The following is a 110570-nucleotide window of genomic DNA, read 5'->3' as shown; positions in this document are numbered from 1 at the left end:
GGAAGGAAGGAGGGAAGGAAGGAGGGAAGGAAGGAGAGTTGCTTGAGTAGAAGAATCTTAGACTGCAGTGCAGTGCTAAGAAAATTCGGCAAAGCTGATGGAAAATCTTGGAGCTACGGTTACACATCACAGAAGTCCCACATTTCCCAAGAATGGAACTGCCTTAGCATCCCTTCCACATTTGGTCATGAAGCACCCTGCAGGAAACATAACCTCAGCAAGAAGCTGTGATGGATTTCAGAGCACAGAAGCTGGGGTTATCAGCCAATTGTGATCCTTTCTGAGAGGTACATTTTCAGTGCTGCCACATTATATCACATTATCTCTTCAGGCAAATCTGCTGATTTTGTCTTCAACAGATGTCTCTGTTCAAGCCTCTGTCATTGCTTGCCTAGACAGTTCCAAAAATGCTTTAACTTATTTCCCTACTTCAGCCTCAATATCCTTAAAACAATTTCCCGCAATGCTACCAGGATGATCTTTCCAGTACTTAAATCCAACTACGTCATAACCCAGTTTAAGAAACTAGGTGGAGACTTCTTTTTGTCAATCTTAGAAAAGGTATGATGATCCTCTAGCATATGAATGACAAGAATCTCACCAGGTTTCATTAATTAGGCTAATTTTAAAGTTGCATTGTATTCTTTTTGGTAAGGTCATCATTATGATGTTTATATATGGGGTTATCCCAGTTACCATATGGCATTCATCTGCTTAAAAAGTCTTCAAATATTTGTAAGATAAAACCCAAGCTTTTGGGGGCTGGCCCCGTGGCCGAGTGGTTAAGTTCACGCGCTCCGCTGCAGGCGGCCCAGTGTTTCATTGGTTCGAATCCTGGGCGCGGACATGGCACTGCTCATCAAACCACGCTGAGGCAGCGTCCCACATGCCACAACTAGAAGAACCCACAACGAAGAATACACAACTATGTACCGGGGGGCGTTGGGGAGAAAAAGGAAAAAATAAAATCTTTAAAAAAAAAAAACAAAACCCAAGCTTTTGATCATGGTATACCAGGACTGGCCATTCCCTTCTGCTCCAACATCATCCCTGCCACTCCTTACCTGGCATTTAATACTCCAAAAATACAGTACTGAATTGTTTGTAGTTCTTACTATGCTGTATCACATCTCCATGCCTTTGTTTATATGCTTCCCTCTACCTGGAATGCTATTTTTCTCTTATCTTCTTTCCCTTTTTTGCCTATTTGAATCTCATTCTACGTTTGGCTCAGCTGCCAACTCCTTGGGGAAGTTTTCCATGACTGATACACACCCTAACTCAAAGATCATTTAGTCCAATCTTTAGCCCAATTCAGGAAGTCTGTCTAAGGCATCCAGGCAGAAGGTCATCAAAGGAAGAGCTCATGACTTCACAAGGCAACTGGCTTTGGACTGTGTTCATGGTCACATAAAGCCATTTCTTATTCTCTTTAGTGAGGGGGTCTATCAGTTCATGACCCCCTAGCTTTTCTGTGGGTGATGGTTAAAATAGTACCCACCTAAAGCTTCGAGATGAATAGAGAGTTAGAAGTTGGGTGCCTAACTGAGAAATTCTCTTGAAGGTCCTATAGATGTGATGTCTAGCTTTGAACTTTCAAATCTCGTAGAGGGGAGGGAGGGAGGGAAGGAAATGATGATGAGGAAGAATAGAGCTTGTCAACAAGCCATTGGTTATTTCCTTCTCATTGTGATTTCTGAACTTTCTGGCTTTTCATTTGTGAACCCCCTACCTGTGACTCACAGATGTTTCAAGAGAGCTTCAGAATGCCTGTGGACTTCAAGAAGGGCGAGGCATGGGTAGAGGGAGGATGTAGCCTATGGTAAACCACATAGGGGTTGGAATTCGGCCACAATGACTACAGTTACTAAGATTCCAAATGCTTCCTTAGTGCTTTTTCGTAAATCTCTCTTTTTCCAAGACTGAAAAGTTGTGTCTCTAACTAAATGCGTAGATGGGAGATACCTGGTATGAAGGGAAAGATAGGGAACAAAGGCTGATTCTGGGACCCTACACCTATTGGGATTGTGGGATGAGAAGCATGATGAACAAGAGCTTTCTTTATCTACTTTCTAGCAGAGGCCTGTTGTTTCCAGTTGGCACTGCCTGTTTTTGTGCATCTTAGAGAGTTCAGTATCATCACTGAGTAAACGCTGGAACGTTGTCAAGTAGTTTTCAGCCGAAAGTTTATTTTGGAGAAGTACAGGAAGATATTGTAATATATATGAACAAATCAGAAAAATAGATATGAATCAATGTTGTTTATGCTGCAATATTAGAAATGAAAACAACAATAAAAATCATACTGGCTATTAAGAATCATTAAATTGTCTTACCAGCCATTGTTACTCTGTACAAGCAGAGCGTACATTTACATTTTTTACTGGCACTTGATAAAGATAGTCTGGAAATACAAACATGAGAATAGAGTGATGAAAGGAAATTAATTCCATTAGATTTTTATTTTATTTTTTTTAAAGACTTGATTTTACAGCAGTTTAAGTTTACAACAAAATTGAGAGGGAGGTACAGAGATTTCCCATATACCCCCCACCCCTATGCATGCATAGCCTTCCCCATTATCAACATTGCTCACCAGAATGGTACATTTTTTACCAAAGATGAACCTACATTGACACATTATAATCACTCAACATCCATACTTTACTGTAGGGTTCACTCTTGGGTGTTGTACATTCTGTGAGTTTGGACAAATGTATAATGATATATATCTGTATGTCATGATATCACATATATCATAATATAGAGTATTTTCACTGCCTTAAAGCCATTAGATTTTTAAAATGTATTCTAAAGCTACACTAATTAAAACAGTTGGTACAGTGCTGAAACAGATAGGCAAATCAATGGAAAAAGGTAGACAGTCCAGAAATGGACCCAAGTGCAAACAAAATAAGTTTCTGATAAAAGGAGCATTCCAAATCAGTAGGAAAATATTTAATAAATGGTGTTAGGATAAGTGGTTAGTCTTTTAGAAAAAAATCAAAGTAGAGCTGTATTTGTCTCTGCACAGCAAAAATAAATCCCAGGTAGACAAAAAGACTCATATAAAAATGAAATCATAAAGGTACTAGAATAAAATAATGAATTTTTGAATAATCTTGTCATGGAGAAGCCTTTTTCTAAGCATGACATAAAATCTGAAAATCATAAAGAAAAGGTTGATAAATATGACTACTTAAAAATGGAATCTTCTGGGGGCTGGCCCGGTGGTGCAGCAGTTAAGTGCGCATATTCTGCTTCGGTGGCCGGGGGTTCTCCAGTTCGGATCCCGGGTGCGGACATGGCACTGCTTGGCAAGCCATGCTGTGGTAGGCGTCCCACATATAAAGTAAAGGAAGATGGGCACGGATGTTAGCTCAGGACCAGTCTTCTTCAGCAAAAAGAGGAGGATTGGCGGCAGATGTGAGCTCAGGGCTAATCTTCCTCAAGAAAAAAAAAAGGAATCTTCTGAATAAAACTATACAATCAATAAAGGCAAAGGCAAACAACAATCTGGGCGAAAAAATGGTTAACATATACTATCAGTACTAATTCCTTAAATATATATGGAGCTTTTAGAAATCTCTAAGAAAAAGACCAAGCACCCATAAAAGAATGAACAAAGGACATAAATTGGTAATTCACAGAAAAAGAAATATAAATGCCCCCAACACATGCACAAAGAACTCCCAACCTCACTGTTAATTCAATAAATGCAAATTAAAATATCAATAAGATACCATTTTTAACATATCAAATCGACAAAGTTTTAAAAGTTTGATAGCAAAACTTGTTGTCTGGCGAGTAGGGAAATGTGCACTACTGGTGGAAGTGTCTATTTCATAACCCTTTTTGGAGGAAAGTTGGCAATATCTGCCAAAATTCAAGTGCATGTCTACTTAATCTAGAGGTTCTTCTTCTAGGAATCTGTCCTACAGATAAACTCACACAAGAAGAAAAAGATGTATAATCAAAGATGTGTATTTCTGCATTGTTGAGTAAAAATAAAAATAAAACAAGAAGTAAATTCTGGAAGAAAGCAAAGAAAGACAACACTGAAGGAAGGAGATAGTGTTCCATATACAGTGATGTAGAATGCTATCCAATACATATTGTGAATTGAAAAAAATGCACAACAGTGTGTATAATATAATACCATTGTGTAAAAATGGAAGGGAGATACCTATACTCCTTGTAGTGCATAGGAAATTTCTGGAAGAATATACAGCGGTTAACTGGAGAGTGAGTCAGAGACATGGGGTAGAGGTTTTACTTTTTAACCTTCTTTACTGTTTGAATGTTTTGCCATGGGCACATATCACTTTTGAAATAAAAAGCTGCTTTCTTTTACAAATGAAAAAGAGAAATTCCATTTGATTAAGGAAAGTTTCTACAGAGAACATCGAGTTTTCTTTTAGTTTGTCACCTTTCTTAATATATTTTCAACTCTGTTGAATAAATGGAAGATTCTAAATTGGATCTCTCTATGTATCATCACCTCTGTCTGCCCAGCCATCAGTTCTTGGCAGTACTTGTTAGAGGCACGGCATCGGGAAATGAAGGCCACTGAGAAGTTTTAGGCTGTCCTCCTTATATCCAGTATAGGTATCACTCACCTTGCAAAATGGATATATTTCAGCAAAGTTGAAAATAAAAGGCTTCTCTAGAGTGGATTCCATGTCTTACTAACATTTTAAAATGTGATGTCCTCTCTCCAAGATATTACAGTAGGTTGACTTAAAATTCTGGGTGATGGAGGAGTTAGGATAATTTCTGGAACATATATTGGGCGTTGTCATGTAGATACAATGCATACTTATGGAGACATCCCAACAGTTCCTTTGTCACTTGTTGCTTGTGTGTAATAGCAAGAGCCTGGAGAGGAAGGAAGTCAGGAGGCTTGGCCTGTGGTCCTGCCAGTACCATCAACATCTGACCAAGGGCGAGAGACTTATGTCAGAGTCTGTTCAGTCTCAGATATTCAGTAAGAGCTTAATATAGGCCAGGCCCTTCCACTATAATATTAAATTCCGTATACCATATACCATACCATATATACCACAGCATATATTATAAGTAGGACATAATATAGTATAAGAAATACTACAAAATAAGATAAAAAGTATGGAGGAGCTGCCAGCTGCATGTGAAAGAGCCAGGTTCCCCCAGACTTAATTGTTACTCTCCTGCTTAAACTCTCAGTAGCTCCCAAGCACCTTCAAATTAAGCCCCTCCTCCTAAGCTTGCCATTCAATGTGCTTCATCATCTATGTCCTGTCTACTTCTTTGGCCCTCGCTCTTGACACTGCTCTTCCCATCTCCTGAGATGCCTGCGTTACAGCCAAACCAAATTATTTGCAGTTTCCTGTTATTTCACACCAGTATGCCTTTGCAAATGTTTTTTTTCTTGCTTGCTTGAGAAACTTGTACTCATCCTTTGAGACCTCACTCCGAAATCAGCCCATCAGGAAAGACTTCCCCTAATCCTCTCTGTATTTTATGTATACCTTGGTCATCACACAACACACTATCCTGCAGTTATGCATTTACATACTTAGAGAGGCATGCAAATGAATCCCCCATTAGTGTGTAGGCTCCTCGAGGGCAGAGACCCTGGCTCATTAATCTCTGTCTAGCGTATAGCATGATGCTTGGTGAGAAGGAGCTGCTCCATATATTTTATAAATGAATGGATGGATTAAAAAAATGAATCAATCATACCACAGCTAAAGGATTTCTTTGTAGTATGACATTTCTTAATATAATGACAAATCTGGTAAAACTTGCATCTCTCTTGGATTCCATCTCATCTCTACCTCATTCCCAGGGCCACAGGCGCTACCCAAGGCGTTATAGTGAGGTTCTTGTAACAATTACTTGAATGTCAACTGTGCTGTTGGTGCAGTCTTGCATAGGGAAAGGTTAACTTCAAAACACACCAAGTCATCGAACATATATAATTTTAATCTTGACAGTGTACTTTTAAGCAGATGCCTCAGTTTTTCTTCCTTCACACAGCTAGCATCTCTCCAAACAAGCTTCGATAGCAACCTGTTTTCTTTGGCAAACTGATTAATGGGGACATTACTCATATGCCTGGTTGTATGACATGTCCAATAACATTGTCATTTTTGTTTATGGGGTGTTGGGTAAAAATATCCAGGAATTTGCTACCAGCAGAGCAGCCACCTGTTTGCTGGAAACATTAAAGAGGGAAATCTTGGGAGGCAGCTCCCTTGAAGAATGCCAAAGGGGTCTAATTCCATCGCCAGCCTCCCACACAACAAACTGCCTCCTCCAAGCTTAGCAATGGCACCTGTGGAAAGAAGAGAATAGCCGTGCTGGGGACCCGGGCACCTGGAGAAACTGCAGAAGGAGCTCTTCCCAAGCCTAAAGGATGGCGAGCTGAGGGAGCTGTCAGCACAGTATCAGTGGCAAGGAGAGAAGTAGATCTTGATTTAGGAGTAGGAACAAGGGAGGAAAGAAGCATGAATGAGAGAAAGGATGGGAAGTGGGGATGAAACACAACTGTAGGGCAGGAAGCTGGGCAAGTGTGCCTAGTATTACTTTCACCTTCCCTCAGGGATCCTAGAGTGTAGGTAGGGCAGGGTCGGGAGGATGGGGTTCCCATGAGGAGGAGGTATGACTTATCCTCTGAAAGCTATGAGAGGGCAGGAAGGGAGCAGGCATGGACTGGGGCCTCACCTGCAGCAGCCAGAACAGAGCACATCACCGGACAGGTTCTGTGCTGCCTGGGAAAGGAGGCTATCTAAGGGAAACACACCAGAAGGCCTGAAGTTTTCCAAAACAAAACAGACTGGAGAAAATCTTACAGGATTAGGGAAAGGATGACCCCTTCCCAGGACATGCTGCCTGAAAACACGAAACAACAAAGACAACAGAGCACACCACCAGAACCACGTGCAAACAGGGAAAGGGTGGAGGAGAGGGTGAGAGAGAGTCCAGGCTGATGACCGAGGTGCCAGCCTCGTAGCACAAGATCAACATTTCTTGCACAACCCCTAACTGCGTGTGCGTCAGCCAGCACAAGGCCATCTTGAACTGGCCACAGGACAACTCAAGAAGCTTAGTTGAGGAAGGCAGCATTACTTAAGACAAAATGACTTTCTATTCTAGTTTAGAAAAGTATCTAGAGGCCAGAAATTAAATGTAAAGTAAATTGATAACATTCGCAATGATGTGTGTGTACTCCCGGTGAGAAGTGGAAGGAGGGTGTTGCTACTTTTGTGTTTTGAATCTCATAATCATGAGGGCAGCAGGAGTGTCAAGAGAGGCTGTAGCACCAAACTCTTTAGACTTTTACATCCCTACGCTGCGTTATGAAATGAGTCCTGGAACAGAACAGCGGTTGTATAAACTCTCAGTTCTGAAAATACTGTCTTGTTGAGAAAACAGTGTGACTTCTAAAGATCTAATTTAAAGGGAAAAAATGAAAGGAAGAAAGAGCTTAGTAATTGCATATATATATGTGTGTATATATGTACATAAGCCTATGCAAAGTTCCTATAGATCTGTGATTACGTCCCCCAAAAGTTCTAGTAGAAGGCACCAGAAAATGTCAGTCAGCATCAAGTCCAGGACAGAAATGTAAACAGAATAGTGATTTCACTCAGATTAAAACACAAATAGAACTCTGGTTCCTCCACAAACACGGGCGATGTTACTGAGGCAGTTCTGGTGACCGCCCCTGGAAAGAGAGGTGATGTGTCAGAAACTGCTCAAAAAGGCCACTGCAAAATTTTCCAGGGGTCAGGCGTGGGGAAAGACTTTCTAAAACAGTGTGTTTCATCTTGGATAGATAAAGGCTGAGAAATAGCATGACATGAATCTCTAAAAACCATATACAGTGAGAGCAGAATCAACGTAGGCTTGTTTACAAAATAAAGATCAAAGGGTGTCCTTTGAAACTTGTTTGAGATAAACTTAGATTACATATTTTTAAAGGACTATTTCACATAGCAAACAGAAACAAATCTTTAAATGATTTGGACACATTTATGAATGACAGAGACAGAAATTGCTGCTCAGCAGAACTCTGCTATCTAACTTTTCAGGATAAGGCTGGAACAACCAGGCCATTCTCCCAAAGACTGTTTTTGGAGACAGAAATACTGTTAGCACAACTGGTCAGATTCCAGGTGGAATCTGATACTTTCATTCTTACAAGATAATATTCATGCAAACACTTTTGGAAACTGTCAAATGGTATTGCTACTAATAATGTTATATTTTTTCACACAAAATATTAGGTGCTGTACCATTCAGGTAACATTGTATTGACCAAAGAAGATTGATGTTAACCCACCTTCAGACTTAAATGTCTTTGGAAACAATTCTATGTATTGGCAAAAAGGTTTAAAGATATATCCTGGGATGGAAGTCTTCTTATGTAGCTGAGGGAAGCCCTTAAAGTCAAAGGAATTGAAAATATGCTTTAAAAAAATTCTTAACCTCAATATGTGAGTCAAAAATAAATGAAGATATGTGATACCAAATAGAAAAATCAAAATATCCATGATATTAAAAAGGAATGGCAGAAAGAAGGAGTCGAAGGTATTTACATCTAGCAACAGATAGCACCTAACTAGAGGCAGGACATATTGTTGACTTAAATTCTCATAAATATTGTGGCTTTTTGTAAATGTCTTTAGGGTCATAAGTAGGTCTGATAGTGTCCCAAGAATAAATTTTAGGTTGCATTTTTTTTTCTTAGAAAGAGAAGATTAAAGCAAAATTTGGAGCAGTTAATACTATTCATAAGATAAGAAGTGGTTTCTCTGCTGCTCTCCGGCAGTCTCCTGGTACCAAAACCACACTTCCTCCTTAATAACCCAGGATTCTAGTCTTTTGCTCCTTAAAAATGTAAGATCTGGAAGAGGAGCCCTGTCAGATTTCCATTCAGCAATGGGTTTACCAAACCTTACACTGGAAACAGCAACCTCCAAAGTAAACTTTGAGGGGCTGGCCCGGTGGCATAGTGGTTAAGTTTGTGCCCTTTGCTTTGGCAGCCTGGGGTTCATGGTTCCAATTCCCGGCACAGGCCTATACACCGCTCATCAAGCCATGCTGTGGCAGCGTCCCATATACAAAATAGAGGAAGATTGGCACAAACGTTAGCTCAGCGACAATATTCTTCAAGCAAAAAGAAGATCGACAACAGATGTTAGCTCAGGGCCAATCTTCCTCACACACACACACACAAAAGAGTAAGCTTTGATGAAAGGAAGCTGCTTTTTTAAAAAAAGATTTTTGAGCTATAAATGCAGGCTGAGTTTTTTTTACTAACTCCATAACATGTGCCATGGTATGTTTAAACTTCTTCAGGCCTGAGTCAGTAGAATAAAATGTGCCTGCCTTATGTGTGTCTGTTGGGTAAACCCTCAGGAGAATTGTGAAAGAAGGTACCTGACCACTTGTTCCTTCTTCATCTCTCTCTTATCTCCCCTACCCTAACCCTCATAGGTAGGCAGTGTCTACTTGCTGCTCTTTAAATGCTCAGAGCCCCACCACAGCAATCAGATCTACCCAGATCTCTCCCTCTTTTATAACACCTATCCTTGAAAACTATATATTCCTCTTTTCTCCCACTCCTAAAAGATTAGATATTAAACTAATCTTTAGGTAGCAAGTAAGAGGAAAAAAGACACATTCATACTAAAGTGTAAATGACTAACAGTGATGCTTAACAAGCCATCTTTTACAAAGAGTAGTTAGTTTTCAACAATTGCTTATTGGCCAAATAAATAAGTTCCCTATTATTTCCTCAAATAAGGGCACACTTTATTCTTTCCTACTGGGTGAGGTATATAGATGGCTTAGGAAGTCAGCAGTATTTTAAGTAGAAATGGTAGTTGAGACAATATTAAGAAAAGCTGTTGCTATGTTTGAGGAGAAGCTTTCTGCATGGTGGTGAAGGGGAAGAGGTAAGGGAAAGTTTGAACACTGAAGGTTTTGGTTCCTTGAGCTTCATTTTCTCTTCCTTATTTTTATGCTGATGGGGTCTCTTTTTCCTTCCTTGTCAACAGATTGTTTCAGTTGTTCTTGGCATTATTTATTTATTTTGCTCCTGCTGACAAGCTGGAGGCTGAGTTATGTGCTCACTCTGAAAATGTTCCTGTAGGCTCTTGCCTCCGAACTTTCCAACCAATGCAGAGAGTAAGTAGGTACTGTGCTATATGCAAATGTAGGCATATTTGTCTGTGTAGGCCAAAGGAGGGGAGGCATTTCGCAAAATGCCTTTAGAGCAGAAACAGACTTTCGAGATAGAATCTTTTGTAGCCTCGTGAAAATAAGCTAAACTTTTCAGAAACAACAAGTACAGAGGAATACTCATGTATAAATTGGAAAAAAACCACACACAAAACAAAACATGACTAATACTTCAACAGTGAGTTCACCTCAAGCATTTCATGAATTTCACATGACCCACCCACTTTTTCTCTGTACCTCTGAAGATTACCATATCAGCAGCAATAATGCTCTGTTGTTTGAGCGCCAGATTTACATATCAACGTAGCCATGGCATTCCTGAATGTAGAATATTGTACTGTTTGCCTTGTTTGTGGTTTCTCTAAGAAGGTTAATTTTTATTCCTTAACCCTCCTCGCTTAATCTCATGCCACCCCCTACCTCTCTTCAATTAGTGGTTTGTTTTTCTCTTTGAATTGTTTTCCTCCTTTCCTTTCTCAGCCCCTGCGTCATAATTTGAACCATCCACAAATTCACTGTACAGCCATGCTGTATTTTAAACTCTTTATCACTCAGCCAGAGATGATCAACTCTTTGAAAAGACAAGCCAGGGACAGAAGTGATGACCGGTCACTTCCAGGATGATTCTGGGATGCCTTCTTCCCCAAATGGGTGATGTGTGATACGGTGGGTCAGAAGTTACCATGGTAAATTTCATGGCCACCTTCGTTTCTTCTTTGACAGGCTTTCTTTTTAATTATTGCTGTTTCTAGATTGGAGATGGGTCTAGTAAAAATTTCCATGCCAGAATTGAATCAAACAATTTTCATTTCCAATGAAAGTTTGGAAAGAGCTGGATAATTTTTAAATTCTTAGACTCTTATGTGTCAAACTTCATGGAAAGCCAGCTGGAGCCTAACAAGCTATTTTAATGAGCCTCCTTTCTCTCTGATGCTCCCCAGGGAATATGTGCCAAGCAGACCCATGTGGCCCAGGGAGTAACACGATCATCTTGGCTCTGTTTAGACACCTGTGCTCTTTTAGCCTAATGGTAAGGGGAACAGGAGAGGGAGAAACGAGGGCATGGAAGGCATGCAGACCTAGTGGGAGTGGGTGTGTGCCATGCTGTTTAGGAATTCACTACAAGAGACTCCACAGCAGGAGCAGAGGCTTGATGCATCACAGGCCAACAGTGCCTCTATGTGGGATGTCTGAGAGCGTATGAAATGTGTTTGTGTGTGTCTTGGGGAGGGAGGAATGAGGAGGGTAGGGAGGAGAAAATTATATGCATTTTTTAAAGGAATGGCATGCCTTGGAAGTTCCTTTTGAGAAGGCAATAGAGGAAGAAAAGATTGAAAACCATGGATATGAAGTATGCTCAGGACCCTGAGAGCATATTCTTCTTCTAAATTTCCTCCCACTCCTTTAAAACATTTTTTTCTTTTGCTGTGTTCACTTTTCATTTTCCAGGGATCAGTCTGATGCCTGGCTCACCCTACCTACTCTGAACAACTTAGCACACAGATATTAAATTTGATCTGTATTAATTTTTCACCAGATGCCTTGTTTTGTGACTGTTCATAGTCTCCTGTATGTGTGAATTTCTCCTTCCTGGATTATAAAGTCCTTTAGGATTTATACTTATAGAAGCTAATACTCCCTCTTGTTCTTTCTCACCTCTTTGTTACCAATTCTGGGTATTTCTCAGCAAACTTTTATATATGACTACGCATACTTCTTCGTAAGATTTTCTTCCTTTTACAAAGTCTTATTTTGTGATGTGATTAAGGTTTATTTTTATAAATTAAATTTAAAAATTTAAAGTATTTTCACACTTTCTAAAGTGAGCATTTTTATAGTTTTAAAAAAGAATTGAAATTCTTATTTTAATTGTGTAATATTTCAAATGTACAGAAATACAAAGAAAACAGTACAACATACACTCCACCACCAGATTTAACATATTTGCTTCATCTCTTTAAAAATTAAATATACAGCTAATCACCTAAGACCCTCTCCATCCCGTTCCCTTCCTCTCTAGAGAAAACCACTCTCCTGAAGCTGGTATACATACTTCCCCTGCATGTTTTTAGGTTTCTGCTACATGGTTCAAAAGGTCTTCGTCCTCCTTCCTGAGGGGCTGGCCATTGGATCTGTGAGCTGCTCACACGCAGCCAAGCATGGCCAGCGGTGGAAGAACAGGGTAGATGAGTGCCATTACAGAGGGCCAGGTGTGCTTTTGTCAGCCGGGATGCAGGAAGAGAGAGTAGCTGGGGACTAACCCATGGGAAATGCAGTTCCACCGCAAGAAAAGGGCTTAGCAGAGCCAAGGAGTAGCTGGGGAGGCAGAATTGAGGCCATGCTGGGCACAGGACAAGGAGGTGGAAAGCGGTTTGTGGAGGTATCAAACAACATGGGTATTAGGAGGATGAGGAACAGAGCCTGCAGAGCACAGACTTTTGCTCCCCTGCTCATCAGAGAGGATGTGGCTAGGCGTCTTTCAGACTGCTAGGAATGCAGTTTAGGGGTTAAGTGTGCGCCCCTGACTAGAGAATAGCAACTCCAGCATGTCAGACCCATTACCAACCGCTTGACCTGACTAGGTGGCATTTACTTAGAGGAAGTGACCTACTTTAGTTCCTCGGAAGCGTTATAGATGGGACAGACACAATTCAACTTTCCTATTATCACCCTTCCTCAATTTGGAGTTGCCAGTGTGAAAATTAATAAACGGAAACCTCATTTAAAACGAAGTCGGGAGGCCAGAAGGGGGAGCTGGCACACCCTAAGATGATGACAGTGGCCAAGCCCAACGGGAAGAAGAAAAATTTCCTCTTCTTGCCCAGCAAGAGCTCTCAGCCAATGAGAGACTGTCACGACTCAGCCAATGAAAAGCCACTACACTTCAGATTCCTCCAATGGACAGTACTCTCCCAACCTCCTTTTCCCCTCTATAGAAGAGTTTCTCCTCCCGTTGCTGCTCAGGAACTTGCAGGTGGTTCGCCATGGTTGCAGATCTCGAATTGCAAGTCTTTGTTGATCCTGAATAAACCCATTTTTACTGGAAAAATGACTGGCTGTTTGTTTATTAATGTCAACACCACATAAAATAGAAGATACCCAGTTACGTTTGACTTTAGGATAAACAACGAACACTTTTTTTTAGTAAAAGGGTGTCTCAAATATTGTACGGGACAAACTTATACTAAAAAGGTATTTGTTTATCTGAAATTCTAATGTAAGAGATCTGGGAATTCTACTTGAATTGAATTTTGGGAAGGGTTTAGCAAAGCACCTTAGGAGTCTTTGAAAAGGAGTAAGACAAAGGGCTCTCTAGAATAACAGTAGGCGACATACAATCTTCGTCAAATTCTCAATGGCCTAACATAGGCTAAAACAACAAGCTGACTGAATTTATTAAATCAAGAGGATTTAAAGACAGTGATTTGTAATGGCTTTTTTGAGATATAATTCATATACCATAAAATTCACTCATTTAAAATGTACAATTTAGTGGGTTTTAGTTTATTCGCAGAGTTGTGCAGCCATGACCAAATCAATTTTAGAACATTTTCATCACCTCAAAAAGAAACCCAGTGCCCATTAACAATCACTCCCCATTCCTGGTCCCCCTCCCTTCCTGTTGTTCCCCAGCCCGAGCCCTTGGCAAGCACTCATCAACTTTTCGTTTCTTTAAACATACCTATTTTGCACATTTCACTATAAATGGAATCTATAATACGTGGCCTTTGAGTCTGGCGTCTTTCACTTAGCATATTTTCAAGGCTCATCCACATTGTAACATGTATCATCAGCACTTTATTCCTTTCCATGGTCTAATAATGTTCCTTTGTACACATATACCACAATTGGCCTATCCATTCATCCATTGATAAACATTTGGGTTGTTTTTACTTTTTGACTATTATGAATAATGTTTCTAGGACAGAATGTTTATGTACAAGTTTTCCTGTGGGCATATATTTTCATTTCTCCTGGAATTGTTGGCCATACAGTAACTCTAATATTGTGACGAACTGCCAAGTTCTTTCCCAAAGCAGCTGCACCATTTTACATTATTCTTTAATAAAGACTTTTCAGGGTTTCCTCGGTGTCCCTGAGGAGGGCTTGCTCCCAGGGCACCTCCTTTACGGTTGCCTCCGCGGGGCCCCAAGCTCCCTCCTCTCCCTGTCCAGGCCGCTGGAACCCAGGAGCTAAAAGACCCCAGGGAACGCACTGTGGGAAACGTAGTTTCTGCCTCCTGCCTGGCCCCTCCTCCGCAGCGCTTACGGCCAAGAGGAAAACAAGACTCCTCGCTGAGGCTATGTGGACATTGTAGTTTTCTTTCCAGTCAGCCGCGCAGAGACTGTGGTCAGGAAAACTACAATCCCCAGAATACCGCGGTGCTACGGCAGCCGAAGGGGCCAGTCCGTGCGCACCACTCCCGCCCGCTCTCCCGTCCCGGCCCCTCTCCAGGGCGTCTGTAAACACACCCAGAGACTGTCATGGAGGGGGAGGAGGAGGCGGTGGCGGCGAAGGGAGGCGTTTTGGGCCGCCTCCAGGGTCCGCTCTGCCATTCCTGAATTGGTCCCTCGTCCCCGTGACTGTGGCATCAGGAAAACGAACTGTTAGGCGAGAGGAGGAGGCAGGCAAAACCATATCCCCTTCTTCCCCCGGGGCGGGGGCCGGGCCGGGCCAGGCCGGCTGAGCCGGGGGAGGGCAGGGGGAGGGCGCGCCTGGCCGGGCCGGCCTGTCTGCCGAGATGGATGACAGTAAGGTAAGTCCTGTGGTTTGCACGCGCAGCTGCCGATGCCGCCGCCGCCTGCTTGTCGCTAAGTGCTAGTCCCACCGCTGAGCCTCAGCTCGGTAGTCCATGCCAACACCCAAGAAACACCTGCCTGGGACATCCCTGCGCCTCTCCAGTTGTTGCCCCCTGGTACCCACCGGCAATTCAGGGAACACCGGGGCCGCGTTTTTCCAGAAAAGGCCCACTCCGGAAATTTTTCACTCGCAGGGCAAGCCTGTTTGTCAGCTTTTTCAGGTTGTGCAAACTCTAGTTTTTTACTTCCCTCCTGAGACAAGTAAAGAAACGACTGTGCTTTTTCTTTTTGGCTTCCCTTGCCCAGTCCCAGCATTTCTCCAGTTTGGAGACCTTAACTAGGGCACGCTGAACCACCTCTGTTCCCCCTGACGGTTCCCCTTTCTTCTCTCGGGCTCCCTTACTCAATGCCCCATTCATATAATCAGTTCACTCCCCCTCTGAGCTATTTTCCTGTGGTTGGTTGGAACACTCTGCGAAGCTCCTGTTGCTATTCGTCCAGAGTCTGGAATCTAACCTCCTCTCGAAAGCCTTCTCTGAGGAAAGTAGTGAATTCCTTCTTGTTAATCTGTCTTGATGTCCCATCCCCGTCTCCCTTTCCCTCTCCAAATCACTTCTCCCTGTGATTATAAGATAACAGACAGTGTTCATTATTGGTGAATTCTTAGAGTTTATCTATGTTTAACCAACTCTTTCTGCCTTTGTTTATCTACATTAACATTGTCTAGTTTTATTTCATGAAGATAGGGACGTCAGCTTATTGATCATCAGCTTATTGATGTTTTAGAATGTTTAGGAAATTGGAATTTTTTTTAAGGAACCAGACTTCTAGAATTTGCCAGTTTTTAAAGTAGAAATCCCTCCTTCCCTATGCTTTCCTGAGGTCTTGCTTTCCACAGTCTCTGGCATGCTGCTCATGATAGCTTTTTCCTTTGGATGCCCTTTTCTCCTCCATCTAACCAGTAACACTTTGCTGCTGTCAGGATTTTGTTCCACCCATCCTCAGAGGGACTGAAAAAATTTCCTGCTTCTCTGTGCTGCCTGTGCTATGCTACATCAGCTCCTCTCATTGTTCCTGCAGAAGGCTCTGAGAAAAGTGACAGACAGCAGGGAAAGCCCAACACAGTGCTACTCTGGAATAGGGACTCACCTAGAGGAACAGTTTCCCTGTGAAGTAGCAGTTCCCGTCCAATGGGAAGTAGTATTTCCAAGACAGAAAGGAAGAGTTCTGAGAATTTTCCAGAAAAATCAGAAAATAATTTTTCTTAGAAGTCTTTGCTAGCTTGATCTTTCAGTGTTAATTTTGAAATGAAATCTGACGACTGTACCCCATTATCTTTCCCCAAAAATAACGTTATGGCTACTAAAGGATGCTGAAATAACATATTGTTCTTTAATTTCCTGGATTTGAGACTCTCACAGTATATTCTACATAATTTTCAGTTGTTTCCGTTTCAGGCCTTTGAAACATTTAATAACTTTCTCAAAGTCTTCAATAATCTCAAATAAGTCCAAGAAAAATACATAGGATTTTGAGTTATTTTACTTACCTGTAAAATCGTATAGGAGTTGTTTTCTAAAACTAGCAAACTGTAGTGGGGGTATAAAATTTTATTCTTTTGCCTAAAAGGGTGAAGTTAAATTTGGGTTACTTTCTCTAGGGCTCACAGGTAAGGAAAATGAATTCAGTTCTCATACTTTATTAATTCATTATTTTTATGAGACTATTTAGAAACCAGCAGTTTCTTAAATCTTTACTGACTATGGAAAAGAAAATCTCTTTCAGATGGATAGTGCCTCTGTGAATACACTCCTTTCACTTTGAATACAAACCACAGTTGTGGATGAGTAATACTGAAATGCCATGTGCAGCCAGCCTGGACTGCTCGTTCAGCAGTCGGGCGGTATGAAACAGCCCTGAAATAAGCTCCCAGTCCTGCCTTTATCTGTGCTCTACGGTCCTGCAAATTGTATTGTCCTTCTAGTGTATACATACACACTCACACACAAAACACACTTTTCCCTCGCATTGTGAATGGGTGATGGAGTCTCAGGTTCCATTTTCCCCCGTATAAGGGAAGGTGAGGGTTAGGGCTTGGAAGGATGGTGGCTGTGCTGGTGAGAGCGTAAAGGATGACAGACTGGCTGGCAGCAGGGCCATGGCAACAGGAAGAGGATGAAGTGGGCAGGAGCAGCCGTTAGAGAAAGGCAGTATTTGAATGAACAGGTCAGGAAACAGATGATGATGATGTGAGGATCTCTCTTTATAAAGATTCTGTATTCTGATTTGTTTTCATCAGCGATGGTGAATGAGTTTGCCAAGAGCTCTCTTCATTCTGCCATCTGGCTTCCTGGAGTAAGAGCAGGACAGATTTGAATGGGGGCAAAGCTTTGCCTCCCAAGCATCTAGCAATGTGCCTGATACAGCATAGACTGCTAGTTAATAGTGATTGAGTTGAATTGGAACAGAGTGGCATTAAGGCGATAGCCCTGATATACCTGGGCTTTCTTTAGTCAGTGTACTCCACTGAGCCAACCAGCCAGTGTATACAGACAATAGCAAATGGGAAAAATAAAGCAAGAGATAGATTGGGCATCTAAAAGTGAGGGCTTTGGAAAGTGTAAGTAGCAAAACTCAAATGCTGACTGAGTAGGCTCAGTCCCCTCTAGGCTAGTTGGGAAGGAAAAAATCTTGGCCACGTTATTTAACCTTTCTGAACTTCCATTTTTATCTGTTAAATGCTCAATACTTTCTTCGCAGGCTTTGGTGAGGATTAGAGATAATGCATATAGAGCATCGAGTACAGAGTCTAACACATAGTAGGCATCACAAAATGTTATCATTATTGGATTAGCCAGCAGTGACTTCCTTGGTCCTTAGCACGGTGCAGTAGGCACCTGAGATGCTCGTTGTAGTAATTCTTAAGTGTGTGCCGTTGCATAATGTTGGCAGCTGTGTTTATACCTCCACTACCCATTGCTCCTAACTATGGCCCCACATGGGACAGGGGCAGTGGGATGAGACATGACATGAACTTAAGGAGTGCCCTGAACTGTCCTGTGGTGTAAGAAAGGTGGTCTCCCAAGCCCGCCTGCATGTCCACCGCTAGGGACAAAAGGCCCTTCTCCCTGACCTGCTGTGTTCAATTACAAAGAAAATCGAAATGTGTTGTTTTCGGAGGCTTTGATCCTAGACAGAAGGTTCTTATTTCTTATTTTCTGTTCGACTTTTATGTTTATTGAATGAACGAATGAGTAAATTGAGATATCCTAGACAAGATGTGTTCCTGCCATAGGCTATAAGCTGGTAAAAGACCACCCTGCTGTATTGCCCAGTCTGACAGTGTGGGACAGCAAGTTCCAGGTGAGGGACTGAGAGAGAGCCAGCCATGCTTCATCTGCCTTCCTTAGCCCTTCGCTGAGAAGACTCGGTCTTCAGTTCCCTTCAGTTATTCTGAATAGTGCTGGCTCTCACAAAAATGGTAACTTGGCCAAAAAATCTCTTTGGCATTCCAAGACCTGTCCTTTGGCCCGGATGTCCCTCCTGTTGTCCCCTTAGCCATCCTTTGCTACCGTTGGAGCTACCCTCCTTGGGTAGTGGCACAAAGCTCTGACATTTTCTACTTTTCTGTCCTTCTGTTCCATCGGCACTTTCCACAAGACCGAGACAGAAAAGCCAGCTCATCTACTAAACAAATCTCTGACAGTAGATATTAACGTTTTAATGTGCCTTCCTTTCCTGTCCAGGTTACGCGCACATTTTAACTAGGGTGCCTCTGCAGGTAGTTTAACCCTAAGGACTAATTTTAATACTACAGAAACGAATTGGAATCCAAGTTTAAGTGATGTTATTCAGAAAGTTTTGCTCTTTAAGGTTTTCAGAAAAGTCTGTTCATTCATTAACTTATCTAACATTTGTTGGACACCAAATGTGTACCAGGCATTGTGCTAGACTGTAGAGATACAAAGATAAATAAGAGTTTATAGCTATTCTTGGGAGCTTACATTTCAGTGGGCTAGGCAGACATATAGAAAAATAATTATAATATAGTGAGGTAAGAAATGAGGGCAACAGAGGCAAAGTGCTTTGGGGGCACTAAGAATGGATGCCTAACTGTCTAGGTATGTCAGACATGGGTTCACACAGTAGGAATGAATCTGTAAGGAAGAATGGGAGTCCCTCTGAAAATGGGAGAGGAAATATACTGTATTAAAGCATATTGCACTGAAAAATGCAATATATTTTGGTGTAAGGTAGAGCAGGAATTGGCAAATTTTCTGTAAAGGGCCAGGTAGTAAATATTTATGTGCCATGTGATCTCTGTTGCAATTACTCAACTCTGCCTTTGTAGCACAAAAGCACCATAGGCAGAATGTAATGAATGGATGTGGCTGTGCTCCGATAAAACTTTCTGTACGGGCCGGCCGGTGTAGTGGTTAAGTTCGTGCGCTCTGCTTTAGCGGCCTTGGTTCGCAGGTTTGGATCCTGGGTGCAGACCCAGCACCACTCATCAAGCCACGCTGTGGCGCTATCCCACTTAAAATAGAGGAAAATTGGCACAGATGTTAGCTCAGCGACAGTCTTCCTCAAGCAAAAGGAGGAAGATTGGCAACAGATGTTAACTCAGGGCCAAGCTTCCTCACACACACACACACGCACAAATTATTTACCAAAACAAGCGGTAGGCTGACTTTGGCTTGCCAGCAGGGCTGTACTTTATTGACCCCTGCGTTAGAACATAAGGCATAAGGAGGGGTGGGGGCAGAGATAAGGATGGAAAGATAATCGGGGGCAGGATCATGATATGCCTGGCAAGTTGAGCTAAGAAATTTGGGTCAGTATTTTTCAAAGTGTGGAATAAAGAAGACGCCTGCTGCATCTTTGGGAATGGAGCCTGAGAATTTGAATTTTTAATAGGCTCCCCAGTTGAGTGGCTCATATGCTTACTGAAGTTTGAAAACCAAGGCCATAGATGTTGGGAGCCATTAAAGGATTTTAAAGCAGAGGTGACAATATCAGATTTGTGTTTTTAAAGAAAAATGCTTCTATACGGAGAATGGATTAGGGTAAAGATGTAGGAAGGGGACAAAATTAGAGGCAGATGGTCCAATTAGGAAAGAAAATGGATTTTGGCATATAACCAGAGTTCAAATCTCATTTCCACCACTTTCAAGCTATGATGATTTTGGGCAGATTAACAGATTATTTAATCTCTTCAGAACTGAATTTCTTCACCTATAAACTGGATGTGTTAAAAAAAAAAACCTTATTGGGTTATTGTGAGAATTAAATGCAATATATATGTGAGCCCATGTCAAAAGAATTTAGTACATAATGCATTTTCAATAAATGCTAGTCCTTTCGGGCTCCTCACCAGTTTGCTTAGTTGCTCAGAAGAAAGGCCTGAGCTGAAGACCGTATTAGAGACTTACACGGTAGGTTGTGGCTGATGCAGCAGGCTTAGAATCCTTCGAGGGTGAAGAATGTGGACAGAAGAGAGCGCTAAAGAGAAACCCTAGAAAACTCTAAAATGATCAGAAGAGGCTGAGGACTAGGACTCAACAAAATAAACTCAAAAGGAGAGGTTAGTGATAGAGGAGAGCCAGAAAGAAGAGCTGCTATGCCGTCTGTCTAAGGGAGGAGGGCATTTTAAAGAGGGGACTTAGTCTACCCTACAAGATGCTACCAAAAAAAGGTCAAGTAAAGGAAGTAGTGAAAAAGTATCCATTGGGCTTGAAAAATAGGAGATTGTTTGTGACCCTACCAAGAGAAGTTTCACTGGAGTCATAGGGCAGATGTAGCAGTTGAGGAAGAGGTGGGTGGGAAAGAAGAAAGTTAAGTATAGACCACTCTCACTGAGTCAGTTTGTAGCAGCTTCAGGCATTGCTAAAATATATGTAGTAGTATATTTAGCTTCAAACAATAATAGCTGGGGGTGGGGGCTGGGCAGGCAGAGGGTTTGGGAAAGGAAAGGCAGGGGTAACTCTCCTTTCAGAGATGCCTACGTTCTCTTCTTCTGTTGACTAGAAAAACTGGAAGAAAGGTTAGCAGCGGGAAGATGTGATTAGACTGTCTCTCTGAAGTTCTGGTAAATAAAAGAGAGAAAAAGCCTAACCCACAGCTGTGAAGGAAGTTCTGGGAGCCTTAACACCAGATGAAAATGCAGCCACTTGTTTTGTTTTTTCTTTAAAGTGGTAAAGAGCAGTGGCTGGGCACATTCACATCTGTCTTATTTTTCTTTAATCAAAGAAAGATAACTTTTCACGTAATGTTTTTAAAAGAAAAGTGAAACAGGCCCTTCTGCTATTTTCCTTTTTAGCTGGGCTGATGCTACCACTTCATATAAATGCAGTGATTCTGTTAGGCTTAACAACTTGAAACTTTTATAAGTTGCCTTAAGAAGTAGAACATTAGGATGTAAATAAGTGTAAAAAGGGTGGTAAAATGAGTTATTAATTGGTTTTTCAGATTTTATATCCCTTATGAGAGAACTTTTTCTTTTTTATAACTTCTGTAAGTTGTTGGTGGTGGTAGTGATATCAATTTAAATCAACTTAAAAATATTGCTGATTTTCCTTTGCATTTATTCCTTTGACTATCAGTCTTTTAATAAATACCTGGCTCTGTGCTAGATGCTCTGGGGATTGCAGAAGAAGTAGAAAACACAACTTCTCTGCCTGAGGAGCTCACTGTACTTGGACTAGATAGAAGTTAAGTCTGTGAGACCACTAAAAAACACAATGTAACATAAATTCAATGTGATATCAACTGTATGTTCCAAAAATTTGGAGACGAAAAATGATGCCTGGGCTGAGGGTGATTGTCAGTGTGAGCTTCAGAGATAGAGGGCTAGAGCTGACCCTAACCAAAGAAAGCTTATTTTCCCTTTTGGACGGTGGGAGGATGGAGGGGGAACACTTAGGGAAATGGTGAGTAGAGGTGGGAATGCAGGGGCTGGGGTGAGGTCCCTAAGGGTATCGGCGTGACTTGATATGGAGGGTACCTGCTTGGAATAATGAAAGAGAAGATTTGCGTGGTGAGTGGGAGCCTGGATGTAGCGGACTGAATGGTGGCCCCTGAAAAGATAGATCCACATCCTAACCCCTGGAGCCTGTGAATATCACCTTATATGGGACAAGAGTGAATATTACCTTATATGGCAAAAAATGTAATTAAGGATTTTGAGAGGAGGAATTTATCCTGGATTATCTGCGTGGGCCCTAAATCCAGTGACAATTGTCCTCATAAGAGTGAGGCGGGGGAGGTTTGACAGACAGATATGGAGGCAGTGTGACCCTTGAGACAGACATTGGAGTGATGTGGCCACAAATCAAGGAATGCTGACAGCCACCAGAAGTTGGAAGAGGCAAAGGATGGATTCTCCCCAAGGGCCTCCAGAGAGAGTGCAGCCCTGCCAAACTTCTGGCCTCGAGAACACATAGAATAAATTTCTCTTGTTTTAAGCTACCAAGTTTGTGTTGATTGTCGCAGCAGCCACAGGAAACTGACATACTGGATATGGTGACTTAGTAAGCAGTGCTGAGCCAGAGGTCTTCTCTTGAGCTGGAGGGTGACATAGCCAAAGGGTCATTAAAGTTTATTCTTCCTATAATGATCAGGTATTACTTTTTTACAATGAAGAAAAACACACTAAAGTTATTTTAATAAGCTGAAAAGAAAGGTTAATTTGGCAGCTGTTTGCAAGATGGATTGACTCGGGAGTGGAGGTGGAAAAGGAGAGATGGTAGGGAGACCCGTTGGGATCCTATTGTAATAATCTGTGAGTAGGGCCCTGACTAATGTAAGTAGTAGGAATGGAGAGGACGAGGTAAGTCGAAATTTTATAAAGGAATAAATTGGCATGACTTCAGTGAGTGGGCATGGAAAGTCACAGTAGTAGAGGGAGATTTTAGGAGGCATAAAATGAAAAACTTTGTTAGTTAACCTCCTTGCCGCCCCTCTCCATCAAGTGCCTAATGTCACAGAGAATCGGATTAAATGAATGACTTTATAGTATTAATATAGCAGTGCATATAAAGCACCTGTCAGTTTTAGAGCCTTTTCAGGGAATTATACGTTCAGGTTAATGAGTCCTATCTAGGAATCTGGAGGGGAATAGTCACACTTAATGATAGTGACTTACCTTGTGACAAGTTGCTATGATGCAGATCAGGGGACTCAGGGTCTAGACCCTGCTCTGGCATTAAAAATCTCTGGACTAAAATTTTATCATCTGTGAAATAGAGATGCACCGTGCATATCTGTGTGTGTGTGTGTGCGTGTGTGCACGTGCGTGCATCCATCGCTCCATTCCCAGCACTCCTAGGTGTACCGATATCTTGCTCTCTGTAACGTTATTGTTTATTTCACGTCTGCTTCTCTTCACGAGTCTAAGTGCAGTAAGGGTAAGGACTCTACTTACATCAATATTCCTAGAGTTTTACAGTGTTTGGGGCATAGTGGGTGTTCAGTAAGTAGTTGTTGAATAAAGGAATTAATTTCCCCTCTTTACCTGAAAAGACGAGGGTAATAGTGTTTACCCCATCTGAAGGGGTGTGAAATAGCGTGAGATAACGTGCAGAGTGTCTCACTCGGGGCCTTGTCCACAGTGACAGCTCTCTCCCTGCACACCCTGTTTGACCCCTGAATTTAAGTTTTTGTTGTTTGTTCTTAAAAAGCTGGAAGTAAAATGGTCCAGGAATCTTGGGAATAGGGTTTAATCTGAGCACTGGAGGCTTCCTCATTTTAAGAAGCCCCTAAAGAGCATGCGCCTGTAGTTATGTCTCCTCTTTCTGCGGAAGCTGAACTTGACTGGGAAGCCTTGCCATCTATGCTCAGGCCTTTGCAGACTAGTTTCTATTCTGTCTTTCTCCGTAATGGTTAAATTTAGAATTATCAGGAACTCCCTCTTGGCTAGGTCCAGTAGTTTATCTTAATTCCCAGGCTTTTAAAACTCATACATTAGAATCCTATACGGACCCCTCCCCTCCATAATATTCTTTCTCCTCATAAGCTTTTGTCTTTGTGCCACCTTGAATCTTCCTTTTTTACTATTCTTTCTGCTTGTAAAGGTTCATGTCTTTTTTAAAAAAATAACCATTTTTTTTAAATAACACCTTTATTGAAAAATAAATCACATACCATGAAATTCATCCTTTTCTCTCTTTTTTTGAGGAAGATTAGCCCTGAGCTAACATCGGCTGCCAATCCTCCTCTTTTTGCTGAGGAAGACTGGCCCTGAGCTAACACCCGTGTCCATCTTCCTCTATTTTGTGTAGGACACCTGCCACAGCATGGCTTGACAATCCACACCCGGGATTCAAACCGGAGAACCCCGGGCCAACGAAGCGGAACGTTCAAACTTAACCACTGCACCACTGGGCCAGCCCCCAAATTCACCCTTTTAAAGTATACAATTCTGTGATTTTTAGTATGTTCACAGAGTTGTGAAATATCACCACTATCTAATGCCAGAACATTTTCATTACTCCAAAAAGAAACCCTTATAAACAAACGGTGGTATATCCATATAATGGAATTTTATTTAGCAAAAAAAGAAATGAGCTATTAAGCCATGAAAAGCCCTAGAGGAGCTTAAATGCATATTGCTAAGTGAAAGAAGCCAGTTTGAAAAGCCTACATCAAACTGTATCATTCCAACTCTGTGACGTTCTGGAAAAGGCAAAACTGTAGAAACAGCAAAAAGATTACTAAAAAGGCAGTAAAAAAAAAAAAAGCTTGCCAAGGTTTAGGCAGGAAGAATGGAACAGGTGGAGCACAGGGGATATTTAGGGCAGTGAAACTATTCTGTGTGATACTGGAAGGGCAGATACATGACACTATGTATTTGTCAAAACCCATAGGACTGTACAACACAAAGAACCTGAATGTAAACTGTGGACTTCACTTAATAATATATCAACATTGGTTCATCATTTGTAACAAATGTACCACACTAATGCAAGATGTTAATAATAGAGGGAACGGGGAAGGCAGAGATACATGGGAATTCTGTATACTTTCTGCTTAATTTTCCTGTAAACAGCTCTAAAAAACAAAGCCTACCAATTAAAAAACAAGAAACCCTGAACCCATTACCAGTCACTCGCCATTCTCTCCTTCCCTTCCCAGCCCTAACTTACCTACTGTCTGCCTTACCTAATCTACTTTCTGTCTCTGTAGATTTGGCTATTCTGGACATTTCGTATAAATGGAATCATACAGTACGTGGCCTTTTGTGTTTGGCTTCTTTCACTTGGCATAATGTTTTCAGAGTTCATCCATGTTGTACCATGTATCAATACTTCATTCTTTTTATGGCTGAATAATGTTCCGTTGGATGGATACACCACATTTTGTTATCTATTCACCAGTTGATGGACATCTGGGTTGTTTCCAGTTTTTAGCTCTCGTGAATAATGGTGCTGTGAACATTCGTGTACAAGTTCTTGTGTGGATATATGTTTTCATTTCTTTTTGCGATATATCTAGAATTAGACTTGCTGGGTCATATGGTAACTCTGTGTTTAATATTTTTGGGGAACTACTAAACTGTTTGCCAAAGTGGCTACCATTATACATTCCCCACCAGCAATGTATGAGGGTTCCTTTTCTTCACATACATACCAACACTTGTTATTGGCTGTCTTTTTGATTATATAGCCATCCTAGTGGGTATGAAGTGGTATCTTGTGATTTTGGTTCACATTTTCCTAGTGACTAATGATATCAAGCATTTTTTTATATACTTGGCTGTTTGTAGATCTTCTTTGGAGAAATGTCTATTCAAATACTTTGCCCACATTTTAATTGGATTATTTGTCTTTTTAAATTGTTGAGTTGTAGGAGTTCTTTATATATTCTGGATACAAGTCCCTTATATGTATGATTTACAAATATTTTCTACCATTCTGTGAATTGTTTTTTTACCTTAATGGTATCCTTTGAAGCACAAAATTTTTAATTTTGTAAAGTCCAATTTACTTTTTCTTTTGTTGCCTGTGCTTATGGTATCATATCTAAGAAGCTATTACCTAATCCAAAGTCACAAAGATTTATTCCTGTGTTTTCCTCTAAGAATTTTATACTGTAGCTTTTACATTCAGACTTTTGTTCTATTTTGAGTTAATTTTTGATATATGACATGTTGTAGGAGTCCAACTTAATTCTTTTGCTTTTGGATATCCATTTGTCCCACACTATTTATTGAAAAGATTGTTCTTTCCCCTTTTAGTTATTTTGGCACCTTGTTGAAAATCAATTGTCCATAAATGTAAAGGTTTACTTCTGGATTCTCACTTCTTTCCCATTGATTTGTGTGTCTATCCTCGTGCCAGTACTGCACTATCTTGATTACTGTGGGTTTCTAATACGTTTTGAAATCAGAAGTGTAAGCCCTCCAACTTTGTTCTTTTTCAAGATTGTTTTGGCTATTCAGGGTCCCTTGTATTTCCATGTGAATTTTAGGATTATCTCGTCAATTTCTGCAAAAAGGCAGCTGGGATTTTGATAGCAATTATGTTGTATCTTTAGATCAATTTGGGGAGTGTTGCCATCTTAACAGTATTGTCTTCTGATGCATTAACATGGAATGTCTTTCTATTTATTACATTTTCTTTAATTTCTTGCAGGGTACCAGTCTTGCACTTCTCTTGTTAGATTTATTCCTAAGTACTTTATTTTTTGATGCTGTCATAAATGGGATGTTTTTGTTTGTTTGTTTGTTTGTTTGTCATTGTTTTTATCTTCTTTTTTTATTATTTTATTTTTATTGAGTTATTGATAGGTTACAATCTTGTGAAATTTCAATTGTACATTAGTGTTTGTCAGTCATGTTGTAGGTGCACCACTTCACCCTTTGTGCCCACCCCCCACCCCACCTTTCCCCTGGTATCCACTAAACTGTTCTTGGTCCATAGTTTTAAATTCCTCATATGAGTGGAGTCATACACAGATTATCTTTCTCTCGCTGGCTTATTTCACTTAACATAATTCTCTCAAGGTCCATCCATGTTATTGCAAATGGAATGGTTTTGTTCTGTTTTGCAGCTGAGTAGTATTCCATTGTGTATATGTACCACATCTTCTTTATCCATTCGTCTGTTGATGGGCACTTAGGTTGCTTCCACATCTTGGCTATTGTAAACAGTGCTGCAATAAACATTGGGGTGCACAGGACTTTTGGGATTGCTGACTTCAGGCTCTTTGGATAAATACCCAGTAGTGGGATGGCTGGATCGTATGGTAGTTCTATTTTTAGTTTTTTGAGGAATCTCCATACTGTTTTCCACAGTGGCTGCACCAGTTTGCATTCCCACCAGCAGTGTATGAGGGTTCCTTTTTCTCCGCAACCTCTCCAACATTTGTTGCTATTAGTTTTAGATATTTTTGTCATTCTAACGGGTGTAAGGTGATATCTTAGTGTAGTTTTGATTTGCATTTCCCTGATGATCAGCGATGATGAGCATCTTTTCATGTGCCTATTGGCCATCAGTATATCTTCTTTGGAGAAATGTCTGTTCATGTCTCCAGCCCATTTTTTGATTGGGTTGTTTGATGTTTTGTGGTTGAGTTGCGAGAGTTCTTTATATATTAAGGATATTAAGCCTTTGTCAGATATATGACTTGCAAATATTTTTTCCCAGTTAGTGGGTTGTTTTTTTGTTTCAATCCTGTTTTCATTTGCCTTGAAGAAGCTCTTTAATCTGATGAAGTCCCATTTGTTTATTCTTTCTATTGTTTCCCTTCTCTGAGAAGGCATGGTGTCCGAAAAGATCCTTTTAATACTGATGTCAAAGAGTGTACTGCCTACATTTTCTTCAGAAGCCTTATGGTTTCAGGTCTCACCTTTAGGTCTTTAATCCATTTTGAGTTTATTTTGGTGAATGGTGAAAAAGAATGGTCAATTTTCATTCTTTTACATCTGGCTTTCCAGTTTTCCCAGCACCATTTGTTGAAAAGACTTTCTTTTCTCCATTGTATGCCCTCAGCTTTGTCAAAGATAAGCTGTCCATAGATGTGTGGTTTTATTTCTGGGCTTTCAATTCTGTTCCATTGATCTGTGCACCTGTTTTTGTACCAGTACCATGCTGTTTTGATTACTGTAGCTTTGTAGTATGTTTTGAAGTCAGGGATTGTGATGCCTCCCGTTTTGTTCTTTTTTCTCAGGATTGCTTTAGCAATTCGGGGTCTTTTGTTGCCCCATATGAATTTTAGGATTCTTTGTTCTAATTCTGTAAAGAATGTCATTGGGATTCTGATTGGGATGGCGTTGAATCTGTAGATTGCTTTAGGTAGAATGGACATTTTAACTATGTTTATTCTTCCAATTCATGTACATGGAATGTCTTTCCATCTCCTTATGTCGTCATCCAATTCTCTCAGAAAGCCCTTGTAATTTTCATTATATAGGTCCTTCACTTCCTTAGTTAAATTTACCCCAAGGTATTTTATTCTTTCTGTTGCGATTGTGAATGGTATTGTATTCTTGAGTTCTTTTTCTGTTGGTTCATTACTGGAGTATAGAAATGCTACTGATTTATGCAAATTGATTTTATACCCTGCAACTTTGCTGTAGTTGTTGATTACTTCTAACAGTTTTCTAATGGATTCTTTGGGGTTTTCTATATATAAGATCATGTCGTCTGCAAACAGCGAGAGTTTCACTTCTTCCCTCCCTATTTGGATTCCTTTTATTCCTTTTTCTTGCCTGATTGCTCTGGCCAGGACCTCCAGTATTATGTTAAATAAGAGTGGTGATAGAGGGCATCCTTGTCTCGTTCCTGTTTTCAGGGGGATGGGGTTCAGTTTTTGCCCATTGAGTATGATGTTGGCTATGGGTTTGTCGTATATGGCCTTTATTATGTTGAGGTAGTTTCCTTCTATGCCCATTTTGTTCAGAGTTTTTATCATAAATGGCTGTTGGATCTTGTCAAATGCCTTCTCTGCATCTATTGAGATGATCATGTGGTTTTTATTCCTCAGTTTGTTGATGTGGTGTATCACATTGATTGATTTGCGGATGTTGAACCATCCCTGTGTCCCTGGTATGAATCCCACCTGATTCTGATGTATGATTCTTTTGATGAATTGCTGAATTCTGGTTGCCAAAATTTTGTTTAGAATTTTTGCATCTATGTTCATCAGTGATATTGGCCTGAAAAAGTTCTCTTTTTTCGTGGTGTCCTTGTCAGGTTTTGGTATCAGCGTGATGTTGGCCTCATAGAATGTGTTAGGAAGTGTTCCATCTTCCCTAATTTTTTGGAATAGCTTGAAAAGGATAGGTATTAAGTCCTCTCTGAAAGTTTGGTAGAATTCCCCAGGAAAGCCATCTGGTCCTGGGGTTATATTCTTTGGGATGTTTTTGATTGCTCTTTCAATCTCTTTCCTTGTGATTGGTCTGTTCAAATTGTCTGCCTCTTCTTGAGTGAGCTTTGGGAGATTGTAGGAGTCCAAGAATTTATCCATTTCCTCTAGGTTATCCATTTTGTTGGCATATAGTTTTTTGTAGTATTCTCTTATAATCTGTTGTATTTCTGCAGAGTCTGTTGTTATTTCTCCTCGCTCATTTCTGATTTTGTTTATTTGAGCTTTCTCTCTTTTTTTCTTTGTAAGTCTGGCTAGTGGTTTGTCAATTTTATTTATCTTCTCAAAAAACCAGCTCTTTGTCTCATTGATCCTTTCTACTGCCTTTTTCGTTTCAATAGTATTTATTTCTGCTCTGATTTTTATTATTTCTCTCCTTCTGCTGACTTTGGGCTTCATTTGTTCTTTTTTCTCTAGTTCAGTTAGGTGTGCTTTAAGGTTGATTATTTGGGATTTTTCTTGTTTGTTAAGATGTGCCTGTATTGCGATGAATTTTCCTCTTAATACAGCTTTTGCTGTATCCCATATGAGTTGGTATGGCATGCAATCATTTTCATTTGTTTCCAGGTATTTTTTTATTTCTTCTTTAATTTCTTCAATGATCCATTGCTTGTTCAGTAGTGTGTTGTTTAGTCTCCACATCTTTGTGCCTTTCTCAGCTTTTTTCTTGTAATTAATTTCTAGCCTTATAGCACTATGATCTGAGAAGATGCTTGTTATTATTTCAATTTTTTTAAATTTGTAGAGGCTTGCCTTGTTTCCCAACATATGGTCTATCCTAGAGAATGTTCCATGTGCACTTGAGAAGAATTCAGCTCCTTCAGGGTGGAGTGATCTATATATGTCTATTAAGTCCAATTGTTTTAGTTTTTCATTCAGCTCCACTATTTCCTTGTTGATTTTCTGTCTGGATGATCTGTCCATTGATGTGAGTGGGGTGTTGAGGTCCCCTACTATTATTGTGTTGTTTTTAACATCTTCCTTTAGGTCTGTTAATAGTTGCTTTATGAATCTTGGTGCTCCAGTGTTGGGTGCATAGATATTTATAAGCGTTATTTCTTCTTGATGAAGTGTCCCTTTGATCATTATATATTGTCCCTCTGTGTCTCTCTTTACCTGTCTTATTTTGAAATCCCCTTGGTCTGATATGAGAATTGCAACACCTGCCTTTTTTTCCTTGCTATTTGCTTGAAGTGTTGTCCTCCACCCCTTCACCCTGAGTCTCTGTTTGTCCTTGGGGCTGAGGTGTGTTTCCTGGAGGCAACAAATTGTTGGATCTTTTTCTTTGATCCATTTTGCCACTCTGTGTCTTTTTATTGGAGAGTTCAATCCGTTCACATTGAGAGTGATTATTGATGCATGTGGACTTAATGCTGTCAATCTGTCGCTCATTATCTTGTTTTCCTGTGTTTCTTTTCCTGTGTGCTTTAGACTACCCATTTAATACTGCAATTTCTTATACTGGGTTTCTTAGATTTTTCCTTATCTATGATTTGTGACTCTGTTCTGTACTTTATTTTAGTGTCTACCTTGAAGTTTGTATTTAGAATCTCGTGTATAATATAGTCTATTCTCTGGTGGTCTCTTACTTACTCGACCAATACTGATTTAGACCCTTTGCTCTTCCCCTCCTAAATAATTATTTTCATTTTTTATTCCAACTCGTCTTATTAATTTGTAGTTAGAGTGCTAAGATCGTCCTTGTTTTGGTAGTTTCCTTACCTTTACCCTAATGCTATAATTGAATATTTGCTATCCTGTTCTGGTTCTATCCATCGGTCTCCCTAGTCTGTGGATTGTGTCCCCTTTCTCCTTTTTTTCTTTTTTCAAGTATGAGAGCCTTCTTGAGGATTTCTTGTAATGGAGGGCTTTTAGTTACAAATTCCCTTAACTTTTGTTTGTCTGGAAAAGATTTAATTTCTCCCTCATATCTGAAGGAAATTCTTGCTGGATAGAGTATTCTTGGCTGAAGGTTTTTATCCTTTAAAGCTTTGGATATATCACTCCATTCTCTCCTAGCTTGTAGGGTTTCTGTAGAGAAATCCGCTGACAGTCTGATAGGGGCTCCTTTATAGGTTATTCTCTTTTTTTTCCTTACTTCCCTGAGTATTCTCTCCTTATCATTCCTATTTGCTAACTTTACTATTATGTGCCTTGCGGTGGGTCTTTTTACATTGACAAATCTAGGAGATCTAAAACCCTCCTCTACACACATTTCTCCATTGATCCCTAGATTTGGGAAGTTCTCTTCAATAATTTTGTTAAGCACACTTTCTGCTCCATTTTCCTTTTCCATATTCTCCGGAATTCCTATGATCCTTATGTTCTTACTCCTAATTGAATCCATTATCTCTCGGAGATTTTCCTCATTTTTTTAAATTCTTAGTTCTCTTTCTTCCTCTGTCTGGCGCCATTCAGCCTGTCTGTCCTCGATTATGCTGATTTGCTCCTCTAGGTTGTCTACATGGGCATTCAGGGAATCCGTATTCTGTTTTATCTGGTCCATTGTGTTTTTCATCTCAAGTAATTCTGTTTGATTCTTCTTTATGATTTCAATCTCTTTTGTGAAGTAACTCCAGAACTCGGCTTGTTTCTCTATCTTTCTCTCTACCTCATTGAGTTTTTTGCTTATAGCTGCTCTGAACTCATTATCACTTAGTTTACCTAATTCCAAGTCCTCAGGACTTAATTCTGTGTTTTTATTGTTTTCCTTCTGGTCTGGGGCTTTTATAAATTGCTGGATGGTAGAGGAGCGGTTTTTTCTCATGGTGGTAGAATTCAGTTGCAGTTACAGCCTGTCGCCACTAGATGGGGGTCGAGAGCAGCGTGTTAGCTCTCCGCCTTGGGGCAAGATGGCTGCGCCCACTGGCTTTGCTGGGGGGGAGGGGCTGTTACTCACACGTGCCGGTCTGGGTTCAGATCAGTTCTGTTCTCTGGTCTCCCAAGGCCCTTGATTTATAGGGTCCCCGCGGACGGAAGCTTTCCCCCATCAGCGGGTCTCCACTGAACCAGCGGCAGGAGTCCTGGATGATCCCCCGGTCGCGCAGCCCCTCCCCCGCTCCTTCCCGACCCCTGCCCCAGGGATTGCAGACTCTAGGGGAGGGAGCGATGTTCTCTCCTACCGTTCCAGCGCCTCCGAAGGTGTAAAGCTAGGTTTATGATCTCTGCCTTCTTGGTATTGTAGGTCTCTAACGAGCTGGCATTATGTTTATTCTCTGAAATTCAGTTCTTCCAATCTTTTGTTGTATTTTGGAGGGGAGAGAATCCCGGGTCAGCGCACCCCGCCATTTTGCTCCGCCCACTCGGCCTCAATGGGATGTTTTCTTAAATTCACTTTCAGATTGTTCAGCATGTGTAGAAACACAACTAATTTTTGTATATTGATCTTGTATCTTCCAACCTTGCTCAACTCATTTATTAGATCTAACAATTTTTTGTGGATTCCTTAGGATTTTCTCTATATAAAATCATGTCATTTTCAAATAGAAAGAGTTTTACTTTTTCCTTTACAATCTGAATGCCGTCTCTTTCCTTTTCTTGCCTATTTGCTGTGTCTAGCACCTTCAATACGATGTTGAATAGAAATGACAAGAGAAGACAAGATCCTTGTCTTGTTCCTGACCTTTGTGAGACAGCATTCATTCTTTGACCATTAAGTATGATGTTAGGTGGGTTTTTCATAGATGGCTTTTATCAGGTGAAGGAAGTTCCCTTCTATTCCTAGTTTCTTGAGTGTTTTTATCATGTAAGTGTGGTGGATTTTGTCAGGTGCTTTTTCTGAGTCTGTTAAGATGAACATAGAGTTTTTGTCCTTTTTTCTATTGATATAGAGTAATTGATTTTCATTTGTTAAACCAACGTTTATTCCTGGGATAAATCGCACTTAGTCAAGATGTATAATCCTTTTTATGTATTGTTAGATTCAGTCTGCTGCTAGTATTTTATTAAGGATTTTTGCCTCTATATTCACAAGACGTATTAATCTATGGTTTTCCTTTCTTATGCTATCTTTGGTTTTGGTATCAGGCTAATATTCACCTCATGGAATGAGTTGGGAAATGTTCTCTCCTCTTGTGTTTTTTGGAAGAGTTTGTAAAGAATTAGTGTTAATTCTTTAAATGTTTGGTAGAATTCACCAGTGAAGTCACCTGGACCAGGACTTCTCTTTGTGAGAAATTTTTTGATTACAATTCAATGTCTTTATTTGTTTCAGGTCTGTTCATATTTTCTGTTTCTTCTTGAGTCAGTTTTGCTACTTTGTGTCTTTCTAAGAATTTGTCCATTGCATTTAGGTTATCTAGTTTTTTGGCAAAGAATTTTTCACAGTATTCCCATGTAACCCTTTTTATTTTGATAGTGATGTCCTCTCTTTCAGTCTTGCTTTTAGTATCTTGAATGTTTTCTCTTGGCCAGTCTAGCTAAAGGTTTGTCAATTTTGTTGAACTTTGAAGAACCAACTTTTGGTTTTAATGATTTTTCTCTGTTGTTTTTCCATTCTCTATTTTATTTATCTCTGCTCTAATATTTATTATTTCCTTCCATCTGCTTGCTTTGGGTTTAATTTGCTCTTCTTTTTCTAGTTTCTTATGGTGGAAAATTAGGTTATTGATTTAAAATCTTTCTTCTTTTTTAATTTAGGTGTTTACAGCTCCCTCTGAGCACTGCTTTAGCTGCATCTCATAAAGTTTTGGTATGTTGTGTTTTCCTTTTCATTCATCTCAAAATATTTTTCTAATTTCCCTTGGGATCTCTTCTTTGACCCATTGGTTACTTAGGAATTTCTTTTGTTTTTTATGTCATATTTATTAAATACTTGTTTCTGTGTACTAAGATAGAATTATATGACAGCCCCTGGTGCTTACTTTGTAAAAATCATGACATCTAGTTTTAGCTTGTCTCAAAGGAGAAAGTGTTAAAAACAGGTAGTTAACAGAAAAGTAAGACCTTCACTCTTGCTTGCTTATAAAAGATAGACTTTAACATTTTTAACATATAATGAAATCAGACTTGGTATTGCAGAGGCACTACTGAAATATGACATCTCTAATATCCTACCTTTGTGAAATAATTTCTTTGTGGAGGGTAAAAAGAAAGAAAGAAAGAAAGAAACAGAATGGCTAGCTCGTGGTGAGGGGTAGGGAGACAGGCCTTCTATCCCCAGCTCACAAATGTGTTTTGGGGAGGAAAAAGGTAAAATGGACAGTGGATAAAGTGGTAAAACAATGGCATACTGTTTTAAAGACAGCTATTTAAATTTTCATGTGGCTCTATGTCAATAGAAATAAAATTAGAACAGAAAAAAATGCTAAATTGGGGGATTAGTTTCACAGCTTCCTTTGGGGTTTGTGTTGGTGCATAAAAATCAGTACTTTTATTTAGCCATTAATATGCTTCCTCACAGAAGAAATAAGAGGAGAGAGCAAGAGGGCCTATGTGGTTATCACTGAGTTTGTGAAAATTTTATGAAACATTGGTAAGAATGATTTTTGGCCCAGAGATATTTAAGGAATTTGTGAAGTTGATTTCAGTTTTAGGTTTTGGTTCCTAATTTCTAATTAACTTCCCGTATTCATCTCCCAGTCTTTATGGCTTATGAAATATATAAAGTTCAGTTGTTAAGGCAGCTAGTTTACTAACCTACATTTGTATATTATCTTTTTCTTTACAAAGTGCTCTCATACATTATTATACTTAATATTTACAATAATTCTGTTCTATACTTGACTCTCTTGAAAACTGGTACACTAATCAGATTTTAGCTGGCACCAAAAGCCAAACGGTCTGTTACTGGGGAAAAATTAAGCTAGAGAAGTCGGGGTTATGTGGTTTTAAATGTAATTTTACAGGAGATGACATAAAATACAGGAACCCTGGATTCATTTACTGTGCCTTTCTAATAAAGAAAAGGAATAAAATAGTTCCAATTTAAATATTTTGCTAGCATGAAAGTAAACAAAGGGTTATAACTTTTGTTTGATTTTTATGACTGTGCTAGGTTTGTTTCAAAAATCAATGAAGTCTGGGAAGTACACTGTGTTCTGTTGCTGGCTTTTCAAAGGCAGCCACTCCTGAATTAATTAAAAACAGCAATATATGAGGTATTGGATTATAGTGTTGTGTGATTGATGACTCATTTTACTACATAAAGAATAGATTTGATTACCATTTATTTCACTATACACATGAGTTTATGCTGTAAATATATTGCTTTTTAAAAGCTGTGGCAATAGCAAATAGACTGTTTTAATGCAGGGTGATTTTAAAATATTTTGTTAAAATTGTGCAATTGATGTGATATAAGCATAATTTAAAATTTAGTCCATAGTAATATTTGAATCAACTAGTCATCTTGCAATTGGTATCACATATTTGGCTCTGAAGAAAAGTTTCCTGAGGTGTATATTATTATACTGGAATAAAAACATGATGATGCAGAATAGAAAAGCCGTAAAAGACCAGTTTTTGAAAAGTTGAAACTAATTTAGGAGTAGTACTGAAGCAGCTAGCTAGATGGTGGTGGAAGGGAAAGATTTTTTTCCTCAGAACCTTAGAGTATTCTGTCTCATTTCAGAGCCACCCTATAAAATGCTAGATGCAATGCTTAGCCATCGTGATATGACATAAGGGCTGGTAAATGAGGCTGATTCCCATTTAAACCTTGGTTTTCCTTACCTAACCATTATACTTAGTAATGATCTGATCTTTACAGAATACTGGGCATTGTTGGTTTATATAAATAGTGATTTCAAACAAACAAATCAGTTTTCATAGTCCAAATGAATATTGATCCTTTGAATTTTGTTACCTGGGAAAGCTTCTACATTTATTCCAGTGATTTGCCAGTGTTTGAGTTTTGTGTCTTCTCTTTTAGAATTGCCTTTAAAGCCTCAGCAACATTCCTTTCAGTACATTGAAGTTATGACATTTTTATTCTCTGAAGGTGATTTTCAGAAAGGAATAGACATCATCAGAACTTCGTCAGATAAACTAAGTGGATAATCAGATTGTTTGGGAATTTGAAGAATAATGTATCACTCTAAAGTAATGAAGCATATTGTGTTGTGACTTGTAAAATACTGGCTCCACAAGCGCTTTCCAAAAAAGCTTGTTCATTGGCATAAATGTACCTGCTTTCAAGAACATTTATTTGATGTGTAAGTTCAGGTTCATCTATTTAAAAATTCATCATCTTTACCTCATGGTTAATTCTTGTATAAGAACTTGGGGAGGTTCCAAAACCAAACAATGAAGAAGATTAAATTACTTTGCCAGTCACCTAAAAATTGTGCCTACGCAGGTAAATGAGTAACAGGGATATTAAGAGGATGTCTTCTGACACTAGTGGGAGCAGGTAGAAATCTCCTGAGACAATCTAGGGTTATAATTACCGACTTCTAAAGGCAGGAGAGAATCATCCTGGAGATTTCAGGGACTTCCTGTGTGTTCCTTTGGGCTCAACAAATGTGAAGAGGGAATTCATAGAAAATTGCTTAAGATACATACATATACACATATATACACGTAGATTTTTAATTTTTTCTAATTATAAACATTTAAAAGTGTCGATGAGAAGAAAGCTATTTATAATCACGCCCATCAGAGAAATCCTCACTGACCTTTTCTTAGCATCCTTTCTTCTATGTATTGTTTTATGACTTTGAGATCATACTGAAACTTACTGAAAGTTTTGAATATTGATTTTTTTTTACTTATTTTATTGTAGTTATTTTCTTGAGTCAATAAAAATTCTTCATGAACAAAATATTTAGTGGCAATCTTTTAGTTTTTTTATTATCTAGCTACATATGGTTCATAAAGTTTACTGTTAAACTATTTAAAGTTTATTACTGAAGAAATAATGAAAACTTACATTATTTCTCCTCTCACATTCATGGTATCAAAAGTATCAGAAAAAAATTATTAAAGACTCATAAGGCATTTGATGGGATTCTGCTTTCTTAGTTCCATAGGCTTCATTTATTACTCGTAAATGTTTTCCTTGCTAATATGCAGCTGCAGTCACTTTCCTCGACACAGAACTAAGAGAAAAAAATTATTTCTTCCTTCTCTTGCTGAAGGTGGTTGGAGGCAAAGTAAAGAAGCCCGGCAAACGAGGTCGGAAGCCAGCCAAAATTGACTTGAAGGCAAAACTTGAAAGGAGCCGGCAGAGTGCAAGAGAGTGCCGGGCCAGAAAAAAACTGAGATATCAGTATTTGGAAGAGTTGGTATCCAGTCGGGAAAGAGCCATATGTGCCCTCAGAGAGGAACTGGAAATGGTGAGAAAGTCTGTCAATAAACGTGTGAAAAGATCAACCTAAGCTTAGCAAAGAAGTATACATTAAAAGGTGGAGATACCAATTTTTACCTATCCAGTTGACAAACACGGGAAAGAATATTAATCTGTTAGCAAGGATATAGGCAAATAAGTATTTTCATACATTGCTGATGGGAGCAGAATGTACATGACTATTTCATTGAGGGATTGTTTATGAAAGAAAAAATGAAAAATAACGCAAATGGACAGCAATAGGAGATTCGTTAGTTAAATTATACTGCACTCATATATTGGACTACTTTGCAAAAATTCACAGTGCACGTATATATTTACTCATGTAGAAAAACATTTATAATATATTGATAAGTGGAAAAAGTATCACAATATGTAACAATATGCATTGTATGATACTATTTGTGTTTAAACATTTATTCGTTTGGCGTGTTTTATTCACTCATTCATTCATTCAGACTTTGGGAAGTGGCTGTAGAAACGTAGAAGAGAATAGGTAAAAGAGAATTAAACCGCACTACTGTGAGCTCAGGGGAGGAGGTGACAGGTAGAAGAAGAGAGAGATGATACGCTCATAATCTTTACAAAACTGGGACAGACTACTTCAGATTTTTAGAAGGTAAGAAAATAAGGTTGGGGCATGAAGAGAGTCCAGATGTACACTATTCAGTAGATTTTTTTTTAATATATTGAATTTGACTTAATGCTATAAATTATTTTTCACCTTCTGCAATGTAAGCCACTTGAGGGATAATCTTTGGGCTGATTCATCTTGGGATACCCCCAAAGTCCTACTTCACATTCTGGTAGATAGTTGATGTTTGGCAAATGTTTATGAAAGAGAGAAAGGAAATTACAAAAGTATTTATTTGGTGAGTAGGAGTAATAATGTGATAATTAGCAAAAAGAGATGAATTCTAATTAGTAGCACACTGTGGAGAGAGATTTTTTTAACCAGAGGGGCCTTTTTAATCTGAGCAACACTCCTGTACATCACAAGAAGGAGATTCAGCAGCACTTCTTCTCCCCCTTCTGAGAGATGGAAGACCTCATCCATGTCCTAGGTGTTAAATAGGATGCCATGGAGGGTGAAATTCCCAGCAGCTAATGTGATGTCTAGTTAGGGGAATCTTAGGTCTAGGATTTCTACCAGTGGTTCCTGAACTCTGAGTAGTAAAATTTTACTTAAATATGTTTTACATATTTCAGTACAAGCAGTGGTGCATGGCAATGGACCAAGGAAAAATCCCTTCTGAAATAAAGGCCCTACTCACTGGAGAAGAGCAGAGCAAATCTCAGCAGAACTCAAGCAGGCACACAAAAGCTGGGAAGACAGACGCTAACAGCAATTCCTGTGAGTACAACCCGTGGGGGAGTTTATATTTAGAGGAGTGTCTTCAGGTGGGGTTTCTGTTGACCACTTTCCTCGGTATGTCTTTAAATAAAATAAAATGTTGATGTCATTTGTAATACACTGATAAGCAAGTGAAATGGCGTTAGTTCTAAATATTGAAATACATTTTATGTGGAGTTTATAAAGAGCGACTGGTAAATTTATAGAATTTTTTTATTAGGTAGACTTAGTCCATAAATGGGAGTGTACTATTCTAGTTATTGTTAATAATGGTACCTTTCTTTTGTATTTTAACAGCTTATACAGTACTCTTACTTATATTTATCTTAAATATCTCCTCCGATAATTGTGTTAAAGAATTATACATTTTATTTTGTAGGTGACGAAATAGCAGAGGGGCTGTGTAAGGTGCCTAAGGTCACATAGCTGTAATGGTAGAGCCTGTCCTCACCTAGTCCAGGCTCTAGTAGAGTGGCCCCTCACTGTAAGGATTTCTTTTTTATTTAGGTGAAGTTCACGTAACATAAAGTTAACCATTTTAAGGTAACAATTCAGAGGCATTTAGTACATTCACAATGTTGTACAATCATCACCTCTATCTAGTTACGAAACATTTTATCACCCTAAAAGAAAACCCTAACTCATGAAGCAGTTACTCATCCCTGGCAACCATAAATCTGCTTTCTGTCTCTATGGATTTACCTATTCTGGATATTTCATATAAATGGAATCAAACAGTATGTGACTTTCTGTACCTAGCATGTTTTCAAGGTTCATTTATCAGTACTTCATACCTTTTTATGGCTGCATAATATTCCATTGTGTATGTATAACACAGTTTGTGGTTATTCATTCATCTGTTGATGGACATTGGTTATTGTTTCTGCCTTTTGGCTACTGTAAATAGTGCTGCTGTGAACATACATGTACAAGTATGTGTTTGAGTACCTGTGGAATTGCTGGGTCATATAGTAATTCTGTATTTAACTTTTAGAGGAACCACAGACTGTTTTCCACAGTGCCTAAAATATTGTACATTCCCATCGGTAATACAGGAAAGTTTCCCATTTCTCTACATCTTGCTAACACTTTTTAGTTTCCATTTTTAGGAACTATAGCCTTCCTAGTGGGTACGAAGTGGTATCTGATTGTGCTTTTGATTTGCATTTCCTTGATGACTAATGATGGAGCATCTTTTCATGTGCTTCTTGGCCATTTATATATCTTGTTTGAAGAAGTTCCTGTGTAAGGCCCTTGCCCATGTTTTAATTACGTTGTTTTTCATTTTGTTGTTGAGTTGTACGAGTTCTTTCTGTATTCTGGATTTTATACCTTTATCAGATGTATGATTTGCAGATACTTCTCCCATTCTGTAGGTGGTCTTTTCACTTTCTTCATAGTGTCTTTTGATGCACAAAAGGTTTTAATTTTTATGAAGTCTAGTTTATCTCTTTTCTTGTTTTGTTGTTTGTTCTTTGGGTGTCAGATCTAACAACCCATTGCCAAATCCGAGGTCATGAAGGTTTACCTCTATGTTTTCTTCTAAGAGTTTTATGGTTTTGGCTCTTATATTTAGGTCATTGATCCATTTTGAGTTAATGTTTCTATATGGTGTGAGGTAAGGGTCCAACTTAATTCTTTTGCATGCATATCCAGTTGTCTCAGCACCATTTGTTGAAGAGACTGTAAAGATTTTAAAATGAAGATGCCATGTATTGATTTCTTCACCATTGTGATTGCTTTGAGAGCACTCGAAATAGTTGTAAGGAAATATTGTAAACTTTTCATCTTCTAGAAAATTTGTATAAAACTGAAGGATTGGCCATTTGATAAGTTTTATTAGATGAGGTAACATTTGCTTTAATATAAATTGAATTAATGAAAAATAGCCAAGTCAGCGCAGTTTTCTTTCAGTCTGTATTTAAAAATAGCCTTTCTGTAGATACTAAACTAAAAAAAATCATGCATTTTAGAACAGATTAACCAAACTTCATTGACTTTAAAAACATTCTTACGTTGATAACTTTGGATTTATTTTTCAGGGTGAAGATCGTATCAAATGATGAGTCAGTGATCGAAGCCAATATTCTGATTCCTATGGAGGATGAATGGGCAAGATTATACTTCTTGGCTCCATTTACTACCTACTGCTCAGTAGTCATCTCTGTAAATCTGCAATTTCTACCAAAATGTGTGATCATGGATCTGACAGGATTTTGCTTTAACTTTCAACACTTAGAAAATTTACAAACATTCAGACCTGTTCTGGCTGGTATTGCCACCCATGGCATTTAACATGTTGCAATTCTTGAAAACACAAGAGTAGAGAAAAATGGGTGAAGATTGTATTTTTGCACCTTAACCCCACATTGCTTTATGGGTTAATTTATATTCCTTCCATGTAATTCATGTAATTGTATGTGTTTGTGTGTTTAGTTGTCACTTCCTTTCCTGTTTTTGATTGCCCTACAAAGAGAAACCAAATGGGCTGATTACTGACTGTAAGTTCTCAGCCTCTATGGACCTAATCTTATTTCTTTATATTTACTTGAGTAATGTTTCTTTTCTGCATGAACCATGATTTCTCCTGTGAGCCATTCCAGCATAAGCTGTGAATATGTATTAACGAATATATACATTTCTATTTTTATAATCCATAATGATATGCCTGTTTTGAATAATGTACATGTTAACAAAGTCCATCAGGAAAGCCCTCAAGACAGCCTCTATTTAAAAGTTTTGTTGCTGTCTTCTCAAACTATATTCATAAAAGTTTGCTGGGGCCTAATCCATACTTGGAGAATAATTAGTCAAATTTTATTTTTAAGCAAGAAGTCACGTTTTAGGCATTTCAGCAGCATCCGTCTTCTTGACAACCCAGAGTATGTATGTATGTATGTGTTTCTATTGTATGTCTATACATGTATGTGGGGAGGGCAGGAGTGAATGTGCACACACATTTCCTTGTGTACTCAACTAATTTGGAGAATTTTTCTAAAGAAAATAGGATGAAACTAGCTGCTGAGATGGAGTTTCTGCCTTAAGAGATCTGGAACGAAGTGAGGGACAAAGTGCCACTAGATCTAACAGCTGTAGCTGTAAGCAGCACACTTAGTTTCTTCCCTGATGTGAGTTTCCTTGTGAATTGCTCTGACCTAGAAAGAAACACACTGTGGGTGTGCGTGTGGTTCAGCCCTGGCGATGCCTCCATCCTGGAGTGAAGCCCTGGAGCTAGAGTTGTGTACAACACTGCCCCTAGTGGGCCTGGCAGGAGGTGCGGAGGGCAGAGTGGTTCTTTCCATTCCCATCACAGCTGCGTTGACTTTCTTCCTGACTACCAGCTGGAGTGATGCTTGAGAAATCAAGCTCATAATATGATATGTTCACATAGGCCTAGGGATCTTTCGATTTCCCTTCTGAGACGCTTTGCCACTCTCTTCCCTTTTCTATAGTTAAATCAGGAGTTGTGTTCTCGGTTGCTGCTAAATTATAATTGTTCTTTGTTCTAATGAAGCAAATATTTGGCTTCCAAACAAAATACGTTTCCTTATAAAATGGCAGTTTAAGAGGAGGTGTCATCGTCTAGAATGTCTGTGAGGTGGAACATGTGATGGACCACATAGTTTCAGATTTACAAGGTACTTTCCCCCCTTCTTTTTAGGCCGTGCATTTGAATAAAGTGCCTCCCCTTAGCCTGAGTTCCTAAAGATCTCTTAGGTGGCGAACTCCGATCTCGAGTCTAGTCCTGTGTGACTACTGATATACCACTAGCCCAGCCTGTTGGGTGTCTCTGTGTTTTGGAGGACTGGGGATTTAAGAGTATTTAATGTCTTTTTAGGATCACAAATATAAATAGATTAAAGATTGTTGATATTCAGGCCTTCAGAATTTAAGTGTTTTAAATATAGTGTTCAGATTATGATGGGTATGTTTTTGCCATCTGGTCTACTCAAATGTATATTTTTATTTTGCAAAACAACCCAAGCCTTCTCTGTGTTGCTTATTCAGTACCTTTTGAATTCCCCAGCAGAGTTGGTTTTCAAAGCAAACATTCCGCAATGAAATGTGGCTCGTCAATGGAGTGTCTCCATTGTGCTAGAAGTATTTCTTCTCTGGCTGTAATTTCACATTACAGGCTTATTTACGCCCCGCCCTCCTAGTATCTTTACAAGAGCAGTGACTTTGTCCTCAAGTAGAGGATGTGTAATTTTGGGTGAAAGTAAATTACAGTTTATTTGAGTTTATTCCTAAACCTATCTATTTGGTACTTTGGAGTAGATCACACCAAGAGACAGTTCCTTGGTCTTAAAAAGGAATGTTTTGATTGCTTTGGGTATTGTGCTGGCTGTTCGCTTTGGCCACTTGAAGCATGTTAATAAATGCCACTGATTAAAACAGCTGGAGCATTTCTTTTCCCATTCCAGTTAAGGAGCAGCATACTGAAGTCCTGGCATCTCTCACCTGTATGGCAACAAGCAGGCTGAGAGGACAGAGGGTGAGAGAATCAGTGAGTCAGTCCCCCTGGGTTGGTGCTGTTCTCCTTGCTCTCTGAGTAAACACAGCAATGTTTTCTTTTTCTTTTTTCCCCCCAAAGAAAGAATGGTAAGGGGAAAAATATATTTGTGTATTTAGACCAGTCGTATTCTGTCATTAATTTAGCATAGACCTGCCATATATTAGAGCAACTGAATATAATATGGAGTAAGTTTGACCAGGTCAAGTTTTAGGATATAGTTGAAGTTCTTAAAAATTTTTTTCTATTTTATCTAAATCTTCCTATTGTATGTAAATCAGAATCTATCTTACTGCAGCAAATTCATATCACTGTTTACCAGCTAATTGACAGTATTTATCAGCATCACCATTTAGTGTTTTGTTTTATCATCTTTGAATTATGATAGACTTGATTTGGCTCATTACAAAAAGTATAGGTTTAAACTGGACTTACCTTTAGTTAAAATAAAGGCAAAGAAATTTAAAACCATAAATGCTATATTTCACAAGAAATCAGTTGCATATTATCAGTTACATAGTTACTTTTAAAAGAGAAGAAAATTGCTATTAAACCACGTCGTATTTGGGGGCATTGAAGGAACTTTTCTTTCTCTGAAGAGCATTGTACTATTATATTTTTATGAAAAATAAAATATCTTCACCAGAGATATCTCAGATTGTCTGTTTCACAGTACTGAAATGTGTCTGTATAAGCACAAGTAGTAAAAAGAGTATGAAATTTAGGCAGAAGACCTCGCCTTGGATCCGTTTCTGGAGTTACCTTGCTTTATTTAATCTCCCAGCCTGTTTCCTCATCTATAAAAAAAGGGCGAGGATAACTTTCACAGAGTAATTGGGAGGCTGGATAGTCTGGAGTTATGAGAAACTGCTTCTGACGTAGTAAAGAACTAAATTAAATTTAAAATATTTGCATATGCCTGGGTTTGACTATTATTAGGATTTAAGTCACTAAAGATAAATATATTTATTTAATGAGCTGGAATCTGAATATGTAGTGTTGTAGGTATCACATTCCTGAAGTCTTTTTAGCTATATCATTAGTCTATCCCTGGAATGGTATAGTTGGAGGCTCTTTTTAGCAATAATAGCTTGTTTTTAATTAGGCTAATTTTAAGAGCAATTAATGTTCCAACTGGCAATAATCCTATAATCTGCATAAAGCAGGTTTTCCGGCTGCTGGGTAACTTGGTTCTCTTTTTCTCTTATTCCATCCATTTTACTTAACTACAGGGTAGTCATGAATCAGAGCCAGGACTGTCATGTAAGGTTGTGCTAATTGTGCATTGCACAAAGGCACCCAATTGAGGAGGTGAATGGGCCTAAAATCTAGCTCACATTCCCCTCAACAAGCCATGTGTGGAGGAAGGGGCACCTGCCATCGCTCACCAGGGCACCATGTGGTGCAGGTCTGCCCAGAGAGGTGCCTTTTTCTAACTTGCCCAAAGAGAGTACCTTTCTTAATTCCTCCACCCAGAGGGTGCCTTTTTTTAAATGTGCAAAACAATAGTGTGCCACAGCTGGCTTATTGCTGGCTTCCCAGAGGAAAGTCAATTGCGTGCCTCTCGTCCCAACTCCACGCTGAGTGACATCAGGTTGGTAGCTTTTAATTGGCAAAGATGGAAGTATTTTATTTACACTGTAGAAATCAATAAATGCTACAAATCAGGAATTTCTCCCCCCGCCCCCCCCCCCCAGCCCCAAGAGTTGGTTTCCAGTCACTGAAGAAGGCCCTAGTATAGGCTAGAATGGCACTGACCAGCACAGGCACATTTGAGGCCCAAAAAAGTACATGATTGGAGCACACATGGAGCTGGATGGACTCTCTTTGTAAGTCTGAGGGCAGCTTGGAGCTGTCCATCTCAAATTCAGATTACTTCACAAGACAGATGATGATAGTTGTGACGCAGAAACTGTTATGGGTTGCAGAGAAATACCCAGCCCAGCTCTAGAAAATGACTAGGAGGTAAATGAGCTGAATTCTTAAAGCAAGCCCTGGGGTCTTGGAGGGCCGGCTCTGTGGCTGAGTGGTTAAGTTCGTGCGCTCCGCTGCGGCGGCCCAGGGTTCGGATCCTGGGCATGGACATGGCACCGCTCGTCAGGCCATGTTGAGGCGGCATCCCACATCCCACAACTAGAAGGACGTGCAACTAAGATATACAGCTGTGTAGAGGGGGTTTTTGGGGAGATAAAGCAGAAAAAAAAAAAAAAAGATTGGCAGCAGTTGTTAGCCCAGGTGCCAATCTTTGAAGAAAAAAAAAAAGGAAGATTGGCAACAGTTGTTAGCCCAGGTGCCAATCAAAAAAAAAGCAAGCCCTGGGGTCAGAGTGGACACACATAATTCACCTATTGTGTGATGACACAATGCTGCAAACACTCCTGGGCTGCGGGTTGGGCTGGATTTGGACAGTGAGCTCTGACTTACGGGTCATTTTGACTTGGCAGTAAGATAATATTTGAGCAGGAGAAATTTCCTGTGATCCAGCAGAACCCAATCCAATCCTGCCATGCCTCAGCGCCCCCTTCCTAAGAAGGAAGTGATTTCTGACAAGCACTTCACAGCCCCAAACCCAACACGGAAACAAGTCAGCAGGCTGGAAATGACAACTCTGTGCCTACACCAGGTAGGCCTGGATAGCCCAGAACCAAACAGGCCAAAATGTCACCCCAAACCCACCCTGAGTTTTGGATCTTACAACTTCAAGGAACGAAGCATGCCTGCCAACACCACAAGAAAAGAAGATAGAGGGTCTATGGCAAAAAATAAATAGTAATGACCCTCAAACCTCAGGCCGGAACAGTCCTGGGCCCCAGCTGCCACATATAGAGAAGAAAGAGAGCACTGAAAAAGGAAGGAAGAAAGCTCAAAAAAGATGACCAAGCCTCCTCCCAGAAGGAGGAATTCACGTAGGGGTCAAATTCAAAATGAAAGCTGTCAGTGCCTCCTTCCATGTGGAAGTAGCCCCACCTTTTTACCACTCCAGACCGAAATAGGCCCATGAGCCTTTTCCATGAGGCAGAGTAAGAACTCCACCTAGCAACAGCCAATAAGATGTCTTTAAAAGTGAACTATACTAGCATCACTCTTCTTCCCAGAGTCGGGCAGAGTGAAGAGGGCCAGAAGTGGTGGAGAGAAGGGAGTCTTGAGTACAAATCAGAAGCACACAAACTGGTGTAAGAAATAAACCACAACACATCGGGGCTCAGGAGATGCTGACTCATTTAGATGATAAAGGGGTACTGAGCCAGACATACCTGAAGTATGAAATAGGAGAAGGCCGTTTCAAATACAAAGGACTCATCACAGAGTTCCTTTAAATTCTCTCTCCTTTAGTGAAATTTAATGTTTTATAGGTCATTAACCACATCATTATGTACCTGGGGGTGACAGAAAAACAGCAAGCTGAAATGTGCTCCTTCATTTCTTATCAAATACGTCAAGTGAAAATACAGTATCTCTACAAGTGTAATTCATCCCAATGGCATTTCAAGTGACCACGGCTTTTTAGGAACATTTTTGTTGAGTAAAAAGAAATAGGAATTATGTGCTAGGAGATGTTTAACAACTGACTCTTGGTTGGGGGAGGCCTGATTTGTATTTGCCAAATTCTGGGGTGGAAATGTTCCCACCATGAGTGATTTCAAGCTACTGTGTTGTCAAGCAGCAACCAAAATTTTGAAAAATTTAGAAATTGGCTCTTGCAAGCGTGTGTGAGCCGACTTCACAGCACTGATCACTTACCTAGTATGAGAATGGGCTATCAGGAGGCCTTCGGGTGCAAATAAAGAGGACCCGACTCGAACTGGCGTGAACGATAAAGACGTGTACTATCTCACGTACTGAGAGGGAAAGCTACATTGGCTTGACAATGTCATTAAAGATCCGGGATATTTCCTTCCTTCTGCTCTCCCATCCTCAGCAGCTGGCTGTCACCTGCGGCTTATCCTCTCATGGTTGTAAGGTGACTGCCACAGCTCCAGGCGTCACTCTGAGGAGAGGGGATGGCTGGTAGGAAGTCAACCAACAAGCTCTATCGCAACAAATGGAAGCCGTTAACCATGCATGGAATAAACCAAGAGATCATCTGTCCACAAATGACTGAGCTTTGGGAGAGCTCCCTAAATTCCAATGAAGGTGACGTTGGTAGAATCTCAAGAAAGCAAACCTGAATGTTATATAATTTATTAAGCAAACCAATTATACCCTCTTTGGAGAATATATGACTAGATAGAGGATGATCAGAGCATAGAAAATGGAAGCCCAAAGGGTCAGACAGTGGCAGAATTTATTCAGCATTCTTCAGGAGAAAGAGAATATGAACAGGGTGAACAAAAACCTAGCTGTCAGAGAGGTTCATGCCAATCTGGGGCCGGGATGGTTTGTTAGGTCTTTCCATGGCTTGCATGAAATATATTTCAAAATACTTTAGTACTTTTTATAAACTTTCTAAAGTTTATATGGAGACATAGACTTGTAAGAGTAGCCAGACAAATTCCGTAAAAGAAAAATAAGATGGAAGCATGAAGTACCCTACCAGATCTTAAAACATTGTACAACGACAGTAATTGGTTGGGAGTAATTAAAGGATTTGGGTACTAGTCCATGAATAGGTGGATCCATGAAACAAACGAGAGGCCACAGATTGTTGTGAACACACTCAGGAATTTAATGCATGATATATATTTTTTTAAAGATTGGCACCTGAGCTAACATCTGTTGCCGATCTTCTTTTATTATTTTTTTCTTCTTCTTCTCCCCAAAGTCCCCCAGTACGTTGTGGTATGTTCTAGTTGTGAGTGCCTCTGGTTGTGCTATGTGGGACGCCACCTCAGCATGGCCTGATGAGCGGTGCCGTGTCCACACCCAGGATCTGAACTGGTGAAACCCTGGGCCGCTGAAGCAGAGCGTGCGAACTTAACCACTCGGCCACCGGCCAGCCTCTAATGTATGATTACGGTTGCATTTTAAACGAGTGGAGAAAAAAAATGTATTACTTTTAAATGCAGTGGGACAATTGGCTAGCCTTATAGAAAAGATAAGCTCTATCTTCCATTTTTAATAAAATACTTCTTTCCTTTGACAAAATAAATTCTAGGCGACCAAAGATTTAAACATTCTACAAAGGAACTGTAAAATATTAAAACATGGGAAGTAAAAAAAAAAAAAATCAGAGTTGGGAGGGGATTTTAGGCAAAACCCACAAGATTGATAAATTTGAGTACACAGAATAACAATGTCTGTTCAGAAAAAAAATACAATAAGCTTAAAAAGACAAATGATAAAATTCAAAAATATCTGTTTCCCAATGACAGACAAAGGGCTAATTTTCTTAAAAAGAGCATCGTGGTTTCCAGGAGAAAGTGATTGGTTTAGGGAGGGGAACACGACCTATTCAGAGTCGAGGAGACTCAATTCTGCTACTTTTGTGAGCTCTCTGGGAAGTGAATTTGCTCTCTTCTGCTGGACTGGAAATATGAAAAGCTAGCTATTAAATCAGGGCTAGGCGTACTGCTCCCATTTGTTCCCACGAAAGGAAAGCCAGTGCAAGGGGAGAGAACCATCTCTCTCATTACGTTGTTTGAGGCTCAAATCCAGTTATGCCTGAAGCTCTGACCCGAGATTCTTAGTTATGGGAGCCAGTTCGTTCCTTTTTTGCTTAAGCCAATTTGAGTCTGTCACTTAAGATACAACGTGACCTAATATAAAAGTCACTACTAAAACAGGCAAAAGACACGAAAAAAGAATTGTTCTCAAACATGAAAAAAACTATTCAGCCTCACTCATAAGTAAAGAAATGTATATGAAAACATTAAGATACCTTACATCTATCTGGTGAAGATCAAGTTAATCAGGTTGAATTGCTAGGTAAGGGGAAACAGTTATGCGCTTATGCTGTTGGTTAGAGCATGAATCCAGCTGCCATGCTGGAGGTGCAACATTTTGGAAGGCAAATTTGAATAACATCTATCAAAATTAAAATGCACATAACACTTTGCCCCTGCAACTCCACTTTCATAGATCTAGCCATAAGATATATTAGCCCATGTGTGCAAAGATATATGTATAGGATGTTTTTTGTAGCATTATCTGTAAGAGCAGAAGACTGGAAACAAATGGCCACTAATAAGGGACTGATTAAATTATGGTACACCCATATAATGGAACATTATGCACTCATTAAAAAGAATATCCTAACATAGAATGATCCTTAAGATATATCAAGTCAACAAAGCAAAGCACCAAATAGTTTGTATAATATGTTCTTCATTGTATTTTTTAAAGGCTGTAGCACATATATATTCCTGTGTATGCTTTTATATATGTAGATTATTTCTGGATTTATAAGGATTTATTTTTTTAAGAAACTAAATAACCTTTACTTCTAGATAGGGGTACTAGGAGACAAGAAGCTTAATATAGGAGAGAGATCTACTTTCACCAAATACCATTTTGTTGTCATGGTAGACAGCTTCTGAAATGGTCCCCTGCCTTGTGTAATCCCCTTCCCTGGAGTATGGGCAGGACTTGTAGCTTGCTTCTGACCACTAGAATGCAGTACAGTAATAGTGATGGACTGTCACTTCTCTGATGAAGTTACATAAGACAGTGACTTCTGGGGCCAGCCCCATGGCGCAGCGGTTAAGTTCGCACGTTCTACTTCTTGGCAGCCCGGGGTTTGCCGGTTCGGATCCCGGGTGTGGACATGGCACCGCTTGGCAAGCCATGCTGTGGTAGGCGTCCCACGTATAAAGTAGAGGAAGATGGGCACAGATTTGAGCTCAGGGCCAGTCTTCCTCAGCGAAAAGAGGAGGATTGGCAGCAGAGGTTAGCTCAGGGCCAATCTTCCTCAAAAAAATAAATAAATAAAAATTTTAAAAAATAAAAAAAGATAGTGACTTCTCTCTTGCTAGCAGATTCTCTCCCTTGATGGCTTTTTGAAGCAAACCGCCATACTGGAGAGGCCTATGTGGCAAGGAGCTCTAGGTGGCCTCCAGCCAACAGCCAGCAAGGAACTGGGACCCTCAGTATAACAGCCCTTGATGAATTGAATTTTGACAAGAACCACATGAGCTCAGAAGTGGATCCTAACTCAGGTGAACCTTCAGATGAGACCCCAGGCCTGGCTGACACCTTGACTGCGGCCTTGTGAATTAAAGGACCCACTTAAAACTGTGTCCAGATTCCCTACCCACAGAAATTAGGAGATTAAAAAATGTGTGTTGTTTTAAGCTGCCAAATTTTGGGGTAATTTGTTATGAAACAATAGATAACTAATATGCTTGTTTCATTTTTTTCCTTAAATATAGATTTCATATTCAATTTATAAAAATAAATTAGTTTAAAATATCTTTCAAAATAACACCAACGAAAGCAATAATGACCCACATTTCTTTTTTTCAGATTCCATATTCACCAAGCAACTTTCAGATTAATCCTCCCGGTTCCCAATTATTCCGATGCTACTAAGATTGTGCCCTGAATAAGTCATCTAAGCATTCTGGTCATTGGCAAGGAATATGCCTCCTTGTACATCAATATGTGGGCCCTCAGGTTAACATGTGTCAATCTCCTATGAGGTTGACCAGGTTGAGGAGAGGCAGCTGTTGTCTAGCTGACCAGCTCTGCACAGCTGAGGCCAGTTGGGGATCATCGCAGTATGATCATTAGCAGTTCCCTGGGGCCGGACGATGAACGCCTGTCCATCCATCCTGGGGCAAGCTTAGCTGCCCAGGGGCAGGGCCTCCTTTCACCTTCCACAAGCCCTAACAGCTTATAGACACCAAAAAAACTGACACAGGGGCTCTTACAGAGCTCTACCTAGTCTAATAAATTAAACTGAGTTTAATGTGTGGCCTTCTTTTGTTGAGGGTTTCTTCAAACCACAAAACCAATAATCCTCTTAAATATAAGCAGTATTTTTCCCCTTTGTCCTCCAAACAGTATACTCATATGTCTTTTCTTAAAAAAAAAAAAAAAAAGAAAAAGAAGCCATAAAGCATTCTACTGGTTTAAGTTCTTCATCAAAATAAACTTCAAAGTTCCTGACAGTAGTTGTGTTCATAAGTTTGGGTCTTTGTCTGGCTTTTCGTTGTGTTTCTTTCCCCTTCCACTCTAATTACCAAGGAGCTTTTTTTTTTTAACACTTTGACTTCAGTTTCACTTGATTTCACTTAGATTTGTTTCCGGGTTAATATAATTCACTTATGGTTTAACTGAAAATATACAATTGTTTCATGTTTTTAGCTACATAGTTGCCTACAATTAACGACGGCCAAATTAAATCCCATTTCATTGACTTTTCATATTCTACTAATATGAGTAGTTGAATCAACAGTTGAAGCCGATTTTCCCTCATCAGTTCTCTCTATTGTACAAGTGGAAACGCCAGTGGAAGAGTGCTGGTAAAATCTACCTTCTCAAGCATTTTGTGTACCCTCATTTTAGACCATTCCTTCTTAAGAAATATTTCAAGGGGGTGAAATTCCCTTTGGGGCTCTTCCACCAACCTCCCTTCCGTTCATGTTCCTGCTCCCCACTGTTCCTTCCACCTCGAGTCTGTAGAATCCTAGCCGAAATAAGAAACTAAAGCAGAAACACAACGCCACAATTTAAGTAGTATTAATGAGCTGTTTCTACTAGAGTTAGCACATGGCAATAGGTGCTAAGTAACTCAAAAGATGCAAACATTCATTGGATTAGCGATGACTAAATTGGTAAAATAATAACAATAGATAACCTTTATTGAGGGCTTCCCATGTGTTCTGTAATGCACTGAATGATTTACGTGGATTTCAGCTCCCTTTGCTACTGCAACAAACCTATAAGGTGGTTAGTCTTGAGTGTCACTTCAGCTAAGCTACAGTACCCAGTTATGTCATCAAACACTGATTTAGGGATTGCTGTCAAGGTGTTTTGTAGATGTGGTTAACATCTGCAATCAGTTGACTTTAAGGAGATTACCCTTGATAATATGGGTGGGCCTTATCCAATCAGGTAAAGGCCGTAAGAGTAAAAATGAGGCTTCCCCAGGGAAGAAAAAATTCTGCCTCAAGCCTGCAGCATCAAATCCTGTCTGCTAGCCTGCCCTGCAGAACCGCAACACCGACTCCCTGAGTTTCCAGCCTGCTGGCCTGCCCTACAGATTGCAAGCTTGCCAGCCCCTCAGTCACATGGGCCAATTCCTTAAAATATTATCATCTATCTAACTATCTAACTATCTCTGTTCTATTGGTTCCATTTCTCTATGGAACCCTCAGACAGGTGGACGCTGCTATTTTCCCCATTTTAAAAATGGAGAAGCTGGGGTTTGAGAATAATTTGCTGGATTAACAGGTGGTAAGCAGAACCTGAACTTCGACACACAAGATGACTCCACAACCCCTGAAAGCAACCATCAAATTATCTGTAACTAAGGAAAACTTTGTTGGCTAGACTTATTACTGGAGTTTTGTGCCTAATTTTTACTAATTTGTAAAAGGTCATTCAAGAACAATGCATTTGCCTGGAGAATCAGACAGCCCAGAAGTTTAAATGACTCTCAACTGACGAACAGAGTGTAAAGCCATTCTTCTCAGCTCTGTGCTGCCCGTCCTCTCCCCCACTCATGTCTTCACATCTACTGTTTCACTGTCCGGGTATCTGTGCCGTGGTCTCCTCCAGCACATTCAGGGGCCCGCGAGCAGAATATAGTCTTCCTAAAGAGACCGTTCTTTTGAACATATAGCAGGGAAGCAGAATAGAGACGATTCATTCCAAATTCAAAATTCCCTTAAAGGAGGTTTAGTCTCCTCCATCTAGCTGTTGTGGGCAAACAGCTGGAACTGCTTTAGGACTGTCCGCCTGCTGACAGCCAGATGATGTTCTCGAGCTTCCAGACCTCCTCCATAATCCTGAAACCAGATACACAGGCACTGTCTCTGCAGAGCCCAGCTCTTGTTGGGGGTCACTTTCCTGCAGAACTAAAATCACACATCCTTCAAATTACAGGTGAACCCTAACTGTATAACTCAGGGATGATGGAGACTTCTTAAAGCAATACTTTTAAAGAGGCTTCTTCTGAGAAAGAATACAGAGCTTTTGAACCAAAGCGTTCAGTTGAGCAAAAAGTTCAGAATGGCCCAGATCACAGGGGCTCATAAAATTAGAGAGGGTCTAATGAGACGGGCCTAAAATAAGTTTAACTGCCTACTTCCCAGGAGCATAGGAACATTTGATTTTAGGAGAAGTCTAGAATACACTGCTATGAAAAGTCCATGAATTCTCAGAGTCAAATGATAAAAGGAGCAGAAAAGAAAGACAGAGGCCCCAGTAGGTGTGGGTGGCACTACTGCCAGTTGGTGGTCTGATGGGGTTTTTTGAAAATGATACCATTTGTAAAATGGGTTTAAAATAATATTTTGACTAGAGATTTCACGTCTGTAAAGGGTATTAATTATTTTGGAATTTCCTCCAGTGTTTTGAGGCTTTGTGTTTTGAACGCACCAATTGATTAGCTAATCTACAGCTGCTTCTGGGTGCTCAGCAATTTTCCCTGTCCTGTTGCTATGAGACAAGGACTTCTCTGAACCCGCCAGTGTGACAGGCATTGTGAAGAGGCAGCAAGCTCGGCCTGTTAGCCACAGTGCCATCAAGCGGTCATTCTGCAAAACAGTTAGACAAAGAAGGTTTGTGTCTCCAGCCTTCTCTAATTACAGTGCTCCAAGCTTGTCTCTGTTCCAGATGAATTGGCAGGTTAACTGAATAGTGGGGAATTGTTCATTCTCTTCATAGTCTTCTGCACACAGTGAGGACTTTTTCCTTCCAATAAATAAATCATGCCACGGCAAGCAGGATGGCGAAGTTAAAAGAATGTTGGACTGGTTGGCAGAAGGCATTTTAGTTTACCTCTGCTTGACCTCTCCTGGTCTTAATTTCCTCTTCTAAACAATGAGGGGCTTGGGCCAGTTCTCCCAATGTCCCTTCTGTTGTAAACGCCTCTAATTCTTTGCTTCTTTTACGTGTGGTTCTTACAGAGGAGCCTGACCTGGAAGCTGATCCTGGTCAAATAGCTCCAAGAGATTTTGGTGATGTTGCTTCAGTGCGTTTGAGCAGGTGGCAGCGAGGCTGGAGAGGTGAAGGGAAAGGCTGTGCCCACCAGGAGAGGCAACATCGCCTGATCTGGCAAATGAATCCTCCCACTTGCTTGGTGGAGGTCCACTTGGTAGAACTGTCCTTCCTGAGAGAGAACTCCGGCCCAGGGAATCAGCTCCAAGCATCTTGGGTCAACCTGTGATGGAAGGTCCACAGGGAAGGGCGTCCGAGCAGGAGGTGCTTATTGACATTCAGCGGCAGGCTGGTTGGACTAATGCTTTCCCTGAAGATTAGAAGAAAGGGAGGAATTGAATTCCCCCTCACAGGATGTGTCCCTGTCCCTTCCTCTGCCAGGCTGTGGGAACCTGGAGCCAGGGAGGAGAATTGCCTCTACTCTGAACCCTGCCTCCCCCTGTCACTTTCTTGAACTCCTGTTTGGAGGCTACGTGAATCCAGACTCGTGGTGCACATCTTCGTGTACCTGGTGAGGAGACTGGAGTAATCCTCTTATTCTCTCCCATAGCCTGCCTCCCTGTGACTTAACTCTGGTTCTCGACAGGTAAATGTGAGTTACAGTGAATGTTCTTCTCATATTGCTGACTCTTATGCAAATCTCTATCAATCTGTGCATTATATCCAGTTTTCTCCAATTTCAAGATCAAGCAAGACAACAGCAATCCTGAATATTAAAATAAACTAAACAAAAATACAGTGAATTATCAACATACTGAGAGAATATAGGTGAATTATCATAGGTCAGGAGAGGATAAAATGAAATAGAGCAGGTAAAATCACAGAATCACTGGAATTATTATCTGCAGCTCTTGACTAGGGTGTGAAAATGTATACCAGTCTTGTCTGTGAGCCTTTTATTGTTTAAATAAGAACATTTTAAAAATGTGCTGGTCCTAGATTTGAAATAATGAAGACCTCACAACCAGACGAGAAAACCTGAGTCATCGGAGGCAAAGAAGAGTGGGCTTGAAGAGGGTATCAGGATGTATCCTGGAGAGACACAAGGGGGAGGAGGCGCCAGCTGGAGAGGCCTCCTGTCTGAGTGTCTAGGAGAAAGAAGGTGTTCCTTGCCCTTGCTATCCTAGTGCATAGGGGTAGGGCCAGGCAGCCAGAGGTCTCTGCCTGAACTGCAGAGCACAGAGAAATGCCATCTGCCATTTCTCCTTTTGGCATTTTCTGGCTTGCCTAGCAAGAGACCTTGCTCATTTGCTTGAGTTTAACTCAAAGAAGGGAAGTAAACATCCTACGCACAGCCTAGATGGAACACAGATGTAAGAAAAACATCACACTGACTTCAAATTTTTCAAGGCATCATCAGCTGCTTAGGTTAAGGGAGAATGAAAATGAGAGAGAGAGAGACAAAGAGAGAGAGAGAGAGAGAGAAATTAGGCAACTCTATAAGCTTTCTTTCGCTAAGAATCCTGATTAAAACTCAGTCACAGAAGACTGCCCAGCAAGTTCCAGTATATTCCAATATATGGAGTACTTTCCACAGGACAGTGGTTACTTGGAACAAGGTAATGTAAAAGCATGTACAATGTTAACACTTCCTAAATGTTGCTTAGGAGGAGAAATACATGTCTCTGAAACGTGTGACACAGGGATTTCATTTGGAACAGAAGCCCATAGTTATTATAAAATATCAGTAGGGAGGAGGAAAAGGAAACAAAATGAAACTAGGTTGAGTCATTAATCAAAGACTATGTGTATGGTTTGTGCTTTTTGGACTGAATGGTAAATAAAATGCAGGAAAGCATTCTCTTTTTTATGCAAGTAACTAATATAGTAAAAGGACAGTTGACTGAAGCTCAAGGTGGACGCTTCCCCTAAAACAAAAAGCACCTAAAGTAAAACCCACAAAAACTCTAACCAATAAGTGAATCCATGTGACAAAATAAAACACTTCCCTCCAAAAGTTGATTGAAAAAATATATAGATAGCGCTGTTTTTATAGTTAAAGTTTTTTAATCTCTGGCGCATCACAATAATTGAAAGAATTCTGAGACATTAGACAAAAGTATTTGGTGGATTTGAATTAATGGGCCAAGCAAGTTTTTTTTCCTTGGCTTCTCTGTCAAATGAGTCATAGATTGAGTCTTTGGTTACAGTTTTGGCCGTGGGAGGGATTTCTGAAATGCCAACATAGTTTTTTTTGGCCATCCTTGAACTGGTTGTGATAGTATAAGCATTGCTTCGGTAACATTTCATCGAGGACATGCAAAAAGTCTCTTTCATTCCTCTTCGAAAATTGGCATTATAAATTGAATACAGAGTAGGTTTAGCGGCTGAGGAACTAAAGGATATCCATGTGATGGCTGTGAACACAATGGAACTTTTCTTGTAGTCTCGTTCATGGGGGTGCCACAGCTGAGCGACATGAAAAGGCAGCCAGGAGAGCAGAAACAATAGATTCAAAATGAGGAACATCTTGATAGTTTTCACTTTTGTCCTTGGGACAATGTTCATTGTCCTCCTCACTGTTCGGCCGTCAGTGCCTATTCTCCAAATATACTTTATGACCTTCTGGTAAAATAAGATTATGAGGACAGATGGAATCACAAAGCTCACCAAGAAATGGATGACAGTATAGGCAGTTCCTTCCCAGGAGGAAGGGAGGAAATAGTTACAGTGGTTGTCCCAGTTGGAGCCATAGAAAAAGAACACGGGGGTCACAAAGGCTGCGTCAAAGACCCATGATGCTGCAATCATTTTCTTGGCTTTTTCTCTGGACACCTTGAAGCTCAGAGGATAGACAATAGTGTAGAAGCGGTCTATGCAGATGGAGAGCAGAACATAGATCTGGACGCCGGGGGTGAGATACTGAAAATACCGCACAACCTTGCACATCGCACTGCCGAGCGTCCACCTGCCAGTGGCGAACTGAAGGAGGACGAAAGGCGTGCTGGCCACGCTGATGAGAAGGTCGGCACACGCCATGGAGACCACAAAGTAGTTCGTGGTGGACTGAGTCCTCCTGCTCCTGTGGATGACCAAGCACACCAGGGAATTGCCAAAGATAGAAAACAACCACAGGGCCCCAAAGAAAATGCTGGTGGTGGCCACTTCCCCGGGTTTCGGCCCATATTGCAGGTCTGTTCTGTTGCTCATCCAGCTGTGCTCCTCAGAGAATTCCGTCAGGTCACGGCTTGGCAGAGGTGTAGCTGTTTCAGTGCAGCTGTGGTTTTGGAGGGGCACCAGAAGTGTAGGAACAACCAGGGGCGGCTTGCTGTCATCCATTCTGTGAGCAAAAACCATATTCATTTTTTTTCTCTTAGTTCTGGATAAGAAAAGAAGAAGGCCTCCTGTTAAAATGGTGTTACACAGATTGACTCCTAAGACTAACAATCTTACTTGACACTTAAATTGGTTGTCATTTGTCAATGAGTAGGATTTGTGCATTGTCAGGAAAATATGTCTGCTATCTATCCAAAAAAAAAAACCTCTCACCCATTTCTCTTTCATTTTAGGAGCTGTTTTAGCTGGATTCCAGCTCAGGCTCTCTCTGGCCTCCCCGTCTCTTGACTCTTAGTCAAATGTGGGTGAACTCATACCAAGCCCCACTCCTAAACATACCTTTGTTCCCTTCACTCACTGGGCATCACAGAGGGATAGGGAGCTCAAATCTGGCTCATGGTAAGGGTGCAACCCTCAACTAAAGAGCTGTTGGAATTTTGGGCAAGTATCTGAGAAGTTCCTGAATGTCATAACACGAAAGTAATGAGGCTGCAAGAGAGGAAAACGGGCAGATGGAAACACACAGATGTCAGCTACAGAAAAAGCTAACGGGAACCTGTGAGTACAGACTGGCTGGGTACTGGGAAGGACGCTGTCCTTACTTACTGCAGAATTTCCATTACAGAAGCATTACAGACGCACATGGAGCGACCATAACACTTCTACATGAGCCAGACTAGCTCCTAATTTAATGACATCTGAAAATAGCTTGCTTTTTCCAAAAGATGACGTGGTTCATGTGTTAATAACTTGCGAGCCATCAATGACATTTTGATGCTATTCTGCTGTTACTGTTTCATAAAATGACATATTGACTGGAGAACATACAAGACGTTCTCTAAAGAATGTAACCCGGTTACTAGAAACCTTATGGCATTCAGATGATTAAAAACAACCTGCTATAACTGTTACTCAGCAACTTTTTAAATGCTTATGATCCTTAGAGATGAAAGAATATTACAAAGTTTAGCATTTATTTTTTGTACTGAAAGTGATAAAAAAAAAGTTACACTCCTTAATAGGTAAAAAGATTGTATCATTGTGGGCCATTCAATTAAAATTGAGGTGACTTTGGTCGCAGTCAATGAGTAAGGTTTAATTTGGTCTGAGTCTATGAAACAGAGAAAGAAAACATAGCAGTTGAATCCATAATAACCAGAGCAATTCCATCTGGCCTCTGGCACAAAGGGAGGGCGTTCCAGCAACAGGCTCTTGCAAGGCCGAGTGTCCCTCTGGGTGGCCTCCTGCGACTATACCTCATGAAAAAAACTTTGCTGACGTTTTGGAGGTGGGATTAAAGAATAGTTCTTAATGACTCATTTTTCCTTGAAGGATTTTTGCATTGATTTGTGTTAGGGAGGGGAGTGTTAATATATACTGTCCTCACCAAGAAACCACATTCAATAAAAGTTTGGAGCTCAGGGTGATGTACCAAATGCCGGTTCCGTGTCACCTTCAGGCTTTTTTGTTTATGAGGCAGCCCTACTTAATTTCTCAAAGAGGAATGCAAGATAATCAGACATTTTGACTACTAAAGGACCTTTGAGCATGACTGGCTGGTTGATAGTCAATTGTAGGAACAGCAACCATACTTTCCATATAAAAAAATCAGGATACAGAGTCTGAAAAAGAATCTAAGATCTAAAATTAGCACTGTCCTAGAAAATCTGGAATGCGTGACCCTCGTACTTAAAAAATTGAAATAATCTTTTCACCTTCATATGTGTAAAACTACAAAATGCCAAAAAATTTTTTTTTTAAGATTTAAAGTTTAAAAATAAAACAGACGAGCAATTTTCCCAGACAGAAAGAGCTGTTCTAAACTTTTGGGGGATGTCTGTGGCCTAAATAAAACAGAAGTTGGTGGCACAAACACTTTTCTGTGGTCAATAAAGACACTTTATTTTTTTTATTTATTCTTTTTTTTATTTTTGAGGAAGATTAGCCTTGAGCTAACATCTGCTGCCAATCCTCCTCTTTTTACTGAGGAAGCCTGGCCCTGAGCTAACGTCCTTGCCCATCTTCCTCTCCTTTATATGTGGGATGTCTACCACAGCATGGCGTGCCAAGTGGTGCCATGTCCACACCGGGGATCCAAACTGGCGAACCCCGGGCCGCCAAAGCGGAACATGCGAACTTAACCGCTGTGCCACCAGGCCAGCCCCCAGTAAAGACACTTTAAAACCTGTGAACTTCCTTCTGTTTCTCTCCTCCTCTCACAGCAAAACTGTGGATGAAACTCAGGCTCACCTCCACGAGGGAGCACCGGGAGGCCTCCTTCCATCACTTCCTCCAGCTACTTTACTTCCACCAGTGAGTGTGTCTGCCGACTTCTCCAGCCCCACCCTGGGAGGCAGAGGACCCTGATGCTCAGAAACGGGACAAGGGAGCCTGAGGAGTTCCTGAGTCTAGGTCTCCCCTGATGATGGCATGACTTTTCTGACTCTACCTAAAATTGCTGCAGCTGTTCATTCATTCCGTAAACCAAGGCCCTGTGCTAGGGACTAGGAAAAGAAAGGTAAGTGAGGCCCATGCGAGGGTGAATGTATGAATAAGCTGTCTGCCATATTATAACAAAATTCTAGAGTTATTATAATAAACTGCTAGAAACAGACAAGGAGCTAAGTGGCAGAGAAAAATAGGGACCCAATTTTGCTTGAGAGATAGGAGGAAGAAAAGGAAAGGCTTCACAAAGGAGGTGAGGTCTGAACTGGGGGCTTGGAGGATGAATAGGTCTTCTTCGGGAGACAAGGGAATAAAAAAACACTCCAAGGGAGAGAGAGAGTGTGTGGAATGAATTTGGGGGTCATCCTTCCGGGTGGATCCTTTTTGGGGAACTTTTCCCCTCAGAAACAGAGTTTCCTGCAGACCATACGCCCCAGAGCATATAGTTTCTAAATGCCTTATGATCAAACTGACCTAAATTTTTCCCCTGGTTACGAGAGGCTCTGTTTTCCACATTGATGGGCTGAACTGTGGTCAGACAGTGGATACAAATATTAGCATATCCAGATGGGTTGCGGTATCCTTGTTCATACAGCACTCTGTTAGTCCTTTACTGCAGCATCTTCCAAGTTTCTTTTGCTTTAGAGTAACGGTTCTCTAGCTTAGCAACACATTGGACTCTTCCCAGGGCGCTTTAAAAAAATACTGATGCCTGGGTCCTACTCCCAGGGAGTCTAATTTAATTGGTCTGGAGCGCAGCTTGGGCCCTGGGTTTCAAAGTTTCCCAGGATCTCCTAATGCACAGCCAAGACTAAGAATCACTCCTTTAGAATGACTTCCACATTTGTGTCTTTGCCAACTAAACAATGGGCTCCTGGGGAGCTGGTGTTATCCTTCTTCCATGCTCTGCAGCTTCCACTGAAGTTCTTTACATTAATAATTGCTTATTAAATATTTACTGAATTGAATCCACAGGGACAGAGAACTGAAATGCACGACTCCTACTCTAGGGGGCTCTGCTAGGAGAATGAAACCCTGAGCTAGAAAACCACTGTGTATCCTCAGGGAGTGAAGCCTCGGTGACCATGGTGACAGAGACAAACAGGACTCCTGATGAGAGAGGGTGAAATGCAAGTCACCCAGGTCAACTGCTACAAGAAATAGAGCTCTCATTTAAGGGAGAGTGACGGTAGTGTGGTATTCGCGGACGGGCTCCTGCACCCCCTCCCCAGAAAGAATAGTCTGCCATATTATAACTAAATTCTAGAGTCCCAAAGTAAAATTTCCGAAAGGTCTCCCCTGCTCCATTAATTTGGAAATAAAGACATCTTCAAAGAAGTGTTTCTGAAATTAGTAATTTAGTGTTTCTGCTTAATTAGTAATTATGTCTGGGTCGTGCATATGCAGCAATTTTAGCAGCGACAGGAAAAGACATCTTCACCTCCTTCCTGCTCAACCTACCTCTTTCCGACCGGTTCTGAGACTATCGTGGGACACTCCATCGGGCTGAGTATTGAAGGCCCTTATTAAAATATATCTCTATCAATATATTATCTAAGAGAGGAATCGTTCATCTATCTGGCCTTAAGAGATGTGTTTTAATAAATACATTGCGACAACATTGGATGGGTTGACACAGTCTAGAACTGGGGACTGGGTAGACCTCTGTAATGATGGGACCCTGGGGAGCCTGGGAGGGGAAACACGCCTTATCACTTTGTATTGTAATTTTTATTTTCAATGTTTGTCTCCCCCATTAGGTTATAAGTTCCTTGAGGAAAGGGACTGTCCTTGTCTCTGCGTCCCTAGGGCATATAGATTTTAATAAAGGTTTTTTGAATAAATAAATGGATAGATGTGTTAATAAAAATGATCCAGTATTTGAAAATAAGGCAAAGGGGAGTATAGCAAATCTTTCTAATGTCTAATGTTTGAACGGGCTGCCTCAAGGATTATTTAGTTCTCTGGGAGAATGTATTTGTGCTTGATTTTGATCTTTACTATATGTCTAGAGCCCAGACGCTGTGAAGTTACACGTTAACATGCAGATTTCTGTCTAGCAGAAAAAATAACCCTAAAGGTTGCGGACTTATTGCCCTGTAGGACATTAACCAGTTTTGTGTCTACCTAGTAATTTTATGGTGCCATTCTTTTTGAAAAAACAAAACCAAAACCAAACCCTACACCCATTTCTTCAAATGCTCTTGGATCCAGCCTAATTATTTCATTGGCTCTTTTGGTAATAAGTTAATAAATCTTTGACATATGTTCATTCTATAGTTGTATGAGAGTCATGATTTTAACTTTTTGAAAATCAAACTTTGATGGATGGGTGAGAGTATGAATGATTAGAAACTAAGAAGAGGAACAGAGGGGCACAGATGACACACTTTGTTTACTTTACAGTTCTGCCAGGGGCTATTCCTGGCTAAGCATATCAACTGCTGGTTAGGTTCTTCTAGACTCAAAAAATCCTAACGAAGGATTTCTCCCCCTCCTGAAATTATAAAGATTCATAGACATTCTCACAATGTAGCAAGACCATTTTCATTTCTGAGATTTGTTCAAAAATTTAATGTCAAACTAGAATTTTTATAACGTTGAAGTTTTACATAATTTGGTTGGGGAAAAAAGCCAGGAACATTTTCTGTAGATTGGGAAGTATCTGCTGCACCTAAACAGATACATGAGGCTGTTTACTAATGAGCACGAAGATTACTTACAACGACGACAGTAGTCATAACATTAGTCCTTCCCAGAGTTGGTACTGATTTTTTACTACATGTCAGGTACTACATTTGTGTAGCCCTTTGGAGTAGGTAATATTATTAGCCCTGTTTTACAAATGAAAAAACTGAAGTTCTTCCCCAAGGTCATGCAGTTGGACAGAGGTCACCCCAGGACTGCCTCACTCCAGTCAAAGCTCATGGTCTTAACCACCACTGGGATTCATGCCCAGGGAGGCCATAAAGGGCTGGATCTGAATTCAGAGAGTCAAACTGGCTGTACATGGCCAGGTCTTTCTTGACTCCTCAATCAAATACAGGAATATAAAGTTATTCTCCCACAGCCTCTTGCCTACCCACAGATACATCTGTTCAATATGCTAGCTCAGAAATATGTCACATAGTGAACATTTGGGGAAAAAAAAATCACTCCCACCATATACTGCACCGAAGCTTAGCATCAAAAGTGCATAGACATGTTGGTCTGGAAATGTAGCCTTTCTCCAGAGTAAAGAATAGGAGAGGATTGGAAATTCATTATGATGGATGATCAACTGTTGCCTTTTAAAGGCAGAATGAAAGCAGAACTCCAGACTTCAGTTTGAATTGAAGTAAGGAAAAAGTTTGATCAATGGTATTACCCCAAGTAGGAAATTGTCTCTTTTAGATTTTAATTGTGATGTAGAACATACCATGGTGGTAGATATTTCTCTTAAACCTTTCATTGTTATGTAGCCTTGATTTGCCTCTAAATGAAAATAAGAAATGCCCACAACAGAGATGGGCTGGGGCTGACTTGCACGGGCTTCCCAGAGCCAGCTGTGCTGATTTCTTCCCAACTCCAGGTTCAGTGACATCAGGTTGGTATCATGAATCAGCCATGACAGGAATATCCGCACCATGGAAACTGACAACACCACAGACCAGGTTTTTTCCCTGCAGAGCCAGCTGTTAAACATTTACCAGCCCACCGCTTCTAGTAGGGTGGGGTTTACAGGGCAACCTATCCGGAAGTCCTGAACTTATACACATCCATGAATTTACAAATGGCTAAGAAGCCCCCATCAGCTCTTCAGAAGCTTCCTCACTGGCTACTTGGCTTTCTGGGCCCGAGCTATGGCTCAGGTGTGGACACCGAGCTAAGAGCTTTATAGAAATACATAAGGCCCAGGCAGCCACCAGCTGACTGTGGTGGGGGAACAGGAAAACCAGAGACAGTGAGACATGTTCTCATAATGTGTCACCCAGATGGGGTCGCCAGGTGGAAATATAGGACTCCCAGTTAAATGTGAATTTCAGATAAATAAGTAATTTTTAGCATAAATGTGTCCCATGCAATATCCCATACAATATTGAACTGGTGTCCTGTATTTTTAGCTAAATCTGACAAACCTACACCCAGAACATAATCTTCTACTGAGAAACATCTATTTTTCATCTCACAATATAGGAATATTGCAAAGCGGCTATGTATGCAGGCTTTGAAGTCAGACTGTTAAAGTATGAATCCTACATCTGTTACTCACTAACTAGTTGTGTGACCTGGATATGTCACCTAAGCCTCTTGAGCTTGTTTTCTTATCTAAAATAAAGAAAATTAGTCCTTCTTTCACTTAGTTATTATGAGGACTAGATGAGATAATATATGCACAGAGGCTAAATAAGTTAATACAAGCCAGTCCGCCTGGTATGAGGAAAAGCCTCGATGCATGCTATCTTTGTGTAGTTCTGTAAAACATCCAGCTCAGTGTCGGCAATAGCAAGCGCTTAAAAACTTAGCCCTCTCACTACTGTCGGTCCATGAAAGTCTCATAAGCCACATGACAAGCAAATTTTCGTAACCACATCACACATCACATACTCTAGCGATAATACTAACATTAGTCACTTAATTTAGCTTTGCTAAGGGTGAATGGCTTTTGTGAAGGGGCCTGGGTACCAAATCATCATTCACATCATTGTTCTTAAGGCGAAAATCACTGAGGTCCAAATAAATAAACACAACCTTTCTCCAAGTTAGGGATGATTTTTTTAGTGACATATCAGCTAAATAACACTTTTTTCTATACCCTAAACCAAAACAGGTAATATAACTGGATTGAACATGTCCTTCTCAAAGGGATACAGAATCCATTCTGCTTAAATTATTTCCATTAGATAATTTTGAATAATTGCAAAAGAACCTCACACTTTCAGTGAAAACAGTTTCTTCTGCACCATCTGAGACTCCTAGTATCACGGGCTTCCAAGTCTGGAATTTTCTCTAATGTCCCTTCCCCTTTCCTCCTATTATATCATATATATAAATATTCCTCCAGAATATTTCCAGCTCTGTGCCCTTCTATCTGTTTCCCAACTGGGATCAAGCAGTTTCCTGAGACCAGATGGGTCATACCTTCTTTTTGTTTGGATATTGGTTATTTTTTTAAGGGGAGGATGATGTTTTGAACAGAGAGGCATCTTCAAAATAGCCTCTTCTAACTTCACAAAATAGCCCATAGATACCAAGGAATACTTCTAGGTGAGGAATTCCACATATCTAGATTTAAGGAACTATTACTCTTCTATCACCTTTGCCTTTCTTTGCCCTTCACATGAATTCTAAAATATCAGACATAAACAGAGTCAGCATCCTTGGCGTGATTTCTGGAAACCAGGAAGTCTTCTATCCCCCCAACTTCTCTCACCGTTAGAGTATCATTCTTTTAAAGTCAAGGTCCTTGTTAAAATGTAAATGCTTCTTAAAGAGTAAACATTTTTACATATTATCAGTAGAGTAGTGATGTGAGATCCCCTCCATCTCTGAGATGGATGATCTTAGTGAAAATGAAAACAGAAGAGATGCCAAAAACAAATCTGAGTATCTGAGAGGATGAAGATGGGGTGCCATTATGGGAAGGGCTGGGTGAAGGGTGAAAGGGCGAAGGTGAGGAAGACAACCTCCCCCTACTTGATAGTTTTGTGCAGGGATGGCTAGCAGTGGAAAAACCCTACTCAAAGGAACAGAACAGAAAGGAGCCTGAGCTTTACCCCACAGGAAGGCTGATGTTGACTGCAAGCTGTAGTCCTCCCAAAATTCTTTGCACACCATGTTGTAGGAGAAAATGTCAGCTGCCACAATATTGGCACCTCTCGGGGTCTGTACAAAGGACACTCCCCATTATTTCTCACCCCAACTGCCCTGAGTAGAGTTCTATGCAGAAGGGATGCAGAGCCAGGATTAATAATGCTGAACTTCCCTGTCTCTCTGCTGTTCACACAAGACCTGCAAAGTCAGATAAAATGGGAAAGAAAAAGAGAAATAAACACCAAGAAACCTCACCCCAAGAAATGACTATTTTGGGGGGCTGGCCCAGTGGCGTAGTGGTTAAGTTTGTGCACTCTGCTTTTGCGGCCTGGGGTTTGACCAGTTCGGATCCTGGGCACGGACCTATACATTGCTTATCAAGCCATGCTGTGGCAGTGTCCCACATATAAAATAGAGGAAGATGTTAGCTCAGGGCCAGTCTTCTTCAGCAAAAAGAAGAGGTTTGGTGACTGATGTTAGCTCAGGGCTAATCTTCCTCAAAAAAAACCCCAAAAACCAGAACAAACCAAAAAGTGACTATTTTCTTAAGATGATATATGCAAAATAGTCTTCAATCATACATTTACCCAATATTTTTTATCACTTAGTATGAGCCAGGATTGTGCTAATTGCTGGGGATACACAAGTTAACTAGACAGACAAGGTCCCTGCTTTTATGGAACTTCCCTCTAGTGGGAGAAACAAATAATAAACAGCCAAACAAAGAAACATGTAAATAATAAAGAAACGGTTAGTGCTATGGAGAAAAATAAAGCAGAATGAGGGACCAAGAATTGATGGGAAATGGAATGGCAGATGGTTGGCTGGTTACACAATGGCCTTTCCCAACTCCTCCCTTGCCTGGGCTGCCGAAGCAGAATGTGAGAACTTAACCACTGTGCCACTGGGCTGGCCTCGGATGCTTTTCTTATTGCAATGAAATCCACTGCAGGTTTTAAGCAAAGGAATGAAATGAGTATGACCTGATTTATGTTTTAAAAATACAACTTTAGTTGCCGTGTAGGTGACTAACAGTAGAAGGCGGGTGGGGAGGCCCGTTAAGAGGTGATCAGAGTCATCTAGGTACGTGATGATGGTGGCCAAGACCTAGGTGGTAGCAGTGTAGGTGGAGAAACTAGATGGACATTGAGAATATTTTGGAGATGGAGCCAACAGATTTGCTGATGTGTGATGGGGTCAGAGGATGGGAATGACTCCCAGGTTTGCGGGTCTGGGATGGAAGGAGAAAAAGTTTGGGGAGCTGGAAATCAATAATTCTATTCTGCATGAGTTAAATTCTTATTAGATATCCAAGAAGAGATATCCAGTTGGCAGTTGAATATATGTTTGGAGAAATGTCTATTCAGGTTCTTTGCTCGTTTTCATTAATTTGTTCATTATTCCATAAACGTATATTAAGATCATACTATGTACCAGTATGTACTGTGCTAAGAACTGATATACAATGGCAAACAAAACTGTGTCCCCACCTTCAAGAAGACCATCGTCTAATTAGCTGTGGTGGGGTGGCGAGGAAAGTAATAAGTAAGCTCAAAGACAGTAAGTTCTATGAAAGAAACGAGCAGGCTGTTCTAAGAGAGCACGGTAGGAGGGCCGATGCTCAGGGAAGCAATGGAGGCAGGAGGAGCAGAGACTGAGAAGAATGGGGTCATCTACGATAGACTCTCTAGGCTCCTACTCCAGACAGACGACAGGCCAGGGAATCTGGTCACAAAGCTGCCTTGGATCCCCAGGTACCTTCCAGGTTGTGAACAATGTTTCAGGTTCCTTGAGGTGGAGTCTTAGGACTGTTCTTGTGATAGGCTGTTCTCCTTGAGGTGACTCAGAAATCATTGCAGTCAAAAGGACCTAGCACAGGGGGGCAAGGAAGAGACAAAAAGGGGTAGGTGGGGCCTAGAGGGACAAAGCGCCTCTTCCACTCTTGTGCCATGGATTGGTTGCCTTATTCTCCCATCCTACTCTGCACCATATTCCCCTTGGGTCATTTAAGCTGGGAGGAAAGAATACCTTTACTTCTGCTTAGAGGAGGAAGGAAGCGGGGGACTCACGCCCCTGCAGGGCACTGCTCCATGCAGCCAGTGGATGCCCACGGGGTGCGAGTGGAGGACTCCACCACATCCCACAGAGGCAAGGCAGGTCACCGAGATAGTGATGAGGGCCGTGCTCCCTGCTGGGAGGTTCTTCCCTATCCCCCTCTGAGAATGAACCCCGACCCTAAGTGCTGCCTTGTCTTAGACGAGAGTTGTAGCATTGAGCCTGAGACAAACTCGTTTCCTTGGCTCTTGCTTCCTGGAAGCTAAGGTTTCTGAGAGGACTTCTGTAGAGCGGAGGAGGGAGAAATGAGAACCTCTGAACCAGGAACATGGCTGTGCCCCCTGGAGCCATGCAAAAGGGAGGTCTGGATGGGCACAGGAGATCTTTTTAAGAGGGTGAAAATGTTCTGAAATTAGATTATGGTGACGGTTGTACAACTCCGTAAACTTAACAAAAATCACTGAATTGTATATTTAAAATGAGTGAATTTTACGGTATGTAAATAATACCTCAAAAAAGCTATTTTTGTTTCTTTTTTTTAAAAAAAAATTGTAGGCCTGGGACCCTTGCCTCACTTCCTCACTGTGCTCCAGGTAAGGGACAGGCAGGAGTGGAGGAGCGCAGCTGGGGAGGCGGATCCAAGGCAGAGTGCCCTCGCTGGGAAAAGAGTCCACCACCCCAGGGGTGGTCCTGAAGCAGCAGGTCAAGGACTCACACCAGCTCAGACCACAGTTACATCCCTGCTATAATCAGAGGCATCCAAGGCTAGAAGGACCACGCTAGACATTTTATTGTAAGTTAGAACCCCAGGACCTAGGAAGACGAAGAGAGCCCCAGTAATGTCTGTCACTGACTTTCCCGTTAGCCTGGTAGGATGGAGCCTTGCCGTTACTTAAAGGAAATAAGGTGTGTAGTAGGCAGAACAGCCCTCCAAGGATATTCACGTCCTAATATCTGGAACCTGTGAGTATATTACGTTATACAGCAGAAGAGACTCTGCACATATAATTAAGGCTGTGGACCTTCAACTGGGATGATTTTTCTGGATTATCCAGGTGGGCCCAGTCTAATGAGTCCTTAAAGCAGAGAACTTTCTCTGGCTGGTAGCAGAGAGATGCAGCAGCAGAAGTCAGAGAGAGGTCCCAAGCATGAGAAGGAACTGACACACTGTTGCTGGCTCTAAGGCACAGGGGTCCACATGCAAGAACCAGGGAGATGCTTCTAGGGGTTACGGGTGGCCCCCAGCTGACAGCCATCAAGGAAATGTGACCTTAGTCCTCCAACCACAAGGCACTGGATTTGAAGGGGAACCGTCCCTGCGGCTGCTAAAAAGGAACACAGTTCCGCCAACATCTCAATTCCAGCCTCGCGAGACTCTGAGCGGAGAAGCCAGCCAGGCCCACCCAGACTTCCGGCCTGAAACGCTGTGACATAACCAATGGCTGTTATCTTAAGGCACTGAATTTGTGTCACCTTGTTACAACAGCAATAGAAACTAATTCCGTATAGCATTTCTTATAGAATTGAGTGCAAAGACTAAAATGTATACCAGTCGTTCTATCACTTTCCACCACCCCACCAGCCTCTAGGATACTAGACACCCAAAAAGCTTAGAGTGTAGTGCTTTCTACTTCGCCTTAAACCTTGGACTGGGGGCTAAGAAACCTGGGTTCTAATTCTGATTATAGACATTAAACAGCGAGTCACGAGACCCAAGTTTCATTGTAATAGCAGTGTAAGGACTTCAAGTAAATCAACCTCCTTGAGTCTCCATTTCCACGTCTGCAATATGAATGAGTTGGTCTAGATGATTTCTAAGGTCATTTTAGCTCTACGAACTAAAACTGACAGGTAGAGCTTATCACCTGGGACGAGAGGCACAGATGCATTTAACTTACAGGCACCACTTTCACCTCGCAGAGCGTGCATCCTGAGAGTGTACTTAGGGCTGCTGGGCCCAGCACTGCGAGCCTTTGACATCCAAGGGCAGCAGAGTGGGTCTCCAAATCAGAGAGGAATTCTACCTAGGAGCCAGCCAAGCCCTCAATAACAATCCCGGATGTGCCAACAATCTCTTACTGAAGATCCCTTGCAAGAAGTGGTCTGGTCAAAGAAGACCTGCCACCTGCGTTTGCTTTCCATTCTGCCTACTATCAAACCTCTCGGAGGGGAGAAACACTTCCTACAGCCCAACTGTCCTCTACCAATTTTCCACACCTCTCTTCCCAGGATGGGGTCTTCCAAATTCTGAAGAAAACAATTTGGCCGAGCAATTTGTACCTCACCAGACTCAATTTAATTCCCTACAGCAAACATTTTTTGAGTACCTGCTGTGTGCTCATTGAGTCAGAGTGGAGGCCAAGAGTTGTTTTGGAGGTAAATGTTCAGTTTCATTTCCATGCTCTGATTTCAGCATCACCATCTCTAGTAGTACAATTTAAATAGGAAAGAGGTGGGGAGGCAGAGACCAGACTCATTATACTCAAAGCAAAGCACTGTACAGTAGACGTGACTTACAGCTATTTGAACAGAAGGTGAAGGATTCGTCAAGCACTGCGTATAAGCACTGAACAGGGAGTTACTAAGAACTCTGTTTTTCAGAAGCATTTACATTACGTCTCGCATCAAATTCACATCAACACTTTGGGTAAATTTTGATCTGCACCACTGTCCTCACTGAGGGTTTTCCCAGAAAGCCACCTTCAAGTTCATAGAGCAAAAGTTAGATTTGAATTTGCATTAATGCGGTTTTTTTGGTGAGAAAGATTTGCTCTGAGCTAACATCTGTTGCCAATCTTCCTCTTTTTTTGCTTGAGAAAGATCAGCCCTGAGCTAACATCTACGCCAATTCCTCCTCCACGCTGTACGTAGGTCACCACCACAACATGGCTTGACAGGTGGTGTAAGTCCGCACCCAGGATCCGAACCTGCCAACCCAGGCTGCTGAGGCGGAGTGCGCTGGACTTAACCACTGCACCATGGGGCTGGTCCCCATTCATGTGTATTTTTCATGGACAAATTATGCAATTATAGGTAAACAGATGTCACTGAAAATATGGTTGAACATATATATTTGCATATGTTTCATATGGCTAACATATATTTTAGTGCCATATATTTTGGGACATTTTATAAGCTAAAACACTATTGCTATCAATTCTCAGTGCTTCTTATTTTAATCCTCTCTGCATATCCGCAATGGTTGACCCAAATCACCTAGCAATTTTCAACCTTGCTTCTTCAGAGACAGACATGACGAATGTGCTCATACATATGACAAACCCACATGAATACCCAGAATTATGTGCCACTCTAGGAGCTTGACCTGTAACTCCAACACTTAATCTTCAACCTAGGAAGTCATGTTGAAAAGAAAATAATGATATAGATATCCTTAAATTTATTCTAACTTATTTTTAAAAATAAGTCACTGGCAAACTTTGGTACTTTATTTACTAGCAAGCAATTATTTGCAACTGTTTGGGACACATTTTGACACTTTGGTTGATAAGCACTGCCCTGCTCTGTCAGAAGTGCACACCTGAGACCCGAATGCTTGAAGGCTAAGGGGGCCTGACTCAGAGGACCAGTAAAAATGTCACAAGAGAGAGAAATGCGGTTATTCTCCCCTACCTATTATAAAAGTCTACTACTGAGCATTTTTCTAGAAGTAGCTAATCTCCTACCTACGATTTATAAAGTCATTTACATTCCAGAAAGCTTTCAGAGCCTGCACTCAAATTTGAAGGTGTATTTCCTTCTTTAAATGCAGAAGAAAATAACCCGATGTACATTTTAAATAGGAAGAGGCTGTACAGCGTAGTGCTTGAGAGCATGGGCTCCTAGAGCAGTGGTTCAAAGGTAATTTTGCCTCCCAGGGGACATTGGCAATGTCTGGAGACATTCTTCGCTGTCAAACTGGGGGAGGAGGGTGTTACTGACATCTGGTAGGTAGAGGCCAGGGATGCTGCTAAAACATTCGACAACAAAGAGGACAGCCCCCCGCAACAGAGAAGTATCTGGTCCAAACTCCCAGCCATGCTGAGGCTGAGAACCCTGCTCTAATGCCAACCTGCCTGGGTTTCAAATCATTTATTACCTGTGTAGACTCTGGCAAGTTACTCTACGTCTTTGTGCTTATTGAGTGTCTTTACCAGCAAAATTAGGATAATAGCAGCATCTGCCTTATTGATTTGTTGTGAGAATAAAATAAATGACACAAGAAAGGAGCTGAGAACAATGTCTACAACAGAGCGAGGGCTTCACAAATGTTCGCCATCATTTTCATTATATGCCTTGAAAAGACTGACAAGAAACACATCAGAACGTTAACAGGGGTTGTTTCTAGGTGACAAGATCGTGACTGATTTTTATTTTCATTATACTTTTATATTTCTCTTTTCCAAATTTTCTAGACCTGTATTTGTATTCATCTAATATCCAAAATATATATATATATTTCAAAGAATGTAGAGGAAAGAACTTCACTTGTGATAGAGTGGAAAGAGCACAGAATTAGAAAGACCTGGTTTCAGATCCTGCCTCTACTTGCTGTGTGTGACTTTGGGCAGGTTAGTTAATCTCTCTGAGCTTCACTTTTCTGATCAGAGATTGAAGCTAATAATGCGTAGTATAGAGTTTCTTTCATGATTAAACATGACAGATATCCAGTGCCTAGGGAAGTCTGCTGGATGAAGGGCTCCAGGATATGGCTGCTTTAAAAGTTTAACCAAGGGGCCAGCCTGGTGGTGCAGTGGTTAAGTTCGCACATTCTGCTTTGGTGGCTTGGGGTTCGCCGGTTTGGATCCCGGGTGCGCACCTACACACCGCTTGTCAAGCCACACTGTGGCAGGTGTCCCATATGTAAAGTAGAGGAAGATGGGCACAGATGTTAGCTCAGGGCCAGTCTTCCTCAGCAAAAAGAGGAGGATGGGCAGCAGATGTTAGCTCAGGGCTAATCTTCCTCAAAAAAAAAAAAAAAGTTAGCCAAGGGAAGTGACTCTACAAACAGGGAAACATATTCATGATGCTAACTCCTCTCCTCTTGGAGAGCCCACCTCCCATTTCATCCCATTTTTTGCCTTGGCTCATGGAGGAGAAGCTGTACCACATTCTCATCCCTCTCTCTATTCCTTCCCCCTCCCTACGTATACACTGTAGGAAAGGGTTTCATCACTGGACTGGCAGGGCCTGGCTCATCTGGCAGGGTTTACTAGCAGCGGGCAAGTTACTGTGTCTGAAAGGCAGGACCCAGGCATCACTCTGTCCCATCCTCCCGCCGTGCTCTTTGTCGCTCTTCTTCTGTCCTCTCTCATACCCAGCCTCCAGGTTGAAAGCGTATGTGGCAAGGCCTCTCTGCAAGGGGAGGCCTCTCCACTTTCTCTTTCTGTTCTATCTTCTCCTGCTCAGCTGATGGAGTAGGTTGGCCCGTTTCAGATTTGAGAGGGAGGAGTAGGCAGCCCAGTGAGGCTTCCAGGTCTAAGCCTCTGTGTGCACTAGCCCTGCCTGTCCGAGAAGTCCTGCACGAGTGTGGAGGGCACACAGCACCTGCCCGCTGTTCTGCTTCCAGCAGGGCTGTTTCTTTGGCACAGCTCACTCAGCAGTTAACACTGGAGGTAGGGAGGATGAGTGGAGAGGATTCAAGGACCCACACCTTATCCATAAACCCTACTGTTCCTCTCCTCAATACTTTAATGAGATGGAAAAAATAATAGAATAGGTTACATTTGTGTATATTATCAGGAAAGGTGACTATTTCAAGCCTAGCCGGCCTGTTAACTTGAATTCAAATCCTAAGCAGGCTTTCAAGATTCCATGAGACAATCTTTTTCCCTCAGGTCCTAACTGCCATGGTTTGGGAAAGGCAGTCTGGCTCCGACTCATGCTGACACTGAAGATCCCAGCGTTCCTAGGGAGGAGTTCTGTAGCCCTGTGAGCTCTTGGTGCAGTGTTCTGGGCACTGGGAGCCACGACTGAGTAGGAGAGGCCTGCGTGGGGCGGGACTTGACCTTTTCAAGACATTCACTCTCCACCCAAGGTGAGCTGTTGCAGTTTTGGGAGCTGTGCCAGTCAGAGGAAAATGAGACTGTTAGGGGTGCCTCCATCTAGATATAAATAAAAACATCAGGAGAACTTCATTCTGCATATAAATAAAACATCAGGGGGATTGGTAATGCCCAGGAAAGACTTTATGGATACTTCTTGAACTCCAGCTCGCTGCTGCTCCAGGGTCATCTAACTAGCATATATAAATTTCAGGCACAGTTTTAACTGTTGCCAAGTTCTCTCTGCCTACATATTTACCTCCTCACTATCCTTCCTCTGAACACACACAGCAAAACAGGCACGGGCCCCCAAACTGGCTCCGTCAGAATGCTGTCAGAGTCTTGAGTCTTCCCATTTTGCATTTGCAAATGTATACTGAGAGTTTACCACAAAGCAGGCCTGGTGCTAAGTAAGATGTGGAATTCCAAAGATGGAAGGGTATAGTTCCTTCTCTCAAGAAGCTCACTTCAGATGACTATAAGAGAGTAAAAGTGTTACTCAGGGATCAAAGGCTTATTCTAAAGGACTAAAGTTTAACATTGTAGGGAACACAATTACTCCTCAAATTATTTTTCAATGAAACCCTGAAGGGAAACACCTCATTAATGAAGAATTTCACAAGTTTTAGAGCCCTATCCTTTTTCTTCCTCTTTGTACTTTAGACCTAGTAACTTCTCTTAATTTTCCCACAGCATATAAGAATGAGATCAGTCATCTTTTATTGTCAAGGGCCAGAAGGGAAACTACACAGACCAAAGGGAGGAAATCCTTATATCTCAGAAATTTCCAGAAGCTAAAAAAAGCAAACTTCCTCTTTTTCCCTTTAAAAACCTAAAATAATTTGCAAAGAGGTCTATTTCCTTATTTTAAAGTATGATAATATTATTTTAAAAGAATAAATCTGGTTGCTTTGCGTTATGGTTTGTGTTCATAATTTTAGAAGTTTTTAATCTATTTATTTTACTTTGAAAACCAGGTAAGTGCTTTGAAAGACAATATGCTTAGGCTGGTCTTGTCACCAGGTTTTGAGGATGAGAGAATGTTTCCAGGTTTGATTAAAAAAAAAAATCAACCATGATGTAATTCTGGATTTTTTTTCCTTTAGACATCATCTGGTCACCATAGTAACACGGTGTTTTACTACCAGATATCTACACAGCACAAAGAGAGGAGAAGAACAAGTAATTACTTACTGGGTTATCTGGGGGTACAGAATGTGGCCATTGGGATTATTGGGGTAATTACTGGGATAATTCAATAATTGGGATTATTGGGATAATTCAAGATTAAATAAAGATTTCACTGGGGATCTGTTTTAGCCAGGCAAGCTGATTCAATCTTCCAGTAGCATCAGCTGAACAAAATTTGTAGCCAAATCAACTGTTGACATCATTTGAAATAACACCAACAGGGAAGCAGTGTAGCTCAGTGGTTAAGACTATGGGCTCTGGAGTCAAGCTTCTTGGCTCCAAATCCTCTTTCTACTCTTTGCTAGCTGTGTGATCTTGGGAAAGTTTCCTCACTTCTCTGTGCTTTAGTTTCTTCATCTCTACGATGTGGGTGGTAATAATACCTCCTTCCAAGGGTTATTTGAAAGATTAACTGACTGATTGTTTGGATTTAGAATGATGCCTTGCACATAGCAAGAGCTTTATAACTATTTGTTAGATAAAGACCAAAGAAAACTTAAGTTTAGTAGCTCCCATCTTTGTGCTGGGTAGAAAGGGTCAAAGATACCAAGATTTGAGTGCACGGCAGACTATTTTAGCCTGTAACTTTGGAATATCCTTTTGAGAACTTCCTGGGGGTCTTCTTAGGAGTTATTCTATAATATTTGGAATTTGGTGGCAGTCTACTGTCCTAAACCAGAGCTGGAAACAATCACAAGCACCCCAAGTATTAGGAATAGCAGAAGGAAGACAAGCACACAGCACAAAGAAACAGCATGTGTGCCCGCTCAGGCTCCCTAAACCACTGTCAATAACGTCTGGGAACATGGGCACAGAATAAGCAGCTGAAAAAGGATGAAACAAAATTTTATTGCAGTGATAATAAAACCTAGTTGGTTTCAGTAATATTATCTTTTTCTTTTTCCAGAATAAAGAAAAAACAATCCTTTTCATCAATTATCATTAATTACCACTATATATAATTTCCGTCTAATTTTTCGTCAACAGGCACTTATGCTGGTGAATTATTCATTTTACAGAACAACCTAGGCATTTTTTCTGGACCTGCAACAAATCTAAAGCCCCTAACCTTCATCTAAGACAGGACAAGATCTCCAAATTGCCTGGAAAAAAGAAGATATTATCTCCTCTGAGCCAAATTTCAGCCACGATACCGCGGGATCTTTAGTACCTACCTTCATCCGGACCTGATTTCAGAGATGGTCTCCTTAGGTCTTCTTGGTCAGGAATAGCCCTTGCATAGGAGTTTGGAGAATGCCATAAACCACCAGAGAAGCTCGGGAGCACATTCATATCTGTCCTCTGCCTTCCCCTTGGCTCATAGCCTGCTTCCTGGTAGAAAGACAAGATGACGCTGTGCAGGGTTGACTGTTAAACCATCTTTCCGCCCCCAGCCCCACTCTCTTGGTGCCCCTCCCTTCTCCTTTCCAAGGCTCTGGAATGTGTCACATGGGAAATGGGTCATGTGGCTCAAAGGGAGAATGTGGCCATCTTCTCTCTCTCCCTTCCCCCACTTTTCCTTTCAGGAGCAAAGCAGCAGAAATCTCCAACCTGATTGGCTCAGACCAAAAATCTCCATACGAAAAGGAAAAGATTCAACCACCCAAACTTCCATCCTTCTCCGCTTTTTTTTTGTTTTATTTTTCATCTGAACGTTTTATCCTGAGCATTCAGAATTGCCCAGTAGGAAGGGAAATGATGCTTTCTCCCCAGTCCCTCTCTTTTTTTCTTATTTTCAGTATCCTAACACGGCAAGGTGTTCCTAACTTCCCTCTGGAGCCCCCTTGGCACATCTGAGACAATCGAATGTTCAGCACCACGGACAGCATTACAGCCCCTCAGCGCTCATTAAAGCCATTTGTCTATTTCACTTTCAGGTAAATAAAAATATTTTTAAAATATTTCCCCGAAGTCCTGTGTCTAAATATAAACCAGGCCATATACTTAGGGCTCCAACTTCCCCAACCCTCAATTTACTGTTACCTTTAAATACAAATATACGTTTTACATATCATTAAACCCAAAGATCATCCTGTGCCTACCTCCTTGTCCCTATTCCACCACCCATCCCCACTCTTTAAATATGCTCCACGTTTTGGGAGAAGGGCAAATTCTCATAATGTAGTTTACTGTATGTCCATATATCTATGCTCATAGGCAAACCCAAAGAAACATACAGGATTTCTTGAGTGTGTGTGTCTAGATGTCTTTAGCCCCATCCCTAGGCCTCAGTCAGGGCTGAATGAGAGAGACTGGCAGGGAGCCTGGTAGGAGCTGTTTTGTATGGGATCTCTCCTGCTTTGCTGACGTCCCGGTTGCCATGGTGCTAGGTAGCTGCTGAAGGGGATGATTTCTTTCAGAACCAGTCACCATGGGACCCTGCTGACTAAAGAAAGGAAGAGGGAAAAGGACTGAATTGCCGAGGAGGACTTTCAATTAGCATTTTCAGGGCGAAATTTACCTAATGGGCCCTTTCCTTACTGAATTGTCCTGATCCTAAATCTTCAAAGGATTCTAGGAATCAGTATGGACACTGCGATGGTAACTCCCTTCATCCTCCACTGCTTCTCTCCTTAAAAATCTAATAGGTGCAACTGAATGAAAATGCCAACTTCACAGAATGACCGTGGAGTGCCATCACACAGTGGGAAGAATATGAAATGTATTTCTCTTCAGGTTGGGGCTTCTCACTTTTATGAGCCATTCCTCGAAGGCCTAACAGCCTTAACTGAGAGATACTTTAGAACCGCACCTGATTGTTGACACTAGAAACAATTTGCAAATGCTTTACAGTTTTACGGCAGAAAAGATAAATATTTTTGAATGAGTTGCTAAATTATTTTAAATAAAAATAAATTTGATTAATAAGCTCAATCCCTTGGATAGCATTTGGACTACCCTGAATCAGGAATTTAAGTGAGCTTACATTTGTCTCTTAGGCTGGCATATAACTGATAGTTTCTAACTCAGAATCCTAACCAAGGCAATTGTGATATTTATTTTTCGGGGGAGAAATGCTGACTTTCAATGTACAGGAATACAAACTCTGTAAGAAAAGAGGAGCATAGCAGAGCTGTAGTATAATTTCAGAAATTGAAGCTCCTTCCTGGTTCAACGTCCACAGCTTAAGACATATTTACTTCTCTTCTCTTAGGAGGAGAGTCAGGTTAATTCTAGTTTTTCTGTAAGACTCACAGAGATATTCAACTTTGTTAATTCTAATGCTTGCCACTTCCAGAAAATTCATTTATGAGGAAAGCTGGATATGTATTTGAAGAATTTCTTAGAGCTAGCAGGCTGATGACTTAGCTATCATCTCTCTTCTCTTAGTCAATAACAACAACAACAAAACAGCTAACATTTAACATGTGCCAGGTATTTGGTACATGATGCCACTGAATGCTCCCATCAAACCATGAGATGGGTACCATTATTAACATCCCTGTTGTACAAACGAGGGAAGTGGCGCTTAGAGAGGATAAGGAATGTGCCCAAACCGCATAGCTAGTTAGTGTGGGAGGTAGGATTTGGAACTATTGACTCTGACTCCAGAGCAGGCACATTACACTATACTCTTCTCCACATCATGAATAATGGACTAGACTAAAATGACTTGCCAATTTATTTTTTTAAGATTGGCACCTGAGCTAACAACTGTTGCCAATCTTTTTTTTTTTTTTTTTCCTGCTTTATCTCCTCAAAGCCCCCCGTACATAGTTGTATATCTTAGCTGCAGGTCCTTCTAGTTGTGGGATGTGGGATGCCACCTCAACGTGGCCTGATGAGCGGTGCCATGTCCGCGCCCAGGATCCAAACGCTGGGCCACCACAGCGGAGCGCACGAACTTAACCACTTGGCCATGGAGCCGGCCCCTTACTTGTCAATTTAATGTGACATGATTCAGTACTATGGGTCTTTGACAGGAGAAATCAAAAAGATTGCTTTAAATTATTTAAGACCAAAAAAAAAAGAGAGACCAAATTATTCATTCCTTTTGGGATGATTGCATGTGTACATCATAGCTTAATGATACAATGATAAAAATAATTTTACAGGGCCTGCCTGGTGGCATAGTGGTTAAGTTCATGCACTCCGCTTTGGTGGCCCAGGATCTGCAGGTTCAGATCCCAGATGTGGACCTACACACTGCTCATCAGGCCATGCTGTGGCAGTGTCCCACATATAAATAGAGGAAGACTAGCAGAGATGTTAGCACAGGGACAATCTTCCTCAAGCAAAAGGAGGAAGACTGACAACAGATGTTAGGTCAGGGACAATCTTCTTCACCAAAAAAAAGAAACAAAAAATAATTTTACAAGAAATCATAATCCAGAATATTATTAAGGATGGATATAAAACATGTACTATACTAATTGTGTTAAAAAATACTAAATTTGGGGCCAGCTCCTGTCCGAGTGGTTAAGTTTGCATGCTCCACTTTGGTGGCCCAGGGTTTTGCCAGTTCGGATCCTGGGTGCAGACATGGCACCGCTCATCAAGCCATGCTGAGGAGGCATCCCACGTGCCACAACTGGAAGGACCTACAACTAAAAATACACAACTATGTACCAGGGGGCTTTGGGGAGAAAAAGGAAAAATAAAATTTTAAAAAATAATAATAATAATATTAAATTTGTAATCGCCAAACTATTTCTGACCATTTGGAAGAAAATAAAGAGACAATTGTCTTCCACCCAAACCCATAAATTCCCACACAATACTTGTGTAGCTAGGGTAATATTTTGAAAATGATTTATGTGATTTTTTTCCTCCTCTGCCTGGGGAATCAGTTTGCCTTGGGGATAGGGAGTGTGGCACCATTTAGAAGTTACAAAAGGAATGGAAAGAAAGAAGGAATTAATATTCAGCTTCTGAAATTCAAGTCAATTCAAGCAACAAGTCAATAGGCTTGAAATCCAGGCTATTGTTTTGAAAGCCATTCTTGAAATTCCTTTATTTCTGCCTTTACATCTGAGCTGTGTGAGTTAAATAAGTGTCCTTGGCTAGATATGTGTGTGTTCCCAATGTGGAAAGCATGTGGTTTATTAGGCCAAGAACAATGAAGAAGGCGAGAACACAATTAGGCACAGTTACAGTGTGCCACACAACTACAGTGTGTTCTAAGGAAAAAAAGAAAGCAAGCCACTAGGGTGGAGGTGGATAGATCAGACTCAGAAGCACTGCAGGGAACTCAAGAACAGGAAGTGGCAGCTGGACCTAAGATGGAACTGAAATAAGGGACCAGAAAGCCGTCAGAGCCATGACAGCCACTGACTCCATCTCTTTCTCTCTGAGGCTCCATGGTCTATTGTCTATGATTCTCTCTCTCTCTTCATTAGCTGCATTCACCTGCTTCTCTTACAGATCAGCTTGTTCTGCTGTACTTTGCATTACTGGCTCCCAAATGGTTGCCCCCAAATAATGGCCTTGGCTTTGACCTTACAAGTTCAACACTCTTATCTAAATGACCTAGTCTCAATTAAAAATAGAACTACCATATGATCCAGCAAACTTCTGTGTATATGTCTAAAGGGAATAAAATCACTATCTCGAAGAGATATCCGCATTCCCATGTTCACTGCAGGATCATTCACAGTAGCCAAGATATGGAAACAATCTTAGTTGACAGAGCAATGGATAAAGAAAATGTGATATATACACCCACACACAATGGAATATTATTCAGCCTCAAAAAAGAAGGAAATCCTGCTATTTGTGACAACATGGATGAACCTAGAGGACATTATACTAAGTGAAACAAGCCAGATACAGAAAGACACATACTGCATGATCTCACTTCTATGTGGAATCTAAAAAAGTCAAATTCACAGCAACAGCAAGTAGAAGGGTGGTTACCAGAGGCTGAGGGTTGGGGGAAATGGGGAGATACTGGTCAAAGGGTACAAACTTTCAGTTATAAGATGAATAAGTTCTGGAACTCTAATATACAGCAAGACTACTATAGTTAATAATAATGTGTTGTATACTTGAATTTGCCAAGAGAGATTTAAAGTGTTCTCACCACACACGCAAAAAATGGTAACTATGTGATATGGATATGTTAATTAGCTTGATTGCAGTAATCATTTCACAATGTTTACATATATCAAAACATCACACTGTACACCTTAAATATATACGATTTTTATTTGTCAATCATACTTCAATAAAGCTGGGGAAAAAAATATGACCCAGTCTCTCAATGCTCTGACTTAAATTCTTAGAAGGCAGAGTCTGTCTGACTCAACTTGAGTCAGACACACAGCCAGATGCAACCCACTGGGGGCAGTGGGATGGAGAAGCGCTCCCGTACTGCCCTCTCAGCGCTCTCTAACAAACTGGCAAATTTTATAAAAGGGAAAGGTGAGGAGAGGAAAGAAATGATTGATGGAGGGAATGACTGGCACCTTAGTGTGTGTGCATGTGTTTTTAAAAAATTCCCTTAACTCTCCACTGGTGAGACTGCCAACAGCTCTGCTCTAACCTCCACAATACCTCTGGCCTCCATTCCGCCTCCCTTTAAATCGCTCACCTGCATATGCACGCCCTTCACACTGCTTGCGGTTCTCCCACATACCCAACATGCTGATTCATGCCTCCACTGCTTACACTTGACGCAGCTTCCTCTGCCTCCTTGGGAATACCCATTCCTCTCCCAAACCCTGCTGGGTTTCATCTTCTCTCCAGTTCTATGTCCTTCTTACGCCCAACCCCTCCAAATCAATTACTCACATTTTCTTTTTCACTATAGCACTTTAATTTTCACACTTACTACTTCTAATATTATCATTAATATATATTTCTCTATATATCATATTTTATTGTGTTCATAGACTCTTGCAGGGAGGAAAGTCATCCAATTCATCTTTATATCTCTAGGATCCAAAAAACAAAGTAAGTGCTCAACAAAACAGTGTTCCAGCACATTGAACAAGCAGGACTTTCAGGACTTACTTAAGGCAACTTAATTTTTATTTTCCACTGTCCCCGTGAAAACACTCTGTGGGGGGTGGTTCCTCTCCCAACTCTGAGTGAAAACTTGAGCAGTCCCATTCCGTTTTCTGGTTGCTCTTAGTTAAGAGAAATTAGTAATTAAAATATCCAGTCCTGTATGATAGTCAAAATTTGCCACCTGTCTGAAAGGCAAGGCTCTTCTCCCTTCTCCCAGTTTGTGCCTGCTGTAGACTGGGAAGCCTTCATTTAGAGAAGGATGTGGACACTTCTCTCTCTCCCTGACTTGTTTGTCTAACAGCATGCCAAAACCCCTCTCCCAGTCCTCAGCTGGACTTTTTTATGCCCTCACATGGGTGACAGTGTAAGAGCAGTCTAATCAGTTCTCACCCTCCCACACTTTGCAAAAGTCCTACAGAGTGGGCTGTCTCTAGTGTCTCGTAACAGGATCTCAGGCAGCACTCCCATTTTAACATACTTTTATAATAATTTAAAGTGTCACCACTCGGGGTTTTTCTAACTTTCAACCAGCTTCCCTCCTCACCCGGAGTCTCCTCTCCTTGACCCCATTCCACTGCTCTCTTCTGTACAATCTGCTATTCACCCACTTCGTAAGCTCTGGCTATTGACCCCTGCAGAGTCTCTGAATCCCTTGTCTCTTTCCCCAGCCAACAACGTTTAGCCATTCCACCAACGCTCTGGCTAGGGACTAGACAAACTAATGTGCTTCTCAAGAAAAAGGACCCAATTAAAGACAGCTTGCCCTCTGTGGCAGAAGATACTTCTGGCCATTCATTACTGCTACATTTGGGTCTTGGCATCCAATGTCTAAAGTAGTATGGTGGTTTCAACTTCCAAATTACTTTTATCTCTAGAAACCAGAGTTCTCCTACTAGAAAGTACCTTGTCTCTTAGAAGCTTAAATTACTGACCCAGACATGCCATCCCTCGTATTTCAAGTGATTCCCTATTCACTGAAAGGCTACAAAAACAGGCTTGAACCTCACCTTTCTCATCTGTTAGTACCAACCAAGCCACTTGTGTAATCAGCCCTGGTAGGCTATGAGAAAAGGCTTCATTGTCAACGGCCTGCTGCACGTGCCATCCCACATGCATCCTCCCTTTGCAGAAGAGCATCCAGGTGCATACACTTCAATGATTCCTTGATGCCCCTCCCCAACCAATGGAGCAGAGCAGGTTGTAAAAGTTTGCCCCACCCCAAGATTCACCATATGGTATAGCAACAAAGACATCATCATCTATGTTGCCCATGCTAGATCAAGGGACCAGCTTAGGAGGCTCAAATTTCTCCTTTCCTACAGCAAATGCTGTACATTCCTGGGACCTATATTAACGACCTCATCACTGACCTTTCCCAAGTCAAGATGCTTACCACATTCTTATCACAGAGGCCTCTCTCCTGAATATAAGTCACCATGCCCTTCCCAAGCTCTAGCCTTTATTCCTTTAGAAAATTTTCAAATATATAGCTATCCAGATCAGGTCTTAAGCCACAGGTCTGATTTCTTTTCTCCTTCTTCTAGAGGGAACTCTTAAAGCAGTGGTTCTCAACCCTAGTAATAAAATGAAGAGCTTTAAAAAATATTGATGTCTGGGCTCCACTCCCAGAGATTCTGATTTAATTGGTCTGGGGTGAAGCCTGGGCATTAGTTTTTAAAGCTTTCCAGGTGATTCCAATGTGCAGACAAGGTACAGAAACTTTTTTTTTTTAAAGATTGGCACCTGCGCTAACAACCGTTGCCAATTTTATCTTTTTTTCCTGCTCTTTCTCCCCAAATCCCCCCAGTGAAGAGTTGTATATTTTTAGCTGTGGGTCGTTCTGGTTGTGGCACGCGGGACACCGTGTCAGTGTGGCCTGATGAGCAGTGCCATGTCCTGGCCCAGGATCCGAACCAGGGAAACCCTGGGCCACGGAAGAGGAGCGCGCGAGCTTAACCATTCGGCCACCGGCCGGCCGAGAAACTGTCTTAAAGCTCTCTGAAACAGATGGACCTATGCTACAAACAGCATCCACAGTTGATGGGTAGACGGCATGCATAAATGTGGTGGGAGGCTCCGGGAAGAAACTCTCATTTGTTGATTATATACTAGATATCAAGTTCGATGCTGGTAACTCATGCAGTCTTTTCAACAGTACCTCGTTTCATCTTTACAATCCTTATTTTGCAAACAGGGAAACTCAGGTTCAGAGAGGTCACACAGAGTGACTGACAGACCCAAGAGTCAAGCCCCAGGTCTGATTTCTGTGACATCATACTGAGATGTCATGCCTCTTACAGCTGGATGATCCCATGCTCTAAAACAAGACACCCAGGGGGCTGACCCACGGCCGAGTGGTTGAGTTCCGGAGCTCCTCTTCGGCAGCCCAGGGTTTCCCCAGTTGGAATCCTGGGCACGGACATAGAACCGCTCATCCGGCCATGCTGGGGTGGCATCTTGCGTGCCACGACTGGAAGGACCCACAACTAAAAAAAAAACACACACACACACAGCTGTGTACCAGGGGGCTTTGGGGAGGAAAAAAAAGTTAAAACGGAGTCTTTAAAATAAGTAAATAAACAAACAAACAAATAAATAAAACAAGACGCCCAGACTTCAACCCAGAAATTCCATTCTATTGCATCCACAGATTTTTCCTGCAACATTTTCCCATGAACTCCACACATGTAGCCCAGCTACAAGGCTACACTGTAGTTTAGGCTGCAAAAACGAAGTGACACACTCCAGGAAAAACTTCTTGATAGGAGACTACCATGTCTGGGTCTTTACTGAAGTATTTCCATTCTATCTATTCAAACCTAGATTCTTCCCCACCACTGCTGGCTTGACTCCTATAGCTTTCTATACTTACTTTTTCTTACAAATGAAGCTACATTGCTTACCTACGAGCCATTCCTTTCTGGTCTAGTAAAATCATGTATCGTACCAGCATTCCTCTGCCTTGTACTCCAGATGGTACACAAAGAATCAAAATATACTGGCTAAGCTGCATAAGATTGCTGCCAGTATCCAGAGGGACTTTAATACCCAGGGAACTGGGAGGCTAGAGTCTAGAAGTATGTACTATTGTAATGCGCCAAGGGTACACCTAAGTGACTTCGAAGTAAACTCCATCATCTCACTCCATGAAATCCACATTTCTTTCTGGCTGAGGCACAGGGTGGGTGGGAGGTGGTTGGGACCAGGAGACTCATTGAGAGAGAACACTTCAGGTGTTGGGTGGTACCTTTAAGATGTTGCAGGACAAATCCAATGCTCATGCAAGTGTCCTGAGAGAGAAAGAGGTCAGATTAGTTCTCTCAGGACAGTTCCCAAATTTCCTGACTCCTGTTACTTTAACTGTTCCCCCAACCCCAACCTCAGCCCTCGCTCAGGACTATGGCTTTAGAACTCTCCTTGTTCCACTCACTTGGGGACTTCCCAATTTTCACCTTACACATCATAGACTAAGTGAGTGGCATTTCTGCCTTTCTGTTTACAAACATGCATGGGTTCACACTATTCTAAGGAAGACTTTCTCCTGCCAACAGTTCTTCCGGTCTCACGTCTCTGGCGTGCTATAGTTACTGCCTTCATTTACCTCTCACATTTTCCCATCTTCTTCCCACTGCATTACGTTAGTTCACACTCACATCCTCTCTTGGTCTCCATTTAAAAAAAAAAGAACAGAAACGAAAGAAAATTACTTGGCCCCTCAGATTTATTCCTTTAAGTCGCTCTCAGAGTTATCTTTCCAGACACATGAAACTCACCACCCTCATTTTAAAACCTCGATCGGCTCTCCCACGCCCACTCCTGTACTGCTTGAATCGCTGAGACGTCCTCCTCTCTGAGTTCATGGCCAATACATAATGACGGAAAGAAGGGACGACCTACAGGCATGTGGAGGTGCAACTGCAAAATCTCGGACACTAGTGTCGTGTGATTGACTCCATCGGATCCGCGCGAATCACCGGACCTTTCTCGAGGGCCAAATTTGGTTGACTATCACGGGGCAGAAAGTTTCAAAATTTTTTCGCGCGAAAAATGATTAGTCACACGCATGCGCACAAGTACACTCGGGGGTTCCGCTTTCGGAGGCAGATCTCGCGGTGTCTGCGGAAGCCCGGAGGGTAGAAGTGTGTTTTGTGGCGTTGTGAGACCTTTTTTTTTTTTCTTCCCCTCCCTGCCCCGCAGCCCCGATGGATGCGTGATGTAGTCAAATAAAAAAAATCCAGACTCCCCGGCGAGAGCAAACGGGGCCGGCATAACCAGCCGATGCGGGGGCCGCCCTTCCTGGGGCCGAGGAATTCCCCGAAGGACCTCGGCGAGGCCCCGAAGTGCGCACAAGTCCTTCAGAAAGAAAAGCCAGAAATACGTAAAAATAGAAAAAGTCAACCAGTTTATCACCTTAGGACACACTGTGTTGTTTTTCCACTTTTCACTCTACGAGAAATCCCATTGGCTACCAACCAACCAGCCAGCTTCCCCGGCCGCCGCCGTTGCGCCTGCGCGGGGGCTTGTTTACTCCCGGGGCGGCCGCTCGCTGTCTGGATGTGCAATTTATCACGAAAAGCGGGTTTTCAGGCAGGAGCACGCACTGGAAGTGAAGAACAGGACAGTTTAAGTGCAGATCTGAAACCAGTGAAGATACGATCGGTAATGCAAACTGAACACTCAGAAATCGTGGCCTTGTCAGACCTGTCGTGGAAGATCTTTATAATGAACGTAACGATGATGATAGCACCCTCTAACCATAGCTGAGACGTGGTAAGCAGCATCAGTAAACCCCAAAATGTAGGTAGTATTTAGGGATCTGTTTAAAATATGGATTCTGTGATGGAAAAGACGCAAATAGCCCAGCCTTGAGGCCATCTTGCTCGAGCAAACCTCGAGCAATACCGGCATCGTTAAGACTGACTTTTGAAGCAAAGTTAAAAGGGTACCCATGCAAATTTGAAACTAAAAAGAGAGATGATTCTAGAATCAATAGCCAGAAAAAGCACAAGCCAACAAGCAAATTAAAAAAGATGGTTTTAAGTTCCCTTCAAAGTCAGTTTCAGATGGCTTAGAAGGCTGCTTGAAAAACAAGATCTGTTGAAACTTTGTGTTGTTTCATATGACTGGATATGACTGGATCGGTCTAAAAAAAAACGGCAAGGTGATTTTTTTTTTTTTTAAAGTATCTTTACGGAAGAATTTCTAAAGATACATTTTAATGTGCTTAAAAGCAACCTTAAATAAGGTAGATTCAGCTACACCAGGATCTTTGTCTTAGAGTTGGATAAAAACAGACAAGTTAGTAATTTGGCAGTTTTACTGGACTCTTGTTAGTTTTTAAATGATGAACTTGAAGACATTAATTTATAACAAGACAGTTTCTACAAAGTAAGGTGAGATTTTTAGGTAGCATGAAATTAAGTAGAGAAAATAAATGGACATGTGTGCTGATGGGGCCAAATTTTGAAGGTTCTGGACCCTTCCAGCATGGTTCACAGAGTCTTCACCTTAAAAAAACTAGCCTCTGAATTTTTCTTATTATGTTCCATATGATAGTACAATTTAGTAAATCTAGCGCTTTGGATACTTACCTTTTAAGGCAAATTTGTACCAAAGCCAGAGTGACTTTAAAATCCAGCTCCTTCATCTAGAGGTACACTCCTTTGGTCGAGGTAAGATGATAACCAGTTTTCTAAGCCAGGGTTGAATTGACATTTTCTTCATGAAGGAAAAGAAATGCAGATAAGGTGAATTGAGTCCTTGTTTACCTTAATGATGTAAGGCTGACTCATAAAGACGGCTTACTTTGTCAAGACAATCAGCAACTGTAAAACAAACTGAATACTTTTATTGCACACGATGATATGGCTCTGATGAAAATAAAGTGTGGGAATTAGATGAAGAGTTGATAAAGAACTATGAATCCTTTGAGACCCCTGCTTCATTTACATGTGATGAAAATGTTAGTGTAAGACTGGTAAGTGGTCAAATAAAACTTCATTGTTGCTCACTGCAAAAAAGTTCCTTTGAGGAATAAAAGAAACTCACTAGTGGATTTGTTACCCATTCAGTCAGCCCTATCGCTCAGGAAATATACTTACCAAAATCTCCACAATCTGTAGCTAAAAAAGTTATCCATACCATTTTTTTAGCATCGTTCTGGGCACACTCTCCTGTAATTTCCCTGAGATCATAAAGCAATGATGTCATTGAAAAAACTGCTGCCGTTTGTATCCATGTATTTATATGAATCTGGGTTCTTGAATTATTATGACCCCAAGATGAATAAGAAATTGTTGAACAATGAATCCAGTAGGCATTGCCAATTACCCAAAATTGTTTGAATCAACACAATATAATCTTACAGAGGGACAGAACTTTTTTTCACAATAGATAACTTTAAACATTTTTAAAAAGTATTAAACACATATATTATAGCTAAATTGCAGTGTTTGTGCATCCTTAATGATAAATAAGGAACTTCAAGGAAATTTTGTGCTGCTTCTAGCTGGGCGCTCTTTTAAGTGTTGGGAGTAATTCCAGTACTCTTGTCATCCCTAAAGAAAGAATGTTCCGGTCAGGTGGAAGGAAATCATTTGCAATGGGGTGGGGGGAAAATGAGGGAAAAAAGGGTGAACTTTGGTTGTGAATATAAAGCAATGCCCATTGAGGACATCTTTCTCTGATGAAACCCTCTTCTGTCTGCTAGGGAAGTCTGCTCCGCCTTCCTATGTGCTTGAGTGGTTTCTTCCTTGTATTTACATCTCTAGTAAGGAAAGATGTCTTTCTGTCCTGCCGTCCTCAGCCCTCTAGCTGAGAGGAAGGCTAATAAAGTATGTAGAGGGAAAACAAGCATGTTCTTTAACATAGTGTACTAAAAATAACAGGATTTATGGGAGATACAGGCTTAGGAGCAGACCACTCAAAACCTATGCAACTTTGTTACTTGAGGACCATAAAAGTTACTATGCTAAAAAAAATACTACCACAAAGAAATCTCCACTGATATTTGTACTCAGCATGACAGTCGTCCTTTAGAGTTATGCTGTCCAATATGGTAGCCACTAGCCATATGTGGCTCTGGAACATTGTAATGTGCGAATTCAAATTGAGATGTCCTGTAAATCTAAAATATCCACCACCAGATTTCAAAGACTTAGTATGAAAAAAAGAATGTGACGTATCTCAGTAGTAGTTTTTATATTGATTCTATGTTGAGGTATTTCACCTGTTTCTTTTTACTTTTTTTTTTTTTTTGCTTTTTCTCCCCAAATCGCCCCAGTACATAGTTGTATATTTAGTTGTGGGTCCTTCTAGTTGTGGCATGTGGAATGCCGCCTCAACACGGCCTGATGAGCAGTCGTGCCATGTCCGCGCCCAGGATCCGAATAGGCGAAACCCTGGGCCGCTGAAGCGGAGCGCGCAAACCCAACCACTCAGCCATGGGACCGGCCCCTCTTTTTACTTTACTTTTAAGAATGTGGCTACTAGGAAACTTAAAATTGCACATGTGTCTCATATTTCTGTTGGACAGTGTTGCTTTAGATCTTTTAACCCTGTGCCGCCTCCTTGCACATATAGGTCCTTGAGGGTATTTGCTTCCAATTAAAAGCAGTTTCATAAAAATTAAAAATATGATCCAGGATTTAGCCTTCTTGGTCAATCAGTTCCCCTCCCCCACACGAGAAAATGGTTTCATACCTTCATTTACACTGTGCAGCTTCACCGCATAACTTAATGTTGCGAAAAGCTTACAGGTTCTTGAAGCTACCAAACAAGCCTTTATTTTCTCTGAAGGAAGGCATTCCTGAAGAATTGTCTGCTTTTTTCTTAGTCTTTATATTGTTAAGGTTTTCTGTTTAATTGGGAGAAGGCTTGGCCCTGATCACTTCAAAATGTAAGTGTGCTAGGAGAAATAATGAATGAAGCAATGAATTATATTAAATTATATTGACATTATTTTCCCATTTACCAATTGCATATGAGTTAATAATGACTACATCTGTCGTGTAAAGCTTTTATTGTGGGAAACAGGACTGCCAATAGGCAAAAGGGAGAGAGAATTCCAATCCTATATTTTTAAAGCATTGGTATATGATTTTGGGCTATCTTAGACAGTGTAAGTGAACATTACAGAGGAATAAGATGACTCTTCTAGTTACCAAGTTAACATTTAGTAAATTGTCCCATTTGATTAACTCAATTACCCACCTTTCCAAGTTAAAATCCATTGAGTTCTTAAGACCCTTTTCTTTCTTTTTTTTTAAAGATTTTATTTTTCCTTTTTCTCCCCAAAGCTCCCTGGTACATAGTTGTGTATTTTTAGTTGTGGGTCCTTCTAGTTGTGGCATGTGGGACACTGCCTCAGCATGGCCTGATGAGCGGTGTCATGTCCGTGCCCAGCATCCTAACTGGCGAAACGCTGGGCCCTCGGAGCGGAGTGCGGAAACTTAACCACTCGGCCCTGATCTCCCCTCTAGAACAATCATTTGCTTGTACCATCTTTTTAAAGCACACATATTTAGCCTCATGTTAATATTATCATCTCTTTGTTTGATTTTTATATATAGAAGAAAGCTCCCTCCATTGAAGACAGTGATTGTATTTTATTCACTTTTCAAAATTCCTCCAGTGACTGGCTTATGGTTCATACAAGTTAGGCACACTTAAGTATTTGTCAAATTTTATTGTGCTGTATCTATCCTAAAATGATTTAAATAATAGAATATTTCTAGAACTTAAAGTATGAGTTGGTATTCGACTCACATCTCTAGTACTTAAAAAAAAGTACAACAGAACTCTGTGTATAGAATAGTATTAGAAAATCAAACTAAACATGTTAGAGTATGTACTGGTATATTTTTAAAAAATTATTTTAAGTGATTATGACTAAATCCACAGTAAATATAGACCCATGATAAATCTAGATCCATATAATGATGACATGTTTTAAAAGACTCTACTTTTCTGGATCTCTCTCCTTCTCCCTTTCCTCGGTGCCTTTTTCCTCTCCTCCTCCATTTTACATTGCTTACGTTTTCTTTACTTCTCCATTTTAATAATCGCTCAAAACAAGAAATCAGTAAGGCATGTCTAACTTTTAAGTCTAAAACATCATAACCACATTTAAAATCCTGAGAAGCCAGCATTCATGTTAAGTAATGGTCATGATGAACTTCGTAATTGTTAACCCTGTCCATTTAGCTACACCATTCTACATCCCGGTGATCCAGGCATTCAAGGATGATGATTTGATTCTGTTCTCATCTTTTCCCTTGGGTGTACAGTATACTGACACAAATCTCATGTTGACTGATAAACTGGGCTTGGAGAGAACAGCTCTATTAGAATGATTTACAAGCAAAAGAGAATCTACCATTTAGGCAATCAGTACACAGTTTCCCTAAATTTTCTGTAATTTGTTTCCATTCTTGTATGATGTTCCTACGCCTTTCCCACCAAGCTGGGAGGTCCTCAAATACAGAGACCTTGTATTGTTTGTCTGTGTTGCTTGTTTGTCTCTATAACTCCAGAACCTACATAACGCCTGACACGTTGTAGGGAATCAGTAGATACATAATGAGTGAAGGAAGCACAGCTTTGCTCAATGGTCATGTTCCATGTGAGCTTGGTTGGGATTAAACGTGTACTGTATTGGTTATGGAGAGTGTCAGTGTGTGGTGGTTGGGCACGGTCTTTTGGGTGAAAGGTCAGTCTCATGTGCTTGCTACCTTGAGTAATGTGTGGAATGTGTGTGCATGTTTGTTCACATGTGTGACAGGAATCTTAGTCATACTCACAAGTCCTTAAAACATGGAAAGCCAAACTGTGGGGCCTTGAAAGGGTCACGTGTAAACAGGAATCAAAAGTTCATTTGGAATGTTGGGAGTTCTAGACACGTTTGCCATGGAAGTTCATGATGGTCTCTCATTCTAGCACGTAGTGACTATGCCAGTCCCTATGTGTCTTCTCTCTGCATCTGTCTGTTCTCTTTTCTCTATGACCTTCTGGTTCTTATTGTACTTTCCACTTTTAATTCTTGAGTGAGAGTGTAAGATTGGATTAGCTCATAACCATCTTCCTTCTTTTGGGCAGAGCTCTTCTTTACCAGGCCCCATCATAAACCACAGCTCTTGGTCAGGAGCCCATGCCATGGCCTGGGGTTGGACACTTGCTTTTGGAAGGGGCTGTAGACTTGATGGGTCCCATGACTGCCATATCTAGAACCCCTAGTAGAATGTAATAGGGGCTATCTCTTTGAGCTTCACTGGAACCATGTGTATTTGCCAATAATATCAATTGGGTGCTACCTACTTTGCATTTATTTTGTTTAGAGGATTGAAATTGGCCTCATTGGAGGATACAGGAAAGGGTAAAGACTGTAGGTTTATATCTGAAGTCAAAGTGAATATGTCATGGAGGCAGTATATGGGTTTGTGTGTGTTTGGGAGGTGTCTTTCTGAAAGAGCTAAGTTTAGTGGAAAAGGATCAAGTTTAGGTTGCTATCTTGACTTTGCACCTAATTGTGCGGGACCATCGACAAGTCACCTTTTATCTTTATTTCTACTTCCTCACTTGTTAAAGGTTATAATGCTTATCTTGACTGCACAATTATTAAAACACTCTATGATAAAATAAATATTAAATTCAGATTATTATGTGAGTAATGCGTGAAAATGATCTGAAAATGTTTACTAGGTAAGAATCTATGCAATTTTAGAGTTCAATTACATTTGGTGGGGATTAAAACTCTTGTGTATGCACTCAAAAAAGTAGATTATAAATATGGTTGTGGTTTGGAGCATTTGCAGGCTTAGGGCTGACAGTTCTGGCCTTGTGCTGCCCTCCTGTGCTATTTAAACAGCGCAGCAGGTCAATTACATTCCCGCTTCGTGAATGCTCTGTGGCGGAATTCTATCTTATTACTTACCCTCTTCTGTCCTCCTGTGGCCACCGAGGGCCTAACTATTCTGGATGTTTCTGTTTCTTCAGTAAAGGAAGAGATGGAAAACTACTCTGAAACATTCTTAGCCAGAAGATCTAATCTTGAGTTAAGGAAAAAAGCAACAAATTGCAAATTGCATTTGACGCTGGAGATATAATTGGCCCACTGATACAGGCAGAGCCCAAGAAGATTATTGAGGTTTGGAGAAGAATACCATTATGACAGCGCCAGGAAATGCTTTTTTGTCAAGAATAAATAGAAATGCAACTCACTCCCCTTTTAATATGCTAAAAATTTATTATAAAGTTTTACAGTGTTTATTTGGTAAATAAAAGTCTATTATTGTGAGAACAGAAGATGCTGTTCTATAACGATTTTCTAAGCACAACATTAGCCAGTTGAAATATGAGACTCACAAGCAAAGCTAATTCTGTGCTAATTCTCTTAGCATAGTCTCTAAAAGCAATTCCTTTCAAAGAGGTTTAAGGTAATTTGTCGACGTGACAATTTTTAGGAAAGTTAAGAAAAGATATTGAAGGAAGCATTGTGAAACCATACAATGAAACAAGTGAGAAGTTAGTCAATGGGGCACCTTCTTAATGTGCCTACTCCCCCATCTGCCAATGCCCAGACCTCACCCCTGGCCTGCTTCCAGGCTGGTTTCCTATTATTAGAACCTAGCTACCCTTTGCTTAGACTAGGTAGATGTGTGCATATTTTATTCAGGTGGGTATACAGCATGCATATACATGACTTTCTGTTTAGTTCACTCCACTCAGGCTTTCATAGCCTCCACTTACCAAGACTACTGTTATCAAGATCACCAGTGACCTCCAAGGCCAGATCCAATGGTCAGTTTTCAGTCCTCATCTTACTTAATTTATCAGCAGTCTTTGAACCGTTTGATCTCTCTCTTCTCCTTGAAACACTTTCTTTTCCTTGGGCTCTGGGTCACCTCTCTCTTGGCTCTCCTCCACTCCATCAGCGGCAACTCTCCGGTCTCCTTTGCCTAGCGCCTTCCCATCTTCCTGATTTCTGAAAGTTGTAATAGTCTAAGGCTTACTGTTCAGGCCTCTTCTCTTCTCTGTCTTAAACTCACTCCCTTGGTGGTCTTATCTAGCCCCATGGCTTTAATATCATCCAAATGCTAAAAATGTCCAAATTTGTATCTCCAGCACAAACTTCTCTCCCCTGAATTCCAGACTCATATATACAACCGCTTACTCAACATCTGATTTGGATGCCCAAGGATATTTTAAACTTAACACAGTCAAAGAAAAATTTGTTCGTCTCTCAGTCAACTGCATTTCACTAAATGGCCCATCCTTTCTTTAGCTGGTTGGGCCAAAAAGCCTTGTAGTCATTATGGAGTCCTCTCTCTCTCATATACTCTATTTCCAATCATTCAGCAAATTCTGTTGGCTATATCTTTAAAAACACATCTGTCAACTATCCTCTTTCCATGTACATTGCTACCCCCGGGTCTGACCCAGCATGACCTCCTTTTGGATTACTACAATGGTCTGCTAACTGGTCTCCCTACTTCTCTCTTTGAACTACTTCCCACTCAGCAAAGGGAGCAAAGTTAGCCAAAGTCAGATCAAACCTCCCTGCTCAAGGATAGCTCACCTTGATGGGAATAAAATCCAAAGTCTTTACCATGGCTCGTACCTATACATTGATCTGGGCCCCTATTTTCTCTCTGCTTTCATCTCCTACCTCCCAGCCCCTACTTACTTTATTTCTGGCTTATTAGTTCCCTGATTGTTCTTCAGCCGTCCCAGGCACATTCCTACCTCAGGGCCCTTGCATTTGCTATTTCCTCTGCCTGGAACATAGAAAATTACATAGCTCATGTCCTCATTTCAGTCAGGTCTCTATTCAAATGTCACTTTATCAAAGAGTCCTTCGCTGTTATCATAGTGTATGCCTTTTTACCCTCTGTACCCTTAACTAGGTTATTTTTCTTTTTAGCATTTATAAGAACATGACATACTCTGCTTATTTATTTGTGTATTGTTTGCCTTCCACATTTGAGTGTGAGCTCCATTCCATGAAACCAGGACTTTGGCTATCTTTGTTTTCTGCTGTGTCCCCAGAGAGTTTGGCATCTGGTAAGGGCTCATTAAGAATTTAATGAATGAAGAAATGAACAAATATATTCATGTGAACAATTATTCAGAGAGTGGTCAGGAGCAGAAAATGAGCTCCTTTCAATTTTTTTTAGGTGAAAGTTTGCATAAACTAAAGAATAAGATCATAATCAAGGGAATTTTTCTCCTTCATGTCTTCTCAGTATAAAGAATAGAATGTAGTTGAAAATGGTGAACTGGGGACAGCCCCATGGCGAGTGGTTAAGTTCACGTGCTCTACTTTGGGGGCCCAGGGTTTCGCCAGTTCAGATCCTGGGCGCAGACAGGGCAGCACTCATCAGGCCACGCTGAGGTGGCATCCCACATAGCACAACCAGAGGCACTCCCAACTAGAATGTACAACTATGTATGGGGGGACTTTGGGGAGAAGAAGGAAAAAAAAAAAAGAAGGGGCCAACCCTGTGTCCGAGTGGTTAAGTTCGCACGCTCTGCTTCTACAGGCCAGGGTTCCCTTGGTTCGGATTCTGGCTGTGGACATGGCACCACTCGCAAGGCCATGCTGAGGCAGTGTCCCACATACCACAACTAGAAGGACCCACAACTGAAATATACAACTGTGTACTGGGGGGATTTGGGGAGAAAAAGCAGAAACAAAAAAAAAGATTGGCAACAACTTGTTAGCTCAGGTGCCAATCTTCAAAAAAAAGGAAAAGAAAGAAAATGGTGAATTATTGTTCCAAATTCCATATTCTAGTCACAGAAGTTTTCTACTTATGTTTCAATCATGGAAATTAAATGATGTACATGGTGTGGTCGTGGATCTGGGTTTTGCTATTTGTTTCCCATTTTTATGAAACCAGCAATACTAGTAAACTTGCATTTCCTTACTACATTTTATTTGAAAGTGAAGATTTTTCTCTAAGTAAAAATGTCTGATGCATTTTTTTCTTTAAAATCTGGCCCCACCAGATCAGTTTTAAACACTTCTTGAATCCAGTTTCTTTCAAAGATGCTATTTTCCTCTCTAGGAATTTGAATCTCATTTTTCCCAGAACTTCTTTTTATAAATAGTGCATTGTGGGTAAGTTAAGCTAATGAAGCCTCCATGATAAAATTTACAAACCCACCAAATTACTGCATCTTCTACATGAGTCGTCGCAATGGATTCTGGACTCAGCTTCAGAATTTCAGGCACGCTAATCCTAGTGCCTTCACTACTCTCTTTTGTGGCTTTGCAACACTCAGCCTTCTCTATCTCAGGGCCTTATCTGCAAGAGAGGATAATAGCATTTGTCTCACAACTGTGGTCTTATGAGGGTCAAGTGAGACGACACCAGAGAAGATGCTTTCGAATATGTAATGTACTGTGTTCATCAGGGATGTCTTGGGTCAACTAACAGAAACCCATAACAAACTAGCTTGGAACAAAATGGGGGAAATTGTTCTATAAACACAGGGCTGTCCCACAGAACTTAAGTCCAGGGTGTGGGACCTCATGAGCTGCAGGATCCAGAAACAGGGGAGTCTTTGGTTACTCAGGGCTATCTTTCTAAAATCCATAGTCTCTCTTCTCTGCCCCTCTTTGCATGTCCTTTTCTTTCTTCTGAACTTTACAGACAGTCTTTATCTACATCTCCATCACTTGTGGACTGAAGATAGCTTTCTTAAAACAGTTCTTTCAATGCCAAATCTACATTACCTTATTAACCTCTAATTTATAATTTACTAGTTGAAGTTTCTGAGACCTGGTTCCAAATCTTCAGGAGAGAGAGTTTGGTTGGCCAAGTTTAGGTCAGATAGACAGCTCCTCTCCCCTTATCTGGCCACCTTCAGGAAGGGAATGGGAACAGCACCGTATAATCTGCTGTCCCTCAGCAGAAGAGGCTAAGGGAGCAGCCTCTCTGAGAAGGGAGAGTGGGACAGGGAAGAAATGAGTGTTATACACCTCAAGTGTGACCTAAAAGTATTGAGACCGTCACATGCATCCTTATTCTCATATCTTTGTCATCTTTAATCTACTCAGTATTGAGCTGGCCATATGATTAATGTGCATTTGTGAATACGGATGGGTCTCAGAGAGCCCCACTAACCATGGCATCCCTCACATTCTGTGTCAGGGTCACGTCTCCAATATTGTCTCTGTTGCCCTCTTAAGGAACATAACTTCTCGTTCTTACTTTTCTTGGTGATCCAATTCATTTCAATGTGTAGACTGACTATATCAAACCAAATTCTCCATCTTCTCTAGTCCCTCTCTCCCAAACTTTTCCCTCTGTATTAGTTAGGATTGACTGTAAAATGGTATAACAAATGGATCCCCAATGTAATGGTTCAACAAAATAGAAATTTACTTTTTCTCTCAGGTCAGGTCAGGACGCAGGTTGATGGTGGCTCTATCATCTTCAACATGTGTTTTCCAAGGTTGCAGTAGTATTTACCTGTGCAGCCCATGGGAAGGGGAAAAGGGAGAGGCAGCAGTAGGGGGGTCATGTGACAGGTTTTATGCATTAGGCCTGGAAGATGCGTATCACTTTTGTTTACATTCTGTTGGAAAATATCTAACCACGGGCCACATATAACGGCAAAGGAGGCTGGGAAATGCAGTGTAGCTGGGCAGCTGTATGCCCAGTCATAATTCTCCTACTAAGGAAGAAGGCAAGAATGGATTTTGGTGGACAGCTAGCAGCCTCTGTTACATTCTCCCTCTGTGTGACCTCTCCCAGTTAATGGCATTATTCTCTCAAATACCCAAGCTTGAGTCCTTAAGTCATCCTTCATTTCTCCATCTTTCTCAATTCTCTTATCTGTGCTGACCGCCTAAGCAATCCCACAGTCATTCTTTGCTTTCCATTCCCTCCTCCGCAGCACTGCTTAAGGCTGTTGTATCTCCTGCTTGAGCAACTGCAGTCAGCCTCCACAATTACCTCCATGTCAGCCTCTCTAGGCTCGTCACGTCCATCCTTTACTCTGTTGTCAGATGCCACTTCCGAACACAAAGATCTGATTGTCGAAGACAGCTTGGGCCCCTCAGCAGTCACCTCTCCACTCACCGTCAAAGCTGTAAGCACCACAGACAAAGCATCTGCAGCTATGCCTCTGCAGCTCAGGAGATCACGCCAGACTGTCTCCTACTCTCTGTTCCAAACCCTCTCCAACTGGTCTCATGGCCTGTGCTTCACCCTCTTGACTCACACCTGTGCTCTGCCCAACAACCAGCTCCCTTTGGATTAACACCATAATGGGACTGTCTAACCCAGCTTTCCATTTAGCTGTGTCTCTAGACACTGTCTCTCAGGGCCCAGGCTTGCTCTTGTTCAGGAGACAAGTTTGGACAGTGATCATGTTCTTCTCTTTACCAAATTCCCATCAGTTCCCATTGCTTACTGAATAAAACAGATCTTCTTTTAGCAAGCCATCCATGGCCTGCCCCTGTCTGATCCCATCCCCCAGTTATCACCCCTACCTATACATCTTTATAACCTTCTTGACATTTTTCTCATTCTTCAAGATCTGACTCAGGTATCACCTCCTTGAAGGCTTCCTCTTTCTCCTTCCTTTATACTCTATCATTGTATCATGCTCTTCCATGCATTGCTTTCTACCTCTGTGGTTTTTTGTGCACGTGGTTGTCTCTCCATCTAGGGTGTATACCCCCTGAAGGCAGGGACTGTGACTTAGTCATCCTGTCACTCCCCACAGAGAATAATGCCTTGAGGAATAACTTACACGTGGTAAGATCACAACTTCCACTGGGCAACACCTCCTAGTGTCCCAGTGACTTCCCATATCACTCAGTCAGTGATAAAAAGCCTACATAGGCCTACCTCATCTTGTATGATCTCATGTTCCTGCTCCCACTCTCCCCTTGCTCCTTATTGTTCCTTGAATCCATCAGAAAAGATCTCACTTCAGAGCTTTTGAATTTGCTGTTCCCTTCATTGGGACACTCTTTCCCTAGATATCCATATGGCTTGCTTTCTCAAGTCCTCAGGGCTTCCCTCCAAGGCTGCTTTCTCAGCGGGGCTTTCCCTGACCACTCTGTTGACATTGGGACCTGGAAACACTCTCTTTCCCTCTCCCCAGCTTGTTGTTTCTCCATAGCATGTATCACCTCCTTACATAGTATATCTTTTACTCAGGTATTACAGTGTTTAGTTTCTGTCTCCCCTCCCCCCACTGGAATGTAAGTTTCTTCCTAGTTGAAATGTTTACTTCTGAATCCTCAGAGCCTGGAATAATGCCTGGCATGTCGAAGACACTCAATAAATATTTGTTGAAAGAAAGAGTAAGCAAATTAATAGAGGGTGCTCAATAAATATTTATTAAATTGAATGAAAGATGTCAAAAACAGATGAGTGTAAAATTTCCAAACTCTAGAAATATGTCGGTTTAGGAGAAGTGTGAAATTGACAGAAAGCTGCCTCATTATAAACATCCTCAAGGAAAGATTCAAATTGTGTGCTTGTGGTGGGAGGGGCAACTGGGCAAGGAGGTCTGTACCTGTGCAGACACATTAGGGGCTGCCTAACTCCCCCTCCCCCATTGCATCTGGGAGGCAGGTTTGCCTAGCCACTCCGCTGGGACACTGGTCTACCACACAGGTGTTTTAAGTTATTTTGCTCTTTGCTCCTCTCCTCAGCTTGTGAAGGACACAGAAATCTCGGGCGTCTTATGTGGCACTTCTCAACTCTCAGCAGGAAACTACTAGGAGTGAAAATGACAAGGAAAACATCACCCAGGACTAGATTCTGGGTCTTGGAGCAGCAGAGCCCATTTTAGATCCGCGCGAGTGGAACTTTCTGTCTTCTACCCAAGCTCCGCCTTCACACTGTTTATCTGAAATTTTTCTCCCTGGCTTACTCTTTTGCAGCCGCCTACTTTCCGCAGGAGGATGGCGCTCTGATCTCCACGTTCCCTCTTCCCTCGGGGACTCCATAGTATTTTTTTCACGCTTCGTTGCTACTACAGCAGACGCCTGCCATCTCATTATTTGCCGTACAGATCTCCGGTGCCTTGACTGTAAACAAAACACTTTAGATCATAGCAAGGTCGATGTAAGCACAGCCTTTCAGCTGGCAGCCAGACGTCTTAAGGTGGCGTGACTGTGACTCGTTCACTTTTCGAGATACAAAGCAACAAAATGGTGCTCCTACATATCAGCTGTGGAAAGATTCTGGGCGTGTAGGGGATAAAAGTATTAATTTCCTACTTTTATGTAAGATATTGATCCCATGAATAAAATCAAACTTTTGTGGCAAGGTGTAATACTCTAGAATAGCTCCATTTACATACACGTGGTAGTTTGGGTATTTGTGCCTGTGAATTTATGCTTATATATAATATAGAATTCCTGTGTAGTCTAGCAATTATGTACAAATTTCAACAGTGATCTATTTCAGGAATAGTGTATTAATTATGGTATTGAGGCCTACCCTCATTTTCCTCACCCTCTCCCTGTCTTCTCCAATGCAGTAAATTAAGTAGGGCATTAAATGTAGAAAAATAAAGAAGATGAGACCTCTTACTTTGATCCCAGGTGAAATATTTTCTGTCAGTCAGGTAGGAAGTCCTGACTTTGAAAGGAGTTTTGGGCACTGCCTCCCTCACTGCTGTCTAGCTGTCACCCCTTCCTTCTGGAATCTTCATTTTAGTTGAACTACCGCATAGTGATACCAAAGGCCAGTGACAGCTGCATTTAAACATCAGTGACCACAGGCCACATGAAGGAGACATGTGCAGGCAGCTTAGGGCAGGAGAAGGAGCCATTTTGAATCACTTATAAGAGAGGACCTGCAGACAACAGCACAAGTGAATCCAGACAAAAACCTGAACCCACTGGGGCCATCAGCAAAGAAAGGAACAGAAGATGAACCCACCTGAGAGTTAGGAGACCTGCCTCTAGTCCTGGCTCTGCTACCAACTGGAGATGTGTCTCAGTTTCCTCAGTGGTCCAAAGAGAGGGTTGAACTACAGGGTTCCCAGGGCCCCTCCCAGCTCTTACCTTCTGGAGTGTATGAGGTGAGGCAGGCACCCAAAGTAGACAAATAACATGTGATGAGGAAAACAAGTTAAAAATCGAAGTCATCTGTAACACAGATGCACAAGAAAACATCGCTGCTGTGTACTATTAGAACCGCAGGAGATCGGTTCCCAGTAAAATATATTAACTTTGGCCCAAACCAAGATTATATGTATTGGGGGTGGGGGTGGGGAGGCAGTTAAAGACCCTTTGAGCCCTGACCATCCTGTTTTCACTTCCACCACCCCGTGCTCAAGATCACAGTGATAGCTAAATTTCAAGTTGCAAAGGGGAGCAGAGAAATGCCCAAATAATAATATCAGACGTGAGGACCTGGTTGTGGTGGTTTTATAAATCACTTCATAATCTGGAGTTTCAGATTGTTTTCACCCTTCGACGACTTGCAGCCCTCTAAAAGCATTCACTTGCCTCTGAACGTCGTTCTGGGTGGGTTTAAAGCAGCGATGATGGGGGGAGAGAAGGGTAGAGGAAGGAAGGAGCTGTTGTCTTTGGCGGCAGGACTCAGGTAGAGGAAACTGCTACAACCCGGGAAAGAATTGAAAAATACAAAAGAGGAGCCGAGTTCCCACTCGCAGCCCATGGCAATGGCCTTAACTGTGCTTGGGAAGCAAGAAGCTGGGCCAGGGGTGTAACCTCGCTTTCGAAAACTAAATGTGTGTGACACATTTACAAAGTTTATTGGGGACTTAGGAGACCAAGTTTTGATCTTGAAATCCTGTCTCATTTTTATTGAGGGAGAGCTTGGGTTCAGAATACATTATAAATGCTGCGCCTACTCCAGGCTAATTTATAGAAAGACGTTCGCCTTGGCTTCTTCCCGAAGCCCCCTGCCTCCCCTAGAACAGCGGAGACTTCTAGGTCAAGGGTGAGCCCAACACTGCTCATCCCCAGCCAAGGCGCCCAGGCGGGGGGCCCCAGCCCCTCAGCGAACGTTCTCGGGCTCCCCCGCGGTGCCACAGGTTGGGGCCACGGCTGAGAGCCCAGCTGGGGGCAGGTCTCCCACCGTCTGCCCGCACTCCCTGCTCGGCGAGCGCGGGGAAAACCGAGGCGCAAACCGCGCTGCCAGCCACCTTCGGGATCAGCGGGTCCAGCCCCTTCGTTTCCCGGACCAGGAGCGGGAGGTCGGGGCTTCGGGGCGGCCGCGCGCCGGGCAGCGCAGCGCCGGGACTAGAACCCAAGGCCCCGCCGGCCGCGCCGCCCAGGCCCCTCCCCAGCTTCCCGGCCGTTTGGCTAGTTTGTTTGTCTTATTTTTCATTTCTCCGAGGGCAGCCAGAGCAGGTTTGTTGGCAGCGCTGCACCTCCAGCAATCACGCGACCAGCCAATCTCCGGCCGGCGCTCTCGGCGGCGCGCGGGGAGGCGGGGAGCGGCCGAACCGCGCCGGGGCCACCTTAAGGCCGCGCTCGCCAGCCTCGTCGGGGCGCGGCTCCCGGCGCCGCGACCAATGGATCTCCTCCTCTGTTTAAATAGACTTGCGGTGTCAATCATTTTCTTCTTCGTCAGCCTCCCTTCAACCGCCATATTGGGCCACTAAAAAAAGGGGGCTCGTCTTTTCGGGGTGTTTCTCTCCCCCTCCCTTCTCCCCACTTCCTCGCCGCTCCACGACTCGGACGCCGGCAAGGTTTGGAGAGCCGCTCGGGGCGCGGGACCCGCGGGCTTGCACCGGCCCGGACTTGGACTGGCTCTGCCGCCCCCTCCGCTCCGCTCCGCTCCCCTCCCCTCCCCGCCCTCCCGCTCGCCGGGACACTTGAGCGGCGGCGACTCGCGGCTGCCTGGCCGGGGCTTCCCCTCGCCCCCTCCCCCAGCCCGGCGCGCTCCTGACGCTCGGCGCTCGCTCGGGCTGTTTGTTTCTCTTGGCTCCGAGCGCAGTCGCAGGGCTTATAAGAGGGGTTCGGGCTGGGTCGGGGCGTCTTGTTTTGTTCGGTTTTGTTTCCCGAGAGCGCGAGCGACGCGGTCGTCCAAACCCGGGAGGAAGATGTCAAACGTGCGAGTGTCCAACGGGAGCCCGAGCCTGGAGCGGATGGACGCCAGACAGGCGGAGTACCCCAAGCCGTCCGCCTGCAGAAACCTCTTCGGCCCGGTGAGTCACGAAGAGTTAACCCGGGACTTGGAGAAGCACTGCCGAGACATGGAAGAGGCCAGCCAGCGCAAGTGGAATTTTGATTTCCAGAATCACAAGCCCCTGGAGGGCAAATACGAGTGGCAGGAGGTGGAAAAGGGCAGCTTGCCCGAGTTCTACTACAGACCCCCGCGGCCACCCAAAGGCGCCTGCAAGGTGCCGGCGCAGGAGAGCCAGGATGCCAGCGCGAACCGCCAGGCGGTGCCTTTAATTGGGTCTCAGGCAAACTCAGAGGACACGCATTTGGTAGACCCAAAGACTGATACGTCGGACAGCCCCACGGGCTTAGCGGAGCCGTGCACTGGGATCAGGAAGCGACCTGCAGCAGACGGTAAGGACCCTTCAGACGCGTACGACGTCTGTCTGTCTGTCTGTCTGTCCGGGGCGCCGCTTGGCCTGCTCGAGGGTCTTCACCTCAACTTTCTTTTCAGCGCGTTCTGATGTCGCTTTTGGGCAACGAACTTTCCTAATGTTAGGTCTTAAATGCTATGTAGCTGACTGCTGGTCTGTTTACGATTAAGTCAGAAGCCTGAGATTGTCTTATCTGATAATTTCTCTAAGTGAAACCACCGCAGTCCCCCCGCCGGCTGGCCAGGGCTAGGTATGTGACAACGTAGGGATGTTTATCCGCGGCCTCTCCCTTCGCTGTGAAGAGCGAGCTTTGGGGCGTAGAATGCACTTTCTGTTACGTGAAAACAACTTCATTTTGTGCCCCCAAAGGCCACTGGGGATGACGGATCCAGGGATGTGGGTGAAGGTGGTGGGTTTTTCATCCCTTGACTATTGTGCCAACTTCTGTCAGCCATTGTTTTTTTCTAATAAAGATTGTTTATGTGTGTTCTTTTTAAAATTCCCTCTTGCCCTTAGATTCCTCTCCTCAAAACAAAAGAGCCAACAGAACAGAAGAAAATGTTTCAGACGGTTCCCCGAACGCGGGCTCAGTGGAGCAGACGCCCAAGAAGCCGGGCCTCCGAAGACGTCAAACGTAAACTGCTCGGTGGGTAAACTACTGGGAGCAAATAACCGACGCCCGAATTGGGCTGCAGGAAGTCATGGGGTTTCCAACCCAAGATACCTGATCTTAGTGGTTGCTGGCAGATCAGAGCTTGTGGGTTTCTGTTTTGTTTATATTTTGTGAGGTCAAAAAAGTAGGGATGCGGAAGGCCGAGAATCGTTGTGGGGACGCTGGAATTTTTCACAGTTTCTACGTCCTGAGATCATTTTCCCTTGAAACACAGAATTACTAGAACAAGTGTCCGAGGCAGGTCCTTGTGAACAAGGACCCGTGGGTAGGAAGGTCAGTTCCCTGAAGTTCCACTAAAACTTCTTGGGGACAATGGCTTCTTTCCCCATCTGAGCAAGAGCTGGGTATGCCTCAGTCCCACTTCATGAGAATTCACTTCCTAGAGTTCAGGTTGAGTCAGTCACAGATTTTGAGCCATACACGGGAAGAATGGCAAATACATGATAAAATATAAATTTTGAGGGACAAGTTGGGTCCAGATGGCTCCTATTTGGTTAATCAAATGGTAAGAAATGTGACTAGAGAGGTATGTCGCAATCTATTATCTATCATTTTCATAAACTGTCACTTTCCCTGTTTTCTGATAAGTTTTGGGGACAGAGGAGGAAGCTGCGTATGTTAAAAAAACCAAAATGGAAAGCTCAAAAATACTAAAGTTCCTACAGAATTTCTGATAACACTGAAGTTGCAAAGCAGAAGTTAAATTAACTCTGCCAGACTAAGCAATCCAGGAACACGTCAGCATGTGTATGCTAATCGCACTGTAACAGGATGATTTGGATATTTGTAGGGGAAATGGATAGTAGATATCAGGGCTGGCAGGGTACGTCCACCCCGCCCAAGGGAAGTGGAGATTTTTCCATCTACTAAAATTTGATCAACACGAATAGCTAATTTGAATAATTTAGCCCCCAACTTTACATAGATTGGCTATCCATAATGATCAAACCACATATATTAATAGCTTATAAACTTATAGACAAGGACTGTGACCTTTTTTTTTTCCAAAACACACTCATAGCCTAGCATATAAAGAGATTTTAATAGATGTTGATAATAACTTTTTAAGTCCTCATTTGTAAAAATTTAAAAATAAATGAAAGAACATAGAGAGTTGTTGGTTTTGTTTTTAAATTTGTTTTTTTGTGCTTTTAAATCCTAATGCCACATCTATGACTTCTTCACACACGTCTGATATTTTTCAGAGCTTATACAAAATGGCACTATAGAACCTCTAGATTACAGCTGTGCGTGAAGTGGGAAAATTGGATGAAAAATTTTCCTGAAGCAACCTTAATACCTGCAGCTCTTGTTTTGTTATGGCTTGTGGCCGTTTATCACATGAGCCACCGTGAATCAGACCTACCGGATTTTGATCTGGCCCCATTTTGACATACAGAGAGGCATTTGTTAGTAAATATTGCCAGTTCAGAGAATACTTGAAATAGTAGAAAGGACCTATTCAAAACTATTCATGTGTATATTCTGCATATGACTACGAAAGTAGAATATTTTGGAAAAAAAATAGAATTTTCTTTGGAGAGCCTTTATAAGTTACAATTCCAATTATTTTTCAAATTTAGAGAAGTTTGAAAATTTTGCTACTTTTAAGTGTTACAGTTCCTGAATTTTCCTCCTGTATCTGTTCTTTCTTAGTATCTTTGACCCGGATTCTCCAGACCAGGGTTTCTCAGCCTCTGCACTATTGACACTTGGAGCCGAATAATTTTTTGTTGTGGGAGGCTGTCCTGTACATTGTAGAATGTTTGCCAGCATCCCTGGCCTCTCCCATTAGATGCCAGTAGCACCCCTTACGCCTAGTATGACACCCAAAAATGTCTCCAAACATTGCCGAATGTCCCCTGGGGGACAAAATTGCCCACTGTTGAGAACCACTGCTCTAGACAAAAGTACACAACACAGAGGAGAGTGAAACTCCAGTGAAGTGAATGTTGGATGGAGATGATTATAGTCGTCTACTTTAGTCCTTACTTTCTTTTTCATTGCTCAGGTATTTCCCAACTGAGACAGTGACAAAATAATTTCTGTACTTTAATGGTAATGTTACTCTGGTACTTTTCACCTAATTCTTCCTTCTTGTTTCTTTTGCAGAATTCAGAGTATGTTTCCTTGTTTAATCAGATACATCACTGCTTGATGAAGCAAGGAAGATATAAATTGAAAAATTTAAATACATATCGCTGACTCCGAATGGACATCTTGTATAAGCACTGACAAGCAACAACACAATAACACTAAAATTTTAGGCACTCTTAAATGATCTGCCTCTAAAAGCATTGGATGTAGCATTGTGCAATTAGGTTTTTCCTTATTTGCTTCATTGTACTACCTGTGTATATAGTTTTTACCTTTTATGTAGCACATAAACTTTGGGGGGGGGGGGGGGGGGGCTGAGGAATTGGCATGGGGGGAATGGAGAGCTGGCTCCGATTTAGAGCAAGGAGAAAAATATTTGACTTGCATGAAGAGGAGCAGTTTGGGGGAAGGGTTTGAGTTTTCTTTAAAGATGTAATGTCCCTTTCAGTGAGAACTGATACTTCGTTTAAAAATCATCAAAATTGGAACACTGGCTACAAATAATTGCTATTTATTTTTACACGAAGCTTATTTTCATTTGGGAGCTCTCATGATTCCGTTATGTAGCAGCAAATGGTTTTTTTTTTTCTTTAAACAACAGCAAACTACCCTCAGTGCTCCCCAAGTCCCCGTGAAAATTAGAATTGACCAGTTAATTATTCAGCGGTTAGGTCACTCTAGGTAATTCTGGACAAAAATTTGGGATGTATGGGGGGAATTCTGAATGCTCAAAATCAACCATCTAATTTTTATCAGATTCATTGAGAAAATTTCTTAATTTTCTTTTTACTTTGGGCTTAGTAAACAGTCAAAATAATTCTAAATCCTTGGATATTTTTTAAAGGTCTGTAAGTAACTTTGCATAAAAAATAATGAAATAATTTTAAATTTCAAACTTCTCATTCTGTTTGTTAATTTGCCCAAAGGAAAGTGGTGTTTTTAAAGGAAAGTGTACAGTAGAAAAGCACACTCGTGGGTTGTGTGAAGTGGAGACAACATCTTTAAACAGTATTTTTACATTGCCTGTGTATGTGTATGAAACAAAACCATTTGAATTGTGCCTGTGTACATAACTCTGTAAAGACACTGAAAAATTATACTAACTTATTTATGTTAAAAAGAGATTTTTTTTTTTAATCTAGACAATATACAAGCCAAAGTGGCATGTTTTGTGCATTTGTAAATGCTGTATTGGGTAGAATAGGTTTTTTCCCTTCTTGTTAAGTAATATGGCTATGCTTAAAAGGTTGCATACTGAGCCAAGTATAATTTTTTGTAATGTGTGAAAAAGATGCCAATTATTGTTACACATAAAGCAATCAATAAAGAAAACTTCCATAGCTATTCATTGAGTTGCACTGTAATGTGTTTACTAGGCTTGAGCTATTCGACCTGGCATTCTAGTCATATTTACACAATACGTATATGAACTGGCAAATACCTACATAAGTCAGGCCTACGTCTCAGATGATGTTTATTTGGGCCCGAATGTAGTAGTCACTATTTTCCACTTAGTTCTATATGGTTGGACAAAGCTACAAAAGTGTAAATTGGAAAAGCCACATTTTCAAATAAATAAGATTATCTACATTAGTTCAAATATTTATGTCATCTAGGATATGAATGTGTCAGAACTAAAAATTCTTACATAAGTCGAGACTGATCACACCGTTTGCAGGATTGAAAATGAAACTAACATAGGGACTTCTGTAAATTCTGTATTTACACATGCAAAATCTGAGGAATTAGAGCAATTGTTCAGACCGTCTAAACTACACCCCTTGTCCAAAATATTCAGATATATAGGTCCCTTAGAAATTGGGGTGCATTCCACACTAATTTAGATAGAACAGGTATTCTTCAAGTTAAACTGATCATCACACACACATTCCTCAATTTCTGAATTTCCTGGTTATAATCTACACAACCAAAAACTGGTTAATTTAAGTACCAAATCTGAGGGATTTGGGTTCCCATAGTCCACATAGCAGAGACACATTTTTTTTACTTAAGAAAAAAAATTTTTTAATGCATTTTAAAGTCAAACTTACTACAATTCCTGTAATTTCACCTTCTCTTCAAAAATGTGGTTAGGGTGTAAAAGTAAATTATTTTTTCTAGGAATCTGCGAATGGTCAAATCGCAAAAATTTGAATTTGGGTTAAATTGTTTTCCTCAAATGCTTGTATTTACATTATTGCACCCCAAAAGGGGCTCTAAAAAGATCGTTGCAGCTTATTTTGACCCGAAGTTACTTTTTTTTTTTTTTTCTAAGCAGGGTCGACTCCTCGGCAGCTGGGGAGGGAAAAGTAGGTGCTTTGGTGGTTGGGCCACATTTTCCAAGTAGGTATTATTTTAATTAAAGACTAAAGGTGTTTTTGTGATTCTATTCAAAACACGAGCACAGAGTGTTTTTCAGGAAGAGACTGAGAGAGCAAGAAAAACCACTCAAAATAGGGAGGAAGGAGTGGAGAGTCAGGAAATAATGAAATAAAATTAAAGTTTCTCTGAACCAACAAGGGTACTCTAAAAAGTGTCTCTAACCAAGGGGAAAAAAATCCTCTTAAGTGCTGCATGTTCCCCATTTTCCTTTCCAAAAGAAGCATCTTTAATGTGAATTTTTAGACATTGCGTTTTAGGAGTGCTGGGCCAGGAAGAAGGAGATGCTCGCCGCGCCGGGCACGTTCACAGGAACGCAGCCCCCAAATCCCCGTGCTGGTCCTTCACACGTCTGTGTCAAGTCTCTAAGTGCGTCCCCACGATTCCGAGCGTCCTCTCCCCGCCCAGACTGCGGGTCCGCCGCGGGCGTCCCTCCGAGGGGATGCGGCCGCCGGCGCCAGCCGCCCCCTGCCCCGCTACCCGGGCCACCGCGCCGTCGTCTCCCCAAACTGCCCCGCAGCCCGGCGCCCGCGGCGGCAGTTGCGGGGTCGGGCTGGCTGGCGCCTCAGGACGAAAAGGCCATCAAGTCTCGCTCCTCGCCTGCAGCTCGCTGCTCCCGCATGGGCCGGGTCGCTGCGCGCAGTTCCCGCGCCCGGGGCGCCCGCAGGCCGTGGAGGCGGCTGCGCCTCGGCCGGCGCGGCGGGGCTGGGCCGTTTCTCAGAAAGTTGCCTCCCTCATCATCTCTCCTCTGGGCTAAGAAAGAAGCAAAAGCCCCCATTCCTCTCCACCAGGAGACCCTTCACATCAGTACCCTGCCAGTTCCAGAGCGGCGAGGGGATCTGAGAGAAGGGGCGAACCTTTCGGAATTCGTGGACCCTCCAGGGCAGCAGCCCGCTCCCACCCCCACCCCGGGCTCCAATGATCCGCAGCCCCGCGCATTTCGAAAGGCTTCCCGGCTCGCCGGCGGCCGAGGACGGCCGCAGCCGCGCGCAGCAGGGGCCGAGCGCCACGGCCGCTTGCGGGGGTCGCTTCTTCCCTTACACCCGCTTTGCAAAGCCCCCCCGCCCCATCTCATTCCCAGTTGCCCAGCGCGGGGGACAGGGGCAGGAAAGAACTAGGGATATGTGAGTCCAGGGTCATGATTGGGGGACTCGGGGGACCGTGGATATCAACAGGAGGGGAGCGGAGCGGGCGGCCTTTCAGGCCACGGTGCGCCCACCACCCCGGCCGCGCCGAGCGACCTTTCCCGGCGGCCTGGGAACGCTGCCTTCGCCATTTCATCTTCATCATCGTTAGCTTAGACATTTGCTTTTCATAAGCTTTTGTAGATTGCCAAAGGTGTTTCAAAATCTTGTCTAGGATCTCCGATCTGTGTTTCTGAGTGTGAATTTCTTTTTGTAATTTGCCATCTCTTTCACCTGAGCCACACCCTACACCCGCTATCCCTTCTCTCCCGCCCAAAAATAAGGTAAAAATCCTGCAAGCGAAGCCGGGGTCGGGGGAGAAGGCCCGGGGTCAGGCCAGAAA

The 110570-nt window shown here is 41.6% G+C and overlaps 3 protein-coding genes across 5 annotated transcripts; 2 read left to right on the top strand and 1 right to left on the bottom strand.

The window, feature by feature from the left end:
- Positions 1 to 14704: 14704 nt before the first annotated feature.
- Positions 14705 to 44199, top strand: CREBL2 (cAMP responsive element binding protein like 2). Of its 2 annotated transcripts, XM_046684087.1 has the most exons (5): positions 14705 to 14989; positions 34035 to 34086; positions 37475 to 37672; positions 38893 to 39037; positions 41080 to 44199. In XM_046684087.1, the coding sequence occupies exons 1-5, from the start codon at positions 14979 to 14981 to the stop codon at positions 41082 to 41084; spliced, it is 411 nt and encodes a 136-aa protein (XP_046540043.1). In that variant the 5' UTR covers positions 14705 to 14978; the 3' UTR covers positions 41085 to 44199. The 2 variants fall into 2 exon arrangements, with proteins under 2 accessions (XP_046540043.1, XP_046540052.1); XM_046684096.1 differs by lacking the exon at positions 34035 to 34086 and having other exon boundaries at positions 14708 to 14989.
- Positions 44200 to 56615: 12416 nt separating this feature from the next.
- Positions 56616 to 86336, bottom strand: GPR19 (G protein-coupled receptor 19). 2 transcript variants are annotated; one of them, XM_046684318.1, is made up of 3 exons: positions 86122 to 86336; positions 76573 to 76729; positions 56616 to 57912 (listed from the first exon to the last, which is right to left on the bottom strand). In XM_046684318.1, exon 3 carries the CDS (start codon positions 57894 to 57896, stop codon positions 56643 to 56645), a length of 1254 nt encoding a protein of 417 aa, XP_046540274.1. In that variant the 5' UTR covers positions 57897 to 57912; positions 76573 to 76729; positions 86122 to 86336; the 3' UTR covers positions 56616 to 56642. The 2 variants fall into 2 exon arrangements, with proteins under 2 accessions (XP_046540274.1, XP_046540285.1); XM_046684329.1 differs by lacking the exon at positions 86122 to 86336 and adding an exon at positions 85596 to 85640.
- Positions 86337 to 102957: 16621 nt separating this feature from the next.
- On the top strand, positions 102958 to 108012 carry CDKN1B (cyclin dependent kinase inhibitor 1B). Its single transcript, XM_046642957.1, has 3 exons — positions 102958 to 103874; positions 104411 to 104540; positions 106680 to 108012. Exons 1-2 carry the CDS (start codon positions 103400 to 103402, stop codon positions 104530 to 104532), a joined length of 597 nt encoding a protein of 198 aa, XP_046498913.1. The 5' UTR covers positions 102958 to 103399; the 3' UTR covers positions 104533 to 104540; positions 106680 to 108012.
- Positions 108013 to 110570: the final 2558 nt, after the last annotated feature.

This window comes from Equus quagga, chromosome 1 (genome assembly GCF_021613505.1).
Source record: "Equus quagga isolate Etosha38 chromosome 1, UCLA_HA_Equagga_1.0, whole genome shotgun sequence".
Taxonomy (NCBI): domain Eukaryota; kingdom Metazoa; phylum Chordata; class Mammalia; order Perissodactyla; family Equidae; genus Equus; species Equus quagga.
The sequence above is the reverse complement of the archived record's forward strand: the minus strand, read 5'-3'. Positions and strand labels throughout refer to the sequence as shown.

Coding starts and splice junctions, on each gene's coding strand:
- CREBL2 (XM_046684087.1), top strand. Junction 34,087..37,474: donor CTGCATCTCATAAAGTTTTG/GTATGTTGTGTT, acceptor CTCTTGCTGAAG/GTGGTTGGAGGCAAAGTAAA. Junction 37,673..38,892: donor TCAGAGAGGAACTGGAAATG/GTGAGAAAGTCT, acceptor TACATATTTCAG/TACAAGCAGTGGTGCATGGC.
- GPR19 (XM_046684318.1), bottom strand. CDS start 57,896: ATGAATATGGTTTTTGCTCACAGAATGGATGACAGCAAGCCGCCCCTG.
- CDKN1B (XM_046642957.1), top strand. CDS start 103,400: ATGTCAAACGTGCGAGTGTCCAACGGGAGCCCGAGCCTGGAGCGGATG. Junction 103,875..104,410: donor GAAGCGACCTGCAGCAGACG/GTAAGGACCCTT, acceptor TCTTGCCCTTAG/ATTCCTCTCCTCAAAACAAA.